The following is a 106312-nucleotide window of genomic DNA, read 5'->3' on the forward strand; positions in this document are numbered from 1 at the left end:
AGCAATTAATAACAAATAATAATAATAATAATAATAATAATAATAATAATAATAATAATAATAATAATAATAATAATAATAATAATAATAATAATAATAATAATAATAATAATAATAATAATAATAATAATAATAATAATAATAATAATAATAATAATAATAATAATAATAATAATAATAATAATAATAATAATAATAATAATAATAATAATAATAATAATAATAATAATAATAATAATAATAATAATAATAATAATAATAATAATAATAATAATAATAATAATAATAATAATAATAATAATAATAATAATAATAATAATAATAATAATAATAATAATAATAATAATAATAATAATAATAATAATAATAATAATAATAATAATAATAATAATAATAATAATAATAATAATAATAATAATAATAATAATAATAATAATAATAATAATAATAATAATAATAATAATAATAATAATAATAATAATAATAATAATAATAATAATAATAATAATAATAATAATAATAATAATAATAATAATAATAATAATAATAATAATAATAATAATAATAATAATAATAATAATAATAATAATAATAATAATAATAATAATAATAATAATAATAATAATAATAATAATAATAATAATAATAATAATAATAATAATAATAATAATAATAATAATAATAATAATAATAATAATTAGTAAACTGCTTCGGAATCTCCACTAACAATGATTTCTAACAATATTGATTAATAATAATAATAATTATTATTATTATTATTAACATTTTATGAAGCTCAACCTTTTTGTAAAATTTAATACAATTATAAAGAATTTAAGTTCGGGTATAAGATGAAATTTACTGAACAGAGAAGAATTTTAATACAATTTTATGAAATCTTATGGAATTCCATTAAATTTTTTTTTTATTATGTAACGATTCCTCGATCAATGTACATGACTTACGAAAGCTTACGAAAAAGTTAGTAATTTTTTCTTATCAAAATTCTTTTTTATTTGAAACCATAATTATATGAAATTTCTTAAAATTTTTCCATGATTTCAAACAATTTCAAATGATATTTTAATTTTAACAAATGATTCAAAATAATTAGAAAAATGATAAGAAACTCTTAATTCTTTTAAATCGGTTTCAATTATATTTTAATGATTTAAAACTTTAAACTGTTGAAGAATGGCAAGGTAGGTGAAGAATCTTCAAGACAGGCAAATGGACGGCGAAACTGATATCGAATAACTTCAATTAACTAGAGTTCAAGAACGCTGAAATCAACTTTTTCACGTAGTTTTTATCTAGCTACGGGGCTACTTATCAATTAACTAGCAAAAGTAATTATCTATAAAATTAAAAATTTACTGGCTAAATTGTAGAGCCCATATACTTACTACAATGTCATTTTCTTGAATATTTTTTCCTTCAGCAACTTGCTTTTTATACTCTTCCAGTCTTGGTGGCTATAAAAATATTCATTATAATATTAAATTATTTACTTATATAGCATTAGTGAAAATAACATTTGATATAAAATTAAACAATTAAATTTGTAAACAACTTACAGCAGATGGATCATGGTCGTGCTCGAGTTTCAATTGCGTTATTTTCAAATGTTGTTTGCTTGGTGTGGTCCTAAAAACAATAAGCGCTGGACAACGATCAACCTTCACGCTATAAATGACAATTTAAGTTTCAAGTAATTTAATTGGTTAATTGAATAAGTTGATTGTAACAAAATTAATGCATACCCAGGATTTTTTTTCAGAAAATTTTTTAGCGTTGATGGCTTAGGATTAACATTACATTTAAAATATTTTTCATCGTAAATCAGCTTAGAGTTATAATTTTCAGGAAGATTTTTTATTCCTGCCAGAGTTTTACTGTTTCCCGTCGAAAACTTAAATTTTGTGGATTCCGTGTATAATTTAAGTCTCTCTTCAATTTTCTGATAATCATCAAATAATTCAAATATTCTAAATACGTCCGTATTTGAAACCATGCTGATAATACTAATTTTTATACTAACTTTTACAAATAAATAATATTTTATAATTAAATAAGATTCAAGGTTACGACGCAATAAGATAATGGAAGCTTCTGGGCGATATAAATAAAAAACTATAAGTCTAACTAATACGAAAAAAAAGTAACTAACTAGATAAGGTTTTTAAACATAATTTTTGTGTTCAATATATTTTATTGATGATTGATAAAGTAGATTTCCAGCGTATTTATTCTGACTACTATGGGCAATAATATATATATTACACAAATGATACATTATTATATATATCGCTATTGTTGTTATCATAGGAGCAAAAGATAAATAAAGATGGTAGTACTGCACGGAAACGCAATAAGTTAAATTACAATTAATAATGGATCATTTGAAATAGTGTAATCACATCTGAGACTATACATACGAGCATATTTATATAAATATATATACAGATAAGATATTGGTGACTTCCATCCATAAAAAAAAATTTTATAAACGTTATTTCGAAAAAAGTAACATTATATGCCGACATATTACAAAAGTGATATAATTTAAACCGTAAGTAAACAAATTTTTATATTATAACCATATAAAAATGTTTCTTCTTAACATAGGTTATAAAGTTTTAAGTTATAACGTAACTTTAAATAAATTTATTATGTATATTCGCTATTACTACATTCCTATTTTTTAATTAATTCAGATGGAACAAGGAAAAGAATTTTTGTTGGACAAAGATTTGAAAGTTATCGAGCTTGGGATGATATTTTTACAAAATATAAGGAAAGAAACAAACTTGTCTTTATAAAGTATGATGGCCACAAATTGGATAAAATTGACAGTTTGGACAAAACTATTGTAAATACTTTCATTTATTCTAATATAAAATTTGCATGTAAGTTTGGACGAGGTCGTCTGTCCAAAGCAACAAAAAATCAAACGAGGTAATTGCAAATATATTCACAATTTCTTCATTAAGTACCAATAATTTCAAAAAGTGTATTAAAAAACTGGTTTTGAAGTGAGGACCTGAATATCAAAAGGGTACTTTTTAAATTTAAAGTATTAATTACTCTAAGAATTATGAAGTTTTTTTAAGAAAATTAAATATTTCAGTTGTATAACTGAGAATACTATGCATTTACATTCAAAAAAATTAATAAAATAAAAATATATTAAAAAATCTTCACTTTTCTGTTTCTAGTAAGAAAAAATCAAATGATATCTTTTTGAAACTCAATTCCTCAAATATACATTAGTACGTTTACTACTTTTACTATCATTATTTACGCTGAATATATTTTTTTTGTAAATTATAAATTTTTTTGTAGCACTTGTAAAATGAACTGTCCATCCTTTATTACCATTGTACTTCAGAACTTTGAATATTTTGAAATAACATCGTTGGACTTAGAACACAGATATCATGAACAATCTGCAGTAAGTAACTTTATCGAAAATTATCAATTAATTTATATCGCGTTACAAATGCCATAAGGGCGTATAATAAAAATTCTCTCATTTTTTTGTCCCAAAAAAATTTTTAGTTAGAAGAAAAATTTTTTTGTATTTCTCGACGATTCATACAAAAGTACGTCGATTCCCAAGAAAAAATTTTTTTGATACGCCCTTGTGGCTCCCAGGACCCACCTCGGATGCCATAAAGGCGTATAATAAAAATTCTATTATTTTTTCTAAGTCCAAGAAAATTTTTAGTTTGAAAAATTTTTTTTTTTTGCATTTTTCCACGTTTCATACAAAAGTACGTTGATTCCAAAAAAAAATTTTTTTATACGCCTTTATGGCATCCGAGGTGGGTCATGGGAGCCATAAGGGCATATAAAAAAATTTCTTTTTGGGAATCGACGTATTTTTGAATGAAACGTGCAGAAATGCAAAAAAATTTTTTTCTCCTAACTAAAAATTTTCTTGGACTTAGAAAAAAAAAAACAGAATTTTTATTATACGCCCTTATGGCATCCAAGATGGGTCCCGGGAGCCATAAGGGCGTATTAATTTTTCTTTTGCATTTCTGCACATTTCGGACAAAACTACGTTGATTCCCGAAAAAAAATTTTTTATACGCCCTTCTGGCTTTTCACCGGGACCTTTTGCTGGTATACGCTCTTATGGCATCTGGAACGCGATATATTTCTTTAAAAAATTAACAAATCAAAAATTTTCAAAAAAACTTTTTAATTAATTTGACTTACGAACAAATTATTTATAATCGTATCATTTCAATTGTCATAAGCGAAAGTGCTTACGATCTCAATTGACTACAATTATTTGTTAAAAAAAAAAAAAAATTAAGTATATTAATTGTACAAAGTATATAATTTGAATATTTTATGTTTAAAAATACGTATTAAAATAATGTTTTAAGAGATTTTATAAATGTATTCCGGAAAACTGCCGGCTCACGGAGGAACAAGAGATTGTTGTTGGCAAAGCATTAAAGTTAGGTGCTAATAAAAAAAAAATCCAAAATATGATTCTAGAAGAGTACGATAAAGTTTTTTCTCTGAGCAAATTACATAAACTGAAAAGCAAGATTACAAACTCAGCAGAAAATGATCTACTATCAGTAGTTGAGTTACTTCGAAACACTTATCGTAAGTATATGTACAATTATAACAAAAATTTGATTTTTAAGCGTCAGTAGAGTATACCTTGCGCTTACGCTTGATTAGAGTAACTAGTTATATAAAACGAAGTGGATTTTATTTTGGGATGGATCTTGCTTCATATTTCTAATACTTGTGATATCTTTGTACTTCAGTAATGATTAATGTACTATATTTACTAATAACTAATGAATCATGGGTGTAGTACTTTCTTTTAATAAAGTTTTAAGAAAATTTTAACGGGGAGGTTATCCTCCGTTCAGTTGGTCACCCCTTTCTTCTTAAAAAGGGCGCCACTGGGATTTTAGACACGGTGTCTCAGAAACCGGGGAAGCATGAGACGGGAAAGGTCGGGTCGTGAGAAGTTTAGGCGGCTACACAATAATACTAAGAAAAATTAATAACAAAGAATTAAAGAATTAAAATTATTTATTCAAATTCAATAATTCAACTTAAACAAATTTTATCACAAATATTTCTTTTAAAACTTAATTGTAAGAACCTCTCACCTACGCAGACGCTTGCCAACATATTCTTACAAATCTATCATTAAAACTTCTTAATTATTTAGCCATAGACCCTTACGCATCTATCCTAAATTCCTCAATTAATTAATCATAGACCATTACGCATCTATATTAACCTCTTCAATTATTTAATTGTTATGTCCACCCGTAAATTTTTTCTTTTTAAATTTAAATCAGCCGCGCAGATGGAAGACTTCTCCATGCGCGAAAGCCACAATAAAATAGAAGCTACGTGACTGCTGGTTGAATAGCGGGGACTCCTGCAAACTCAGCACCGCGAGCATTTAAAAACGAGAAACGGAGACCGCTCCCGGTCTTTTGTTAATTAATTCGACTTCCGCGTTTAATTGACGGGCCCGTGCCTTGTAGAGTCCTTTGCTTTAATTTGCACTGCACTTAAAGGAAGTTTGGACGCGGTTTAACCGGCAGGCCACGTACTAATTTTAAGTATCTTAGAGAGCCGTATTCTTAAAGTTCTAATTTGCCCTGCACTTAGGCGAGAATTCGGCCAGTAAATAAATCCTAAAGAACCGGAATCTCCAAGTTCTAATTTGCTCTGCACTTAGGCGAGAATCCGGTCATTAAGTTATTCAAAATTTCTTAAAAGCTAGTTTTGCGCACTTTACCCTACGGGGGACTGGAGGACGTTAGCTCAATCAAATTAATAAAATTCATTTAATTAAATTACGTTAAAATTCATATTTGTTAAAGTGTAAAAGTTTTAGTGTCTATAAAAATAAATGTCAAGTGAAGTGAAATTTGTTCGAATCAATTCCTTTCGTAAAAATAAGCAGCCCAATCCATCCTACTCTATCCGCCGCAAGGACCGATCAGAGGGCCCAACCCAGGAAAAGGCGCTAACAGCAGCCCCGGAATCACGGATCCGGTAATAATGAAAAATCCTGCAAAGAGTAAGTACATCTTTTCTCAATAAAAATCCGTAATCTGTCTCAAACGAAGGCGTGGTAAATTCGTCCGTCGAAAACGTCCCACATAAATAATTAAAACAACGGAATTAAAAACTCCGTTGCGTATTCTTTAAGCCGTTAGTCCAAACCTCCACCGTTTACGCTACCACTTAAACGCCCTTGGACATAACATAATCATAGATCATTACGCATCTATATTAAACTACTAAATTACTTAAACCTCGTCAACCTGACGGAATACCGAAATACCATAAATTACCTCGTCAACCTGACGGAATACCCAAAATTACCTTATAACTACAATTAAAACCTTATTCCCGACTACGCCCCCGACTCGGGCGTCTACGCAGCGGTTTTCTAACTTATTCCGTTATACCCCCGACTCGGGCGCCTATACAATAGGGTGATTCAAAAAAAAAGAATATTTTTTTTTTCGTTTGGTACTCTGAAAAATAGGTTCCTAGACACCTCTAAGAAAGCCTCTCCAAGCATGAGTTCTTAATTGTAACGGGAAGGTCCTCCTTCTTACAGTTTTCTATTTTTTCTTATTATCAGATAGAAAAATTTATATCTCGCTTCCAACTACTTGAAAAAATATCTTGTTCCTTAGATTTTGTAGGAAATTGAATGCTCTACAAAAAAGGTCTCTTACGATTTTTTCGTAAACCCAACCGTTTAAAAGATATTAACGGTTAAAGTTTGATTATTTTTGGGAAAATTTTTTATTTCTTATGAATTTTATAACTCAATGAAAAAAAATCATTATGAATGATGAAACTCATAGTTTTGTAGGAAATTTACTGCTCTATAAAAATGGTCTCTTATGATTTTTCGATCAAGTTGAGCGTTTACGAGATATTCATCGTCAAACATCAATGCATATCAATTTTTCTAGTTTTTGATCAATAATTCGAAAAATTTCAATTTATTCTGTGAGTTTCAAGGAAATTTAGACAAATTTGAGTTTCTATGAATAGAAATATGTTATGAACTATTTTTTTAATTAGTTTTTTTAGTCTTGGACATGTTTGATTACATTAAAACAAAAAATTAGTGCATTTTTTTAAATATATAATTCAATTTAGTGTGTTTCACATGTGTTTCACTTTTTTATCGAAGAATTTATTTATTTAATTATCAACTGCCATATAATTTTCAATATTTTCAACATAACGGTACACTTTTACTGTAAATAATTTCCTCTATTGCAGTTTGGGTAGTTTTTTCGATGTTCTTTGATAATTTGCAATAAGTATTGGAATTGCTCTTCATTTTTGTCAAGCATTGATTATACTCACTAACTAATGCAACAGCTCGTTCTGCTGAATCATTAACAACTTTCAATTGGTTAAAGTATTCTTTATTTTCAATGTAACTGTCATTAGTAGGCCACGATTCAATATCTTTATCAAGGAAGTCATATGGTAAATCAAAGATTTTAAAGAGATTTAAAGACTTTTTAGAAACAAAGTCACTCAGACTTTTTGCGTTAATGAATTCAAATCGTTTTTATCAATTATAAATTTTTTAGCTTTAGAATCTGTACCGTTACGAGTATTAACAGCTCCAACAATATTTTTTTACTTCCAATGAAACGGTATCGTCAAATAATGATAAAATGGCAAGTTCATCACTTAAATACCATAAATGCAAAATCATTTTTTCATAAGTTGCTGAAGAAATCAATGAATTGATATTTTTGTACTCGAATAAATTTTTCAAAAACTGCAAGTCATGATCAGCAGCAGTTGTTGCAGAAGTTGATGAAAACCAAGCTTTTAAATACAGTGTAACTATAAATATACAAATTTGCCGAAGACCGTCCAATTCTTTATTAGAAAGTTTAAATTCATTTCTGAATAGAAACATTTTTAAACTGTAAATTGCCTTCGCCATCCACCTAGCATGATGAATTGCACCAGGACGTTTGAAAAAATTTCTTCTTGAGGCATTTCTCCAAGGAAAATCAACGACAATTCCAACAATTCTTTATAGTCATCTCGGGGTTGTAGTAACTATCAAAAACAATTAAAAATTTGTCAGAAACAAGAAAATTTTTTTCTTAAAATCGCAGTTAAATCATACCTGTAAGGATTGTGCAATTAAACGAGATATTTCATTTTTTTATCCAAAATGATATCAGCAACAACAGTATCTTCAATTCCAGCTTTATAATTAGTTTTATTTATTTCATCCCATGATTTTTTAAATCTTCCGAACATTGGTACGTTTGGCCCAGATGACACAGGCCAATATACTTCAAATGCACTTCTCAATATGATCTCAAAAATGTGGTGACGACATGGTAACTAGATTAACTCTCTTCCCAAAGTCTTTTCAATTGCCTTACATGTACCGTTATGAATTCCTGTATAAAGAAAATAGATAACTATCGTTAAATTTAATATTTTCAACAAATTGTAGATTATATTTAAAATCCAAATGAGTAAATAATTCTCAATAATTTCAAAAGTGAAATTCAGTAAGCAATAAAAATTAAACTAGAACGTTAATAATTAAATATTTTTTAGATTAAATTATCATTGATAAGTTACCTGTATTAACTGCCGTCGTGTCAAAACACATCGCCTTAACATAATTAGTAATACCCCATTCACTCAATGTCGATAAAATGGCTGATGTTTGATTGTCTGCCGTCCCAGAATTCATTTTTGGAACCCCAAGTAATTGTTCGGTACCAAATGCAGTTAAAATAACTGGTAGCCGTTCCACAGATTTTGATCCAACAAGGTCATTCAGCATTTTTCCGTCCCAATGCACAACGTATTTATCGTGTGTCTTAAAGTTGTCATTAAGTCCTTTAGCAATGTCTTCTCTTTGAAGCATACGAGCTCGTTGAATTGAACTATAACTGAGCGTTGTATCTTCAATTTTAATACCTACTGCTAGTAAAACCGGAGCAATAATAAACATCGCATTTCTACTGCTGACATTAGCTCGGTCGAGTCCAAAAATGACTTCAGGAGTTAAGACATCAAGTTTTGCTCGTTTTGTCGGAATTGGAGGTTCATACTCTGAATCAGATCCAAAATTTGTAACTCCACTTAATGTATACGTAGAGAACGACTCTGATTTTTCACTTGGAACAATCGCATGACTGGTAGACGGTTGATCTAAGTCTGGAATAAGATCTGTTTTATAAATTAAACGAAGAAAATGTATAGAATTTATTCATTTTGATGACAAATAATTAAGAAAGGACTCCAAAAATTGTCTAGTCAAATGTCATCTAGTCATCTATGAAAAGTTACACTACTACCTGACTTTATAATAATTAAATATCTCAGATACTTACTACTCTCATTTATTCCCATCATAGTTGTGGTTAAGTTTGATACAGGTACATTATTAGAAAGAATCTCTTTATGGGTACCGAATTTTTGATCCAAATACAACTTTCTAATATTATCATCAAGCACTTTTAAGGATTTTTCGCTCACAATGTCGAATAATTTTTATCGAAATTTTTTTGTAATTTTAACCATTGACTGTGATAGCGAAGAAATTTTTGACTGCATTAGGAGCTCCACTAGTTGGAATCTAATTTTTCTCCACAGTTCAATAACTTGGTCAACTGAATTTTTAGCACTTTGTTTGATTGAATACTTTAAAATTTTAAGTTGGTAGAAAAACACACGCATAACCTCTTTCACTTTTGGTAACTTACGTTCCGAAATTCTTTGTAGAGGTATTCCGATAAAACGTATTTCTTTATTCATTGTAGGTTAATTGATGATAAATAAATTTATGTGATGATTATAAGACTTATTTAAAATGAATTATTTTATTACGTATTCAAGATGATCAGTTTTAGGAACACTGAAAATAATACGGTATTAAATGGGTAGATACTGAAGATAGTTGAGAGTAAAAAACATAGATGGCGTTAGTTTCAGAAGACAAACAGAAGAAGAAATGGAATTTAAAACAAAAATCCCCTCGAACGAAAATTTTATGTATATTTTGTGAAAAACAAATTAAAAATACGCACTGAACAAATTTCATAATAATAAATGACAACGCGATTAAGATTTTAAATTATTAAAGATAAAATTAAAAAAATATTATTAGAATAAAAACTTTCAAATGAATTTTTGAACAGAAAACATCTATAGGAGTTGCTTTTATAATAAAAACTCAAATTTGTCTAAATTTCCTTGAAACTCACAGAATAAATTGAAATTTTTCGAATTATTGATCAAAAACTAGAAAAATTGATATGCATTGATGTTTGACGATGAATATCTCGTAAACGCTCAACTTGATCGAAAAATCATAAGAGACCATTTTTATAGAGCAGTAAATTTCCTACAAAACTATGAGTTTCATCATTCATAATGATTTTTTTCATTGAGTTATAAAATTCATAAGAAATAAAAAATTTTCCCAAAAATAATCAAACTTTAACCGTTAATATCTTTTAAACGGTTGGGTTTACGAAAAAATCGTAAGAGACCTTTTTGTAGAGCATTCAATTTCCTACAAAATCTAAGGAACAAGATATTTTTTCAAGTAGTTGGAAGCGAGATATAAATTTTTCTATCTGATAATAAGAAAAAATAGAAAACTGTAAGAAGGAGGACCTTCCCGTTACAATTAAGAACTCATGCTTGGAGAGGCTTTCTTAGAGGTGTCTAGGAACCTATTTTTCAGAGTACCAAACGAAAAAAAAAATATTCTTTTTTTTTGAATCACCCTACTATACAACGTCTCTAAGTAACTGCCTAGGAAACAGAGGAGGATACCATGAATACCTAGACAGTACTGTACTCCTACACTCTCATTTAATTCCACCTAAGACGCTAACTTAATTCACACTTTTACAAATTACTAAATTCTCCGAATTACTAATTAACTCAATTCCTAGAATTTTGATTCACTAAATTTTATATCTATCACTTATTCAATACAAAATACCGATTCTCTAAATCACCTTAATACTCAAATTCTTAACTAAATTCATTTATCAATTTACTTAACTAAATTTATCAATCAAATTTCTTCTACTAAATTCACTAATTAATTTCATTTCTAAATTTCTACTAACTAATTCACTAAATGATATTCCTAACAAAGTTCATTAATCATTTTGTAATTTTAATAAATTTATCAATTAAATTAATTCACAAAATTTATTAACTAAATTAATTAAATTCAGCCCACCAGCCTAAATTTAATTTTACAAAATTACAAATACCAATTACTACAACTCAACACGTCTTATAAATTTTCAAACTACATAATTTCCCAGAAGGATCTACACTATCCAAATTACACAATTACTTTTACTATTTCAAATTTTAACATGACAATTTTGACTAAATTAAATTAATTATTCCAAAAGACCTCTAACAAATTCCTAATAAATTTACTGCCAATATAATATTGATAAATTAACTAAATTGATTTTCATCAATATAAGACCAGTAATAACTAATGAAATTACCTTGGCAATTAATGTACGTATAAACGCACCTACTAATATAAAATTTACGCCTGAGACAGTAGTGAAAATTTTATTAAAATCATTCCAGCCTCTCAATTCACAAAATTAAGTATTGGCCTAAAACAATTGAAAAATACCTGAGACTCGATTACTGTTGTTATTCAACGATGACTGATACTCCGGTCCGACCTGGCGGGATCAGCAACTTGGCGGTTCGTCGTCTCGAACCAGGGTACGGGCCTCTGGTCAGGGCTTGTCCAATTCCAAACGCCACGATAAATTACTCGGTAGTTGCTTCTCTATTCTTGACGACTAAAACTGCACTGTACTGAATTAAACTGATCCCAACAAGGGTCACTGTTTCAAAAGCAAAAGGCCACTGGCTTCCAGAAGGGAAAAAGCCTCGTTCTTACTCTTGCCGGCTCTTATATAACCCCTGAACTCAGGCTCTCGAACTTTCTTATTGTTCCACCCCGCTTTATTTTCCGGGGACAGTAGTAGGGACTTACGATTTACACGCCCTTACCTTTCTATTTTTGACAAGAGTTTCGATTTGTCATCGGGTGAATTTAATTAATTTAGTTAATGAATTTTGTGAATGGATTTAATTGATAAATTTATTGAATTTAGAAAATGATTAATGAACTTTGTTAAGAAAATTATTTAGTGAATTTTGTTAAAGATTATTTAGTAGAAATTTAGAAATGAAATTAATTAGTGAGTTTAGTAGAAGAAATTGATTGATAAATTTAGTTAAGTAAATTAATAAATGAATTAAGTTAATAATTTGAGTATTAAACTGATTTAGAAGTACGGTATTTTGTATTGGAAAAGTGCCAGACATTAAATTTTGTGAATTGTGATAATATGGAATTTCTGGGAATTGAGTTGATGAGTAATTCGGAGGATTTTAGTAATTTGTAAAATTGTGAATTAAGTTAGCGTCTTATGTGGAATTAAGCGAGAGTGTATGAGTATAATCATTTAGAAAACGTTGTATCGGCGCCCGAGTCGGGGGTACAACGGAATAAGTTAGAAAACCGCTGCGTAGACGCCCGACCCAAGAAAAAAATTTATATATAATTATATATATATTTATATATGTTTATTATATATAAGCATATATAATTATATATAATTATATATGATCTCATATACAATTTCATATAATCATGCATGATTATATATAATTATATATACTTATATATAATTGTGTATGGAACTATATATAATTCTGCATGGCTGTATATTGCTTCATATATAGTCATATATAATTATATATGATTATATATAACCTTATATACAATTCCATATATAATCATGTATGATTATATATAATTGTACATAATTATACATGTGATTCCATATATAATCATATATGATTATATACAATTATATATAGTTATATATAAACATTTTTCTCGGGGAGTCGGGGGCGTAGTCGGGAATAAGGTTTTAATTGCAGTTATATGGTGTATAGTAATCTGTCAGGTTGACGAGGTAAAAATTATGGTATTATATGGTAATCCGTCAGGTTGACGAGGTAAAATTTGTGGTATTATATGGTATTCCGTCAGGTTGACGAGGTTTAAGTAATTTAGTAGCTTAACATAGATGCGTAATGGTCTATGATTAAGAAATTGAGGAATTTAGTATAGATGCGTGATGGTCTATGATTAGATAATTAAGGAATTTTAATAATAGATTTTTAAGAATACTTTGGCAAGTGCCTGTGTAGGTGAGAGGTTCTCACAATTAAGTTTTAAAAAGAATATTTGTGATAAAATTTGTTAAAGTTGAATTATTGAATTTGAATAAATAATTTTAATTTATTGTTATTAATTTTTCTCAGCATTAATTTGTAGCTGCCTAAACTTCTCACGACCCGACCTTTCCCGTCTCATGCTTCCCCGGTTTCTAGGACACCATGTCTAAAATCCTAGTGGTGCCCTTTTTAAGAGGAAAGGGGTGACCAACTGAACGGAGGATAACCTCCCCGTTACAATTTATTTAAAAATATATGAATTTATATACTTTAATGGAAAAAATTAAAGGCATAACAATTTTCGGAGATTACTGACAAACTGTACTTCGGTGAAAAATGGTCGTATTGACAATAAAAAAATTAGCAAAACGGTTGACCCTGAAGGCCATCTCTGCAACTTCCCGCTAATACAATACTTAGGCGCTTAAAATTGCACTTATGACGTTTTTGAGCTCTTCAAGCTCAAAAATACAGTTTATGTGTTATTTTGAGCTCTCCGAGTTCAAAGAAATATCTTTCCTATGCTATCTAGTTACATAAAATTTTCCAATAATTTTTTAACGTTTTTTTTTTTTTTTCTTTTTTAGATGCTGATGTTCATATCTATAACGATGTGAAAACATCCTCTTGTAAAGGAATCTATTTTACGACAAAAAAATGAGAAATGACTTCGAAATGTGGCCAGAAATAGTTTTTATGGATGGAACATATAAACTGACCAATAATGAGATGACTTTAATGATATTACTAGTTGAAGACGGAAATGGACGTGGGCAAGTGGTCGGAATTGGGTTTTTATCAACAGAAGAACGCGACGTTTTAGAGTGGATGTTAACAAAATTCAAAACAGACAATAAAGAATCGTATCACAAAATTAAATCTTTTATGACCGACAAAGATTTGAAAGAGCGTGATGTTCTAAAAGAATTGTTCCCCGGTGTACCAACTTATATTTGTGCATTTCATGCTTTAAGAATTTTGAAAGAACTGTCAATAACCCTGAAATGCAATTGAAAGCAAAAGAAAAAGACGAAGCGTTAAATATTCTCACTCAATTACTCAGGGCTACGTCGGAAAAGAACTATAATAATCTTTACTTGGAGCTTAATATGACATGTTCAGATAAGTTGATAAGCTACTTCGACAGGAACTGGCATAACATTCGCTATGATTGGCCTAGATATTGTTTGCTTCAAAATAGTTTCGGTAATGAAACAAATAACCGACTGGAGTCGGTTAATGCAAAAATTAAATTGGTTATGGAAAAAAATTCACCATTGATAACATCCGTAAAAGATTTATTTGAGTGGTATGACTCTCGTAAAACTGAGAGTCATCTTAGAACTGCGAATCAATTTATAAGAAAACCAAATGTACCGTTTGATATTAATGATGATGGCCAAAAATATATAGATTCATTAACAAAATATGCTACAGACAAAGTTTTGATTGAATTAAAAATGAGTGAAAAAATTCTTTTTACATACATAAATGAAATTTCAAAAACATGTCATATTAATAATTTAACAGTATCAACAACGACATGTCAATGTAAAATCAATATCTCTCTAAAGTTACCTTGTCGACATGTATTTGCTGCAAGATCATATTTTAAGTTATCTTTATTTGATAAATGCTTATTTGATGAACGTTGGAGCAAAGACCATCTACTTAACGCAACTACTTCGTGTTCCCTTTCAGCCAGTAATGGAATTGAAAAAAGTAAGTTTTCGGTAGCAGTTCAACAACTCAATAAAAAACAACCTCGATCTGTGAGTGACAAAAGAAGAATAGTACTAGCTAAAGTGTCCAAGTTAGTTAACATTGTCAGTTTATCCTGTGGTCGTGAGTTTGATAGAAAGATTGAAATTATTGACGAGCTAATTGACAAATTTTCTAATAATTCGAAAATTAAAATATTGGAGGTAGATTATTTCAAGGAATTAGAAACAAGTTTGCATAACTTATCGATTGAAAATAATTACAATGAGAGTTTTAATGAATGCTCGGAAAAAGATTTAAGTAAAATTAAAACCCCGACTAAAATTAAATTAATTGGTCGGCCAAGTGGATCTATGAAGACCACAATGAGTTTTAAAAAAAAAAAAAACAAGTAATAATTGAAATTGATTATTTTATATTTTATGTTAATTTATATTATAGTATTCAACTTTACCGTAACGAATGTATAACTTCAGTGTCATTATATAAAATACCTTACTTTTATTAATTAAAGTTATTTCAATATAAAAAAAAAAGTTTTTATTAAAGATTCTATTGTTTAATTATATAGTTAGATCATTTACAGAGTTCAAATATCTGTATGTGTAATTAAATGTAGCTTTAAGTTTAATTATATTAAAAAAAATTAGATTATAAAGATTTGATGGGTTGCTGTAAGAAGAAAAAATTATTTCATTGATAATTATTAATAAAATTAATTGGAAAAAATATATATTAAAGTTTAAATATTTCGCTCAGTTGAAAATCAACCGCGCACATGCGTAAGTAATCTTTTTTAGCGAGGGAGCACGGGTGCGGTCATAATCCGGTCATTTGGTAATTTACCCGTGCGCATGCGCAAAAGCGTGGTAAAATGACCATTTCCCGTGCCCCCGTGCCCACCCGTGCCCGCACGGAATCGGACCAATTCTCACACTCAAGAATTTCTTAACCTAATTAATAAAAAAATATAATTATCTGCTTATATTTATATTATTTTTTACTTAGTTAAAATATATTAGTTGATAATTAATTGATAGTATATCACAAAATTTAGGTTACCTGCGGCACAGTAAATAATGATGGATTTTTCGTACCCAATTTGCTATGTTTATTACGATTACTCACACTACCACTAGTGCAGCCATTCACTACACAACGATTTACCATTTTCTGATGATAATTACAACATTTAATTATTTTTTAAATATAAAACTTTCAAAACTTATTTATTGCGATGCCAATCAACAATAACAAATAGACGCCATTTGCCGGACATTAGCAAACGCAGCGCCGCCCTAGCGTCATATTTACGAAAATGATGTATCCTCAGTTTATCGGATCCACTTTTGCGGAAAACCCAGTAGCGACCGTCCTCCTTCTATCTAGCCTCCGTGTTATCTAGTCTGTGGCATGTCACTTTTTACATAAAAAAAAAGTCAGGATCGAAATTCGTGAGCGCGCTATAGTATGTGCTGATAAAATTTAATAATTGTAAGTAAATAAATTGTGATAAGTGAAATAAATAAATTAATACGGTAAAATAAATAATGAACAACTGTTATAATAAAAAATTAGTGGAAAAAAAGTACCGTAGAATTAAATAAAATTTCGCAACCTCAAAAAACCGTTCTGCTTACAGTAAACACAGTCGGTAGTCTGGCGCTCCGTTTACAACGGGATTTTTGAACGGACCTTGGCGCCAGATTCTACCGAATCTGTGGATCTGTCGACAAAATGTTCGCTACGTCCGAGTATTTTACAAATTTATTTTTCATTAATTTACTTTTTTCAATTTTATTTTTGACAGAATTTTATAAACTTATTTTACTTAATTTATTTTAATTAATATTGATTTAATTTCATTTTTATTAATTGTTTTGTCCGAATATAATTTTGCCGGAATTTGTAATATCATTTCACTTAAATTGCTTTAATTTTATCCAAATTATTTCGTCAGAGTTTACGAATTAAATCATTTAATTAGGAACTTATTTTTATTGATTAAGAATATCTCAATTGATCTCATTTTATTTATTTTGACTAAATTGGCGAGACAAGATGGCTGACTCTCTCCCAAACTTTTGTCGATTTTTCTTTAAGCAAAATTTACAAGTGTTTTTATGTTCTACTTTTATCTAACTAATTTTAACAATTATTTTCTGATTCTAATTTTTACTTTTGTTTTATTTTACACAATTGACATTTATTTACACAATTCCAAATTATTTATTTTGATTTTAACTAATTTTTATTTCTGATGATTTTACTAAAACTTTTAAATTAATTATTTCACTGATTTTAATTTATCCAAAATTAAATTGATTTTACTCACACTCAATTACCAGAGATCAATTTTTTACGTGACACTGAAATCATGAATTAACAAACTGAAATAATTCCTAGTAAAATTAATCCAGACTCTGCCTACATGTTTAATTAATAATCCGAAATAATTCCTGGTATTAATAATTAATAATTTAGTTATTTATTTCTGACTTGTTCTTAAATTTATTCTTAACTAGCGACCCGGTCCGCTTCGCTGTGCCTCAGTCAAAATGACTAAAGTTTTTGTTATAATTTTTTACTTTATTATAATGATCAATTAATTTTTAAGTTTGAACAATAAGTTCAATACAATAATAATTAATGTAGAGCAATAACTAAAATTAATAAAATCATAAGTAATAAATTTTGCATTATTCATCGTCAAATGAAAGATTCCTACCAAATTTCAAGTCTGTAGTAGAAGTTACAGTGTGCACTGCAAACTCAAGTGTTTTACTTTTAAACACATAAAATGTTTAAAAGCTTGTAGTCACTTTTTAAACATTTTATGGTATTTTATTCAATGGAAACGTTTTAAGTGTTTAATTTTAATGCACTTAAAGTGTTTTTATTAAAGCACTTAAAGTGTGTTGTAATCTAAAAACATTTCAAGCGTTTTATAAATTTTTTATTAATAAATAAAAATTAAAAATCATTAAATTATTTTTGTAGAATTATTTATTTATTTTTTTTAAGCTCCAATTTATAAAAAAAATTACTTATTTGTTTTCTTCTTCTTTTTCTTTTTCATCTCGTTTTCGAATAAACTTCAACAGAACTTGATTTTTTTTAATCAAAGTTCCCAATACCTCGCTGTCGATGTACTCTAACATATTTAAGTATTGTTTAGGAAATACCGTGTCCCAAACATAGTAAGCTGCTAATAAAGTAGCTACCACCTTTAGTACTGTAGGACTCGAAATTTGAACTCTGACATTGGTATCAGCAACAATAAAGCAGCGCTGATTTCTTTATTATCAGAGTATATAATAGCTTGAGGGGACTCGTTCTCTTCAGTCACAAGACAATCAGTAGATGAACGTGCCTGTAATAAAATAAGTTTTTAGTAAGGTAAAAGACTCAGTTATTGACACTTGCAATTTTATTTTAATTAAAAAAAAAAAATAAATATATTTTTTAAATCATAAATTTTAAGATAATTGATTTTTTGAGAACATTTCATTTTTTTTTAATTATAATAAAATTCCAAGTGTCAAACAACTAGACCAGTGTCAATAACTGGGTTCTTTACTTTAATATTTATTGTTATAATATTTATTTGTTTAAGTACATATTAAAGGCACATTCAAAAATGATCTAGCTTTTCAAAGTCTTAGTTTCTATACAGCTAGAGTATTAATAAATGCACTTTATAATAATAAAAATATAATAAACCTTACTTGTTTGAAAGTAAACAAAGGCTTGACTTCTTTCTTGACTTTTCTGGTCACAGCATCATTTAATTTGATTACAAGGTCAATTTCAAAATTTTCACGTTCATCTTTTACTTAAAAATAATTTTTCAATCGACAAAACATCAATTGTATGTTTTGAAATATCGAATCCTCAGTAGTATTTTTTAAATTATAAAATTCGAAGAGTATCTGTTTAAAATGAATTTTAAGTAGTAATTACTTTTTTTAGAGTGTAAAAAAATTAAAAAACTTGAAAAATTACTTACCGAATCACAATCATTTAAATGGGGATATTTTTTTACCACTTCTAAAATTGACTTAGCTTCATTTTTTATCCAATTGAGACGTTCATTTAATGTTAGCTTAATAAGACGTTGGACATGAGGTGTATTACCTTCTTTCCCTTGTTTTTTCTCCAACTCTAATAAAGCTCGGCTAACATTTAATGTAGAAACCTCAGATCTATAAAATTTAATTCATTTATTACAAAAAATTTTAATAAATAATCATACTGAGAGAAAAAAATATTTTTATAAAGAAAAAAATCTTATCAACAGAAATTCGTCAGCTGTTTTCAAAATTAAAATACATTTCAAAATAAAAATTTTCAATAGAAAAATTTCTCAAGTGAAAAAAGTAGAATATCTATAAAAAAAAATATTCTTTCTTAATCTAATAAATACTTATTATCTGTAGAATTATTTTAAACATACGTTTCATTTGATATTTCCACTTTAGACATTTTTGGGACATGATTGATATTTGTTTCTGCATTTCTTTTTTTTCCTTGTTTTTTTAATGTGGTTCTGTGATTTCTTATCCAGGTACTTAATTGAGTCCTCACTATATCCTTTAATAAGAAAAAGTTTTTATTTTGACCGTAAGTCTAGTAAATTTACTATTATTTTTAATAGATTATTGTCAATGAATTATTGACTAATAAAAAAAAAAAAATACTTACGTAACCTTTCGGACCACCTTTTAGTAATGGATAAGCTGATACAATGGTGCTAGCAAGATTCTGATAGTCAATTTTCATCGGCTGTCCATCAGTTGTTTCCCATAAAAACGATCCCCAATGATAAATCAAATCTTTTTGTGATGCTAAAACTCCCAAATCTTCAATTTTTTTTTTCAAATCATAAGTTAAAGAAGGTAAAATTGCTGGCATCTTAATAGAACCTGGTCCGGTCTTAACGATATTTCTGTTTTTCTTTGACTGATCAATTTTTTTTTCGTCAACATTAACTTTACTATCTAGCGGGATTTGGGACTAAAAAAATAAAGTTAAATAAATAAAGAATAGTTTAAAATAATCAAATTACATATTAGTTTATGGCACTGAAGTTAGCAGGCGTCTAAAAATTTTTCATTTTTTTATTAATTAAATTACAACTAAAAAATATTTTTAAAAAATTACACTTATAGTTTTTCAAGTTTTTATAAGTGAAAATTTTTTTTAATTGTTTAACTAAACAAAAACGCTAACTTCATTTTCATATTAATTTTAATTGATGATGAAAATTAAACTTAGGATTAATTTAATTTACTAACCTCAGAAATTTCTTCAGTTGATGCATCATCATTTTGATTTTCGATTAATTTTTCTGATCCTAAATCATTCAACGGTTCTGTATATAGAATTTTATAGGGAAAATTTCCATCATTTCCTTCTAAAACATCAGGTGCAGATTCAGGTGTTGGCAATAAAAGAATATTCAACTTCTCTTTATCTTCTATAATGTCATCATCTTCCACGTCGATCCACATATCTTCGTCATTATCTTTTTTTTGTACAAAGATAACTTTATTTTCAATAAATTTTTTTAAACACGTATCTCGTTCACAGATATCACGAATTTTTTCTCGTATAATTGAAACGTCAGAGACACTTGGATCACGTTGAAACTTCACACATTTTGAACGCCCTTGCAAAGAACAAAAGACTTTTTTGTCCATTTTTATATTTTTTATTAATAAAGAAATTACTTTAAGAATATTTACTCAAACTTATTCTATTTTTTGAATTAATTATTAGTAACAATAAATTTTCATTTGTTATTAACACGATAAGGGTAAAACTTATTATGGAATGCAGCTCAAAAGCGGGAAAACAAAATAAGAACGAACCTACTCGTACTGCCGGACTCGCTAGCTTGTGTGTGTAACAAGCGCCAGCCGAGAAGCCGCGTAGCGTCAATGTGTTGTAACGGGTATTTTTCCGGTTTCCAAAAGGAGTGAATTTTAATCGTTGTTGATTTGGATAACACTTCCTCAAGTCTCTACATTCTCTATATCCCCTAGCTCGAATGAAATCTCGCCGGAGTCCAGGGTTTTTTTTTTTTTTTTTTTAGGGATAAACTTATTTTACTTATAAATAAATTTTGAGCCTAATTATGATTGGTACTCTATTTATTTAAGACAACAAACTACAAAAATTGAAACTCAAGTTTATAAAATTTACAAGCGTTATGTCAAACTTTACAATATCGCACATAACCCACACACAACATTTATTTTCCCGTTTTTTTTTGATTGCCATCTGGTGGCCAAACTCTGTCTACTACCTTTACACAGTAATATTCTTCTTTACCGACGGTCGCGTTTTTAAATCACGGCCCTACCTGCCCCTAATCCCATCCGGATGCTTGAAAAGCAACCCTTCCCGGCCCTACTTACCCCTAGTCCAGTCTGGGTGCTTGGAAAGCAACCCCTCCCGGCCCTACTTACCCCTAGCCCAGTCTGGGTGCTTGGAAAGCAACCCCTCCCGGCCCTACTTACCCCTAGTCCAGTCTGGGTGCTTGGAAAGCAACCCTTCCCGGTGGCCAAATTTCCCCCAATGGATAAGTCAGCACTTACCTGGTTCCTGGTCGGAGACAAGGTAAGAGTTCCTTGGTTTCTTCCTAGTGAATGGTCTTCTACTGGGAAGGTTACAACCACTGGGAAACTTGGTTGGTTTTTCCGTCACTTAAAATCGCTTTTGGCATTTCCCAGACCTTTCTCCAAGAGTGAAAGATCTGGGAAAATTATCGCCATCTATCGCTCTTCGCCAAACTTCAGATTTTTAATTATTTAAATCTGATCAGATATTAAATTCACTCATCAATTTCGTTCGATTACCAAAAATTTCATACAAAAATCATTCCCATACAGAAAGTCATTCGGGACTTAGAAAAAAATAACATTTGTCAAATAATAAATTTCTACCAAAACAATTTCCCATACTAATTCTATCTCTGGGACTTAGTAAAAAAAACTTAATTTCGCACTGAAATTAATTAATTAAATAATTATTCAGATAATTAAAATCTGTTTGAAGATTTTAATTAAATCTTTCTTTCAGGTAAAATTGATTTTTGTTCTTTAAAAGAACAAAAATTATCGCCACGCAGTCTCGCTTATATTAGCTTGCCGGTTTTTACAGCAAGCAAACGAGCGGCGGAATTCTTCGCCACCTCTCGCCGCGGTGGCGTACTCAACCATTCGCGCGCATTTTCAAATAAATCTCAGTCAAGTATTTAAAATTAACTAAACTTTTTCATTAAACAAAGAAATGTAAATGAACCATTATATAAAATAAAAAAAACATCTTTAGTATATTAAATATACTCCGGTATTAATAATGACAAGAACGATAAGAATAATAGTAATAATAATAATAGTAATAATAACGATGATAACAATAGTAATAATAACGATAATAACAATAGTAATAATAAATTCCATTGCTCTGCCGTCTCGCTCGCACTCACTTTTTACCATCACACCCCTCCTTCCTCGGAAAGAAAGGTGGTGAACTACGTTTGCCACTTTTCGTCTCGTTCATTCTTCTCTATCCACTGTTGGATCGTCTTTCCCAGCGGCTTGACCCATGGTGTTGGGGTCTTCGCCGTACGGGTGACTCGATAGAGCTTCATGTCCCGGTCGTACGCAGTGAACTGCCGGCGCTTGGTCACATGTTCTTCCCGAACCTCTTCTAGCCGGGTGAGGGTGGCTAGAATCTTCTCCAGGGGTGACTGGACTTTGGCAGGTACCGAAAAGAGTTCTCCGGCTTGTCGTTTGAACTCGGTCGGGTAATCTTCCAGTAACGGCGCGTCGTCGTAGGTCAACCACGCTGCGATGTCGTTAATGGGTATATCCTTCGGTTGGAGACTGTCTGTGGAGATTCCTTCCGTTGTGATCTTCAGCTGGAGACCGCTCTTTGTGAGTGGGCCCGGGTTGGAGGTCTGCTCAGGTGTGACTTTCAGCTGGGGACCGCTCTTTGTGAGTGGGCCCGGGTTGACGATTGTTGAGGCTCCTCTCCATCTTCCAATCCTTCTTTTTCTTTTGACGAAACTTGCTGCCGCTTCGGTGGGGAAGGCTGATTCATTGGTCAGCGTGTGGGATGCTTCGGTGTCGCTAGGCCCTCTGTTGATGGTTGGTTTTTGATTCCTTTGGGCCTTAGTTGTCAGACGGGGACCACTGGTGACAGGTGGGCCCGGTCTGGTGGCTTTCCTTATCCCCACGATCATCCCGGCGCTGGCTGGGCGAATCAGGGGCCGTTTGCAGGGTTTCGAGAGACCTGGCTTCGTTCGACTGAACGGTTGTCTGAGCCAGTGTATCCGGGTCCTTACTGGCCGATTTTCTATTACCCGGATGTTGGGTTTCTTCGGCGTGGTGGGTGTGATGGTAGAGGTCGTGGTGTTCTTCAATGGTGTGAGGAGTAGTTGTGGTGGTCGTTTCAACATCTCCTCCATCAGCCATATCTCCTCTTCCATGGTTCGTTCGGGTGTCATCATTGTATTCGCTAAAACAGGCAAAATCACACACACATACAGTCTCGCAAACTTTGCGTATAACATCGAGTTTTCCTTGTCGTAGCCCTGCTTTCGTTTGTATATATATATTTTTAGCTAGATAGCAGACAGAGTTCAGGAAAGAGAAAAAAATCTTTAACATGTGGCGGCGGGTTGCTGCCCAGATTCAAGTTCTTTGTACTAAAAAAAAAGTTTCTATAGCCCGGTTTATTTCACCGGTTTTCAAAGAGTTTTTGGTTCAATTTTCGGGTTTATTTTAAGGTAAACTTCCGGTTTTTCTCCGTTTCCGTGCCCCCTGTCCGAGACCCTACTCTTTGTTAATAAAGACCACTCAGAATATTCCTTCTTAGACATCAAGAAAGGATTATTTGGTCATCATCGTGGCTTTCTTTTGGCCTGGGCCCGGGTTAGGTAGCGCGGTTCGGGAGGTTCGTCCGGTTCTAGATTCTCCGTATCTAGGTTTTTGGATATTAGGTTCTCAGGATCAAGGTTTTCATGGTAAGGTTTCAGGTCTTTCAGGTGCGCGATAAACGTTTTCCCTTCTTTGGAGACTTCATAAACCGAGGGCCCTATGATTTTAGTAATTGTATACCCTGTACTAAACTTTTCTGCTAATTTTGCTGCAAAATTGTCGACCGCGGACGATAGATGGTGTTCTCGCTTACATACAAGATCCCCAACGGCCGGTTGCCAAGAACCTCGCTTTTTATCATAGTGTTTGGCTTGCTGGCCATATGCTTTGGCTAGATTTACGTTTACGAGTTCGATAGTCTCGTTCAAGGTTTGTACTGCGCGTGGCACGTCGTAGTGTTCGTGGTTTTCTGGTTCTCGCTGTGATTTTACAGATACAGGTGGTTGGATTTCGCGACCGTAGTTCAAATATGCTGGGGAGAACTCGGTGGAGTCATGCTTCGCGGTATTATAAGCAAACATTAATTCGGGTATGAGTTTGTCCCAGTGTCTCTGATTGGCACCCACGAATTGGGCAATCATTGTTCCGATGACACGATTTGTTCGTTCGACTGGGTTACATTGTGGAGAGTATGGGGGTTCGCACGTGTTTAATGTGGAAAGTTTCCAGTAGCGACGTAAATTCCTTACTAATGAATGGGGTTCCATTGTCAGTGATGATTGTCTCAACCCTTCCAAATCGTAATACTACATGTTCCTTAAAGACCCGAGCGATTGCCGACGCTTTTTGTTGCCGGAGTGGGTGGACTTCGATCCATTTGGTGAACTTGTCTTGGAAGACGACGAGGTACGACATTCCATTCGATGATCGCGGCTTTGGTCCGATTATATCAGCAGAGACGACGGACCATGGACGAGTGGCTGGAATTGTGCCCATCGGCGCAGATGGTGGTTGTTGCGAGGGTTTATACGCTTGACATTTTATGCATCGTCGTACGTACCCGGTTATTTCTGCTCTCATTCGCGGCCAATAGTAGCTTCGGGATATTCTAGCAATCGTTTTCGCGATGCCGCCATGCCCTGCCGAAGGAGTGTCATGATTCTCTCTCATGATTTTATCAACGCCTGCCGCAGGAATACATAGTTTCCATGTGTCCCCTCGGTCGGTATAGTCCAAGCTGTGATACGCGTGTCGATATAGTAACCCGTCTTTTAGGCAATACTCGGCGTATCTCTGCGGATCATTTTCTACACCTCTTTTTATGCGTTCGTACCATGCGTCGCCTAGCTCTAATGATTCTATCACGAGTTGACTCCTAGAATCATCAGTTTCGTCATTGTTACTCGGGTGGCTACGTGATAGCGCGTCTGCCACTTTGTTCCACTTTCCTTTCCGGTATACTACGTCGAAGTCGTATTGTTGTAAGAATAGACTCCATCTTGCTACGCGTCCGCTCGGACTTTCCATTGTTCTAAGCCACTTTAGTGATTGGTGATCCGTAATGACTGTGAACGCATACCCTTCGAGGTATGGTCTCATTTTTGGATCGCCCAGACCACTGCGAGGCATTCTTTCTCGGTCACGGTGTAGTTTTTCTCGGCTTTGTTCAATGATCGGCTCGCGTAGGCAATTACTTTTTCGTCACCGTCCTGTTCCTGTGTCAAGACGGCACCTATTCCTACGTCACTAGCGTCGGTTTGCACGGAGAAGCTTTTTGAGAAGTCCGGGGCGGCTAATATCGGCGCGGTTTTCAAGCATTTTTTAGTTCTTCGAACGCGGTTTGCTCTGTCACTTCCCATTTCCATTTCTTTCTTTTCTGGAGCAGAGAGGTGAGTGGTTTGGTCCGGTCAGCACAGTTTGGAATGAATCTCCTATACCAGGAGATCATTCCGAGGAACTGGCGCAATTCTTTCAGGTTTCGCGGTGGTGCAATCTCGGTGATTGCCTTAACCTTTTCTGGGTCTGTCCTGATGCCTTGTCCATCGATGACATGGCCCAAATACACGGTGCTACTTTTTAAGAAGTGGCTTTTTTCTCGGTTTATTTTCAGGTTCGCGGCGTGGAGGCGTTTCATAACCTCTCTCAGTATTTTCATGTGCTGTTCCAGCGTCTCGCTAATGATAATGATATCATCGAGATAAACGACCACGTATGGTTCGAGGTCAGCGCCGATTACTTCATACATCACGCGTTGGAACGTTGCTGGAGCAGAATGTAACCCAAAAGGCATGACGCGGAACTGGAAAAGTCCACGACCAGGGATAGTGAACGCAGTGATTGCTTTGCTGTTCGCTTCCAGTGGTATTTGCCAGTAACCGCTCTTCAAGTCAATCGTACTAATTACTTTTGCTTTTCGCAGTTTGTCCAGTGACGCGTTTACATGGGGAATTGGAAACGCATCTTTCTCGGATACGTCGTTTACTTTTCGGAAATCAACACAGAACCGGTATTTTCTATCTTTTTTTCGAACTAGCACGACAGGAGAATTCCAGGGGCTGTTAGAGGGTTCTATGATCCCATCCTCTAACATTTTGTCGACTTCGGCATTCATGATTTCTTGTATCTTCGGATTTTTCGGAAAGTAACGAGTTTTGATCGGTTCTGTTCCGGGTTTGATCTTAATCCGGTGTTCCGCGCATTTAATCGGTCCGTGAATGTCTTGGTCACGTTGGAGAAATTCGTCGATCTCCTTTTGTGCAGTTGTTTCGTCGTATTTCGTTTCTAGTTCATAGCAAGTAAAAGATGGGTGGCATTTAAGAAGTTGGTACCCTAATATGGTGAGATTATCCACTCCTAACAGCATGTCATTCCTGTACGTGGGAATAATATGAAACGGCAGGGCGAAAATCCGGTTGTCTTCACGGATTTTAACCCACGCAGTGCCCGTAGTGCACACTACATGCTGACCGAGTGTTGATCCCCTCACTGGTACCGAATTGTATTTTTCGTACAAGTTGTTTTGGCGGATGAAATCCCATACTTTTTGCGATATTACCGACGCCGTGGCTCCGGTGTCCATTAATGCGTGAATTGTCACCTGGCCAACCTCTATTTTTGCAAATGGACGCTTGTCCCCTGGTTTTACGTCTTTTGGTTTGAACTGCCCGGTTGTGGTGTTGATTGGTTGGTTGGCTGATTGAATGTCACCGGATTGGGAGCTCCCTGGTGGTCTCTGGCTCGGTTCTGGGAGCTTGAACCGGTCCTCACTTCGTTTCCCTGTCGTGGGCATGGACAATCTCGTGATAATGTATCCATTTTCCCACATCGCATACAGAATTTTACCCATCGATTCGTGCATTCAAGTTTCCGGTGCCCCTTTTGACGGCATCGCCAGCAATTCTCCCGCCAATTGTATTCGAAGAGTTCGAGAGGTGTGTTTGGTTTCGAGGGGGCCGAAGTTTTCGCGGAGGTAGTTTTATTTTCGCGGCGCGAAGATGCTTTTTCCTGAACAGTGAGTTGTTCGAGCTCGCCTGCGAGTCGTAGCAATTCTGGGACGCTGGAAAACTCAGTCCGCTTCATGTATCGTCGGTATTCCGGTCTTAGATTCTGGTAGAGACGAGTGAGACGAGCTGAGGGTGACATTTGTCCATGCCTCCTCATTAGAGTCTGGATCCGGGTGGCGTATTCGGCTGCACTCTCTATTGGGCCCTGGACCCGATTCCGTATCTGCTCTTCCAACTCCAGTTCGAGACCTGGTGGCAGATAAAACGCTTTCAAGTCCAGTACGAAGTCTTCCCATGAGTCCCAAACTCTCTTGTTATTACGATACCAGAGGAGAGCCTTTTCGCGGAGCAATATCGGTATGCAAGGAAGCAAGTCGTCCATTTCGTACCCGTAACTTTCGGCCAATTCTTCAAGTCGTTCCAGAAAATCTAGGACATCGCGTTCCCCTTTGAACACGACGCCCCATTTTCTCACCATGTCCCTTCTGTGGAGTTCGACGGAGTCATCCATATACCTCAATTGGTGATGATTGTCAAAACTGGGTGTTCCTGGATTTGAGCCGACTGCCCTGGGTAAGTTCACAGGGTCGGTCGCTCGTCCTGATCGCCGTGTCCCATCCTCTCGTCCTGATCGCCGAATCCCATTTCCTCGTTTTGACTGTCCATTGTTTTCGCTCAACCAATGCCTTCGGTTGTCGCCACGGGGGGGTGTGCGGCCATCTTGCTCCTTCTTTCTTCGTTGCTCGGCTTCGCACCTCATTCGGGCCTCTCTTGCGTCGAGTTGAAGCTCGTACGCTCGCTGTTCCTCTCTTTCCTGCAAAAGACGCGCCCGTATTTCCTGTCGCAGACGTCCGCGTAGCTCCTGTTCGGCCCGTTCGGCAGTTTCGCGGGCTAACCTCTCTTCTTGGTCCCTTTCCGCCTCGAGTCGCTCCCGTTCTTCCGCTTCGATTTCGGCCCGCAATTTTCTTTCGCGTTGGTCCCCCTTGACGTTTCGATGGCTTGATTATCATTTGTATCTTCATTTGAGAGTTGCCCGTCGTCGGGATCGGATTCATCCTCCTCCACTACATCGTCAAGGGTTTCAAGGTTGTCTAATTCGGCTTCTGATTGATCGAGGTCGATCAAAAGTTGGTCGTATCGACCAGCGCGACCCGCATTCGCCGCTCGTGTCTTGTTTAACTCGGTTTTTAATAAGAACCGCAACTCGGCCAACGTCGCCTTTGGCTCGATGGCCACCCGGTATTTCTCTAATTCGCTAACGACCGCGTCCTTTCTTAGCGACCAAAGCCACGTATGTGTTCCCGGTTTTTTACTCGCCATGATTTGGTAGACTGAAGAAAAGCAAAAAGAAAAGAGAAAACTACCTTTCCATCAATCAAGAATATCTAAAAATTCCCGTTACCATGAAAACAACAAAAATCACGGTCCCTGTTCGAGCGCCATCTTTTGTAACGGGTATTTTTCCGGTTTCCAAAAGGAGTGAATTTTAATCGTTGTTGATTTGGATAACACTTCCTCAAGTCTCTACATTCTCTATATCCCCTAGCTCGAATGAAATCTCGCCGGAGTCCAGGGTTTTTTTTTTTTTTTTTTTAGGGATAAACTTATTTTACTTATAAATAAATTTTGAGCCTAATTATGATTGGTACTCTATTTATTTAAGACAACAAACTACAAAAATTGAAACTCAAGTTTATAAAATTTACAAGCGTTATGTCAAACTTTACAATATCGCACATAACCCACACACAACATTTATTTTCCCGTTTTTTTTTTTGATTGCCATCTGGTGGCCAAACTCTGTCTACTACCTTTACACAGTAATATTCTTCTTTACCGACGGTCGCGTTTTTAAATCACGGCCCTACCTGCCCCTAATCCCATCCGGATGCTTGAAAAGCAACCCTTCCCGGCCCTACTTACCCCTAGTCCAGTCTGGGTGCTTGGAAAGCAACCCCTCCCGGCCCTACTTACCCCTAGCCCAGTCTGGGTGCTTGGAAAGCAACCCCTCCCGGCCCTACTTACCCCTAGTCCAGTCTGGGTGCTTGGAAAGCAACCCTTCCCGGTGGCCAAATTTCCCCCAATGGATAAGTCAGCACTTACCTGGTTCCTGGTCGGAGACAAGGTAAGAGTTCCTTGGTTTCTTCCTAGTGAATGGTCTTCTACTGGGAAGGTTACAACCACTGGGAAACTTGGTTGGTTTTTCCCGTCACTTAAAATCGCTTTTGGCATTTCCCAGACCTTTCTCCAAGAGTGAAAGATCTGGGAAAATTATCGCCATCTATCGCTCTTCGCCAAACTTCAGATTTTTAATTATTTAAATCTGATCAGATATTAAATTCACTCATCAATTTCGTTCGATTACCAAAAATTTCATACAAAAATCATTCCCATACAGAAAGTCATTCGGGACTTAGAAAAAAATAACATTTGTCAAATAATAAATTTCTACCAAAACAATTTCCCATACTAATTCTATCTCTGGGACTTAGTAAAAAAAACTTAATTTCGCACTGAAATTAATTAATTAAATAATTATTCAGATAATTAAAATCTGTTTGAAGATTTTAATTAAATCTTTCTTTCAGGTAAAATTGATTTTTGTTCTTTAAAAGAACAAAAATTATCGCCACGCAGTCTCGCTTATATTAGCTTGCCGGTTTTTACAGCAAGCAAACGAGCGGCGGAATTCTTCGCCACCTCTCGCCGCGGTGGCGTACTCAACCATTCGCGCGCATTTTCAAATAAATCTCAGTCAAGTATTTAAAATTAACTAAACTTTTTCATTAAACAAAGAAATGTAAATGAACCATTATATAAAATAAAAAAAACATCTTTAGTATATTAAATATACTCCGGTATTAATAATGACAAGAACGATAAGAATAATAGTAATAATAATAATAGTAATAATAACGATGATAACAATAGTAATAATAACGATAATAACAATAGTAATAATAAATTCCATTGCTCTGCCGTCTCGCTCGCACTCACTTTTTACCATCACAGTGTATGTGTAGAGATGACACATAAACTTTACTGAGAAGTAGCGTAGCGTTAACGTGTATGTATTGGGATATGAGAATAAACTTAACTGAGCTAAAACTATGTGTGAATATTAGTGTCTACAGTCAATCAGTCGTTATACATTTCCCGATTGTAACCATTAAAATTTTGATGTGACATATAAGTCTATTGCGATAAAATATATTTATTTTTTTAACATAAAATAATAATAAATAAATAATGATTCTCGAACACGATGAACGTGTATTTCCTTGCACGATGTGCTTTTTTCAATGTAATTCGAATAAAACGTTAATTAATCATGTTGTACGATGTCATCGGTATGATCCGGCGTTTAAAGTCACCTGTACAGAACACGGATGTGGTGCTTCTTATCAGAAATGGAATTCATATCGTCAGCACGTATTCAGAAAACATCCAACAATAGTAGGAGCATTAAATATTAATCAAATGGAGGAAGGATTTGAAATTCCTCTTAATGATCACAGAGATGATGGTAATTATTTGTAAAAATAGCATCAATCGATTTTTTAAATTGAGATTTTCTAATTCAATTGTTTGCTATTTTGAATATTAGTAAATTGTTAGTAATCTTTAATCATAAAAAAATTAATGAAAATAGCAATAACAGTAATATCAAACATATAAAACTTTTTTAGATTTTCTTACAATAAACAAATAATGCATAAAAATATTTTTAACAAAGCCACATAAGACTTTGTTCTCTTTTCTGAAATTTCAATTTTAATAAATATAAATTTCGTTTTTAACAACGACAAAATTCTTACATGGCTGATAAGTTTACTGTTATTAAATAAAATAAATGTGAAAGTTGCAGGCATTCAATAACTTTCAAAAAAATTAATAAACAGTTTTTTTTTTAAACAAAAGATTCTGTAAAAAACTGCACATTAACATTTTTAGAATTTATTTTTGTGCAATTTTTCGTAATTTTATTACTACCATTAAATTTATATTAATCCAAATAATTAAAAAATTACTTGTTTGCAATTTACACATTGATTTGTTTAATTTAAAACAATTATTATTATTATTTTTCAAATGTAATTTTTTCTCAGAAATTTTAATCAAATATTTGTCTTTATAAACAATAAAAAGATAACTTTTGCGTTTGTTAACATTAATATCATAATTATTGATTTTCAGAAGTTATTAGGAAGCCAACAAAGTCATCAATAGAATTACTTCAGTGGCACGCAGGGAAATTTATTATTGACATTCGGAAAAATTGCAAAATTTCACAAACTGCTATAGCTAATGTTATTGATGGTGTTACTTCTTTATTAGAATTATATTCATCCATTATAATTGTAAGTAATAATTTAATTAATCAGCTGGTAGTAATTCACAATAACATATTTTTACCAAAAAATTATTTCTTTTTATATTTGCAGGATGAATTAGAAAGAATGAAAGATCCAGAAACACAAACACTAAATTTTGAAGGTGTCGATGATTTATTGAGAGATCAATATCCATCGACAATTCTTTTTTCTTCAGTTAAAACAAAAACTTCAGTAAATAAGTTTTTAATTGAAGAATTAAAGATGGTGCCAGCTGAAAAGAAATGTATCTCAAAAAGTTTAGTATGGAAAAAGAAAAAAGGATCATTAAATCGACAAGCTGAGTTACGTGAAGTTGACCACGATGCTTATATTGTTCCTTTCATTGATAATTTAAAGAATCTTATGATGAACGACTACGTCAGAGAAAATGTCAATAATCCAATAGTACATGAAAATGGTGTATATCGCACCGTACTGGATGGAAAATTTTATCAAGAAAATGGTTTTTTTTGTAACAATCCAAAAGCTCTAGCAGTAGTTTTATACTATGACGACCTGCATCTGCATTGATTGGTGGCTTTAAAGAATCAGTATCTGCACATCGTCCATGTCGAACTTGCATGATAACGAAAGATGAACTAAAACTAAATTTTAAGGAGAGTGATTTTATTTTAAGAAATATTAATTCACACGAAGAACATTTAAATGCGATTACTCATAATACTACTAAAGCAGCAAAAAATTTCTGGCAACTATTTTATGGAGTCAATTCAAGAAGTTCTCTGGCAGATATTCCAAACTTTGACATCACGATATGCCTACCACAAGACTGTATGCACGTTTTAAATGAAGGTGTGGTTGAATTAACGTGTCGGTTATTTTTGTATCATTGTATTGTAGTGAAAGGATTATTTACTGTAAAACAGTTTAATGAAAAAATAAGTTCATTTGACTTTGGCCATTTTAATAAAGATAAACCGGCAATAATACAAAATAACGATCTTAACGAAGACAAAGGCTTGCGCCAAAGTGAAGCTCAGATATTTGTGTTAGCTCACACATTACCATTTTTAATTGGTGAATGGATTTATGATACGGAAGATCAAGATGTCATCGATCGACTCGACTGTTTTACTTTATTGCTGCAAATCATGAACTTGTGTCTTGCTTATGAAATAACAGATAGTTCTGTTGATTCTTTATCTCGGATGATTGAAACTTTTAAAATATGTTTCAACTTATTATATCCTGATAGATGATTCCTAAACTTCACTTTTTAAAGCATATTGCGTTTTATATAAGATTATTTGGTCCTGCTCGACAGCAGTGGTGCTTTAGATTTGAAGCAGCAGACCCGGACAATCATCAAAAATATTTTTATATGAAGGCGATTATATTACTCCTGGTCCAACTGTACCTGTAGTAAACTTACCATATGCTCATTTGTTTGATGGATTAATTAATAATACAGAACGGAACACATTTAATATCATGAGATCTACAAAAATAATGATTCACGGCACAAGTTATTGCTTTAAAAGCATAATTTTATTTGAGTGTGATGAATAATCAATGCCTTTATTTGCAGAAATTGATGACATTTGCATATTAAATGGCAAAGTTTTGCTTGTAGTAACTCTCCTTGAAACAATTTTTTATGATTGTCGAGTTAATGGTTATTCATGCCAAAAAACTCAAAATCGACAACAAAAAATAGTTAATATTGAAGATTTAATTTTTCTGCATCCTGTCACATCTTTCAAGCTCAATAATCGACAATACATTCCTTTAATTAATCATGAACGGTGTTAATTTATAGGTTAAAATTGGGTAAATATCTATGTATTAACTTATAATCTTTTTTTTTAATCATCTTCCAAAACAATTACACATCTACAAACGTATGTATTTGTATTGAACTTATGTGTAGAGTATACCTATGTATATACACCACTTGAATTTTCAATGATATATTTTACATTTAATATGAAGTATTCTGTTTAATAAGTGCTTTAAAATAAAAATGTTTTACAGATAACCGTTTTTTTTTTCTAGAAACGTTTTATTTGCTAATACCTGATTAGTTTCAAAACGTTTGACCGTATACTAAATGTTTCACAAATTAAAAATGTTTTATTATAAAGCAGTTTAAAGTGTATTTATTGGTAAAACAGATGAAATGTTTTAAATGTAATACCAAAGTGTTTAAGGTAATTTTATTAATCACTTAAAACGTTTTAATACAAAACATTTAGATTAAAAAAACACCTCAGTGTTTTGCTTTAAAACATTAAATAAAACACTCGAGTTTGCAGTGTGGAAATGGAAATTTAATATTCTAACACCCATCCCCGCAATGCTTATTAGGGGTGGATTGTTGTAAAATCCGCTCTTCGATTATTTCCGCATCGCATATAGAAGACTCCACCTAAATTTGCCGTCTGTAGGATCTTTAATTTGAAAGTTAAAAATTTTCATTGTTAATATCCACCCCCGCAAGCCCCCTGTGGAGCGAGCTATCGTAAAATTCGTTCATAGATTATTTATATATATCTTACGGAAGATTTCTACCAAATTTGGGAGCTATAGTTTACAAACGGGAATTATTCTTTGTTAACGCCCCCGTAATCCCCTTTGAAGAAGGATTTTTTAAAAATTTTTTTACATACAAACCTTCTCCTAAAAATTCTGAAAATAACAAAAAAAAAATTTAGCTTAATCGGTTCAGCCGTTCTCAAGTGATGCGTGGACATACATGCGGCATTTTATTTTTATTTATATAGATTTGTCCTGACTTTTATTCGGACTTTTTTCAATATTTTACGAAATTTGTTCTTAAACATTTCGTTAATTTAATTCTTAAATTTTTATAAATTTGTTATTAATTATTTTGATAAATTAGTTCTTAAATATTCGGTTAATTTTAATTAATAATGAAAATAGAAATGTCAATTCCTTGTGCTTGTAAAATTTTAATATCATTAATAAAAGGCTCTAAAATTTTTTGTAAAGCACCAGCTTCTTTTAGATAACTAGTTTTTACAATGGCTAATAATTGAATAGCATTGTTTGAAGAGCGTAACTCTGGTATAATATTTGCAAGAGTCCAATAAAACATAGACAACTTTTGCGTTCTTGAACTAGATGCTAACGGGTTGGCAACTCCTAAATCGTCATAGTATAAAACTACTGCTAGAGCTTTTGGATTGTTACAAAAAAAACCATTTTCTCGATAAAATTTTCCATCCAGTACGGTGCGATATACACCATTTTCATGTACTATTGGATTATTGACATTTTCTCTGACGTAGTCGTTCATCATAAGATTCTTTAAATTATCAATGAAAGGAACAATATAAGCATCGTGGTCAACTTCACGTAACTCAGCTTGTCGATTTAATGATCCTTTTTTCTTTTTCCATACTAAACTTTTTGAGATACATTTCTTTTCAGCTGGCACCATCTTTAATTCTTCAATTAAAAACTTATTTACTGAAGTTTTTGTTTTAACTGAAGAAAAAAGAATTGTCGATGGATATTGATCTCTCAATAAATCATCGACACCTTCAAAATTTAGTGTTTGTGTTTCTGGATCTTTCATTCTTTCTAATTCATCCTGCAAATATAAAAAGAAATAATTTTTTGGTAAAAATATGTTATTGTGAATTACTACCAGCTGATTAATTAAATTATTACTTACAATTATAATGGATGAATATAATTCTAATAAAGAAGTAACACCATCAATAACATTAGCTATAGCAGTTTGTGAAATTTTGCAATTTTTCCGAATGTCAATAATAAATTTCCCTGCGTGCCACTGAAGTAATTCTATTGATGACTTTGTTGGCTTCCTAATAACTTCTGAAAATCAATAATTATGATATTAATGTTAACAAACGCAAAAGTTATCTTTTTATTGTTTATAAAGACAAATATTTGATTAAAATTTCTGAGAAAAAATTACATTTGAAAAATAATAATAATAATTGTTTTAAATTAAACAAATCAATGTGTAAATTGCAAACAAGTAATTTTTTAATTATTTTGTGACAGGGAAAACTGAACTTCCCATGGTCGTTATCGACCACTTTATTGACGCCACGATAAATGAGGGTTTTCCCTTACCGTTTGGTTCTTGACAAGTAGTTCAGACTTGTCACCGGGCGTGCAAATCGAAAGTCCCCACTGCTGTCCCTAAAAACGAAGCGGGGTTGACAATAGGAAAGTTCGAGAACTCGGAGTCAAGGGTTATAAAAGGTCCGACAAAAGAAACATCGAGGCTTTTTGAGCCAGGCCCTGAAACAAGTAACGCTTTTTTGAGCCAGCCCTTGGAACAAGTAACACCTTTTGAGCCAGGCTTTTGAGCCAGTGACGCTTTGAGACAGTGAGGCTTTTGGCACAACAGTGAGTCAGTGGAGTGCTGTGGAGTGCTGTGTAGTGCTGTGTAATAAATTCTGTCATCGAGATTCAGGACCATCAAGAAGGAAGTCAATCTACGATCCGGAATTGGGAACCCATTACTTGGAGCCGGAAAGTTTATTGGAGACGAGAGAGAGAGACCAACCAGCCGCTGATTTCGCCCGTTTCCACCGGGACTTCACTTAACGTTTGGAGAGTTGTAAAAGTTAAGTCAGGTATTATTATTACAATTATTTCAGGCCAAGCTTGAATTTGAAAATTGAGAGGCCGAATTAACTGTAATAAAATTTGTCAATTAATGATCGCTATTGTCTCAGATGTCACTTTTAATTTAGTAGATTCTTTTATAAGTAAATTATTCATAAATGTCAATTAATTAGTTGTTACAAGCCTTTTAGTTATGGGAAATTGTTTAGTTAAAATTATTTGATTAAGTTGAAATAGTAGAAGCATTTGTGTAATTTAGATAGTCAAGGTCACTTTGGAATATATGCAGTTTGAATATTTAATGAGGCTTGTTAAACTTGTAGAATTTGAAATTTGAAATTTTGTAAAATTAATTCTAGGCCGTTGGGCTGAATTTAATTAATTTAGTAAATCTAGTAAATTAGTTTATTGAGAAAATAGTTAATGACTTTAATTGAATAATTTTGATTGATAAAATTTGGTAATGAATTAAATTAGTGAATTTGGTAATTGGTATTAAAGAAATGTTAAGCGTAAAATTCAAGGAATTTAGATAATTAGTAATTCGAAGAAATTTGAGTAATTAGAGAAAGTGTGTATTAAGTTAGCGTCCGGTGGACGATTTCTGTATGAAATTTAGTGAGTATTTAGAAACGTTGTATAGACGCCCGAGTCGGGGGTACAACGGATTAAGTTAGGAAACTACTGCGTAGACGCCCGAGTCGGGGGCGCAGTCGGGAATAGGTTTTAACTGGTATTCCGTCAGGTTGACGAGGTAATTAGTTGGTATTTTATGGTATTCCGTCAGGTTGACGAGGAAATTAAGATATTGAGATATTCCGTCGGAGTGACGAGGTTGAATAAATTGGTTAATTAGTTATAGGAAAAATTGGCAAGGGCCAACGTAGGTGAGAGGTTCTCACAATTAAGTTAGTTTTAAGGAAATTATTAAGTTTGTGGATTTGGTGGAATAAATCAATTTTATTTTTGTAAATAGTTTTTTCAGTTTATTTACAGCCTTTCTCGGACTTCTCACGACCCTGTCTTTTCCCTCTCATGCTTCCCCGGTTTCTGGGACACCGTGTCTAAAATCCCAGTGGCGCCCTTTCTAAAGAGGAAAGGGGTAGCTAACTGGACCTGGGCTAAACCCCACGGTTACAATTTGGATTAATATAAATTTAATGGTAGTAATAAAATTACGAAAAATTGCACAAAAATAAATTCTAAAAATGTTAATGTGCAGTTTTTTACAGAATCTTTTGTTTAAAAAAAAAACTGTTTATTAATTTTTTTGAAAGTTATTGAATGCCTGCAACTTTCACATTTATTTTATTTAATAACAGTAAACTTATCAGCCATGTAAGAATTTTGTCGTTGTTAAAAACGAAATTTATATTTATTAAAATTGAAATTTCAGAAAAGAGAACAAAGTCTTATGTGGCTTTGTTAAAAATATTTTTATGCATTATTTGTTTATTGTAAGAAAATCTAAAAAAGTTTTATATGTTTGATATTACTGTTATTGCTATTTTCATTAATTTTTTTATGATTAAAGATTACTAACAATTTACTAATATTCAAAATAGCAAACAATTGAATTAGAAAATCTCAATTTAAAAAATCGATTGATGCTATTTTTACAAATAATTACCATCATCTCTGTGATCATTAAGAGGAATTTCAAATCCTTCCTCCATTTGATTAATATTTAATGCTCCTACTATTGTTGGATGTTTTCTGAATACGTGCTGACGATATGAATTCCATTTCTGATAAGAAGCACCACATCCGTGTTCTGTACAGGTGACTTTAAACGCCGGATCATACCGATGACATCGTACAACATGATTAATTAACGTTTTATTCGAATTACATTGAAAAAAGCACATCGTGCAAGGAAATACACGTTCATCGTGTTCGAGAATCATTATTTATTTATTATTATTTTATGTTAAAAAAATAAATATATTTTATCGCAATAGACTTATATGTCACATCAAAATTTTAATGGTTACAATCGGGAAATGTATAACGACTGATTGACTGTAGACACTAATATTCACACATAGTTTTAGCTCAGTTAAGTTTATTCTCATATCCCAATACATACACGTTAACGCTACGCTACTTCTCAGTAAAGTTTATGTGTCATCTCTACACATACACATTGACGCTACGCGGCTTCTCGGCTGGCGCTTGTTACACACACACGCACGTACACAAGCTAGCGAGTCCGGCAGTACGAGTAGGTTCGTTCTTATTTTGTTTTCCCGCTTTTGAGCTGCATTCCATAATAAGTTTTACCCTTATCGTGTTAATAACAAATGAAAATTTATTGTTACTAATAATTAATTCAAAAAATAGAATAAGTTTGAGTAAATATTCTTAAAGTAATTTCTTTATTAATAAAAAATATAAAAATGGACAAAAAAGTCTTTTGTTCTTTGCAAGGGCGTTCAAAATGTGTGAAGTTTCAACGTGATCCAAGTGTCTCTGACGTTGCAATTATACGAGAAAAATATCGTGATATCTGTGAACGAGATACGTGTTTAAAAAAATTTATTGAAAATAAAGTTATCTTTGTACAAAAAAAAGATAATGACGAAGATATGTGGATCGACGTGGAAGATGATGACATTATAGAAGATAAAGAGAAGTTGAATATTCTTTTATTGCCAACACCTGAATCTGCACCTGATGTTTTAGAAGGAAATGATGGAAATTTTCCCTATAAAATTCTATATACAGAACCGTTGAATGATTTAGGATCAGAAAAATTAATCGAAAATCAAAATGATGATGCATCAACTGAAGAAATTTCTGAGGTTAGTAAATTAAATTAATCCTAAGTTTAATTTTCATCATCAATTAAAATTAATATGAAAATGAAGTTAGCGTTTTTGTTTAGTTAAACAATTAAAAAAAATTTTCACTTATAAAAAACTTGAAAAACTATAAGTGTAATTTTTTAAAAATATTTTTTTAGTTGTAATTTAATTAATAAAAAAAATGAAAAATTTTTAGACGCCTGCTAACTTCAGTGCCATAAACTAATATGTAATTTGATTATTTTAAACTATTCTTTATTTATTTAACTTTATTTTTTTTAGTCCCAAATCCCGCTAGATAGTAAAGTTAATGTTGACGAAAAAAAAATTGATCAGTCAAAGAAAAACAGAAATATCGTTAAGACCGGACCAGGTTCTATTAAGATGCCAGCAATTTTACCTTCTTTAACTTATGATTTGAAAAAAAAAATTGAAGATTTGGGAGTTTTAGCATCACAAAAAGATTTGATTTATCATTGGGGATCGTTTTTATGGGAAACAACTGATGGACAGCCGATGAAAATTGACTATCAGAATCTTGCTAGCACCATTGTATCAGCTTATCCATTACTAAAAGGTGGTCCGAAAGGTTACGTAAGTATTTTTTTTTTTTAGTCAATAATTCATTGACAATAATCTATTAAAAATAATAGTAAATTTACTAGACTTACGGTCAAAATAAAAACTTTTTCTTATTAAAGGATATAGTGAGGACTCAATTAAGTACCTGGATAAGAAATCACAGAACCACATTAAAAAAACAAGGAAAAAAAGAAATGCAGAAACAAATATCAATCATGTCCCAAAAATGTCTAAAGTGGAAATATCAAATGAAACGTATGTTTAAAATAATTCTACAGATAATAAGTATTTATTAGATTAAGAAAGAATATTTTTTTATAGATATTCTACTTTTTTCACTTGAGAAATTTTTCTATTGAAAATTTTTATTTTGAAATGTATTTTAATTTTGAAAACAGCTGACGAATTTCTGTTGATAAGATTTTTTTCTTTATAAAAATATTTTTTTCTCTCAGTATGATTATTTATTAAAATTTTTGTAATAAATGAATTAAATTTTATAGATCTGAGGTTTCTACATTAAATGTTAGCCGAGCTTTATTAGAGTTGGAGAAAAACAAGGTAAAGAAGGTAATACACCTCATGTCCAACGTCTTATTAAGCTAACATTAAATGAACGTCTCAATTGGATAAAAAATGAAGCTAAGTCAATTTTAGAAGTGGTAAAAAAATATCCCCATTTAAATGATTGTGATTCGGTAAGTAATTTTTCAAGTTTTTTAATTTTTTTACACTCTAAAAAAAGTAATTACTACTTAAAATTCATTTTAAACAGATACTCTTCGAATTTTATAATTTAAAAAATACTACTGAGGATTCGATATTTCAAAACATACAATTGATGTTTTGTCGATTGAAAAATTATTTTTAAGTAAAAGATGAACGTGAAAATTTTGAAATTGACCTTGTAATCAAATTAAATGATGCTGTGACCAGAAAAGTCAAGAAAGAAGTCAAGCCTTTGTTTACTTTCAAACAAGTAAGGTTTATTATATTTTTTATTATTATAAAGTGCATTTATTAATACTCTAGCTGTATAGAAACTAAGACTTTGAAAAGCTAGATCATTTTTGAATGTGCCTTTAATATGTACTTAAACAAATAAATATTATAACAATAAATATTAAAGTAAAGAACCCAGTTATTGACACTGGTCTAGTTGTTTGACACTTGGAATTTTATTATAATTAAAAAAAAATGAAATGTTCTCAAAAAATCAATTATCTTAAAATTTATGATTTAAAAAATATATTTATTTTTTTTTTTTAATTAAAATAAAATTGCAAGTGTCAATAACTGAGTCTTTTACCTTACTAAAAACTTATTTTATTACAGGCACGTTCATCTACTGATTGTCTTGTGACTGAAGAGAACGAGTCCCCTCAAGCTATTATATACTCTGATAATAAAGAAATCAGCGCTGCTTTTATTGTTGCTGATACCAATGTCAGAGTTCAAATTTCGAGTCCTACAGTACTAAAGGTGGTAGCTACTTTATTAGCAGCTTACTATGTTTGGGACACGGTATTTCCTAAACAATACTTAAATATGTTAGAGTACATCGACAGCGAGGTATTGGGAACTTTGATTAAAAAAAATCAAGTTCTGTTGAAGTTTATTCGAAAACGAGATGAAAAAGAAAAAGAAGAAGAAAACAAATAAGTAATTTTTTTTATAAATTGGAGCTTAAAAAAAATAAATAAATAATTCTACAAAAATAATTTAATGATTTTTAATTTTTATTTATTAATAAAAAATTTATAAAACGCTTGAAATGTTTTTAGATTACAACACACTTTAAGTGCTTTAATAAAAACACTTTAAGTGCATTAAAATTAAACACTTAAAACGTTTCCATTGAATAAAATACCATAAAATGTTTAAAAAGTGACTACAAGCTTTTAAACATTTTATATGTTTAAAAGTAAAACACTTGAGTTTGCAGTGATGTTGCAACGCTTCGTTGTATTTCACAACTTCATCAGGAAAAATTTAAGCTTATCACTGTTGTATCTCAAAATAAACTCCGAAAAAATTTCTCGTTTTACAATATATAGATAAAGTTAAACAAGTGGTAACCATAGTTTATTTTCATTATTATTGGAACGAAGTTCCTTACGGCAGGCTTGGAGAAGATAGGGATTTTGCTGGGGGACCTAACTGAAAAAAATGTGATAGTAAAACCGTAAGAAAAGAAGCGTGGAAAAAAAAGCGTTAAATGAGCCGTGCGCAGGCGCTGCAGTCGTATACACAGCGAGTAGTGTCTAATATCTTATCTTTTTCCCTCCTTCTTTTCGTTCTCTCTCCTTTACCACTCCACCCCGCCAATGCATAGTATATCGCGTGCTTAGAGGTAAAAAGGCTTATAGCTAAGGGTTAATAGGGATTTGTGGTGAAATGGCGTATAAAAAAATTTATTTTTGCCATTCGTTTTAAAATTGTCTGAAACGTAAAAGTCTGTGAAAAAAAAAGTTGGTATCCTAAAGCTGAAAGCGCGTATCTCAAGATATATACCCTTTCAGCTTTAAGAAAAGTACTACTTAAAGGTAAAAGGGCGCATAAAAAAAATTGTAGTTTTGATAACAAATGTTAAATAATATTTTCACAAGACGAGTTATGCTCAAATAACAGCCCCATTTACAAAGTTTAATATAAACAAATAGAAAATAAATCAATCAAAAACAAATTACGTAAAAATTAACTATAATAAAAAAAATCACAATGACAGATCACATTCAAATATTTTGAAATTTCCCGGTTTTTTTTTTTTAAGCATTGTAATATTTTAAAATTATGACATTTGAATATTTTAAAATTTCTTATTTTTCTTCATACATTATAATTTCATGATAATTATTCACGTCTTCAAATTTTATAATAACTATTTCTTAAAATGAAAAGCGAGAAAATAATCACGCGTACTTTATTGTTTTTTGGATATATTTTCTTTTGTAACTTTAAAAAATTGTACAGTTGAGGTTTTACGCCGGTACTACCCCAGAAAGTTTTTTTCACATTTTTAAACTACAAATATGTTCCTTTGTAAACCGGGCCAAAAAAAAATTATACGCCCTTTTTTACCTTTCAAATTTTTTTTTCAATTTTTAGTGTAGAATGTGTCTACTACTTAATTGACAATAAAAAAAAATATGCGCCCTTTTACCTTTAGGCACGCGATATACTCATGAATTCATGAACTCATATTTCTATGTTATTTTATGTTGTCAAACAAAAATAAAGAGACATATTTTGTTATTTTAGTTGATAATGTGAATTACGATTTTTTTTTATTTTACGTAATTTATTTTATTATTTCCTAAAATACTGAATTTCCTAAATACTTTCCTGTACTTAAATAAAAACTAATCAGCAAAATTTAAGAGAAAAAAATCAAGGAAACCTACATATAATTGAGCACGATTTTTTTTTGCATATTGTGTCGATTCTACATTAGCCGAAGGAACTTCGTTCCTACCTGATGTCCCACGACACCATATAATTTTTATAAATTATGGATGCTAACAGAAGACATAAGTTAATTTTAATGATTCTTAAATTCTGTTAAAACTAATGATTGTGACCGAACGTGAAATGGCGATGACCTTCAGCCGACATGAGGGCCTGGCCGATGCCTCACCATCGAGAAATTATTCAGACATGATATTTGTGCCTGAAGTTTTTATTAATTTTATCTTCAATTCTTCGACGAGCTGCAACTCCTTGTCTTAACTTTGCGTACAAAATCTCTCCTCAGTGAGGTGTTCGGTTTGGCGGCAAAAATCTTCGATCACCACGTCGCGTCACGTTCTCCTCAGCAATTATTTTCCTGTAACTGCAAATTGGTATTGGAATTTCTTACAGTATAAGCTAAATTTATGCAAGTTGACATGATGGCCTAGCAAGCATTAAATTTGTAAGCTTTCATCGCTTCGTTCTACTTTGGTCGAGCGATATAAAAATAATTACCTGAGTAGAAAAACTTTCACGAGGTGTTTCGTTGGACTGTTCGATCACAATAGCTCTTTCAAAATTTGTTAGTGCATTTCTTTCTTTCTCTGTTCTCCCCACTCTCACTACGCCGACACCTCCACCTTGGGGACTCGCTTACTAGCCTCGAAGTAGGTCTACAAGGGCTTAAAATCACAGCGCTCTGTGATCCGTCGATAATTAAACGACTGCGGATAAAAAGGGCTTTTAACGGGTAATGATCACTCCGTTACAATCAGATTGGGGCAATAAGTAATGAAGAGCCATTCTTGACAATATTTGTTGTGTTCCGGTTTTACTTATAGAAACTTACGGTCTTTAAAAAAACAGAGGAATTAAAAATGATTTCTCATACGCTGAACTTTCATTAGAAGTTATACATGATGTATGTACTTGAATTGCTTTGAATGATGAAAATAACAAATACCTTCTAATCGTTTTGTTTAATTAGGATTTTTAATAGACATTACGAAAAAATTGAAGACTGCCAAACACTAAAGTATCTTTTAAGTTAATATCATGAAGTTATATCACACTTATAAGTTGATGAAATAGTTAGAAAAAGGTTGTTACTGCTCGATAGAGAAAGTGAATGGAAATAAGCTAATCTTAATCCATAAATGTGACTTTATAGCTTGTGTAATTTGCATTAATATGTTGCAGAACCGGTCACTATAATAGTTGGTCAACCCGATCTTTATGTGAACAAAGGCAGCACTATTAACTTAACGTGTCTGGTCAAATATGCTCCAGATCCACCCCCGACGATGATCTGGCGTCATGATAGTGAGGTGAGCTAACTAACTATTTTTACTGTTACTTTTTGTTAAAGTTTGGTTATATAGCTCTATAGTAAATCTACTTACACAGTGTAAAATCTTCATTTCTTACAGCTTGCATCAAGTTGTATGTAAATTTTTTAAATATTTATAGATGTTTGCTTTTCCATTTGTTATCATTTTGAAGAAAAAAAAACGACTTATATATTGCGGTATAAACATTTGATTATATTATCTAGTCTGTAAAATTAAATTGATATGACTTTTGCTAGATTGATACAGTTTTTTTTTTTTTATACGAAAATGTCCCTTAAGCCATCAAAATTTCGTGGATTAAATTTTATTCACTCAAGGCTCTAAATTTCAACGAACGACCAGCTTTCACTAATGTCGGCTCTCTTTATCTGATAAGTGTAATTCGGGCTGTAGCAGAATCTATCCCATGCGTCAGTCTAATAACTTTAAATGTTGAAAAATGACGCACTAATAATACTTTGTAACGGATTTTTTATCTGTTCAGTATGGCCCCAACAATTAATAAATAGAAATAAATAAATAAATGAACTAATAAATTGAATAAATAAACTAATAAATTAAATAAATAAACTAATTGTTAGATATTTGGGAATACCTACGCTGTCGTAAGGGGTTGTCCATTAATCACGTGAGGCTTGAAAGGGGGGGGAGGGGTTTGATAAAAATCACGAAAATAACACAAGGGGGAGGGGGGGTGTAGTAAGATATCTCGTGTATTTATTTTTTCGTCTAACGCGCGATTTTTAAACAAATATTAATTAAGCGGCATGGCGCGGCGTGTAGTGACCTTGACTCACCGTTGCCAGGCAACGGACGGAGGCCTCACTCGCATGCGCCGCCGGCCGCCCGGCTCGGCATGCAGTCGTCGCAGTCGACAGTTATTCTGTTGTTTTGGCGCCGAATACATGCGTAAACCGTTACCTTGTACGTTTTTCATTAAAACAATGTTTAAAGTAGGTGATCTGTATAAAGACCTTTTCGCCGAGTATAAGAAAGGAAAAAAACCTAGTATTGCTCAGAAAGAATTTAATGAGTTGTGGGCTAATGCAAAACAAAAATATTGTACAAAAGAAGAATTTGTGAAGTGGGCGAATGATCTTCTAGCAGATTACCGCCGAAAGCACCAAGCAAAGAAGTCTTCCAATATTCTCTATTATTGTTCTAATTCTAAAAAGGTAAGTTATAACTAGTATTTGTCTGTTTAAGGGCATTGTCCTAATAAATACGACTTCATCTATAGTTTATTTGTAATATCAATGTTATTGTTAAATCTTCCAACATTTTTGATAGGTAAATTACCTATACATATTTTATCTATATTTTTTCCTTAAAGTATTTAAGGAAAAAATATAGATAAAATATGTATAGCGTACTTTAAGTATTACTTAAATCCAAAAGATATTTTTTTATTTTTAGATTATAAAGAAGTTATTTAAATAATCTCTAGGTTTTTAATAGTTTTAGCTAGTCATTGGCGCACAGGAATGTTATATTCCATTCCATAAAAATGCTGAATAAACATCATGTAACCCATATGCCTACATATCACCGATCGCTGAACTCTAAAAAAGTAGGTGTATTGAGCTGAACCTTGTGGCATGGGTTTATCTAACGTAAAAAACAAAATAAACCGTAAGTCGTGGTGGTTATATTGGTGAAGGTTATATTACTATTGTTACACATTTCGCGCTTGTTTATATATTGATATCTTGTCGCTTTGTGAAAAATTAAAACTATTTATGGATCATACTATTGAACTGAAAAATTTGCCTACTAATGAACGGTGGCAGTATGATATTGCATACCTACATATAATTACATACACATTATTCTAGTGAAAATACGAGGATTGTGCATGGTTTGTGTGCCGTTTCGAACTCTTATTTTAATAAAAGAAAAAAGAAAATTACTGGAGATGGTTAATTTATAATATAATATAATTTGCACGATATTATCTTTACTTACACGATAATAATTAAATTATTAATTTTCAGAATGCCAGCGAAAAAATTTCTGTTTTGCCAATGACATCCAATGAGCCAAATCTACCTGTAAAACTTCCTACGCCTGCGATATGCGTCTCACCGATCGGTACCGAAATTACTGACGAAGGCAATGTCACTACTAAAAGCACCTCAACAGGTGAAACATCCCAAATTCGCAATATCAATTATTATTTAAGCAGTCAATTATTTATTCCTACTAATCTTATAAATGCGAAAGTCTGTCTGGTACGCTTTCGACGTCAAAAATTTTTTCCATTTTTTTAATGCGCGAAATTATTCCAAGCGTGATATAACCTGAAGTCCACGCGAACGAAGTCGCGGGCGAAAAGCTAGTATTATTATAATTCTAAATAAGAATTAGTAATTTAGTTTATAAACATAATTTCAATGTTTTCTTGTTGTTTAAATGTCGGTCATTCCAGGTGCTCGGAAACGTAAAGGTGAAAATTTGGATTGTAGCGACGAGAATTCACCCGATACACCAAGTGCAAGCAGCTCTATACTGCAGCCTGTACGTGCTACTCCTGCACAGAATAAGTTGAAGAATCAGATTTCTCTTCTTCAAATGGAATTTGACTTAGCTGTTCGTCGTAGGGATTTTCTGGGCGCCACTGAAAATGAGACACGTGATGTGACGAAACTGCGCCGAGAAATTGATAAATGCACAAAAGAACTACGGAAGAAGGAGCAACATATGCGTCACTCCCAGTCACATAGATTATCAATAAAATCAAAGATTAAACTTGCTTGCAATCAGAGTCCGATTGTAGTTGATCTTCTTAAGGCGCGTTCTGCCCCAGGTCGCCCACGCCTAGAAGAGCAACAACCGCAATTGTTAAAAACTATCGTCGATTTGGCTATGTTTGGTGCTTCTGCGGAGGAACGGCGTCGCTCAGAAATTGTTCGCAGTTGCCGAACACTTACTGACCTCCATGAAAAGCTAAAGGAGCACGGATTTCAAATTTCGAAGAGTGGAACGTATCTTCGATTGTTCCCTAGAAATTATACCACCGTGGAGGGTAAAAGGCATGTAGTCACTGTGCCTGTCAAATTGAGTCGCCCTGAGGCAGATCACCATAAGGCTCATGTCGATCAACATTTTTGTGTCGCCACAATAAGATCCTTGGAAACGCTGGCATCTATTCTCGGGCCAAAACAAGTGTTTTTTTTGTCCCAAGATGATAAAGCCCGGGTACCTATAGGTTTGACAGCGGCAAATAAACAAGCTCCTCTCCTGATGCATGTCGAATATCGTGTCTCATTGCCTGATCATGATTGGGTGATTGCTACAAGGCACAAATTGATCCCTAGTGTATATGCTGGGTGCATCATAAAAGGAAATGATATGGGCCGTGCTGAAGCAATTACTTATTCAGGGCCAACATACGTGGCGATTAGAAGTGGCAAACATTCCTCTTCGACAGCTTCTACTCATGCTGTGGACTTCAATAAGCTTGCTACACTCAACAATTTCAAGGAAATTATGCGGGATGAAGGACGCCTGAAACCAGTTGTTCTGATTTCATCTGATGGAGGACCCGATGAAAACCCGAGATATCCAAAGGTTATTTCCCATGCCATACACCACTTTGTCAAGCATGATTTAGATGCAATATTCATTTTTACGAATGCACCCGGCAGAAGCGCATTCAACCGTGTTGAGAGAAGAATGGCGCCTTTAAGCCGGGAATTATCTGGACTCATACTTCCGCATGATTCTTATGGAACTCATTTGGATGAACAAGGGAGAACAAAAGATCATGATCTCGAAAAAATGAACTTTCAGAAGGCTGGAGAAGTTCTCACAGAAGTATGGAATAATATGGTTATCGACGGCCATGACGTCGTAGCAGAGTACCTCGAGCCCGATGACACTGCTGAAAGCTTTGTTACAGACTTGCCTTCTCTGCAGTGGTATAGCGAGCATGTGCGAGAGAGCCAGTATTTGCTTCAGGTACATTAGTAAAATCTCATTTATTATTATTTTATCATTTACTTTTCTTATCTAATATGATTAAGATATCTTAATATTATTACCAGGTGGTGAAGTGTGATGACCACGCTTGCTGTAGAGATTTGCGGAGTTCTCTTCGATCTATTCTTCCTGAACGTTTCGTTATACCTCCTTACCCAATTTTGCAGTCGTCTAGTGGTCTATGTATTCCGAAGCCTCAAGAGCATGATGGCAAGACGTTTGCTACATTTCTTCTGCGTCGGTCTCTTGGAATCACCCCAACGCATGAGGGCTTTAACAAATTGCCGTATGACCTGTATTGCCCTAGTCTGCAAAAGGATCGTCGGCAACTTTTGGAAAGGACGTGCCAGTGGTGTGGATTGTACTTCTGTACAAAGAAGAAAGTTAAGGAACATGTAAATTCATGTCACAAGCAACCTAATCCGAGCAGTAATAGTGTAGAGATGCACAATGTTCGTCCTTCACGCATCCTCACGCGACGGTCAATCGGCAGATCGAAAGAAATTCTCTGCGTTGTGCGCGAAAATGATGACACCGAGTGGCTTGATGAAACCGATGTTGATTTTCAACAAAGCACAGTGCCAACAACTGACCTGCAAGATGCTTATCCAGTTGTTAGTGTTGAAGAATGTCTTGCTAATCCGTGGTCCGAGGACGATATACATTAAATATATTTATGTACTAGTACAATACATGTTTTTCCTATGATTACACTCTTCGTTTATTATTATTGTTATGGCAATAAAAAAACTTGCAACCTGGTGTAGACATTTTTATTATGGTCCTTAATTTCAGAATAAAATAAGATTATAGTTTATACCTGTATTTAAATTAAGATAATATTCAGAAAATTTTAAGATTCGTTGTAGGTACTAAAAATACACGTGATGTTGAGAAGGGGGAGGGGGGTGGTCTTAAACCTCACTACGTATCACCAATGGGGGAAGGGGGATTAAAAAATGCTAAAAAAAGATCACGTGATTAATGGACAACCCCTAAGCTTGCATTGCGCGCATGCTTGCATCCTACCCGTCGTCTAATATAGCCCAGTCTATCAAGGGCCTTATTACCAATTGCCACGTGCACGTCGAATTGTCGGTTACTTACTTGATATTGTACTCTAGTTATCAGGAAACTTAATCCAAACACGAATAATTAATCTACTTATTTACAATACTAATAAATAAAATAAATAAACAAGAACAAATTGAAAATTGATTACGGGCGCCACCAGGTTTTTTATGACGGTTCTTGGAACCTAAGAGAGCAAGAGTGCTTAACAGTAGGGAAGAGAGAGTAAAGGAAAAGCTTTTAAATAAAAATTAGGAAAACGGTTCACACTAAAGGCCATCCCTGAAACTTCCTGCTAATTCTATACTTAATCGCTCGAAATTTCACTTACTATGTTTTTGAGCTCTTCGAGCTCAAAAATATAATTCTCGTGTCATTTTAAGCACTCCCAGCTCAAAAATCTGAAGGAGGTTTAATAAATGGAGGATTCCATAGTGATGTCACGATCGACAGTTAATCTTTATTATGTAATTGTTGTTTTGAAGATAATAAAAGAAGCGTTTACCTTCTTTTATTACCATGTACCTGAATATCTCGAGCGGTAAAGATACAGATACTTTATTGCTGTCTCTTTTACTATACGAATGTAATAGTGAGTTTAAAGCGTGGCGATGGATATTAACTCGGGGACTTAAATTGTGAAAGTAAGCAGCGGGCGGTAATCACCTCTCGAGAGAAGTTTGTCTAATCTAAAATGCACTTGACCTTCTCTAATTTTAATACAACCAGGTTTAGTTTGAAAAATAATTAATAATGATTCTCTTTTTAACCCAATATATTAGAAAAAAAAATAATTGTTTCATACAAAATGTTTACAGTGGTAGTTTTGTTGATTACTTAATTCCTATATTATAAGTAAATATATAAATGTTCTTACTTACTAACCTCTGGGTTATTCCGAGGTGCCGTTTGAAATTATTACTTTATTGTGGTGAGACTCTCAAAACTTGCAGATAGTTCAATATCTGGGTTTAGAGTCGGGCCGCAATAAATTGGATGTCTTCAGGTTTACGGTAACTTTTTGACCGGATCAGGGTGTTTCAGGTAAACCAGAAGGGTCTTCTCTAACAGCGAGGAACTGGAGTTCAAGTACTGGGCCAACAGAACAATACTTGAAACTGGGCACTACTGAGAGTAAATTTGGACTGATTAGATGATCGAAAATTCGGTCTTTTATATGATTTGTCCCATATGATGATGCGATCTAAAAATTAGATCCGATCACTTTTCAAGGTTTGTTCCAGTTATGAAACTGAAACAATATGGTGTCATCTCTATTGCGATAGGGCCCAGTTTTTGCAAGAATTTTAGAAAGGCAACGCGTGATTTCGTTAGAAAACCCATAAAATTGTTTACGTCTTCATGCTGGGTTATGAAATAGGTACTTGGTTTACGCGTTTGAGGAGTTTTTCATGATTTTAATTAATTTGTTCGTTACAGTGACTTTTCACAGTGACAGAACCTTTCGTTCCTGCGAACGTTGTCGCCCGAAATTTTCCGAACCGTCGACAACAACAACAAAAACAGCAACAACAACGACGACGACGACAACAACAACCGCGGAACATTTCAGTTCAAACGGTTCGAAATCGTCTCCGTGAGACTGGAGTGCGATCAAGAAGTGCCGCCCGAGTACCGATGTTATCATCCATACATCGCCGAAACCGTCTGGCTTACGCTCGTCAACATGTTCATTGGACCGTAAGGCAATGGAACAATGTTTTGTTTTCTGATGAGTGTCGGGTATGCCTGCTTAGAAATGACCGAACACCCCGAGTTTGGCGCCGTCAGGGAGAGCATTTTTCACGTAACTGCACTCGACCGGTAGCTGCTTACAACGGAGGGTCGGTGTTGGTTTGTGGAGGAGTTTCGAGATTTTCACGAACTCCTTTGGTAAACGTCCACGAAAATCTAAACGCTACGCGTTACATTAATCAGATCTTACGACCTGTTGTCTTGCCTCTACGGCAGCAAACTAGAGGTTTTATTTTTATGCAAGACAATGCCCGGCCTCACACAGCAAACGTCACCCGTCGGTTTTTCCAAAGACACGACATAACGTTGTTAAGGCATCCAGCGGTAAGCCCTGATCTTAACCCTATCGAGCACGTCTGGGATATCCTGAAGCGCCGATTGCGCCAGAATTATCCCAATTTACGAACGTTATTTTCAGTTAGCTCGTAACGAAAATTTTTTTCATTTTTGATAAAAATTATGACATTTTCAGAGCGAAATTCTTGCTCCTTTAATTTTTTAAAAAATTCGATCAAGTGGGAAAAAAAAACGGTTGGCTGGATTGAATTGAAACTTTGTAGGGTTTTTGTGGGTATATTGAACAGTAAGAGGCACACTTAACGTCAGTGGTTTCCGCAATATTTTTGATTGGGCGTTTGATTTTCCAAAAAACGACAAAAAGCCCTTTTTTGGATGCTTTTTCAAATTCATGTAATGATTGAAAAAAAATTTTTTTTTTCAAAATTCAATTGCTAATCCTTGTAGAGAATTTATTCAAGTTTTTAAAACCAACCTCAAAATTTCTGTGCAATCATTGGTTGCTGAGATATTGGTAATCAAAGACAAAATGATCTTTTTCCATTCAAACATCGATATCTCAGCGAGAAATGCTCGTATCGAGAATTTAAAAAAACGAAATTAAATCTGAATAAACAAGCTATCCGGTCCATATGGAGGTTGAGTCGAAAAAATTTTTTCCACGTCCGTAGATTAAAAAAAAAAACCAAAAAAATTTCGAAAATTTTTTTTTCGGTGGTTTTCTTATGATTACTCGAAAAATATTTTCAAAAAAAAATTTTCAAACTCAGATCCAAAAACAAAACACTTAGAGCTACAATTTGCTTTTTTTTTGCTGTACGACCATTTTTGTATAAGTTACAGCCTGTTGAAAATCCCCCAAAAATTTGGATTTTTTTTCTGCTTCCTTAATTTTTGTGAGAAATATATATATATATATATATATATATATATATATATATATATATATATATATATATATATATATATATATATATATATATATATATATATAGAGAGAGAGAGAGAGAGAGAGAGAGATTGTGGGTGTTTTATGGGAATAATTTTCCAGATGTAAAATATAGATGCCCAGATGCTCCAACTTCATTTAATTACCTTCAATTCAAGCTATTATTTGTCTAGTTTTTATGATTTTTTTAATTAATTCCGTAATTTTGAAAATATTTTTTAATGAACTTATTTCGACCATTTTTTTAAAATAATTTTTAAGCCGTGAAAGTTCAATTTAAGCTATTGTTTATCGACTTTTAATACTTTTTTAAATTTATTTCGTAGTTGGGAAAATTAAAAAAAAAACTTAAAAATTAATGAATTTTTAGCTTTCATCATCAAACAATTTTTATCTGTAACAAATTCTATTTTTTAGGTAGATATCTTTGAATGTCTATTTGTTGTAGTCGGTCTCACATCGTTATTTAAGAAAATATACACTAGTCACAAAAATTAAGGGATATAAAAAAAATTCCAAATTTTTTGGTGATTTTCAGCGACCTGTAACTCCGAGGAAAATGATCGCACAGAAAAAAAAAAAAAGCAAATTGTAGCTCCAAGTGTCTAGTTTTTAGATATGACCATGAAAATTTTTTGTCATCGTCAGGTCTGGAGAAATCCTAAGAAAACTACTGAAAAAAAATTTTTCGAAATTTTTTTTCGTCTTAAAAAAGGTCTACGGGCTTCAAAAAAATTTTTTTGATTGTTTCGTTTATAAGCTCTTTTAGTAAATTTAATACCCTTTAATTTGACGTAATCAAAAAGCCTGTACGATAATTTGCCGCGGAGTTATCGTCAATCAAAGCAAAAAAGGTTTTTTTGACTTTGGAAATCAATAACTCTGGAAATAATGACCGTATAGGAAATCGAAGGAGGGTTTTGAAAACTACACAATATTCTCTATAAGAGAACGTAAACCGCTTTTGAAGAAAAATTTTTTTGAATTGAAAACTCGGACTGAAAAAAGACAAAAATTCGCATAATTAAGGATATTTGGATAACTTGGTATAACTTTGGATAAAATGGATGAACGAAGGATATCGTTGGTAATTTTTAACTTCAAAGTGTCCCCTAAAATCCCTAAGAAATTCAAAGCGCTGCGATTTTTTGTTCATAGTGCCCAGAAGCTTCAAATTCTGTGTTTTCGCAAAAATCACCATTATGAGCAATTTTGTGATTTTTATTCATTTTTCCATTGAAAAAATTTTTTTTTCAAAATTCTTTATTTTTTCGATCAAAGAGATTGATTTTTCAAGAAATTTGAAAAAAAAAAAAATTTTAATTTTTTTCGAAAATTTTTTTCGAAATTTTTTTTATCAAAAATTTTTTTTTTTAATTTTTTTTTTTTTATCGTCTTCAGAATGCTTCACTATTGTCAAAAAAAATTAACTCAATTTTTTCTGTCCGCTACAACTGCCTTAGTTTTAAATCTCATTTTAGAAATTCAATAAAAACAAATTGATATACCCCCCGCGGAGTTCGGCTTTTCCTCACACAAAACTTGAATTTTACGTTTTCTTTGTAGCCTAAATTCCTTACGTGAATTTTATGTAAGCTTTTCTTTGATAAGCACCTTTTGATATGCCTCGTCGACATTTAGCTGCCACAGATGTGGCTCGCATTGTTACCCTCCTTCAAGAGGGCTACAGTCAGGTGGAAGTAGCAGCTTCTATGGGAGTGAGCCAGTCCGTTATCAGTCGGGCCTATGCCCGATTTAACGCGACTCAAAGTTACGATCGTCGTCCGGGTCAAGGTAGACTACGAATCACTACCGAGCGTGATGATCGAGCTATCATTCGAGAAGCTCGTCGAAACCCTACTGCGCATGCCCACACGATCGCTCATCAATTTCGCAATCGTCGACAACGTCCTCCCCAACAACACATATCGGCATCGACGGTTCGAAATCGCTTTCGAGAGCAAGGACTACGCGCTAGACGCGCAAATCGCGTGCCTATGCTCACTCCACGACATCGCCGAGCCCGATTGGCCTATGCTCATGATCATCACCATTGGGGTCGTAGACAGTGGACCAGTGTATTATGGACTGACGAATCTCGATTTTGTCTTCATGGCAGCGATAGACGATCTCTCGTTTGGCGCCGTCGTGGAGAACGAGATCGGGATGGTTTTACGAGACCAGTTACAGCTTTCAATGGTGGATCAGTCATGGTGTGGGCAGGCGTGTCCTTCAATACCAGAACCCCGTTGGTCATCGTTCGTGGGACGTTGACTGCCGATAGGTACGTCGACGAAATTCTGGAGCCACACGTCCTGCCTATGCGCACACGCATGGGGGCAAGACGGTTCATTTTGATGCAGGATAATGCTCGTCCTCACACTGCAGTTCGTACGCGAACTTTTCTCCACGCCAACAACGTAACAACGCTTAATCATCCAGCGATGAGTCCTGATTTGAACCCAATTGAGCATGTTTGGGACATGTTTGGGCGTCGATTGCGGCGAGACTATCCGCAACTGCACAATCTTCATCAGTTGACTCAAGCGTTGTTACGTTGTTGGCAAGGAATTTCGCAACGTGATATTCGACGATGCATCAACATGCAAGAGCGTTTACGAGCTGTGATTCGGAACAGAGGTGGCAATACACGGTACTGAGCAGTTACTGCCGTGCGTACAGAGGTCATTTGGCAGCTGCAAACAGACAAACACGCAGACAAAGACACACACACACACACACACACACACACACACACACACACACACGTGTGAGAAGCGTAAATCCGACCGAGCAACCTCCACGTGGTACGCTTTGGGTAACGCTAATGCCGGCGGTAAAACAACAGTCGAAAAAAATTGAGAAAATTTCGAAAAAAATTTTCGAAAAAAATTGAAATTTTTTTTTTTTCAAATTTCTTGAAAAATCAATCTCTTTGATCGAAAAAATAAAGAATTTTGAAAAAAAAAATTTTTTTCAATGGAAAAATGAATAAAAATCACAAAATTGCTCATAATGGTGATTTTTGCGAAAACACAGAATTTGAAGCTTCTGGGCACTATGAACAAAAAATCGCAGCGCTTTGAATTTCTTAGGGATTTTAGGGGACACTTTGAAGTTAAAAATTACCAACGATATCCTTCGTTCATCCATTTTATCCAAAGTTATACCAAGTTATCCAAATATCCTTAATTATGCGAATTTTTGTCTTTTTTCAGTCCGAGTTTTCAATTCAAAAAAATTTTTTCTTCAAAAGCGGTTTACGTTCTCTTATAGAGAATATTGTGTAGTTTTCAAAACCCTCCTTCGATTTCCTATACGGTCATTATTTCCAGAGTTATTGATTTCCAAAGTCAAAAAAACTTTTTGCTTTGATTGACGATAACTCCGCGGCAAATTATCGTACAGGCTTTTTGATTACGTCAAATTAAAGGGTATTAAATTTACTAAAAGAGCTTATAAACGAAACAATCAAAAAAAATTTTTTTGAAGCCCGTAGACCTTTTTAAGACGAAAAAAATTTCGAAAAATTTTTTTCAGTAGTTTTCTTAGGATTTCTCCAGACCTGACGATGACAAAAAATTTTCATGGTCATATCTAAAAACTAGACACTTGGAGCTACAATTTGCTTTTTTTTTTTTTCTGTGCGATCATTTTCCTCGGAGTTACAGCTCGCTGAAAATCACCAAAAAATTTGGAATTTTTTTTATATCCCTTAATTTTTGTGACTAGTGTAATAAAAAATAAATTTTAAAACATTTTTGCGTTCTAATAACGTGTTTTTTCAACATTCAAACAAGAAATCTACCGATTCACGTCGGGTGTAGCCGAATGGCGCTTTTTTCTCTTGACGTTCTCCAGACCTTGGCGTTCTTCTCGATGCGTAGCGTTGTCAGTTGGAGGCTCCAGAGTGGGTCAAGAGGATTCTGGTTCATGAAGCCAAGTTGGTCCATGCCATCAAAGAGCGTGTTGCTTTAGTTTAAGCGTAGGTATACCTCTTGAAGCGCAGTCAGCGGGGTTTTGTTTTCCTGGAATAAATTTCCAGGAGACGTCTCGAAGCGTTTCTTGGATTTTTCCCACTCTATTGCGGACGAATGTCTTCCAGCGGTTTGCTGGACTTTTAATCCATGCGAGAGTCACGGCGGAGTCAGTCCAGAGATTGATCCTGACATTTTCAAGCGACTGAACTTCCTCGACATGAAGTATCAGTTGTGTAAGTAACCAAGCAGCAGATAATTCCAAGCGTGGAATCGTCATGGTCTCAGCGGTGCGGCTTGCATTTTTGAACACAAAAGTGAGACCTTTGTGTTCCCATCAGCATCAGTGACTCAAATAAACAGCGGCAGCCATAGCGTTTTGCGAAGCGTCTGAGAACCCGTGCAATTCTATTGTTGCTCCAGGTGCAATATTATTCCAGCGTGGAATGCGGATGGATTCGATGTTTCGAAAATCCTCGTGGTTTCCAGTCCATTTATGGATGAGTTCTGGTGACAATTGTTCGTCCTATGACACTCTATCTAGCCACAGATCTTGCATAAAGATCTTGGCTTTGACGACAATTGGTGCGAGAAGTCCTAGCGGGTCATACAACTTTGCAATCTTAGACAAAATAGCTCTTTTTGTGTGAGGTGTATTTGCTGGTAGCGTGTACTTGAACTGGAGAGCATCAGTATGCGAATTCCAGGATTTTTACTGGTGCATCACTTATTTATTTCAGCGGTGTATCCAGCTGCTTCTCAGGAGCGACTTCAGCGAGCAGTCTTGGACTATAGCTGGCCCATTTGGCAAGCGAGAAGCAACCTGCTGCACACAGTGCTTTTGTTTGCACTGCCACCTTGATTGCGTCTTTGGTGTCTTTCATCCTTCACTAGTTGAATGAGGACTCGTACAGCGTCATAAGGCGCACTAGCGGTTCCGTACGTGACTGTCTTGAGACAGGAAGCGTCTACTAGGTCGTTCTCATCTATCCAAAGAATGCACTGTAGCGGCCAATCAAGTGCATCAACCTCAATCTGTCTGAACATCTTGGTGATGTCAGTAGCAAATAGAATTCTGCTGCAGCGGATTCTCAACATCACGTCGAAGATATCAATTCGCGTTTTGGGTCCTGCATGGAGGATGTCGTTCAATGAAATTCCTGTAGATGTTGCACAGGAGCCATTGAACACTGTGCGGAGCTTTGTAGTGGTGCTATCAAGTTTCAAAACCCCTCACCATGGTGAGGCAAAAAGTAAGCGTTTGCGGGCAAGTCATTTATTGGAACTCGTACCATGAGTCCTAGTTGTATGTATTCTGTCATGAACGAGCGATACATGTCAGAATAATCCTTTTCTCGCGACAAGCGGGTTATTAGTCTGGGCCTGTTCACCGAACACTATCTTTACTTTGTTGACATTGACTTCGTTTGAGCAGAGCAACATCGTATGACTTGCTTTCCCCAAAATTAATATGTAACGTATGGAATAAATCTTCAACCGATCGAATATCATAGCCATCAATCATCTTTCTTGCGTGGCGCACGATCTTCTTTGATATGATTAATCTAGTAAATAATGCCTCTGAATTTTCTGGGACGTTATTAAAAACCGATTTTATTTCGAAAATGAAAGTTTCGACTGATATATTATTTCCATCAAATTCAGTAATTACCTCTAACTGTGACTTTAATTCTTTCATCTTTATTGAGTTAAGATTGATAGATTCGGTATTCTCGCTTATTAAACTCGCATTATTTGGATTTGTTGTTTGTTCTTTCGTTACGTTTGCTATTCGCGCGAATAAGTCAGTATTTTGATCTTATCGTGCAAGAATAAATGTTTTTAATTCTTCCATGGTCTCAGTCATTTTGCAAGATGATTATGAGATTTGTAACAAAATTTTACTATTTCTATCCACGACTCGACGGTGGATACATCGAGTAAAGTAGAAATTTTGTCCAGGTCGCCCAAAATAAAATAAACAAACAAATAGGAAGCTTAGGAGATACTCTTAATCTCCTAAGCAACACCGCAGCAGCCACCCAAGCTGGGTTAGTGCACGTTTGGACGCCAGTTATTTTTTTCCAAACAGGGAAAAATAACAAACCCTGTATTTCCAGGGCCGATCTGCAGGTATTCCAGGGAAATAAATAATATAAAGGTGTTAGGAAAAAGGAGAAACAATAATTTGCATATTACGAAAAATTAACAATAATATAAACAGATATTTATTCAAACAAATTACTTAAAATTAAGTCCAGAGCCGAATTCCTTAGCCGGATGGACTGTATAATGAAAATAATAATGATAATGTCGCGTATAATTATTCATAATTTGTCTCGATTCTCGATAGACCGTTTGGTTATTTTACTACGACGTCAATTGATGAATAGAAATTTTTATCTACGCAATAATTTTGAACTAAGATACACCCGAGCTCCTCAGTCGGGTTATCTCAAAAATACAATGATAAATTTTAAATCAATACTGACTGATTCGAGGACCCAAACGCGTGGCTTTCGGGACAGGTATTTCACTACAAACCCCCTTACTAACGACGGAATCGACTCGACAATTAATAATAACTTTTAATACAAATTATTTGAGCCAGGAGACAACGCGACGTGCGGATAATAATTTAGCTCAACTTGTGAGTACTAACCAAAAGAAAAGGGACTCAAACCAAGGCGCTAGATCCACACTCCTCACACTATGCGGGCTCCCGCGTGTCTGCCAATTTTATTTTTACCAAAACTATGAGGCCTCGTGTCGGATCACGAGGGCCTCTCCAGCAATTTACTCAAATTTTACAAGTCCCTCTACTCGCGACCGATATTGTAGGGCATTACCCATGCGAGTAAGGGCTATGATCTATTACCAATAATCAATATTATGCTTTTGCATTTTCTTTATTACCTGTCCCGATACCCACCGTTAGACCTTGGTCTTAAATGCTGAAACAAGCTTATAATATGATTAAATACATTATGGCAAAGATTTACGGCAATAGATATACAAATAAAATAATAAAACTATAAATAGTTCAGTACAATTTTCTGAAACAAAGTCAAATTAATACTTAAGAACTAATAACAATAATATGTAAATTCTGAAATATAAGTGATAAAGAGTCAAATACAATAAATAAATTAGTCAACATAATACAAGATAGTCAAACTCTAGAGACACACCGAGTGTGGATCTGTTGCCAACACTAGGCGCAGAGAGGGAGGCGCACAAGAATCAAATTCGTGTGACAGATTTCTGAAATTTAACTACTAGTCTCTTCGTTCTCGTCTGACTCTTCTTTTACGTCGCGATAGTTCGTAAAATTTTCGTTCTGCATAAGTAAATAAATTAAAATTACTTACCATAGCGTCTTGCAGATTCTTATTTATTTTTTTTTTTTTTATAATTTCTAGAGCACTGATTTAAGTATCCTTTTAGCTACCACCAATTTTATGGTCTAAACTATAATTATGTTTAATTAATTAATTGATAACATAATATTTAACACGTCAGCTGAACAAATAAGCCACTTTTACTTAAAACTTAAGTCACTTTCAAAACAGTTTAGTATTAAAATGATAATCAGAATTATTTCTATAACTTAATAATAATACTATTCTCTACCACAATTCCGTAGTATGTTCTCTGAGTCTCTTTCTGCAACAGACTGACTGTGGTTGTAAAAGAATAAACATTATGTAGTTTTAGATATTACTGGACTATGAGAAAAATCATAAGATTAAGAGTACTACGGCCCCACGTAAGCGTAGGTACATCACTGTCAGCAATTTAAGTATAATATACGATAATGTGTGGAGACATAATACGATGCTCGAGAGAAAAAAAAGTAAAGTATTTAAGAATTCCATCATATCATATTTTTTCTCTCTGCCATTAAAGACATTGCGTTTCTTTTAGGACGACCTTTATCTAACCAAATTAGAATCGAGGTTATAGAATTTTATCAAAGTGACGATATCAGTGTAAATTTATCTGGCAAGAAAAATTTTGTTTCTGTTAAAAGAGACGCATATAAAGTTCAAAGAGAGCATACACAAAAAAAACATATCTTATGTAATTTAAAATATTTGTATCAAACTTTAAAAGAACAATATCTAAATGAACTGACAGGATTTTCCAGTTTTGCATCATTAAGACCTGTCTATTGTGTTCTTGCCGGATCTGTTGGTACCCATACTGTTTGCGTATGTGTTGTCCATCAAAACGTCAAACTCATGATGTTAGGTAAGTACAACTAAAATTATAGTTTTAAATTGTACGATTTAATAATTTTGTGTTTTAACAGGCTCTAATTTAGTAGCGTTAACTGGTCATCTTGCAAATCCCTCAATGCAATTTAGTGATTGCTTCAAAATGTTATTATGTGTCAAACCATCATCTGATTGTTATTTAGCAACATGTAAAGATTGTCCTGGGATTGACGTTCTTTAAAATCTATTGAACACCTTATTTGATGGAAATGTCCAAGATGATATTTCATATAAAAATTGGATATTTAACCCTTGTTGCAGTCTTGAAGCAGTTAGAAAAAAATTCTACAAAATTTGTTGAAATATTCTTTAATCATGTAAAAAATTTATTACCGCATGGTTTTGTTGAAGAACAATCGACTTTTTTGAAACAAACAAAACAATTGTTGCAAGATCATGAGTTCATAGTCATTTGTGATTTTGCAGAAAATTATGCTTTTGTGATACAAGATGCAGTTGTAATCTATTTCAAGCATAATGGCGAACTTATTCACCGAAGTTTAGTCATCATGTCTGATAACAATAATCATGAAACTGTCGCCGTTCATGTGTTTCTGAAGATTGTGACCGATTATATAATAGAATTAGACCCCAATGCAGCTAAAGTTTTTCACTTTTCGGATGGAGCTCCACAACAATTTAAGAACTGAGGATTTAGTTGATATTTATTATCAAAAAGAAGACTCTGGCTTAGATAGCAAGAGCAAGCCTTTATCAGCCACTTGATGATCAAATAACTACAGTAATAGAGTTATATAATTGGACGTAGATCAACAAGCCTACCAAGTAGTGTTAACACTTGGCTTGATAATTGTCAAGTTTTCACCTGAAAGAGACTATATTGAGGCAAAAAAAAAAGATTAGATTTGCGATGCAATATTGCTAAGACCATTACAGGAACTCAAACATTTCATTCAGTTATTCCCAGGAGCGATGAAAACATATTAACTAAGGAGTACTCAAGTTAATAAAACGGTCGTTTATGTAAAATATTTTAAAAAAACATGAAAATAAATCCCTGTAGAAAAAAATAATATTCTAAAGTTATTCTTAGCTACCGGGCTTTACTAATTAATTTTTTCAATTATATTATGATTTTTAAATTTACTAATTTTACATTTTTAATTTTAAATTACTTATTTTATTTCTTTGAAAGAGATTTATGAGAGGAGTGGATAAAAGGAATTAATAATAAATAGATTATTCGTGGTCTTAACTATTAAATATATTACAAGTATATAAGTGCAAGTTACACGTCCGTTTAGGATGGTGTACTGGCAGGAACTAACAACTATTGCTGAATGGACAATAATCATAAGTATACGGTAATATATTCGGGAACTTTCTGAAACATACTAGCACTATAAGACTTGCCCCTCAACAGAAATTTACTTTATATTTTTTATGCTCAACTATTTTCTTTGTTAGATTTTAAACATTTTTCTAATGCTTATTTCTAGTAACTGAATAATTACAACTAATTATTTTGTAATTAACAGCCTTCCGTTCTCTCTCTCTGAGATTTTCCAAGTTGGGCGAAAATGTAACGGGTTTTTTCCTGTCCAGTATGGCCCCAATAATTGATCAATAAAAAACAAATAAATAAACTAATAAATTAAATAAATAAACATATCCAATTTAAAGTTAATTAAGGGTACCACCAAGATTTTTCTCACGGTTTTTGGAACCGAAAAGAGCAAGAGTGCTTACCACCACGGAAGAGAGAGTGGAGGAAGAGTGTTAAATAAAATACTGAGTTAAAACAAAATGGCTAATATGTATTAACAACAACAAAATAAATCGCTCACACACTCACACTATAATCAACTTAACAATATTTCTTTAATACTTTATAACCGACGAAACTTTACCAACAACTTTAGACAAAACCAAAATATTCACCCTAGCACAGTGATGAATCATTTGCCGATAGATAGTTTGGCTCAATAGCGACCTAACACATATTGAAGACCATTTAGCTACGGCAAACTACAGTACAATGATGAAACGTTTACTGAGATGTTTCCTCAGTTCACTCAGCTCACAGAATTAATAAGAAAGTGACGAAACGTATGTCGAGATAATTCAGCAGCTCACTCATACAATACTAATAAAAACAACAACTCTTTACTACTTTAACTTTTACTTGAATTTATAATTTGTAAAACTATCTTCAACAATTTAATTTAATCCGTCAAATTTACTTAGGAAATATGAATTTATTATGAATTTAATATTCAATTTTTGACAATTAATTTCCTGATCAAATTCTTGATGAGTTCCTAAACTTAAGTTCTAGTTTTAATAAAAAGAATTTTTTAAGAATTAATTCAATCTCAATAAGTTATCTCAAGATTAAATTCTAAATTCCTGGCGGATCTGAAATACCGTAGAATTACGGTATTGTACGGTAAAAATACGGTCGATATACCGTATGGCCACCGTAGATTACAGTAGCGTGCTACTTGCACAGTAGAAACCGTAAAACACCGTAACATACAGTAAAAAACGGTGAAAATACGGTCTAGAATGGTAAAATTATGGTAGAATACGGTGAAAATACGGTAGACTATATATTTCTGAACTTTCCGCATTACCGTATTCTAATGGTAACCTACCGTCAAATAAACCTATTTTAGCGATAAGTTACCGTACAATAATAGTAAATTACTGTACTGTAACCAAGGTGTTTTGCCCAGGTCCAGTTGGTCACCCTTTTCCTCTTTGAAAAGGGCGCCACTGGGATTTTAGACACAGTGTCCCAGAAACCAGAGAAGCATGAGAGGAAAAGTCAAGGTCGTGAGAAATTCGAGAGGGCTGTAAATAATACTGAGAAAATAATTAATTACAAATAAAATTATTTATTCATTTCAACAGTAAAAATTAACAAATCTTCCAAAATTAACTTACAACCTAACTTAATCGTTAGAACCTCTCACCTACGCAGGCACTTGCCAGATAATCTTACAACTAAATATCAAATTAACTCTTTATTTCTCTAAACCTCGTCAACCTGACGGAATACCAAATAACATCTTAACTACGATTCAAAACTTATTTCCGACTGCGCCCCCGACTCGGGTGTCTACGCAGCAGTTTCCCAACTTAATCCGTTGTACCCTCGACTCCGGCGTCTATACAACGTTTCTAAATGACTCACTAAATTCCACATAAACAATCGTCCACCGGATGCTAACTTAATCCACAGTTTCCTCTAATTACTAAAATTTTCCGAATTATTTATCAACTTAATTCCCAAAATTTTACGCTTAACATTTCTTCAATACAAAATATCAAATTCACTAATTAAATTCATTGCTAAATTTATCAACCAAAATTTCTGAACCAAATTTATTAATCAAATTTCCTTGACTGAGATTATTAATCAAATCTTCTTACTAAATTCATTAATTAAATTTTCCATTAAATTCATTCACTAAATTAACTAAATTAATTAAATTCAGCCCAACGGCCTAAAATTTATTTTACAAAATTCCAAATTTCAAATACTACAAATTTAACAAGCCTCAATAAATTTTCAAACTACATAGAATTCCAAAATGACCTTGATTAACGAAATTACACAATTGCTTCTACTATTAAAAATTTTATCACGATAATCTTAACTTAATAATTAATCCTAACTAAAAGGCCTTTACAAGCTAATTAAATGACATTGATGAATAATTGCCGTACAAAAGAATAACTAATTTAAAAGTGTCATCTAAGACAATAGCGATCATTAATTGACAAAAATTAATTACAACCATTCCAGCCTCTCAATTTACCAAATTAAGGTTGGTCTAAAATAACTGCTCAGCTCACTCGTGCTAACCCAAAACTACCCCCTCTCTACTCTCTCTCTCTCTCTCTCTCTCTCTCTCGAGGTCCGAAGTTCAAGACGCACCAGTACTGCGTCAAACAAATATCGATACCCGGTGACTTATCGATTCAGGGTAACATTTACCCTGTTACATGGTATTTATATTTGTACATTTATATAAAATCAATAAGAATATTGGCGATTCAAAGAGCTAAAATCTTCAACAAAAAAGATCAATGAATTAATTTTTTTTTCAGGATATTAATTTTGATTCACCTCGGGGTGGTATCAGTCTTGTAACCGAAAAAGGTCGAGAGACGTCTAGTCGTTTGATGATACAAAATGCGGTGCCAGCAGATTCAGGTTTATATACATGTAAACCAAGCAATGCAAATCCTGGTAGCATACGAGTGCATGTGGTAAAAGGTAAGTTTATAATTTCCAATTTCTTTGATTTTTCTTTGCGAGGAAGAAACATGAGAGTGAATTGATAAGTAAAGAGTGTTATACAAATAAAGTTGAATGAACAACAAATATTGTTACTATTCGTTTTATCAGAGTGAAAGTGTTTTCACACATTTTATTTTATTCAGTAAAAATGCAACAGATCGAGATAATTTTCGCTTATGAATCATTTAGATGAAGAATAGGTGATATAGAATATGTATTTTTACAAAACACATGCCTTTTTGGAATAGATCAGAAACATTTTTCAGTAATTATTTTCATGTACTAAAATGACGTAACAAATTTTCATAATCTACAGTATGAATGTATCTTAATGTTTAAGATAACATAGAAAGTTTTTTGTTTCTTAACGTTCCCGTATACTATCTATTTAGTATAATTCTATGAATTTGTCTTCACTTTTCAATTTTTCAAAAAAATAAAACGCAACACAGCAAGATTTTTTAGATCCTTAAATGATATAAACTACTCGTTCTGAAAAACGTGCAGTAAAACTTGAAGTTTCAACTTTTGGTTGATTTCTTCTGGAGGGATGAGTCGAAGAAAAAAGTCTCCAAGCTTCTGAAATAGCAAGTGAGAATGTTTGGTTAAAGTGAGTAACGTTATCAAGATACACATCGATATACAGACACCATCGTGGGAGTAGTCAGAAAAGCTTCCTAGGACCTCAAAACGTCAAGATCCGATGAAAACTCGTTTTTTGGAAAACGGGATAAAAACAATATGTGACAGGGAAAACTGAACTTCCCATGGTCGTTATCGACCACTTTATTGACGCCACGATAAATGAGGGTTTTCCCTTACCGTTCGATTTTTGACAAGTAGTTCAGACTTGTCACCGAGCGTGCAAATCGAAAGTCCCCACTGCTGTTCCCAAAAACGAAGCGGGGTTGACAATAGGAAAGTTCGAGAACTCGGAGTCAAGGGTTATAAAAGATCCGACAAAAGAAACATCGAGGCTTTTTGAGCCAGGCCCTGGAACAAGTAACGCTTTTTGAGCTAGCTCTTGGATCAAGTAACACCTTTTGAGCCAGGCTTTTGAGCCAGTGACGCTTGGAGACAGTGAGGCTTTTGGCAAAACAGTGAGTCAGTGTAGTGCTGTGTAGTAAATTCTGTCATCAAGATTTAGGACCATCAAGAAGGAAGTCAATGTACAATCCGGAATTGGGAACCCTTTACTTCGAGTCAGATAGTTCATTGAAGACGAGAGAGAGACCAACCAGCCGCTAATTTCGCCAGTTTCCACCAGGACATCACTCAACGTTTGGAGAGTTGTAAAAGTTAAGTCAGGTATTATTATTACAATTATTTCAGGCCAAGCTTGAATTTGAAAATTGAGAGGCCGAATTAACTGTAATAAAATTTTGTCAATTAATGATCGCTATTGTCTCAGATGTCACTTTTAATTTAGTAGATTCTTTTATAAGTAAATTATTCATAAACGTCAATTAATTAGTTTGTTACAAGCCTTTTAGTTATGGGAAATTATTTAGTTAAAATTATTTGATTAAGTTGAAATAGTAGAAGCATTTGTGTAATTTAGATAGTCAAGGTCACTTTGGAATATATGTAAGTTGAATGTTTAATGAGGCTTGTTAAATTTGTAGAATTTGAAATTTGAAATGTTGTAAAATTAATTCTAGGCCGTTGGGCTGAATTTAATTAATTTAGTAAATCTAGTAAATTAGTTTATTGAAAATAGTTAATAAATTTAATTGAATAATTTTGATTGATAAATTTTGTAATGAATTAAATTAGTGAATTCGGTAATTGGTATTAAAGAAATGTTAAGCGAAAAATTTAAGGAATTTAGATAATTAGTAATTCGGAAAAATTTGAGTAAATTAGTAATTAGAAAAAGTGTGTATTAAGTTAGCGTCCGGTGGACGATTTTTGTATGGAATTTAGTGAGTATTTAGAAACGTTGTATAGACGCCCGAGTCGGGGGTACAACGGATTAAGTTAGGAAACCGCTGCGTAGACGCCCGAGTCGGGGGCGCCGTCGGGAATAGGTTTTAATCGGTATTCCGTCAGGTTGACGAGGTAATTAATTGGTATTTTATGGTATTCCGTCAGGTTGACGAGGAAATTAAGATATTGAGATATTCCGTCGAAGTGACGAGGTTAAGAAAATTGGTTATTTAGTTGTAAGAAGAATTGGCAAGGGCCAACGTAGGTGAGAGGTTCTCACGATTAAGTTAGTTTAAATTGTAAGAATAAATTGGCAAGGGCCAACGTAGGTGAGAGGTTCTCACAATTAAGTTAGTTATAAGGAAATTGTTAAGTTTGTAGATTGATTGAATAAATCACTTTAATTGTTATAAATAATTTTTTCTCAGTTTTATTTACAGCCTTTCTCGGAGTTGTCACGACCCTGTCTTTTCCCTCTGATGCTTCCCCGGTTTCTGGGACACCGTGTCTAAAATCCCAGTGGCGCCCTTTCTAAAGAGAAAAGGGGTAGCTAACTGGACCTGGGCTAAACCCCCCGGTTACAAATAACTTCCCAATTTTTGAAAATTTTCAATTTTCTTAGCGGGAAGTTAAAAAAATTGCCATTAAGTTCTATCTTACCATTGCCTATCCGTTGCTCTCGAAGAACGTGTGCTCTGGGTCATCAACTTTTGTTTGGCTATGGTAATAGGTGCATTATCTGCTATTCCTATTCAATAAAGGTAATACTCAAATTGGCCATATTAAAGAGTTGAATCGCTAATTTTGCCAAGTGGAGATTAAGTCCGATGTGTATGGAGTCCTGCCACTTCTTCTCGGTAGGTCTTAACTTGGCTGTCTTCTATCTAAGAGGATTTACAACTGAATTGTGACTGTCTGCTTGGCTTTGCATACAGCCGGGCTGGCATACTTTTTTCCGTTCTGATATCGTAACATCGATTAGTGTTGTACTTCTAGCATCAGAATTTCTGCTTCGAACACTGATCGATAGATTAAGACCACAAAATACCCGAGAAATAGTATATTACACCCCCTGTACTTGTTGGCCGAGGCGAAGCCGAGGTCAACCAACATGTGATCGGAGGCTTTTCTTATTTTCCTTCCCAAGGGGTGTAATATACTATTTTCCCCTCCGGGCGTAAAGCGTCAACTTTAGCCCCGCTGCGCTGAGATGATTTATTTGATTTTCATAGAATTTTTAACAGCAGACTTAATTAGGCACTTCCGGCGAAATTTTGAATTTTCAGCGGTAGTGCCCAAGCTAAGTGTTACGTTCTCGAAAATTTTGAATTTAATAAATAATTATTTTAATTAATTAATCATTTTCCGAGATATTTCATAACAGAAATACCTTGAGATAAGAGATTTCTGGAACGTCAACGTAGCCCAGTAGACTAAACAGTCTACGTTGTGGGATTTGGACTGCGTTGATGATCACATAGGGTAACCTGAGATGTAACGTTGCTAAAAAGCATTATAAAAACGCATTGTAATAATTATCAAAGCACATTCTGTCTCCAGACTTCTTCTGGAACAGTCAGTCCGAGGACTTAGCAGAGGAGCAATCTTTGCTGGTTCGAGGCTGAGCTTGCTAATTCCTTATTAATAAATATTTGTTAATTGTTAATCAATTACAATGGATATTTATTAAAACCTCAACCCGGGATTGAGATCGCATATTTGCGTTCCACCCTGGTTCCTTTACCTAAAACGCTAGCCAGTATCCTGATTATTACCCCCAGAGTGTGAGCGCTTATTAGCTGTTCCACCCTGGTGAAATCGCCAAGAGTGCTAGCCAGCGTTCAGGCACTTTATCTATTACCTACCTGAAGGCAGGTAAATTAAAAGTAAATATTAAATAATTTTATAAATTAAATTTTAAAATGTACTTCGCGGATAAATCAGTGACATGACCCACCTGGAGTCTATTGACATCCTAATGAAATTAAAATCTGGAATTAAATTATTTAAAATTAATTACCCCAAAATTTGGGAATGTAACACTAAGCTTATTTATTTTTTAAGTGTTTTTATAAGATACACATCTTTGATATACTGTCGATTGGTCGTTAGATAATTAAGTAACAGCAATAAATACATTTCATCAGAAACCCTGGCGGTTTCGGTGACACGGTCGATTGACGGTTCCATGGTCATTCCACCTTATAAAGTTCGTTCTTATCGAGTGATTTGTGAGTCAGCATCGGATACCATTGTAAACGATGTCTACTATACATTTATTGAATATATACGGTGATTTCACGATGCAAACGTTAATTATGCACCTCCAAGTAATAGAGAAGTGAGTAATAAACGTCTGTTTTATGACAGTTTATTTACCGACTGTGGATGCAGAAAAAATGAATGTACGCAAGTGAATATACGACGTTATGACCGACACTGTACGCTCAATATACTGTCGAGTTACGGTGAATTAACGACAATAAAATAGAAAAAAAAAATACTTTTGACAGTCTAGACACCGGGACTCGAACCTAACTCATTTGATTGCGCGCCCGAGACTCTACCAGTTAGGCTATTTGAGACACTGTCTATAGAAATTGATTCAGTCACCTAATAAGGTGTCGAAATCAAGTCATTTTTTTAAATTGTACAGATAAAAATAGCTTAAATAAACTTTCTCACCTCCGGGCGGAAAGCGTCAATTTTCCTCCCGCTGCGCTAAACGAAAATGCCGCTTTCCGCCTCAGTTGAGGAGAAAAATAGTATACACACCACGGACAATAAATAAGAAAGCCTCAGATCACATTTTTATTGACCTCGGCTTCGCCTCGGACAACAATTACATGTGATCTGAGACATTTCTTATTTTACTGCCCTAGATGTGTAAAATACTATTATATTTTTTCCATAACTTTAAAATGACAATCGTTATAAATGATTCAAATTTTTGATGATTACGAAAATCTAGATTTTGAAATTATGGTGAAATTATTAATTGTGTTACGTCCCGGTTACCTCACGGGTTTGTGAGTAACCAGCAGAACAACTAGAGCTGGAGATAAAGATGTTACGACCTTCAGAGTCGTAAGTAGAGGTTCTCGAATTAATTCCGAAATAACTAACTTTGGTGAATTTAATTAACAAATGAGTTTATTTAATGATTAAAATACACTTTGAAAATATATGATTTGACAACTGCCGTGAAGTACGTGGTTATTAGCTTTTTAAAGTCTCTCGACAAGAATTAATTATCGAGCGTATTAAGTAGGTAACTTTTAGATCAAGAAGAGCCTCGAACTAACCGTGCACCCTGCTTATATTTCCTCGTCTCAGGCCCGCGCCTTGGGAGGAGTAGGGTTGCGTATCAGGCCCCGAATGTCCTTATCTCTGGAGTTGATGCGTGTCACGTTTCCGAGGTTTGATCGGATGACCCGCGTGCTGACTCAACTCAAGAGTCCACGACACGCAGGCGTTCGTTATCAATTATTTATTTAGAACAATCTTCGAATGTTCTTAAATATACCTATGTACTCAACGCTAGTTGTCTTACAACGAATCATTTTTATAAGTCTAGATTTCCCATTAACATTCTTCGTGAGAAAATGTTAATCTAAACTTAAAGATATTTTTGTTTACTTAGTTATTGACTGAGTTACTTTTACTTATCAATTTCTATTTCCTGTGAACTATTATTTAATATTTACTGTTTAACATTCTTGGCTTTTCATTTAATGTTATTATTTATAGGAAAAATTAATGTTTATGAAATTATTATAATATTGTTAGCGATTGAATTAGCGCGCGTATTTGCTATCAGAGACATCTGCGAACGCAGGTGAGGACGTAACAATTGTATAAAAAAAGATCTGGAAAAGAAATTGCTAAAAATTTAATTGTTAAAAAAAAATATCTCATAATAATTTTTCTTGATAACAAACAATTTTGCCGTAGTTTTGAAATTAAAGTTTTCGTCTCTAAAAAAAAAAAAAAAAACTCAAATCTTTAATAATCAATCCGAATTTTGGAATTAAGGTAAAAATATTAGACGTGCAGAAAATATGATTGAGTTAAGTTGAAAAAAAATTATTATTTATTAACTAATTAATTGTTGAATAAAATATCTCCCGATTAAAAAAAAAGAAAAAAAAACAATTTTGATTATTATATTTGTCATAAACAAAAAGCATTATGGTTTTTCATTTAAGACTATGAAAAAAATACAACACTAGTTGTGAGCCATGAACTCTTCTGAAAAGTATTGATATGATGGATCTCTGTTAATTATATGTAATCTGATTAATTTTTTATGATTTTACTTTGAAATAAACGAAATTACAATAATTTAATATTTTTTTTAATTTTTCATCCCGAGTATTTACTGAAAATTTTTTATTTACCTATCTTCTCATACACTTAGAGTATTTTTAATGAAATCAAAAAAGTAAAATGTAATCAGCAGTTTTTCATCGTTGACTAAAAATTCCTGACTTTACCAACATTATACGCTCGTTTCACAGTCGTTTCACTTACAAACCACTGTTCATTTACCACCGAGTTACAGTTTTTTTTTGACAATTTATATGTTTTTGAATGACTATCAAATGACAGACGATCGATTGATGATCTATGATTTTTACTAAGGTAAAAAATCGGGGAAACCAAGTAAAAATTTGGTTTTTCGAAGAGTGAAGTATGATAACTATACAGAATAAAAATCATAAAGTAACAGTGAAAGACTTTCACAGCAATACTCGTCGTTCACTGTCAAACGATGGCCGTTTGATAGTCAAGCGACAGTCATTCGACGATCATTTGTAGACACTGTAAATTCACGGTACATTCACCGTCGTTTCACGACCATTTTATCATGACCACGAATCCGCCAGGGAAACCATATAATTTTACAAAGATTTTACAAAAATTATCAATGAAGTTAAAACATAAAGTATAAAAATAGCAATTACAACAATTGTTAAAACTTAAGACACCAGTATCGATAAATATGGTGCCTGGGGAAGGGGGCAGATGGTTAAGGCTGTGGAATAACACTACTACTTGGATTTTTAGTTAGTGTTGTTCTGGGATATGAGATTCGCACAGGCGGTAAGATAATTGAAGAAACTTTTTGTACCGGATGTAGAATGATCATCTAAGATAATTAGCAAGTTAAAAATGTCGCTGTTGTCCTTCGAGATGTGGAAATATTGCAAGCGTGGGATATTGGACAGCGGAAACTCCAGGAGAAAATGTATTATTGTTTCATGGTTTAAATTATGGCAAAAGCGACACTGCTCAGAAAGTTTCAATTTAATGGTGCATTGCTTCGTAGATATGTAGCAAGAATGTCTGTTGGCAGTTCTTAGTTGTGCTTTTGTTATCAACATGTGAATCTCGTTACTCAGAAAATAATTAGGTGTCCCATCATGGATTGTCCTAGGGGTAGGAGCTTGACAAGGGCTAGAGTTGGCATATCTATGGAGGTCTTGGAGTTTCAGATGATAGCGAAATTTTTCGAGGATTCTCATTTAATTGCATCTTCAATGGTGAGCAGATAAGAAGTAGAGCATGTGCTCTCCATTTATCTTGCTGAGCAATTTTTGCAGTTGGATGACCCAGTTAAGTCTCGGTGCATTGAAATTCTCGGAGAGATTAAGCAGACAGATTAGGGCAATTTTGGGTTGACAGGTGTCCTCCATTTCTAAGACTTTGATTGTCTAGTTGTAAGATAGTTTAAGCACTTCCAAGGCCATGTGGGACAAGTTTAGTTCTAAGCGGAGCACATAGTGAGAAGATGGGGAGATGCAGTATTCTCTTAAAAAAGAAACAATGGGCTGACTCGAGTTTTTCATACGAGTTTTCTTGAAGCCCCCAGATATCTGCAAGATATAGTAGTGATGATTTCACTATGTTGTTATAGACTTTGACTTTACTGGTCCAAGTTTCCACTTTGAGTTGAGAAAGAATAGAGTAGACTGTGCCCATCATCTGGTTACTCTTTCTTATCGCTTCAGCAGAGGCGAAGCCACCCTGAAGATTACTTGTGAGTGGTACTCCAAGGTAGGTATAGGATTTTACGATTTCGATGCGCTCATTTTTGAAGACGAAGTTGCCGTCGGCCTTCTTCAGTCTGCCCGAGGTTCTATCGGCCATTGTTTTGGTCTTGCTGGTGCTAACTGTTAAATCATTGAGTTCACAGTAGTCGTCCAAAATTTTGAGTGCTAGCCTAAGTTGGTTTGCTGAGTGTGCTACGATTATTATGGCTTTAGCAAATAGCGACAATACAACTTGCATGACGGTGTCTGATCAAAGGCCTTTAGCTTCTCGGGATTTAAAGAAATCTACGATTTCTGCAAGGTAGAGGATGAACAGTAGGGGACTGAAAACATCTTCCTGAAGAACCCCTCTGTCACCTCAATTGGTTTAGATAGAGTAACGCCAGAACGGATGTACATTGAAGCTTTATCGTAGAAACCCTTCAGAATCTTGTTGATTTTGCTACTGACTCTCATCTCAGCTAGTTTTATCGATAATTTGTCATGTGGAACTTTATCGGAGGCTTTTTTTAAGTCTATGAAGAACGCATAAGCAGTAGCATCAGGAAAACGAAGTTGCATTTGAAATGCGGCTTGCAGTATGAATATATTGTTTGCCATACCCCTACCTACACAGAATCCAGCTTGTTCTTCAGGAATTAGGTTTTGGGTTGTCACCCATTGCCTGAGACCCTCGTGTAACATCTGTATAAAGATCTTGGTTAGAGAATTGATTAACGTTATTCCTCTATAGTTACCTGTTGTCTCCTTTTTTGAACAACATGAACATGACTACCTTGGCCAAGTCATCAGAGATGAATTCGGACTCGAAAATTTTGTTAAAAAAAGCTAGTGTGAAAAGATACCAGTTTTCGGGCATTTCCTTAAGAGAGTTGTTGCTGATGGAATCCATTCTCGGAGCTGTGCCTCGTTGACTTTTATTGATGCTGTTAAGCAGCTCTTCTAGAGTGAGTTCCCGATCTAGGAAACCATAGATAAGTTGGGGTAAGTCGATGAAGTTGGTCGCTCTTGGTGGGAAGGAGTTGGAGAAGTAATTATGCCAAGTTTTCAGAGGGATGTTGTTAGCTGGACAAGAATTTCTTTTAAATAGTTGACTAGCTTCCAGAAGTCTGTTGGGCTCGTGGCATGATTAAACCAGTTTGTTAAGTCTTTCCGGTACTATTTAACTTTCGTTTTGAGTAGTAAGTAGTACTCTTTCCTTTTCTCTAGGCAGAGTCACCAAAGTATCGAGTTATGGTACAAGTTTTTACAAAGATGAAGGTAATATGCGATCTCCAGTTTTTTATTCTTGCATTCAATGTCGTACCATGGTTTATGTGATGATGGTAGTGCTGTACCTGTTTTGTTGATAAACTTTTTTGCTGAGCGAGCTGTATTTACTATTGATTCCCTGAGAATACCGGAAAGATCGTTGACCGAGGCAAAATGTTGAATAATAAACAATTAATTAACAAAATCGATCGATATTTATTAACAATAAAAAATTAACAAATTTAACAATTTAAGCGCTCACTCACACACTATAATTAACTTATTATCTAACGAAGCGGAGAATAACTGCAAAATAAACGATATTTACAAACGAACCTTCCAACGACGATACGATGACTAGATGGGCTTTTTCTAACAAACGGTCTCCCACGCCTATCCTTAAACTATTGGGCTTTTTCTAACAAACGGTCTCCCACACCTGTCCTAAACTAATGGGCTTTTTCTAACAAACGGTCTCCCACACCTGTCCTAAACTAATGGGCTTTTTCTAACAAACGGTCTTCTACACCTGTCCTACAACTAAGCTTAAAATTACAAGTCCACCGGACTACTAAACTTAACACTATTAACACTCTCTATCACGCATAACCCATACAATTCTTCACACACATAACCCACACTTTGCTTAATTGAATTTTTTAATTTTAAATTGGAGCAAATTATTTTAATTTAATTACAATATTATTAATTTAAATTATTCAATCATTAGTAATTAATAAAACGACAATTTTCAATTAACAATCAATTTCCAAATAGCTATTACAATTCTCACATTCCAATTGTTAATCTTCCTTGGTTTAAAATATTAAACAGCTTAAAATTCCTAAGTCATTATTTCGAACAAGAGGCTTAATACCTTGAATTAACTTTTGTGAAATAAATTAATCACAATATAAATTTTTATAATCAAGTTCAAAATTATTAACACAAGTTTAATTAACTAATTCTGACTAAGTTTTTTACTGTGACAATTTTGACTCAATAACTGATTCTTTGGACTTAATGTCTACGCCAATAATTATCAAATTCAGTAATTTTAATTTAACTATTTCACGGACTTAATCCCAAAATTACTAAATTTCCTCACGACATAATTAATTTTACAATATAAATTAATTTCGATAAATTTTCCACTATATATTATTTTCAATAATTCATTCTTAATAAAATATTCTTAATAATTAATTCTTAATATAAAATATTATCAATAATTTTCTACTCGTTTTATCACTTATAAAAAATTATCGACACATGCCGAAATATTCATTTTTTTATTGCTAGAATATTCGCTAGCTGTTTTGCTTGACCTTGGGTATTGGAATTTACTGCGACACAAAAACTGACGCTTGACCAAAATTCCACGAATAAAAATTTGTCGATTTTTTTCAATGACAAAAATCAATCAATTTTACTAAGTTAATTGTTATAAAAATTACAACAATAAAATTAACGAAATTTTCGGATGTTAATTAATTAATTGATAATTTTTTGTTATTAAATTTTCTCGCAAGGTCGATTGAGAGATTTTCGGGTATAAGCCCCCATGAAAATCACTAAATCCAAAACTAGCAAATGTTCCACAATTAATCTATAAAATTTTATAAAAAGGAGAAGAGGAATGATAGACCGAGTACAAACCGCGGTCTATCTTCCACCCACGGAATGAAATAAAGTACCTGAGTAATTGACTTAAACTCCTGTTCACGATGTCTCTCTGACGTGGTGAATCCTCTGGGTACTCGTTGTTTAGTTTTTCTTTCACTCCGGGGATCCGTCTTCACTTCAAGTTCAGTTTCCTGCAACAGTAAAAATGTTAGAAATATTGTCTCCAAGATTGAAAAGACAATCTTGATAAATTTTTATCGCAGCGTTCCAAAATTTACGTGCGAATGTATTAATTACCTGTTTTTCTGCTGAATAGTGACCAGTGCGGTTGACTATCAAACCTCTTCTGATTTTGTCACACGCCGGCTCCCGAGTACTTACCCATTTTACCCCCCTCTTAATTACTACACGGAAGGCCCCGAAGATCGGGGCGCGCCAGTGCTGAGTCGACTAATTATCGACCTCTGGCGACTTATCGATTTAGGGTAATTTACCCTGTTACATGCTTCTTAATAAACAACTTCATGTACGCATTTTGTACGTGTCCCACCAGTCACAAATGCCTGTCCCACCAGTCACAATGAAACAAATTTTTTTAATTGTTCCTACTCAGGTTATCAGTCTAATTCTTCATAATATTGAATGTTTGTAGGATAAATTTTGTATAGAGAGGGAAGTATTTTTTAAAAGCTTAATGGTCGAACTGAAATTCGACATTTAGTATACCGCGCGAAGAAAGAAGGATTTTTTGATGTTCCACCAGTCACATTCAGTCGAACGATAATTACGAGAAACTTAAAAAGTAATCGAGGTTTTCGACAAAATGATATTGTCAATTAGTTATTCCTTTATATTATAAGATACATTTTAGTATAGTACAAATCTCAGTCACATAATTGCAGCTTATAATTGATGAAATTTCAGAGTCAAATGCCCCACCAGTCACTATGAAATGCCCCTGTTTCCAACGACGGCTGGTAATATTTTTTCTAAATTCCAATTTCCCAAATAGATTCTCTGATAGTTGGTCTGTAAAATCCTAATGAAATAAATATTACGAATAAAACTGTGTCGTCAGCTCAATAGCCTAACGACAAAATTTACTATTGGAAATATTTAAGATAACAATTTAATCGCTTCGTTCCTATTACGTGAAACCTCGTGAAAATTAATAACTTACTTCTTATCTTCAGCGATAATTCCTACGTTGCTCCACTGGCTCACACACTGGGTTCCGAACAAATAAAGTCACTGGCTGCAAAAACCCTGTTGTCTTTTTTGCCGGCCCTTTTATAACCTCGGGCCTGTCTACTTTTCGAATGTTCTAAGCTCACTTCACGTCTCAGGGCAGCGGGGGGAGACTTTTTGATTTGCACGCCTGGTGACGAGTCGAATAACTACTCGTAAAAATCAAAAGGTGAGTGGAAGCCCTTACATATCGTAGCGTCAATTACGTGGTCGATAATGACCGTGGGAAGGTCGATTTTCCCTACTACAAGCCTCATAGAGAATCTCTAAGTTTGAACCGATCGAACTCGAAATTCTGGAGTAATTCTGAAAAACTACTTTTTTCGGTTTTCTTTCGTTCATGATATCTCTTGAACAAATCAACCGATTGTGACTGGATTAGCGGCGATCGCCGTGATTTTTTTAGATTAAGAGCTGATTAGTTATTGGAGTTGATTGATTAAGTCGTTTAAAAATTATTCCAAAAAACCACATTAAAAAAAAATATTTTTTTTCTTAGTATTTTGTAGATTTCTGAAAATCATTGGTCTGAACCGATCCAAATTGGATCAAAAATCTAAGTTTGGTCAAACCCTTTCAAATCGCGCCAACCGCGATAAAATCGGTCAAGCCATTCAAAAGTTATAAGCGGGTCACACACACACACACACACATACACACACGCACACATATGGATTGAAGTTTAACCTTGCAAAGCCCACTGACTATTATGCAACAATTATTTGCGGCAAGGAATTACTTTTTTCTGAATCTGTAGTGTCGAATCTCTCCGGAGTTCAAGGTGACATGCTTGGCAGTTTTTTAAACAACTATCTCCAAAGTCAGTAAGCACCTAGCAGTGGGTTCTTCCCGCGACATTGGAGTTGATGAGGTACATACTTAAGTACTAAAAACCTTCAAACTGATGCTAGTTTTTTTCAACTTAAAACCTAACGATTTTAGCACTGCATCCTATTTTGAACAACTTATTCCACATGATTTTATGATTGACAGAGTCAAATGCTCTCTTAAAATCTACGAACAATAAAAACTGAAGAGCTTTACGTTGGCGAAGCCGGCAATTCAAAGCAGCAAGAAGTGAAAAAAGATTGTAGATACAGCCTCTGCCGGCTCTGAACCCAGCTTGGGATTCTGGGATGATCTTGTTATTTTCAGTCCATTGGGTTAGACGCCTGTTGATTAAGCTTGTAAGGAGTTTGGCTAAATGGTTAATTAAAGTGATCCCGCGATAATTTTGGTGCTCTAGCTTGTCACCCTTTTTATAGATCGGCTTTACGAGTACAGTGTACCAGTTTGTCAGGAAAATTTCCTCCTTAAATATTTTATTAAGTAAGGGGTTGTCCATTAATCACGTGATCTTTTTTTAGCATTTTTTAACCCCCCCTCCCCCATTGGTGATACGTAGTGAGGTTTAAGACCACCCCCCTTCCCCTTCTCAACATCACGTGTATTTTTAGTACCTACAACGAATCTTAAAATTTTCTGAATATTATCTTAATTTAAATACAGATATAAACTATAATCTTATTTTATTCTGAAATTAAGGACCATAATAAAAATGTCTACACCAGGTTGCAAGTTTTTTTTTATTGCCATAACAATAATAATAAACGAAGAGTGTAATCATAGGAAAAACATGTATTGTACTAGTACATGAATATATTTAATGTATATCGTCCTCGAACCACGGATTAGCAAGACATTCTTCAACACTAACAACTGGATAAGCATCTTGCAGGTCAGTTGTTGGCACTGTGCTTTGTTGAAAATCAACATCGGTTTCATCAAGCCACTCGGTGTCATCATTTTCGCGCACAACGCAGAGAATTTCTTTCGATCTGCCGATTGACCGTCGCGTGAGGATGCGTGAAGGACGAACATTGTGCATCTCTACACTATTACTGCTCGGATTAGGTTGCTTGTGACATGAATTTACATGTTCCTTAACTTTCTTCTTTGTACAGAAGTACAATCCACACCACTGGCACGTCCTTTCCAAAAGTTGCCGACGATCCTTTTGCAGACTAGGGCAATACAGGTCATACGGCAATTTGTTAAAGCCCTCATGCGTTGGCGTGATTCCAAGAGACCGACGCAGAAGAAATGTAGCAAACGTCTTGCCATCATGCTCTTGAGGCTTCGGAATACATAGACCACTAGACGACTGCAAAATTGGGTAAGGAGGTATAACGAAACGTTCAGGAAGAATAGATCGAAGAGAACTCCGCAAATCTCTACAGCAAGCGTGGTCATCACACTTCACCACCTGGTAATAATATTAAGATATCTTAATCATATTAGATAAGAAAAGTAAATGATAAAATAATAATAAATGAGATTTTACTAATGTACCTGAAGCAAATACTGGCTCTCTCGCACATGCTCGCTATACCACTGCAGAGAAGGCAAGTCTGTAACAAAGCTTTCAGCAGTGTCATCGGGCTCGAGGTACTCTGCTACGACGTCATGGCCGTCGATAACCATATTATTCCATACTTCTGTGAGAACTTCTCCAGCCTTCTGAAAGTTCATTTTTTCGAGATCATGATCTTTTGTTCTCCCTTGTTCATCCAAATGAGTTCCATAAGAATCATGCGGAAGTATGAGTCCAGATAATTCCCGGCTTAAAGGCGCCATTCTTCTCTCAACACGGTTGAATGCGCTTCTGCCGGGTGCATTCGTAAAAATGAATATTGCATCTAAATCATGCTTGACAAAGTGGTGTATGGCATGGGAAATAACCTTTGGATATCTCGGGTTTTCATCGGGTCCTCCATCAGATGAAATCAGAACAACTGGTTTCAGGCGTCCTTCTTCATCCCGCATAATTTCCTTGAAATTGTTGAGTGTAGCAAGCTTATTGAAGTCCACAGCATGAGTAGAAGCTGTCGAAGAGGAATGTTTGCCACTTCTAATCGCCACGTATGTTGGCCCTGAATAAGTAATTGCTTCAGCACGGCCCATATCATTTCCTTTTATGATGCACCCAGCATATACACTAGGGATCAATTTGTGCCTTGTAGCAATCACCCAATCATGATCAGGCAATGAGACACGATATTCGACATGCATCAGGAGAGGAGCTTGTTTATTTGCCGCTGTCAAACCTATAGGTACCCGGGCTTTATCATCTTGGGACAAAAAAAACACTTGTTTTGGCCCGAGAATAGATGCCAGCGTTTCCAAGGATCTTATTGTGGCGACACAAAAATGTTGATCGACATGAGCCTTATGGTGATCTGCCTCAGGGCGACTCAATTTGACAGGCACAGTGACTACATGCCTTTTACCCTCCACGGTGGTATAATTTCTAGGGAACAATCGAAGATACGTGCCACTCTTCAAAATTTGAAATCCGTGCTCCTTTAGCTTTTCATGGAGGTCAGTAAGTGTTCGGCAACTGCGAACAATTTCTGAGCGACGCCGTTCCTCCGCAGAAGCACCAAACATAGCCGAATCGACGATAGTTTTTAACAATTGCGGTTGTTGCTCTTCTAGGCGTGGGCGACCTGGGGCAGAACGCGCCTTAAGAAGATCAACTACAATCGGACTCTGATTGCAAGCAAGTTTAATCTTTGATTTTATTGATAATCTATGTGACTGGGAGTGACGCATATGTTGCTCCTTCTTCCGTAGTTCTTTTGTGCATTTATCAATTTCTCGGCGCAGTTTCGTCACATCACGTGTCTCATTTTCAGTGGCGCCCAGAAAATCCCTACGACGAACAGCTAAGTCAAATTCCATTTGAAGAAGAGAAATCTGATTCTTCAACTTATTCTGTGCAGGAGTAGCACGTACAGGCTGCAGTATAGAGCTGCTTGCACTTGGTGTATCGGGTGAATTCTCGTCGCTACAATCCAAATTTTCACCTTTACGTTTCCGAGCACCTGGAATGACCGACATTTAAACAACAAGAAAACATTGAAATTATGTTTATAAACTAAATTACTAATTCTTATTTAGAATTATAATAATACTAGCTTTTCGCCCGCGACTTCGTTCGCGTGGACTTCAGGTTATATCACGCTTGGAATAATTTCGCGCATTAAAAAAAAATGGAAAAAAATTTTTGACGTCGAAAGCGTACCAGACAGACTTTCGCATTTATAAGATTAGTAGGAATAAATAATTGACTGCTTAAATAATAATTGATATTGCGAATTTGGGATGTTTCACCTGTTGAGGTGCTTTTAGTAGTGACATTGCCTTCGTCAGTAATTTCGGTACCGATCGGTGAGACGCATATCGCAGGCGTAGGAAGTTTTACAGGTAGATTTGGCTCATTGGATGTCATTGGCAAAACAGAAATTTTTTCGCTGGCATTCTGAAAATTAATAATTTAATTATTATCGTGTAAATAAAGATAATATCGTGCAAATTATATTATATTATAAATTAACCATCTCCAGTAATTTTCTTTTTTCTTTTATTAAAATAAGAGTTCGAAACGGCACACAAACCATGCACAATCCTCGTATTTTCACTAGAATAATGTGTATGTAATTATATGTAGGTATGCAATATCATACTGCCACCGTTCATTAGTAGGCAAATTTTTCAGTTCAATAGTATGATCCATAAATAGTTTTAATTTTTCACAAAGCGACAAGATATCAATATATAAACAAGCGCGAAATGTGTAACAATAGTAATATAACCTTCACCAATATAACCACCACGACTTACGGTTTATTTTGTTTTTTACGTTAGATAAACCCATGCCACAAGGTTCAGCTCAATACACCTACTTTTTTAGAGTTCAGCGATCGGTGATATGTAGGCATATGGGTTACATGATGTTTATTCAGCATTTTTTATGGAATGGAATATAACATTCCTGTGCGCCAATGACTAGCTAAAACTATTAAAAACCTAGAGATTATTTAAATAACTTCTTTATAATCTAAAAATAAAAAAATATCTTTTGGATTTAAGTAATACTTAAAGTACGCTATACATATTTTATCTATATTTTTTCCTTAAATACTTTAAGGAAAAAATATAGATAAAATATGTATAGGTAATTTACCTATCAAAAATGTTGGAAGATTTAACAATAACATTGATATTACAAATAAACTATAGATGAAGTCGTATTTATTAGGACAATGCCCTTAAACAGACAAATACTAGTTATAACTTACCTTTTTAGAATTAGAACAATAATAGAGAATATTGGAAGACTTCTTTGCTTGGTGCTTTCGGCGGTAATCTGCTAGAAGATCATTCGCCCACTTCACAAATTCTTCTTTTGTACAATATTTTTGTTTTGCATTAGCCCACAACTCATTAAATTCTTTCTGAGCAATACTAGGTTTTTTTCCTTTCTTATACTCGGCGAAAAGGTCTTTATACAGATCACCTACTTTAAACATTGTTTTAATGAAAAACGTACAAGGTAACGGTTTACGCATGTATTCGGCGCCAAAACAACAGAATAACTGTCGACTGCGACGACTGCATGCCGAGCCGGGCGGCTGGCGGCGCATGCGCGTGAGGCCTCCGTCCGTTGCCTGGCAACGGCGAGTCAAGGTCACTACACGCCGCGCCATGCCGCTTAATTAATATTTGTTTAAAAATCGCGCGTTAGACGAAAAAATAAATACACGAGATATCTTACTACACCCCCCCCCCTTGTGTTATTTTCGTGATTTTTATCAAACCCCTCCCCCTTTCAAGCCTCACGTGATTAATGGACAACCCCTAAGCATAGTATATATAATTTCCCGTTAAAAGGCATGTTTTTTAAAAATTTGATTTGAATATTATCAGAACCTGAGAATTTGTTGTTCTCAGTGTGCGAAGGTCTTATCGAGTTCTTCCATCGAAAATTCCCGGTCCAGAAACGGATGTTCCACGCCAAAGAATAGAGTGTCATAGGAGTTTTCAGTAGGAATAATTTTTTCGTAAAAATCTCCCCAGTAATCCAAAGATATTGGTTTTTCTTGATAGTATTTAGGTCTAGCGGCTCTTGCCGGCGTGAGTTCGAATCCTAAGCTGGTCTTAGAAACCAGCTTGGTTGAGATTTTACCTTGCCGCGTAGGTTAAGATTTTTTCAAATCAAAAAGACCCCAACGTACCACTCTCAATACTTAACGTCGGCGATATGACTAATTAACAAAAATAAAAAAAATTATGAGCGACCTTTCAAAATTTAAATTTTGAACTGAAATTTTTAAAAATTTATTTTTTTTAGTCTATAAAATTATACCGTAACGAGAAAAAAAATTAAAAACAAAAAAAATTTGATTTTTGAAATTTTGAAAAATTTGGAGTCACCTCTTAAAAAATTTTTTTTGAGCTGTCCCTTGGTGAGAGCTCTTAAAACATCAAAAACTAACATTTTTTCACTCGAGACTCAAAAAAAAAAATAGTCGGTTTTTTTGCGCCACCCTAATTTAATATATATATTGTGACGTGGGAAATTTCCCCACTAAAAATTTCGCATTAGATTTGTTCTTTTTCTTGAAAATTAGTTAGTTTAGTTGGTCAAGCTGATGGATGGCGGAGATTCGACGCGCCTGTGTCGCCCCAAGAGTTGCCGGCCAGAATGCGAAGCTCGAGGTAACAGTAAGCCGAACCGCGCCAAATTATAACGTAACTGACTAGGCAATTTACTAGGCAAGTTACGATGTAGAAATGTAATTAAGAGTGTGTGAGCGAGAGAGTGAATGAGACAAGCGACCGGGCGAACCCTCAGTTCAGTCCGCAACCAACTACCCGGGAGACATCTGGGAGGGTCAACGATCAACGAGGGAAACCCGGCATCGGAACTGACCAATGACAGGACGTTGAATCACTGGGAGCACACCAGGGCCCCACCTGAACGCCGAAAAGAATACTAGATTGAGTATCGACCAACCATCGACGATGGAAATTTATCGAAGACTGCTGATTGGACGCGCAGCGTGGTAGCTGTGCTAGCGAAAAGCCACAGATTGCTGGCACAACGGAAAAGCCGGCAATTCTGAGCCGGCCACTGACACGAGTATTGATTTTTCTTTTTTGTTAAAATTTTTTGTCACGTTGCGAAAGCAAAACGACAAGTTTTTTTTTTTTGTAATTTTTACGTAAATTCAGCCGCGCCTTGGCGAATTACTCAATTGTACGAGTTGCTTTTATTTGTGAGCCGATCGAACCGAGGTTAGAACTTCTCTCGGGAGTTATTTTATTTGTCAATCGACAAAGGTCGAGAACAAACGAACGTTTTGGTCCTTTTCCATCGACGGAATTTCCGAGACGCCATCGCCGAGAACCTCTGCCGCCGTCAGCCACGCCGTCACTTGCTGCTGGAGTCACATCTTCACCAAGAAGTCGATTGAACTGGGGTAAGTGCGGTCGCAGTTATTAATACACCTGGTTGACTTCACCGAGTCCGTACTTAACTCGAGGTCGGAGAGGTCGTACCTGTCCGATTTAGAATTATAATTAATTATTAAGTTTTGTTTTGATTTTTTTTTTTTTTCGATTATTGATGAAGTTTTGTGAAATTGCACACTTTTGAGACGCAATTTTTTTATTGACGTCAGCCAGGTATTCGGTGCCAAAACTTGTAGTCCGTGTAAGGAATGTTGTGTATATTGTCGATTTAGTATATCAAAATTTGAGAATGCAGGCCGAATCAAATTGGCGAATCAAGGGCCATCTACGAGCGTAGTTATTAATCATACCTCGAGCTTTGTCCCGCGTGTTGCCCGACGGGTAACCAGAGTTACCAATAGTTCATTTACCCGCCGCAATTGATAACTGATCGATTGATTGTGACATCAATAGTCAAACGACGACAAATCGATGCTATTGATAAATTCGACAGTAACATAAACCACGAACCAGTTAGAAATATTTTTTTTTATTTGTTAAAAATTTTTACAAGAAATTTTGTTACTTGTCTATTACGAAGAGACGCCAAGACGTTTATTTTTGTTAATTTTACTTTATTTAATTTTTGAAACGCTCAAAATTCGGTTGCCACGATAATTCGATAATTTTTTTTTGGTATTGTTAAATCCGGAAAATTTGTTGCTAGGAAGAAAATACGAAACAGTACATTTTTTTTTGTTGTTGATTTTTTTTTTTTTTTCTTTTTTTTATTTATTTAAAAAATTGTTATTACGAAAACGGGCTACGACCATAATATTTGTTTTTTCTTAAATTCGAAATTTGTTGTTACGAGACAACCAGCGAAACAATTATTTTTTTTGTTGTTAATTTTTTTGTATTTATCATTTGTTGTAAAGATCGTAAAGCGAGGTCACATATTTTCCTTACTTCGAAATTTTGATTGTCATTGAATAAACACGAACTCATTATTTATAATTTCGATCGTATTCAGATTTTTTTTTTGTTCATTGCACAGTCCCTGCGCATTACTGATTTCTTTGGTGGTCTCAATTTGTTTGTTATCCCCTTCGACAAAATATTCCGCATCGATTTTCCTCTTCGCTCCACGAACTCTAGAATCTCTTCGACGTTGACCTGCCGCCCGACGACGATCAATTGCTGAATCCGAACCGTGGAACGTCAAGTTCCTGGCGCCCAACAAGCGACGAACCAGGTAAGCCAACATTTAGGTGGAACTCCCCGGTGCTGTCGACGCCAGCCCGTGAAGAAAAACCCATTATATATATATATATATATATATATATATATATATATATATATATATATATATATATATATCAAAAATGCAAGTGAGTACTCAAATGAAAGGTCTCGATGAGTGTAATGTCGGGGTGAGCTTATATCTTTAAAAATGTCAATGGTTTACAAGATACAATGTCATTTCTTAACTATTGACATTTTTAAAGACATAAGCTCATTCCGATGTTACACTTATTAAGAGCTTTTATTTGATTACCCACGTGAATTTTTATATAAATAAATGTGATTTTTACTTGTATACAACCTTAGTGTGTTTTTACAAGGAGAGGGTGGGGATTATTTTTACTTCCACTTTTGTCTCTCATCTATTCTTACTATGTTTTATACATTAGTAACTACCATATTTATTTCCTTCTTTTCCCTCACCCTCTCGGTGAGGTAGATTTCTACCCCACCTTAATGCGTTCGAGGTAGCGGCTGTGGCCGACTTACAGGTACTGTACGCATTTGCCTGTGCCTGGCCATTTAAGCTTTAGCACAGTGACCAAGGAAAACCACAGAAAACCTGATCAGTATAGTTCAGCTACTAGAGCGACCCTCAGCGGTTGTTATTGAAATCAATTTTCTAACAACCGCTGGGGCTCGAACCCGCGCCTATCGGCACGATATCTGTACAGACTAACGCATTAGTCCGCACGGCTATCGTGGCCGACTAATTTTTTTTTTTTATATATTTTTCATATATACATATTTATATATGTATAACATATATAAATTTATGAAAAATTGATGTGGGTACTCAAATGAAAGGTCTCGAAGAGTATAATTCCGAGTGCGAGCTTATATCTGTAAAAATGTTAATAATTCACAAGATATAAGGTCATTTATTAATTATAAATCGAGAGAGTATTTTCTATTAATGATATTCTCTTAATGATATAGATGATAGGATTACAATTAATTTAATTATATGGAACCATCAAATGACGTTTCATTATTTTATCTTGTGAAAAAATATTAATAATTGATAATAATAAGACTTTTTTAGTAACCTAAATCTTGGATGATTGCTATTTTGATAATCATAGGCAATCATTCAAAGAAATCAATAACAGCTCTAATATTTGAAAATTTTTATCATACATGGATTTTAATGATTGTGTTATTATTTGTTTTAATATTTTAAAGGAAAAAATGTTCATCACTAAAATATGGATGCAAATAAAGAATTAAATTAAATAAATTTTTATTATTTTTTCTTTCAGAATTTTTAAAATCTGAGATGGTTACAGTTACCATCTTCGATTATAGCAGTTATAATTTTTAATAATTACAATTATTATTTCCGATAGTAATCGTTACCATTTTTAATAGTAACTAGTACAATTGTCAATGATAACACCTATTATTTTAGGGCTAATTAATTTTATTACCATTCCAGATAGTAGGAGTTAATATTTTCGTGTAGTAAATACTATTATTAATTTTTCTCCGGGTAGGTGTTCTACCGTTTAGCACAATAAAATTGTTTTTACGCGTAAAGTCAGCTAACTTACGACCTCTAGAGTTGATGACAGTGTCTAGTGCGCTTCTTTCATGCGTGAGAGAAGTCTCCAAAGATAGTTCAGCAGGAAATGTGTGAAGATTCCCAAGTGGCGCATTGAAGTTGTAATATTGCCTAAAATTAAAATCGGAAGATGACCATGAGTATTAGTTATGTCGTCCAGGGTGAGTTAACGAAGCTCTAAAGTTGTTACAATATTTCTAGAAGATCGGAGATATATACAGGCAATAATGCCCTCAAAATCATTTGTTATCACATTCGTGAATATCAAGCTATCGGAGACTTCCAGGATCCTGACTTGAAGTTCTTTTTTCAGAATGATGGCCAGGTCTTCACTGGCTCGCTCTGAACTTTTTTCCTTTAATTCACTGGCATATATTGCATGGTAATCATCCCATCCGTGTGACAGTTTAATTGGAGTAGTTGACCAGGTTTCGCAGATGCAGTAGATATCCGCGTCAGGACGAGATATGGTTAAAAAGATTGTCTATGCTGCTGGAGTTCCACGAGATCATTTTTAGTTTTTTGTAGTTAGAAAATTTTTAGCTAGATGATCATGTGTTATTTCTCTGTTCAGTGTCTTCGCTGGTTTTAATGTTTTCTCATGCATGTCCCATTGGAACTACTTATCTCCAATTTTGAGCTTTGTACCTTTTAGTGCTGTATGGACGCTTCGTTTATTTTTCTCAGCCGCAATTCTTTTCAAGTTAGCTCTCAGTTCTAATTCAAGACTTGTAAGATCGTTCATTATGGAAATTTTGCTATTTTTTAAGACTACAGCTTTTAATGACATTATTGTCTTTGACCATTTAGGAACTTAGTTTGATACGTATTAATTTTCCAGGCTTATCGACTAGGAGGATGTTATTTTTATATCCATCCCCGTTGAATTTGACTCGGAGAAAATTTTGAGTTTGTTTTCGGATATTTGTTGGCTTCCAATCGTGATTGCTGATGATGATGTTTAAACGTTTCGCTTCTTATTCATGAGTATGGATTCATTGGTCCATTTTTTTATTCTCAATTCGGCAGTTTATACATATTCATTTAGAATGGAGCTGGTCACAATTCCAAAGCTCATGTTCTTTTGAGCTTCCATGGCCATCTTTAAAGATTTAATATCAGACTCTAGTTCATCTTGTTTACTCTTAAGTCCTTGCCACTTATCCTCCCATGCCCATTCGATATTTTTCAGCTTTTCTCTAATAGCCATAATAGATTTTTTGTTGTTATTTCGTGCATTGAATATATCAGTTTTGAGTTTAGTAACATTGGATGCCGATTTTTCTTTCATCAATTTAATCTGCTCAGTTAGAGCTTCCTATGCAGAATCGGATACAGTATTCATCATGTCTGAGTTATTGTGCTGTGATGAAGAGGAGCTGTTGGAGTTATCAGATTTTTGGAAGGGAATAAAAAGATTCCTCAACTTCCCTCCAAGAGGAGTCAAGGTCCCTTTCAACGTTCCGCTTCCTTTTTAAAAATTCCCTAATATCGTACTCTGATCCCGTTCTGTCTCTGAAGAACGTGAGAGCTTTGGGTTTTCTACCTGGCTTGCTTTTTTCCGCGGGTGGATTATTAAATTCACGCTCCGAATGTGTGGTTTTAATTGCTTCAGTAATTGTAATTCTCGGTGGGTTATTAGCTATAATATTTTTCACCTCTTAAGTAAAGGTGAAATTACTGTGGAATTTAATAATATTTTTTCTATATATTTAAATTTAAGTTAAATTTAAATATATAGAATAATTATAATTTTTAATAGTTATTAGATATAAATAATTTTATATATAATTATTAATGTAATGACAAAATAATTTTTAATAATTATACTATATTTTAATTATAATGTATATTAATAAATATACATTATATTTAAAATTATTTAATTATTTAGTCATAATTTAATTTAGCCATATATAATAGCTAAATTTGACATTAAAGACAAATTTGGGAATTAGGGAAATAAAGGATAAGGGGGAAGGGGAGGACCTTTACTCGGTAGGAATTTCTCGGTAACTGAAAAAAGTAATTCGGACAGCCCAGACCGGGACTCTTAATCTAAAGTATTGCTAATCATTCTAACCTCAGAGCGTACTAATATTTAGATATAACTATATTATGTTCCACAGCACAACTTAGATATTTGGGTCGGACTTACCGAACTAATTGCATAATATACTATTTTTGCACTATTTTTGATGGTCAAATATCACTAAAAAATTGTTTTCATCGCTTAAGCCACTATGATTAACTACAAAAAATATTTTTTTGGTTTTAAATCAAAGTTTATTCATTCAGAAATGTGTTTAAGATTTTAGATTAAAATTTCAAAAATTTTCGGAGTTATAGTCGCTTTAGTCAGAGCAGGTAGACTGACCGTCTTTATTTTATTTGAAAAAGTTCATTATTCGTGCTTGATGTTTTACCAAATAATAATAATAATTATAAATTTTATTGCTTCTGAGGTGCATTGCTCATAACAATGGTTGATACAATGTTAAATGTACATTAAGTTTTTGTACATGAGCTTACATAAAATGTTTTTTTTGACATTCATTATTGTATAAAGTTCATTTTATTTAATCTGTATAATTTCTATATGAACTCATCTTTTACTAAATAATAGTCATCACAATTATATTACATCGATTGTGAGTAGTTTGACAAAAAAATATAACCGTTCTTTTTTTTTTTTATTTCAGATGAGCATCCCGCCGCGATGTATCATGGAAATGGTAATAATGTGTACAGCAAGATCGAATCAATGTATTTAATATTTGTTATTTCAGCTAACATAATATTAATGTAAGCCTTATCACTTATGATATAAATAAAACATTCATAATAAGTAAATTTTACTACATTATGCGAAAAATCAGGGGATCAGAAGAGAAATTTGAAGGTGATTTTCGACAAGCTGTTTCTTAATGATAATAAATTGATGAAGAGTACGGAAAACATTTTTTATCTAAATTGAGCACTTAATTAGGATGATAATAATAATTAAACTTAGGATCACTATAATTTTTTCTGTTAAACTAAGTTACTTTGAACAAACCCGTGGAAAATCGACTTCTTAACAATCTTTTTTTTCTATTGAAATCAGGATCGTCAACATTTGAAATATTCATATTAGTTAGATTAACCACAAGATTACTATTATTTAATTTTTATTAGTCTAACAAATTTAAACTAGGAACATTTAATTATTTTTATTTTCCTCAGTTGAAAACTAGCTCTTGTTGATAGCTAAGAAGGGTCTGTTTTTAATTATAAATCATGTTTATAAAATGAAATATTTATGAATGACATATGATGAGATTGAATTTGTGTTCTCTACTATACTCTATGAGCTGTAGATTTTTATTATTGTATGAAAAGTTAATGGGTAACTTCATTATACATTTTCAATCAAATAACTAAAATATAATTGATAAGTGATCTTTTTGATTAATTTAAATAACAATTATGCTTCTCAACAAAATTTTTTTAACTATTTTACAATTTGGAACAAACTTTTTAAAAATTTACTTCAATTCTGAGGGTGATAATTTTGTTACATGAGTCATTCTATATCAAGTTGACCACCGTTTAGAATCGACCCCTTTTGATTTAGATAAAATATAGTGAGAAGAAGTGAGAAGTCGTTAATTACAGAACGAAGCTTGACCGAACGAATAATAATGAAAAAATTGGCTTTAGTTATGCAAAATTTAAAATTTTTCTACTTCTCTAGTTTTTCAAATTTATGTTTTTACACTTTAAAATTTTTGCTTAGATTGATTTTGATGTAAAGAATTAACTATTAGTACGTAATAAATTGCGTTGAACGCCAGTTTGTCTAGATCAGTTGATGCGTTAGTGAGATATTCAGTTTTAAAAACTTACGAAAAAAATATCGTGGTTTTTCAATATGATTTTTTAATTCTTCATCAGATCGAATTTTTTTTTAAGAATTGTCATAATTCTCTCTTATCCACGCTCAATACTGCCAAGCACATCAAAATCAGTTGATTTATCTGAAAGTTATTGCATTTCATAAAAATTCAAAAAAGGTATTTTACTCAATACAAACTAGACTTAGGAACCCGAAGAGTTCAAATGCATATAACAGATCTAACTTGGAACTTGAGGGAGATCAAAATATCTGAGAAATTCTATTTTTGAAGTCGAAGAACTCAAAAACGTCGTCATAGATAGAATTTTAGAATACATTTGAAATTAGCAGGAAGTTATAAGCATGGCTAATAGGGTTAACCGTTTCACTAATTTTTTAACTTCCTGCTAAGAAAATTTAAAATTTTCAAAAATCGGGAAGTTATTGGTTTCCCCCCGTTTTATGAAGATCGAGTTTTCGTCAGATCTCATGAAAACTCGATTTTTGAAAAATGGGCTAAAACCAATAACTTCCCGATATTCCCTAACTGAAGGTAAAATTTTGAATTTTGCATAACTTTTGAAAAAAAATTTTAATTTTTTTCCTTTAGTAGAACTTTGTTTTGGGATTAATGACAACTTTTCACCAAATTTTATGAAAATTAGATACATCTCAATGAATTTGTTCAGATCGATGTTTAAAATTTTTGCAAATTTTCCCTAAATACAAAGCAAATGCTAAACAGTTTAAAATCAAGTATGTATGGGCCTACAGAGAAAATGTCTATGCTAAATTAGATGATGACTCGCTAAAAATACTTTTACGCACTGAAGAAGATCTGAGTAAACTCTGTTAGCAGTTATCAAACCAACTAAATGGTAACATTACATGAATGAATACTGTTAGCCTAAACATAGATTTAGCGTAGATAGCTCAGTTTGAAACGTTAGTCAATGATTTGAAGCTCTACATTATCACTGCTGTAGAAACATGACTAGATCCTGAAATTCATACTTCTCTCAAAGAATATTCGATTCTGCTCTGTGATCGTTGGCTTGTAAACATGAGTGGCTAATACATTAGAGATGGTGGTATTGCCTGTTTCATCCATAACTCTTCAAAGTCAAAACTACTGTACTCCTCTGAAGCTCAAGATATAAATTATCCAGAATTCATGGTAATTAATGTTACTCTTCCGTCTGAGTCTCAGAAATTGCTCTTATTTATTCTAGTTCAAATTATTAGCTCTTATTATCTAAATCTTATTTATACTGCAGAAGGCCTCAGGGTCCCTTTCTCGACAATTTCTTCGTAGAATTTGACAAGTATTACCCGCTTTATAAAATTATTCTTATCATGGATGATTTAAATTGTCATCTCTTAAAATCTGACTGCTTGGCTTATTGTCTCATGTCCTTCATTGCTAAATCTGGACTTCACTGTATACCTTTTGGTCCTACATTTTACATAACTTCTGTTGATTTCTGGTTGGATGTGATCATTATCGATATCAGTGATAAACTATGAAACTTTTCGAAGTCTCCAGCTCCTTTTAAAAGTGGACATAACTATTTATTCTGCAACTATATACTTGAATCAACTGTAAAACTTGATGAAACCGTCAAAAACTATAATTTTAGATGTTGCGACCACACGAGCCTGTTGATGGATTTCAATCAAAAGCTGGTCTGTTCCAACGTCATTAAAGAAGACTGCGACCCAAATTACCTAGTCTCACACCTTATCAACTCAATTACGTCTTCTCTAGATAAATTTGCATCAATTACAGTAAGAAAGTTAAGTCGTCCTTGCAGTCCATGGTTAACAAATCAGCTAAAAAGCTATTTTCGACAGTGTGATGTTCTATACAAACATGTTCGCCGTGAAGGTGATAGAAATACACTCATCTTGTATAAGAACAAAAGAAAGGAGCTAAAAATTGAACTAAATTCTACTAGAAAATGCCTAATTCAAGTAAATTCTTAAGGACTTATCTCACCAATCGAATATTTGGTCTAAACTAAAATAGGTTGGGATCATCAAACCAAAGAAATCAACGCTATTGGATCACTTCAATGCAAATGATCTAAATTAGTTTTATGCTAATATCTTAGAAAAATGCCGTTTGACCTCACCCGAAATGGAAGGTAGACTTCATTTGATATGAAATTCTCTTTATTTTCGCTATTATAATTTGTTTGAAACCAAGTTTTTAAATTAATTACAGTATATGTTACTGCCACGATCATCCCGATCATTGACTATTGCTCAATAGTCCTGATATATTCATCAAGAAAACTGGATTATAAACTACAATGCTCAATAAATAGGGTAAATGTGGGTATTACTGCGGTTTTTTACATCGGTCTAACGTTGAAAACGTTCTTATTGTAATCATTGCAAGAATCAAATAATTTTTTTTTTCTTAATCGAAGTTTAACTAATTTTGAATATAAAAAAGAATCAACAATGCAATAAATTGATTTATTATTTAAATAATAAGCGTTTTAAAAGAGAGTGCAAATGCATGTATTACTGCGGGCCTCAAAGCAGCTTGCCCCTATTACTGCGTATCAATTACTGCGAATGACCCGATTACTGCGTGCCTATTACTGCGGTTAGTTCAACAAGGTCAAGAGTTAAGAATTTGATAAGAAACTGAATGAAAAATGTTTTTTAGAAACAATTACAAGTTTATTAAAATAAGTCAAAATTATATTCACTTAAAAAAAATCAATATTATACGTAAACACAGCGCATTTTAATTTTAATAATAAAATTGACCAGCGTAGTTTTATAGCTACGATAAAATATTTTCTATTTATGCTATTTTATTTTATTCTATCTTATTGATTATTTTTATTTTTTTGTAATTTAATTTTTTCGGCTTGAAGCCCAGCAATTTGTTTTTTTATTTGCGCTGCTTTTAATTTTTTAAATAATTTTTCTTCTATTAATTTTTATTTCTCCTCTGTTTCTTTGATTTTCTTCTGCTGTTTTTCAAATTTTTCTTTTTCTTTTTCTAATCTGATTTTCTCTTTATTTAATTTTTCTTCTTCTTTTCTAACACGTTCTTTTTCTTTTTCTTTCTTTTTATTTTCTTGCTGCTCAATTTTAATTTTTTTCTTTAAAATTATTTCTTCAGTCTTCAAACGTTTAATACTTTCTTTACTTTCTGCAATATACTGTCACTGTGAACTTGATAAAACAGATGGAACAGGAGTTGAGTTTTTTTTTCATTTCTTATTTTTATTTGAAAAATCAGCTTTAGGCCAATGTAATAGCTTTTTAAAAGGATCAGAAAATGTTTCTATTAATGAATCAATATTTGTAATGATTTCTAAAGGAAGGTTATTTTGTAATTGCTCTGGAGTCTTTACTAAAGGAGATTGAATATCAGTAGTATCGATGGAAAGTTGTTCTGGCAACAATTCAGAAGTTAATTTAGACACTTGAACAGTTGTTTCAGATGGTACTTAAGTCATTTTTATTTCTTGCTGGAGAAGATTTGAAGAGATTCAAGATTAGAATTAGTAGCTCGAATTTGATGTTTGATTTTCAAATTTGAAGTTCAAGATGTTGTTGGTACGTGTGCTCGAAATGAATCAGTAGTGACTGTTGCTGTTTGAGAGAAAGATTGTAAAGTGGAATCTGTAGCTTGAATATTTAGATTTGAAGCAACAGAAGCAGATGGAAGTTGTAATTGATGAGACGTTGCGATGATTGTAGTTAAATTAGATAGAGACTTAGAAGTTTCTTTCATACCAGCAATTAATTCTCCATTCAAATCGAACATCAATTCCACCACATTATTTTCTACTAAATTCGAACGCCACTCAATATTTTCTGTTATATTTTAGAAATATATAAAAAAATAAAAATGATATTATTAAAGAAAAAAGAATAGCAATTATAAGAACAATCATTTTATTAAAAAAAAAAATCAATAAGATCCGTAATTTCTTAAGTGTAAATTTATAGATTTATAAATAAGTAATATGTAAATGCCTAATTGATTTTAAAAAAATTTAGTAAAAGTAGGGTACATATAAATTTGTAATCATTAATGGTATCTAAAAAATTTTGTTAATTAATTTGAGTTAGTATAACTGATGATTTCATTAAAAATAATAAGAAAAAATAAAACAATAATAATCCACTTTTTACTTGTATATATATTGGGCATACTTTTTTAAGGCCGAGTAGATGGCAGCCGTCGCTCAGCGACTGTGCTGCTGTCTTTTATGGGTACACTGTACTTATTGGACCCCAGCGCATCCATCTCACTACATTATTATCACACATATTATCAACGTCCTCCATTTATTATTATCACACATATTATCAAAGTCTTTTCTTATAATCACATATCTGTTCATCACACTTTAAAATTCTTGCACATATCTTTATTATTCTCCATGCGGCTGTGGACCGATTTGTGCTTTCTGTACTGCATTTACCCTATTCCTCACCCCTTTCGATCGGTTGTTAGAATAGTGGCGATGGGGAAACCACAGAGAAAACCCATGCCAGTATAGTTCGGTTACTGGAGCGACCCCCGACGGTTGGTGTTGGAACTATTCGAACAATCGTCGGGGCTCGAACCCTCGCCTCATGACATGATGTGCGAACGAACTAACGCGATAATGACAGTCCGCTCGGCCATCATGCCGCTTTGAAAAAATAAAATAATTAAATTAATTAATTAAAATAATTAAAGTAAGATTGTGTTCTGATGGATCTGCCTCTAGGTCATCCACAATCGATACCAGCATAATTTCAGAGAGTGACTGTTTCGGTTCCCTATGAAGAAAATTTTTGTCTAATTATATATGATTATATATAATTATGTAGATAGTTATACATAATTATATATAACCATACATGATTATACATAGGATTATATACATTTATATAGAGGGTGTCTCTGAAGTGGCGGGAGTAATTGTTGGGGTCGATAGAGAAAAAAATATTGAATCGAAAGTTCCTGAGCCAAAAATTTTTTTGGGCCATAGAATTTGAGTTATGAATTAAAAACGATAGCCAATCAGAAGCGCGCTATTCGAGAAATGAAAATGAGCGGGGAAGTAGAGGAGACGCGAGAGTGAGATGCTGCAATAGCAGCTTACTCGCTCACACAAAGCCGAGCATGAGAGGGGATTGTGACGCTATGAGCCGAGTACGTAAGTGTGAATGAGTGGATGTATGAGGTCGCAAGCGGACGGCTTAATGTATGAGTGTGTGTCCGTGTATCGCAGCATTATTGGAGGCGTTGTAACGCTGAATTAAAGCTAACCGGGTACTCTAAGACAGAGGAAAAATTTTAATTTTTATTTTTATTCGAAAAAATTTAATAAAAAAATAAAAAGGCCCAAGATTTAACCAGACCCACAGAAACGGAGAGTAAATTTTTAATTCTCATTTATTTTGCTGGGGATTATTTTCAAATACAAAAAAAAAAAAAAGGCTAAGATTCAACTGGAATCCAAAAAGAGATGGATGAAAAAATTTTATTTTTTATTTTTAATCAGCAAAATTATTTTTCTTTTAAAAAAGAGCCCAATCTCGACTGGAGCAAGAAAAAATGATTGAAAAATTTTATTATTAATTTTCAATCAACAAAATTATTATAAAAAAATAAATGGGCCCAAGTCTCAACCGGACCCAAACAAACGGATAAAAATTTTTATTACTTACTTAATTTGCTGGAAATTATCTTTAAAAACGAAAAAATGCCCAAGACTCGATCGGACCCAAAAAAATAATTAAAAGAATTTTTTCCTTATTTTCAATCACCAAAATCATGTTTCTTCAAAAAAGGCCCAATCTCAACCGGACTAGAAGAAACTGATTGAAAAATTTTATTTTTATTATTAATCGAGAAAATTATTTTGAAAAAAAAATAGAGCCCAGAATCAACCGGACAAACAATGGACTTGAGTTCAATTTTTTCTTAATTTATAATTTGACATTCTACCTGTTAATTCACCGATAGATAATTCTAATAAAAATATCAAAATTATTCGGACTTGAGTTCAATTTTTTCTTAATTTATAATTTGACACTCTACCTGTTAATTCACTGATAGATAATTCTAATAAAAATATCAAAATTATTCGGACTTGAGTTCAATTTTTTTCTTAATTTATAATTTGACATTCTACCTGTTAATTCACTGATAGATAATTCTATTAAAAATATCAAAATTATTCGGACTTGAGTTCAATTTTTTTTTTTAATTTATCATTTGACATTTCGCTTGTTGATTAAGTGATTAATAATTTTAATAATAATATCAAAATTATCAGGACTCGAGAGCGATTTTTTTTTTTTCAATTCCTTATTTGACATTTTACCTGTCAATTAATTAAAAAATAATTTTAATTAAAATATCAAAATTATTGGGACTTGAGTTCAATGTTTGTTTTAATTTATTTTTGACATTTTACCTGACGATTAATTGAAAAATTATTTTACAGAATAATTCCCAGCAAAATAAATGAGAAATGAAAGTTTTCCATCCGTTTGGTTGGGTCCGGTTGAGTCTTGGGCAATTCCTTCTGTTTTCAAAAATTATTCCGAGCATAAGAAATAAGTAATAAAAATTTTCTATCTGTTCGTTTTGGTCCGGTTGAGTCTGGGGCCTATTTTCTTTTTTGAAATAATTTTGTCAATTAATAATTGATAATAAATTTTTTCAATCAGTTTTTTATCGTCTTGTCAAGATTAGGCTGATTTTTGTTCAATAAATTTTTGTTTGTTATTGAAAAGAGAAAATAAATTTTTTTGCATTCTTCTATTCTTGGCTCTGGTCGAGTCTTGGGCATTTTTTCGTTTTTAAAAATAATTCCTAGCAAAATGAATGGGAAATAAAAGTTTTCGATCCGTTTGTTTGGGTCCGATTGAGTCTGGGGCCTATTAATTTTTTTTTAAGAATAATGTTGTTAATTAATAATTGATAATAAAATTTTTCAATCAGTTATTCGAAGTCTGTTTGAGATTGGGCCTTTCTTTTCAAGGAAAATTAATCTTGGTGATCAAGTAAATAAAAAATTTCTATCCGTTTATTTGGGTCCTGCTGCGTCTTGGGTCTATTTTTTTTTCTTAATAATTTAGTTAATTAATATTTAGAAATAAAATTTTTCGATTTATCTTTTTCGGGTCCGGTCGAGTCTTGGGCAATTTTTTTGTTTCGAAAAATAATTCCCAACAAAAAAACAGGAATAAAAGTTTTCTTTCCGTTTGTTTGGGTCCAGTTAAGTCTGGGGCCTATTTTCTTTTTTAAAAAATTTTGTTGATTAAAAATTCATTATAAAACTTTTCAATTATTTTTTTCTTGCTCCAGTCGAGATCAGGCCCTTTTTCAAAGGAAAATAATTTTGCTGATTAAAAATAGAAAAACAAAGATTTTCAATTTATTTTATTTCGGGTCTGGTCGAGTCTAGGGCATTTTTATCGTTTTCAAAAATAATTTCCTGCAAAATAAATAAGTAATAAAAATTATTTATCCGTTTGTTTGGGTCCAGTTGAGTCTAGGGCCTCATTTGTTTTTTTAATTAGTTTTGATGATCAACAATAAAAAATAAAATTTTTGGATCATTTTTTCTGGGTCCGGTCGAAATTGAGCCTTTTATTATAAAAAAGTTAATTATGATGATTAAAAATGAATAGTAAAATTTTTTTATTCATCTCCCTTTCGGTCTGATGGAGTCTTGGGCATTTTTTCGTTTTTAAAGATAATTTCCAGCAAATTAAGTAAGTAATAAAAATTTTCTATCCGTTTGTTTAAGTCCGGTTAAGTCTGTGGCTTATTTTCTTTTTTAAATAATATTTGATTAATAATAAAAATAAAATTTTTTAATTAGTTTCTCTTAGTCTGTTTGAGATTGGGCCTTGTTTCGAAAAGAAATTAATTTGGCTGATTGAAAATGAAAACAAAATTTTTCAATTTTTTTTTTTTTTTGGGTCCGGTCGAGTCTTGGGCGATTTTCTTCGTTTTTAAAATAATTCCCATCAAAATAAATAAGTAATTAAAACTATCTATCTGTTTGTTTGGGTCCGGTTGAGTCTGCGGACTATTTTTTTTTAAAATAATTTTGTTGATTGAAAATTAATAATAAAAATTTTTTAATCATTTTTTTGCTCCAGTCGAGATTGGGCCTTTTTTAAAAGAAACAATTTTGCTGATTGAAAATAAGGAAAAATTTTTGTACTGTTATTTTTTGGATCCGATCGAGTCTTGGGCATTTTTTCGTTTTTAAAGATAATTTCCAGCAAATTAAGTAAGTAATAAAAATTTTTATCCGTTTGTTTGGGTCCGGTTGAGACTTGGGCCCATTTATTTTTTTATAATAATTTTGTTGATTGAAAATTAATAATAAAATTTTTCAATCATTTTTTCTTGCTCCAGTCGAGATTGGGCTCTTTTTTAAAGAAAAATAATTTTGCTGATTAAAAATAAAAATAAAATTTTTTCATCCATCTCTTTTTGGATTCCAGTTGAATCTTAGCCTTTTTTTTTTTTGTATTTGAAAATAATCCCCAGCAAAATAAATGAGAATTAAAAATTTACTCTCCGTTTCTGTGGGTCTGGTTAAATCTTGGGCCTTTTTATTTTTTTATTAAATTTTTTCGAATAAAAATAAAAATTAAAATTTTTCCTCTGTCTTAGAGTACCCGGTTAGCTTTAATTCAGCGTTACAACGCCTCCAATAATGCTGCGATACACGGACACACACTCATACATTAAGCCGTCCGCTTGCGACCTCATACATCCACTCATTCACACTTACGTACTCGGCTCATAGCGTCACAATCCCCTCTCATGCTCGGCTTTGTGTGAGCGAGTAAGCTGCTATTGCAGCATCTCACTCTCGCGTCTCCTCTACTTCCCCGCTCATTTTCATTTCTCGAATAGCGCGCTTCTGATTGGCTATCGTTTTTAATTCATAACTCAAATTCTATGGCCCAAAAAAATTTTTGGCTCAGGAACTTTCGATTCAATATTTTTTTCTCTATCGACCCCAACAATTACTCCCGCCACTTCAGAGACACCCTGTATAAGTCTATACATGATTAGATCTGATCATACCTGGCTGTTATAATCCCATATATAATCATATACATAAGTCTATATATAATTAGATATGATCATACATGGCTGTCATAACTCCATATATAATCACATAAGTCTATATATGATCAGATCTGATTATATATGAGTCTAAATATAATTAGATATGATCATACCTGGCTGTTATACTTATATACTTTATATACTTTATATACTTGTATACGTTATATACTTCATAGAATAATTGTCACAAAAGACAGCAGCACAGCAGTCGGGAACTTCAAGGCGCATGGAGATCACTAAAGTTAAGCAGCATTGAGTATGGTTAGTAGGTGGATGGGTGACTGGTGGTACCGGTGGTACAACCGTAAAATTATTTCATTTTTTTTTAATTTTTATTCATTATAGAGAATTGCGTATGACTGTATTAAGTACTATATCTATGAAATTAAGCAAAATAATTAATTAGAAGTAATAATACATAATTGAATATTGTTAAATATGATTATATATAGTAGGGTGATTCAAAAAAAAAGAATATTTTTTTTTTCGTTTGGTACTCTGAAAAATAGGTTCCTAGACACCTCTAAGAAAGCCTCTCCAAGCATGAGTTCTTAATTGTAACGGGATGGTCCTCCTTCTTACAGTTTTCTATTTTTTCTTATTATCAGATAGAAAAATTTATATCTCGCTTCCAACTACTTGAAAAAATATCTTGTTCCTTAGATTTTGTAGGAAATTGAATGCTCTACAAAAAAGGTCTCTTACGATTTTTTCGTAAACCCAACCGTTTAAAAGATATTAACGGTTAAAGTTTGATTATTTTTGGGAAAATTTTTTATTTCTTATGAATTTTATAACTCAATGAAAAAAATCATTATGAATGATGAAACTCATAGTTTTGTAGGAAATTTACTGCTCTATAAAAATGGTCTCTTATGATTTTTCGATCAAGTTGAGCGTTTACGAGATATTCATCGTCAAACATCAATGCATATCAATTTTTCTAGTTTTTGATCAATAATTCGAAAAATTTCAATTTATTCTGTGAGTTTCAAGGAAATTTAGACAAATTTGAGTTTTTATTATAAAAGCAACTCCTATAGATGTTTTCTGTTCAAAAATTCATTTGAAAGTTTTTATTCTAATAATATTTTTTTAATTTTATCTTTAATAATTTAAAATCTTAATCGCGTTGTCATTTATTATTATGAAATTTGTTCAGTGCGTATTTTTAAATTGTTTTTCACAAAATATACATAAAATTTTCGTTCGAGGGGATTTTTGTTTTGAATTCCATTTCTTCTTCTGTTTGTCTTCTGAAACTAACGCCATCTATGTTTTTACTCTCAACTATCTTCAGTATCTACCCATTTCATACCGTATTTTCAGTGTTCCTAAAACTGATCATCTTGAATACGTAATAAAATAATTCATTTTAAATAAGTCTTATAATCATCACATAAATTTATTTATCATCAATTAACCTACAATGAATAAAGAAATACGTTTTATCGGAATACCTCTACAAAGAATTTCGGAACGTAAGTTACCAAAAGTGAAAGAGGTTATGCGTGTGTTTTTCTACCAACTTAAAATTTTAAAGTATTCAATCAAACAAAGTGCTAAAAATTCAGTTGACCAAGTTATTGAACTGTGGAGAAAAAATCAGATTCCAACTAGTGGAGCTCCTAATGCAGTCAAAAATTTCTTCGCTATCACAGTCAATAGTTAAAATTACAAAAAAATTTCGATAAAAAGAATTCAGCGCAAAACCAAAAGGAAATGAAATTTCAGACTGATCTTGAACAATTATTCGACATTGTGAGCGAAAAATCCTTAAAAGTGCTTGATGATAATATTAGAAAGTTGTATTTGGATCAAAAATTCGGTACCCATAAAGAGATTCTTTCTAATAATGTACCTGTATCAAACTTAACCACAACTATGATGGGAATAGATGAGAGTAGTAAGTATCTGAGATATTTAATTATTATAAAGTCAGGTAGTAGTGTAACTTTTCATAGATGACTAGATGACATTTGACTAGACAATTTTTGGAGTCCTTTCTTAATTATTTGTCATCAAAATGAATAAATTCTATACATTTTCTTCGTTTAATTTATAAAACAGATCTTATTCCAGACTTAGATCAACCGTCTACCAGTCATGCGATTGTTCCAAGTGAAAAATCAGAGTCGTTCTCTACGTATACATTAAGTGGAGTTACAAATTTTGGATCTGATTCAGAGTATGAACCTCCAATTCCGACAAAACGAGCAAAACTTGATGTCTTAACTCCTGAAGTCATTTTTGGACTCGACCGAGCTAATGTCAGCAGTAGAAATGCGATGTTTATTATTGCTCCGGTTTTACTAGCAGTAGGTATTAAAATTGAAGATACAACGCTCAGTTATAGTTCAATTCAACGAGCTCGTATGCTTCAAAGAGAAGACATTGCTAAAGGACTTAATGACAACTTTAAGACACACGATAAATACGTTGTGCATTGGGACGGAAAAATGCTGAATGACCTTGTTGGATCAAAATCTGTGGAACGGCTACCAGTTATTTTAACTGCATTTGGTACCGAACAATTACTTGGGGTTCCAAAAATGAATTCTGGGACGGCAGACAATCAAACATCAGCCATTTTATCGACATTGAGTGAATGGGGTATTACTAATTATGTTAAGGCGATGTGTTTTGACACGACGGCAGTTAATACAGGTAACTTATCAATGATAATTTAATCTAAAAAATATTTAATTATTAACGTTCTAGTTTAATTTTTATTGCTTACTGAATTTCACTTTTGAAATTATTGAGAATTATTTACTCATTTGGATTTTAAATATAATCTACAATTTGTTGAAAATATTAAATTTAACGATAGTTATCTATTTTCTTTATACAGGAATTTATAACGGTACATGTAAGGCAATTGAAAAGACTTTGGGAAGAGAGTTAATGTGGTTACCATGTCGTCACCACATTTTTGAGATCATATTGAGAAGTGCATTTGAAGTATATTGGCCTGTGTCATCTGGGCCAAACGTACCAATGTTCGGAAGATTTAAAAAATCATGGGATGAAATAAATAAAACTAATTATAAATCTGGAATTGAAGATACTGTTGTTGCTGATATCATTTTGGATAAAAAAATGAAATATCTAGTTTAATTGCACAATCCTTACAGGTATGATTTAACTGCGATTTTAAGAAAAAAATTTTCTTGTTTCTGACAAATTTTTAATTGTTTTTGATAGTTACTACAACCCCGAGATGACTATAAAAATTGTTGGAATTGTCGTTGATTTTCCTTGGAGAAATGCCTCAAGAAGAAATTTTTTCAAACGTCCTGGTGCAATTCATCATGCTAGGTGGATGGCGAAGGCATTTACAGTTTAAAAATGTTTCTATTCAGAAATGAATTTAAACTTTCTAATAAAGAATTGGACGGTCTTCGGCAAATTTGTATATTTATAGTTACACTGTATTTAAAAGCTTGGTTTTCATCAACTTCTGCAACAACTGCTGCTAATCATGACTTGCAGTTTTTGAAAAATTTATTCGAGTACAAAAATATCAATTCATTGATTTCTTCAGCAACTTGTGAAAAAATGATTTTGCATTTATGGTATTTAAGTGATGAACTTGCCATTTTATCATTATTTGACGATACCGTTTCATTGGAAGTAAAAAAATATTGTTGGAGCTGTTAATACTCGTAACGGTACAGATTCTAAAGCTAAAAATTTATAATTGATAAAAACGATTTGAATTCATTAACGCAAAAAGTCTGAGTGACTTTGTTTCTAAAAAGTCTTTAAATCTCTTTAAAATCTTTGATTTACCATATGACTTCCTTGATAAAGATATTGAATCGTGGCCTACTAATGACAGTTACATTGAAAATAAAGAATACTTTAACCAATTGAAAGTTGTTAATGATTCAGCAGAACGAGCTGTTGCATTAGTTAGTGAGTATAATCAATGCTTGACAAAAAATGAAGAGCAATTCCAATACTTATTGCAAATTATCAAAGAACATCGAAAAAACTACCCAAACTACAATAGAGGAAATTATTTACAGTAAAAGTGTACCGTTATGTTGAAAATATTGAAAATTATATGGCAGTTGATAATTAAATAAATAAATTCTTCGATAAAAAAGTGAAACACATGTGAAACACACTAAATTGAATTATATATTTAAAAAAATGCACTAATTTTTTGTTTTAATGTAATCAAACATGTCCAAGACTAAAAACTAATTAAAAAATAGTTCATAACATATTTCTATTCATACAAACTCAAATTTGTCTAAATTTCCTTGAAACTCACAGAATAAATTGAAATTTTTCGAATTATTGATCAAAAACTAGAAAAATTGATATGCATTGATGTTTGACGATGAATATCTCGTAAACGCTCAACTTGATCGAAAAATCATAAGAGACCATTTTTATAGAGCAGTAAATTTCCTACAAAACTATGAGTTTCATCATTCATAATGATTTTTTTCATTGAGTTATAAAATTCATAAGAAATAAAAAATTTTCCCAAAAATAATCAAACTTTAACCGTTAATATCTTTTAAACGGTTGGGTTTACGAAAAAATCGTAAGAGACCTTTTTTGTAGAGCATTCAATTTCCTACAAAATCTAAGGAACAAGATATTTTTTCAAGTAGTTGGAAGCGAGATATAAATTTTTCTATCTGATAATAAGAAAAAATAGAAAACTGTAAGAAGGAGGACCATCCCGTTACAATTAAGAACTCATGCTTGGAGAGGCTTTCTTAGAGGTGTCTAGGAACCTATTTTTCAGAGTACCAAACGAAAGAAAAAATATTCTTTTTTTTTGAATCACCCTAATATATAGTTATATATCATTATATATAATTAGATCTGGCCAATTTTTGGTTCCAATTATATATAGATCATTATGTATGATTATATATGATTAGACAAAAACTTTTTTCATGGGGTTTATCGATATTAGAAATATTTGGCTAGAAATAATAAAGATAAATTAATATAAATCTGTTATAAAACAATTGATAAAGAATTGACTGTTTATATGTACACCACTTACTTCCTGGACAGAAAAAGAACTATTGTTAGCTCTGAATGATAACAATTTATTCTCGACTATCAAGCTTTCCAACAGTTTTAAAGCTGCTGAATCCTTGGGTACATTAGTTACATCTTCAGAAGTGCATAGAGTCTCATTTAATAAATTTCCCTGTTTCTTGATCACTTTACTAAAATCTATTGCGTTAACATCAAGAGGATGTAAGCCACAAGTTTTAATCCCGTTTTCTAAAATTTTTTTCAAGTTTAAACTTTCAAAAATTTTTTTTAAAACATTTGCAACTTGACATTTTTTGATACTTATAGCACCCGAATCGTGACACAGACCTTCAAAAGATTTTCGATACGCAGCTTTAAACGTACGGAAAAAAGCAACATCTAATGGCTGCAAAATGTGTGTTGCATTCGGGTAAAGTGCTACGAGAATAATTTGTTTTTCACTGCAAAATTTACTCAATGGCAAAGTAACATGAAAGTAATGTCCATCAAAATCTAAAATTATGGCTAATTTGACTTTACTTTCCACTAACCATGGAAAAAAAAAACATCAGCAATGTACTCGTAAAAATTTTTAGCAGTCATCCAGCCGTTTTCAGAATGGCCAAAACTAAAATTTGAAGGTCCCACTCGGATAACATCTTTGGAAACACTTTGGCCTGCGAATAGTAACAAAGTTGGTACTAAATCACCAGCAGCATTTACCGTGACTAGAACGGTGACGTTTTCTTTTTCGTTACTACCAACGACATTGTATACGTTTTTCGTGCCTTTTGGAGCGAATACAGATGATGGCTTCGGA

General features: G+C 33.2%; 7 protein-coding genes and 1 long non-coding RNA gene across 9 annotated transcripts; 5 read left to right on the forward strand and 3 right to left on the reverse strand.

Moving 5' to 3' along the window:
* Window positions 1-1302: 1302 nt before the first annotated feature.
* Window positions 1303-11927, reverse strand: LOC141537133 (uncharacterized). 2 transcript variants are annotated; one of them, XR_012480865.1, is made up of 3 exons: window positions 11702-11927; window positions 1578-1686; window positions 1303-1475 (listed from the first exon to the last, which is right to left on the reverse strand). XR_012480865.1 is itself a non-coding variant. In XM_074257972.1 (3 exons), the coding sequence occupies exons 1-3, from the start codon at window positions 2012-2014 to the stop codon at window positions 1374-1376; spliced, it is 462 nt and encodes a 153-aa protein (XP_074114073.1). In that variant the 5' UTR covers window positions 2015-2408; the 3' UTR covers window positions 1303-1373. The 2 variants fall into 2 exon arrangements, 1 of the variants encoding a protein (XP_074114073.1); XM_074257972.1 differs by lacking the exon at window positions 11702-11927 and adding an exon at window positions 1764-2408.
* On the forward strand, window positions 3358-90454 carry LOC141537134 (uncharacterized). The gene is made up of 4 exons (XM_074257974.1): window positions 3358-3454; window positions 44451-44578; window positions 64993-65161; window positions 90166-90454. Exons 2-4 carry the CDS (start codon window positions 44555-44557, stop codon window positions 90270-90272), a joined length of 300 nt encoding a protein of 99 aa, XP_074114075.1. The 5' UTR covers window positions 3358-3454; window positions 44451-44554; the 3' UTR covers window positions 90273-90454.
* LOC141537077 (uncharacterized) lies at window positions 18049-30645 on the reverse strand. Its single transcript, XM_074257908.1, is given in 9 exon segments — window positions 18049-18334; window positions 18337-18424; window positions 18780-18822; window positions 18916-18983; window positions 19061-19256; window positions 19508-19644; window positions 19756-20067; window positions 20349-20722; window positions 30443-30645. Coding segments are annotated over 9 exon segments (1491 nt in total). The 5' UTR covers window positions 30480-30645; the 3' UTR covers window positions 18049-18098.
* Window positions 30666-33881, forward strand: LOC141537100 (uncharacterized). The gene is made up of 3 exons (XM_074257935.1): window positions 30666-30971; window positions 31643-31806; window positions 31891-33881. The coding sequence occupies exons 1-3, from the start codon at window positions 30695-30697 to the stop codon at window positions 32350-32352; spliced, it is 903 nt and encodes a 300-aa protein (XP_074114036.1). The 5' UTR covers window positions 30666-30694; the 3' UTR covers window positions 32353-33881.
* Window positions 34061-35882, reverse strand: LOC141537101 (uncharacterized). The gene is made up of 2 exons (XM_074257936.1): window positions 35483-35882; window positions 34061-35398 (listed from the first exon to the last, which is right to left on the reverse strand). Exon 2 carries the CDS (start codon window positions 35381-35383, stop codon window positions 34706-34708), a length of 678 nt encoding a protein of 225 aa, XP_074114037.1. The 5' UTR covers window positions 35384-35398; window positions 35483-35882; the 3' UTR covers window positions 34061-34705.
* Window positions 37957-40323, forward strand: LOC141537078 (uncharacterized). Its single transcript, XM_074257909.1, has 4 exons — window positions 37957-39215; window positions 39501-39812; window positions 39920-40055; window positions 40304-40323. Exons 1-4 carry the CDS (start codon window positions 38811-38813, stop codon window positions 40321-40323), a joined length of 873 nt encoding a protein of 290 aa, XP_074114010.1. The 5' UTR covers window positions 37957-38810.
* LOC141537136 (uncharacterized) lies at window positions 40359-41514 on the forward strand. The gene is made up of 3 exons (XR_012480870.1): window positions 40359-40498; window positions 40576-40779; window positions 41136-41514. It is a non-coding gene; the product is annotated as an uncharacterized LOC141537136 (long non-coding RNA).
* Window positions 90455-102131: 11677 nt separating the features above from the next.
* Window positions 102132-103596, forward strand: LOC141537079 (uncharacterized). The gene is made up of 3 exons (XM_074257910.1): window positions 102132-102382; window positions 102559-103143; window positions 103331-103596. Exons 1-3 carry the CDS (start codon window positions 102199-102201, stop codon window positions 103594-103596), a joined length of 1035 nt encoding a protein of 344 aa, XP_074114011.1. The 5' UTR covers window positions 102132-102198.
* The last annotated feature ends 2716 nt before the right edge of the window (window positions 103597-106312 follow it).

This window comes from Cotesia typhae, unplaced genomic scaffold (genome assembly GCF_013202065.1).
Source record: "Cotesia typhae breed Kobodo isofemale line unplaced genomic scaffold, CoteBio_Ctyphae scaffold_58, whole genome shotgun sequence".
NCBI classification, from domain to species: domain Eukaryota; kingdom Metazoa; phylum Arthropoda; class Insecta; order Hymenoptera; family Braconidae; genus Cotesia; species Cotesia typhae.

Excerpts from the sequence above, each read along its gene's own strand:
- LOC141537133 (XM_074257972.1), bottom strand. The coding sequence starts at position 2,014 with ATGGTTTCAAATACGGACGTATTTAGAATATTTGAATTATTTGATGAT. Across the intron at positions 1,687-1,763 it reads TTTCTGAAAAAAAATCCTGG|CGTGAAGGTTGATCGTTGTC; the intron begins GTATGCATTAAT and ends TGTCATTTATAG. Across the intron at positions 1,476-1,577 it reads ACGACCATGATCCATCTGCT|CCACCAAGACTGGAAGAGTA; the intron begins GTAAGTTGTTTA and ends ATATTTTTATAG.
- LOC141537100 (XM_074257935.1), top strand. The coding sequence starts at position 30,695 with ATGATTCTCGAACACGATGAACGTGTATTTCCTTGCACGATGTGCTTT. Across the intron at positions 30,972-31,642 it reads TAATGATCACAGAGATGATG|AAGTTATTAGGAAGCCAACA; the intron begins GTAATTATTTGT and ends ATTGATTTTCAG. Across the intron at positions 31,807-31,890 it reads TATATTCATCCATTATAATT|GATGAATTAGAAAGAATGAA; the intron begins GTAAGTAATAAT and ends TTATATTTGCAG.
- LOC141537101 (XM_074257936.1), bottom strand. The coding sequence starts at position 35,383 with ATGAAAGATCCAGAAACACAAACACTAAATTTTGAAGGTGTCGATGAT.
- LOC141537078 (XM_074257909.1), top strand. The coding sequence starts at position 38,811 with ATGGACAAAAAAGTCTTTTGTTCTTTGCAAGGGCGTTCAAAATGTGTG. Across the intron at positions 39,216-39,500 it reads CAACTGAAGAAATTTCTGAG|TCCCAAATCCCGCTAGATAG; the intron begins GTTAGTAAATTA and ends TATTTTTTTTAG. Across the intron at positions 40,056-40,303 it reads GTGGAAATATCAAATGAAAC|ATCTGAGGTTTCTACATTAA; the intron begins GTATGTTTAAAA and ends TAAATTTTATAG.
- LOC141537134 (XM_074257974.1), top strand. The coding sequence starts at position 44,555 with ATGATCTGGCGTCATGATAGTGAG. Across the intron at positions 44,579-64,992 it reads TCTGGCGTCATGATAGTGAG|GATATTAATTTTGATTCACC; the intron begins GTGAGCTAACTA and ends TTTTTTTTTCAG. Across the intron at positions 65,162-90,165 it reads ACGAGTGCATGTGGTAAAAG|ATGAGCATCCCGCCGCGATG; the intron begins GTAAGTTTATAA and ends TTTTTATTTCAG.
- LOC141537079 (XM_074257910.1), top strand. The coding sequence starts at position 102,199 with ATGAAATTTCAGACTGATCTTGAACAATTATTCGACATTGTGAGCGAA. Across the intron at positions 102,383-102,558 it reads GATGGGAATAGATGAGAGTA|ACTTAGATCAACCGTCTACC; the intron begins GTAAGTATCTGA and ends ATCTTATTCCAG. Across the intron at positions 103,144-103,330 it reads CACGACGGCAGTTAATACAG|GAATTTATAACGGTACATGT; the intron begins GTAACTTATCAA and ends TTCTTTATACAG.